Source organism: Mytilus galloprovincialis, chromosome 6 (genome assembly GCF_965363235.1).
Source record: "Mytilus galloprovincialis chromosome 6, xbMytGall1.hap1.1, whole genome shotgun sequence".
NCBI lineage: Eukaryota > Metazoa > Mollusca > Bivalvia > Mytilida > Mytilidae > Mytilus > Mytilus galloprovincialis.
In genome coordinates, this window is record NC_134843.1 from 66,540,828 (window position 1) to 66,666,618 (window position 125,791).

General features: G+C 32.1%; 4 protein-coding genes and 1 long non-coding RNA gene across 10 annotated transcripts; 3 read left to right on the plus strand and 2 right to left on the minus strand.

Moving 5' to 3' along the window:
• Positions 1–7,230: 7,230 nt before the first annotated feature.
• LOC143080150 (VPS9 domain-containing protein 1-like) lies at positions 7,231–29,889 on the minus strand. The gene is made up of 14 exons (XM_076255876.1): positions 29,716–29,889; positions 28,761–28,833; positions 25,199–25,294; positions 24,357–24,492; positions 21,467–21,581; positions 20,989–21,051; positions 20,371–20,423; positions 19,558–19,645; positions 18,318–18,403; positions 13,439–14,419; positions 12,470–12,660; positions 9,765–9,831; positions 8,041–8,145; positions 7,231–7,590 (listed from the first exon to the last, which is right to left on the minus strand). The coding sequence occupies exons 1-14, from the start codon at positions 29,797–29,799 to the stop codon at positions 7,506–7,508; spliced, it is 2,223 nt and encodes a 740-aa protein (XP_076111991.1). The 5' UTR covers positions 29,800–29,889; the 3' UTR covers positions 7,231–7,505.
• Positions 29,890–30,039: 150 nt separating this feature from the next.
• LOC143080148 (uncharacterized) lies at positions 30,040–52,444 on the plus strand. Of its 5 annotated transcripts, none has more exons than XM_076255871.1 (20): positions 30,040–30,205; positions 30,623–30,662; positions 31,181–31,212; positions 31,940–32,030; positions 32,319–32,401; positions 33,568–34,297; positions 34,817–35,063; positions 35,254–35,446; positions 35,901–35,980; positions 36,645–36,717; positions 43,103–43,175; positions 44,040–44,188; positions 44,628–44,741; positions 45,012–45,150; positions 45,914–46,155; positions 47,039–47,146; positions 48,677–49,010; positions 49,591–49,694; positions 50,693–50,815; positions 51,351–52,444. In XM_076255871.1, the coding sequence occupies exons 1-20, from the start codon at positions 30,059–30,061 to the stop codon at positions 51,438–51,440; spliced, it is 3,192 nt and encodes a 1,063-aa protein (XP_076111986.1). In that variant the 5' UTR covers positions 30,040–30,058; the 3' UTR covers positions 51,441–52,444. The 5 variants fall into 5 exon arrangements, with proteins under 5 accessions (XP_076111986.1, XP_076111987.1, XP_076111988.1 ...); XM_076255872.1 differs by having other exon boundaries at positions 35,907–35,980; XM_076255873.1 differs by having other exon boundaries at positions 33,568–34,237.
• Positions 52,445–58,788: 6,344 nt separating this feature from the next.
• LOC143080151 (uncharacterized) lies at positions 58,789–60,961 on the plus strand. Its single transcript, XM_076255877.1, has one exon. The coding sequence runs from the start codon at positions 59,061–59,063 to the stop codon at positions 60,780–60,782; it is 1,722 nt and encodes a 573-aa protein (XP_076111992.1). The 5' UTR covers positions 58,789–59,060; the 3' UTR covers positions 60,783–60,961.
• Positions 60,962–82,622: 21,661 nt separating this feature from the next.
• LOC143078271 (uncharacterized) lies at positions 82,623–85,560 on the plus strand. The gene is made up of 4 exons (XR_012979145.1): positions 82,623–82,926; positions 83,631–83,691; positions 84,546–84,613; positions 85,189–85,560. It is a non-coding gene; the product is annotated as an uncharacterized LOC143078271 (long non-coding RNA).
• Positions 85,561–117,996: 32,436 nt separating this feature from the next.
• On the minus strand, positions 117,997–123,847 carry LOC143078272 (uncharacterized). 2 transcript variants are annotated; one of them, XR_012979146.1, is made up of 5 exons: positions 123,760–123,847; positions 123,307–123,463; positions 120,384–120,517; positions 119,464–119,614; positions 117,997–118,570 (listed from the first exon to the last, which is right to left on the minus strand). XR_012979146.1 is itself a non-coding variant. In XM_076253182.1 (4 exons), exons 1-4 carry the CDS (start codon positions 123,800–123,802, stop codon positions 118,563–118,565), a joined length of 342 nt encoding a protein of 113 aa, XP_076109297.1. In that variant the 5' UTR covers positions 123,803–123,847; the 3' UTR covers positions 117,997–118,562. The 2 variants fall into 2 exon arrangements, 1 of the variants encoding a protein (XP_076109297.1); XM_076253182.1 differs by lacking the exon at positions 119,464–119,614.
• Positions 123,848–125,791: the final 1,944 nt, after the last annotated feature.

A 125,791-nucleotide genomic window follows, 5' to 3' on the forward strand; every position in this document is an offset into this window, starting at 1 on the left:
GATTCGGAATATATTTGTGTCATCTGCTGAACCATAATATTTGTTTCCATCAATTAAATAGGGGTTCTGGATATTTTTTAAGGGAAAAAAACATGCTTAACCTGATGATCTATATATTATATACTGTGAACGCTTTGAGCATGTTGAGTATATATTTAAAGATGTTCTACTATACAGATACAGCCCTACATATATCGCTAAGCTGTATCTTTATACTATACAACCCTACATATATCGCTATGCTGTATCTTTCTACTATACAGATATCGCTTTAAGCTCCGCCCACTGCCGGACTGAGTTTGGTATGAACCTGCGTGACATCAGAATGTGTATTGCAGTCGCATTCCAATGTCGTATTAAGGATGTCTGCTTGTCATGTTTTGGAATTTTTGTCAGATTTTCGGAATCCTCTGATTTTATCCATTTGAATGCCTTAAAAGAATTTCCCCAGGAACCCCCATTTTTCTTTTTATAAATCTTTTACATGTATAATTATTAATAATTTGTAAAAGTCTTATAAAATTTTATTTATTTTTTAATAGTATTTGAGAACTTTAACTGGTCAATGATAAAGCTATGAAAAATCAAGAGGGAACATTTTCCCGCCAAAATTCCAATGGCTAAGGTAATATCTCGAAAACAACCACATTGACCCCTATATTTTTTTGGCTTTTTTGATTCCTCAATTTATTCCCTATCAATACATACTAGTTTTATGAAAAGTTATTTATTTTGAAACTGAGCAGCGAACATCCTTAAAATAGATAATTATTCTCCTTGAGCGATGTATTATTGTTGACCATTCGAGATTCTTTTTTTGCGAACCCGTCTTCAGTTGAATGTGTGATTTATACTGTATCGTACTACTACAAGGGATTTCAAATCGAAAATTAATGCAAAACATGTGTTTTTGTGTCTTTCAAAACACAAATAATATACAGAATTAATTGCAGTATAAAGACAATAACTGTTTAGTGTCTTTAAATATCAGCTGTATTTGTACTCGGCTCGAAACAGGTGTAATAGCTCGCTAAAACTTTAAAGCTCGCATACACATTGTGTCCTAGCCTCGTACAAATACAGCTGATATTTAAAGACACTAAACAGTTTTTGTTTATATATTTACATATATTGAAAGACTTTATTTTTTACAGCGTCTCAACAAATATTTCAACAATCTTAGTAAAACCTAATATAAATTTAAGGCTTTCTTGTCTTTAACATGAATTGAGATAAGGTTAAATCATTACAAGAATTGTTGAATTCGAAGTCAGTATATATATATTTTATTTCCAAGTAATTTCAATATGTCAAATCAATATGTGTAAAGTTATGCAGTGTTTAACATATTTGTTGAAAAGCAGATATATATAGCCGTCAACATGGTCAACTGTTGTACAAATGATTGCTGACTTTGGAAGTGGGTTCCATTGCACTATTGCATGTGGATGCATATTTGGGACAATCACATCATAGGCGGAATCAGAAGGGGATGGGGTCCCACTTTTCGTGAGAAAAATTTGGTTGATTATATAGGGAATCCCCCCAAGTGCGGTACTCATGCTTAGGTCTAATTAATGACATGTACACCATTTCTTTGGCAGATACTTTTAGGTGAAGTTTTAGATAAATTAGCTGTCGATCTGCATTTTCTATTATATTATCTACAAGTTTATTCCATTTAAGATCTGATTGGATGGTTATGTCTAAATATTTTGAAGTGGTTTAGAATGGGATCATGAAGAATGTAGTCATGGTTGACTGGTTTCTTTTTTCTCCTCATTGTGCTGCGGAAGTTCTGTTGTAATTTAATTGTCCCTCCAGATGTTTCTCCCGATTTTTTTCCATATAGCATGATTGTCTGTATCTGTTGATGTAAAAAAAATCACCAATCCATCCTGGTATCTACGAGGAGTTTTATTTCCAAAGTATTATTGTCTATGCCCGTAGTATTGTCAATTTTACAAAAGTGTTTTTTTTAAATTCTATGACAATGACATCAGTTTGAATGTTGGTATTGTTGTATCTTGCAAGGTCGTGTATGAAAGATATTAATTGTGTCTCACATGATCGTTTCAATCAAAAGCCATGCTGTATATCATATAATGTATTGTTTTCCAGTATTCAAGATGTTCTTTTATTTGACTAGCTATGCTATACTCCATCATTTTGTGGAGTATACATGCAAGTGAAATAGGCCTGTAGCTTATGGCATTAATATGTTTGTCTCCTTTTTTGAATGCATGACAAACGTTTGCATGTTTCCAGGCTGTATGTATTGAATAATTATGAGTGTTAATTGATTCTTGGAAGATGAGTAATGAGACTAAGAGGATCTTTCATTTCTGTTGATACCTTACAAAATAGTTCATCAGAGCCTGTGGATTTATTTGAATTGATGTTATGAACTAATTAGATGAGGCAATTTTCTGATATTTTAATTACATCAATGAACTAATGATACTTGATGATATTTGCTCATCCCAGAGGGTGTGTCGGAAATGAGTTCTGAATATTTCTACAATGTCAAGGTAACACACATTTTAAAGTTATTTGTACCTGTAGAAATCTTATTTCAAACGGGATAGCACTTCCTGTTTTTAAGGAGATGTTTACTGTGCCAGGAAATTTAGAAATGATCCTGGTAAACTTATCAATCCTTTAAATAAATTTGTTCCGAAAGGTTACCAATTCAACACTGGAGGTAGATACCTTGTATTGAAAAGGGGGGGGGGGGGGGCGGCTAGGATGAAAAATGTTGTCCTGCATTTTTTTTTGCTGTAATCTCTGTCCTGCCTTTTTATTTTTCACTCTGTTCGGTCCTGCCCTTTTTTTTTTTTTTTTAGTTTATCCTGACTTTTTTACCTAAATTGTCGTCCTGACTTTTTTTTTTGCAAGTGTCTCATCCTGCCTTTTTTTTTTAATGAAAACTCCTGTCCTGCCTGTTTTTTTCAAATTTCATCCTAGCCCCTCCCCCCCCCCCTAAAAATCAAATGGTAGCTCCCTTAGTATTGCACAAGGTCATGTTTTGTTCTGACTAATATGACGTCTTTACATTAAATTCATCGGATGTTAGATGTGTACTGATTGATAATTCAGTTTTCAGATGCATTTTTTGGGGTTGTTATTGGCTTTGAACTAGCTGTCAGTAACTGAGAGTACTCTCAGATCTGTACTTGGTGTCTTTTTGTTTTTGATATGTACCTGTCCACATCCACTCCTTGTTTTAATTTGATGAATTTCTATTTGTATCCATCTGATGAGTTAAGTCTTGATTTTTAAATTTTTCTCTTAAATTGTACTATTATACCACTGTCCCAGTTTAGGGGATGGTTGGCACGTTCAAAGTAGTTTCACCTTGCCCAATTCTTATGTGCCTATCCCAAGTTAGGAGCCTGTAATTCAGTGGTTGTCTTTTGTGCTATTTTTCGTTCATTATTTTGTACATAAATTAGGTTCTTAGTTTTCTAATTTAAATTATTTTGTATTTGTCATTCCGGGGCATTTTATAGCTAACTAAGGATATGGGTTCTACTCATTTGGTCTTTTGTGGAGAGTTGTCTCATTTGCAATCATACCACATCTTCTTCTTTTTATATTGACACTAAACAAAACACAGGATAACATATATAATAGTAATTTATAATTCAAGCATGCATCATTTGTCAAACATGTTAAATGTTTAACTAGCATTTTTTATTATGCAAATATGATGTTAACATACATTTATTTATCAATCTGATCAAAATATACAGACACTGCTTTTCTTACAAGGAGCTGAAAACACTGTTCTACTTCCTACCTCTAACTGAACAAGGAGAAAAGTCTTGAAAATCGAACTTGACCTGTTACTTGTCATAATAAAACAATACACCAAATATTAAATCAATATCTTCAAGCAGGGAAAAAAAGCCTGGAAAACTGATTTGTTCGACCGACTGATTGAAAGATAGACAGAGTGCAAACTACGTCAGTAGGGGACTAATAACCAGAACAGAAGGTATAACAGGAGTGTTGTCAGATCCTTGTTGGCACAGTTGTGACACATGATCTGTATTTAAAATTTTCAATAACATTTCATTTTTCATATTAAAAGTTTACAATAAAATTAAACAATGTATAGATATAAATGTTTCTAAAGTTATCAAATTACAACAAGTTAGGTTTTACTTAAATCTGAATAATAACTCTTTATAAAATATATACAGTATAGATATATTATGTAGGATAACATGAAATCAAGTGACCCTGAAAGTGTATGTTAATATATTATGCATAATACTTGTTTTTAATTCACCTACCTTAAAAGGCCATTTGACCTTTCTACATTACTTTATGTATGTCCGTCCTTTGTCTGTAATATTTCCCTCAAAAGTCTTCTCTAAAACTCAAGTTTATTTGCCATAACATTTGAATGTCAACTTTTAAGTTTGTGATTTTTAGTATTGATCAACCAACAAGAAACCTTGTCTAAAATTAGTATATAGGGGTCACAGTTCAAACAACAGTTTGGCTAATATTTCAAACTATAGGAATCAGAGAGAACAGACAGGACAACAAGTTCAATCTACTTTAAATTGTTTAGAAAAGTCTGTTTACCTGTGTTGGAGTTATTACTCCTTAAATTTTGATTTTCAACTTTTTAGAATTTCCTTGCCATTGTTTCCAAAATAATAGGAACTAGGATGAATTTAAATCAAACATACCTTCAACAGAGATATAAGGCACAGGCAGACTGCTCCAAAAATAAATACCTGTATTCTAAAATCTAAACCATTAACTACCCATGAAAATATTAGCAAAATCACAATTTTAATGGATTATAAAATGATTTACAACCATTTAACATCTGGAATCATATAAAAATCATGTACTTCCTACAACCCCTGGAAGTGAACTAAACATACTGAGCTCAAATAAATCTGTTCGCATGGCCTAGATAGTAAAATACAAAATCAGTTTAAAAATACTGAAATTTGATTGATAAAATGAAGCTTACCAGTGACTATCACAAAGCCAAACTAGTGTGTCAAAGCGACACAAATGGCCCTGTCTCAAAAAGTTGAAAAATCTGCAATTTCTATAACACATGTGGACTCACACATAATGGTAGTCTCTCATATAAAAAATCAGCTCAAAATCTGGAGGCTTATAGAAAAAAAAAACTGTATTACTGTGATTTTCAACAATTTTCAAAGTTGTAAACCCTTCATTTTGGCAAAAATTAGCGGAGCAGAACGAAACTTAAACTTGATCTGTAACTCATCATGGTTAGCTCACATACCAAAAATCAGCCCAATATCTGAAAGCATTTAGAAAAAAGGTCTGTATAACTGTGATTTTCAACAATTTATCAAAGTCCAAAGCCTGAAATTACAGCAAAAATTAGGCGAGCGGAGAGAAACTTTAACTTGATCTGTAACTCAATAAACCAAAAATCAGCCCAATATCTGAAAGCATTTAGAAAAAAGGTCCGTATAACTGTGATTTTCAACAATTTATCAAAGTCCAAAGCCTGAATTTACAGCAAAAATTAGGCAAGCGGAACTAAACTTAAACTTGATCTGTAACACATCTGTAACTTACATACCAAAAATCAGCCCAATATCTGAAAGCGTTTAGAAAAAAGTCCGTAGCCTGAAATTTGGCAAAAATTAGCAATTTATCAAAGTCCAAAGCCCGTAATTTCAGCAAAAATTAGGCGAGCGGAACGAAACTTAAACTTGATCTGTAACTCATTATGGTTAACTCACATACCAACCAGATGCTCCGCAGGGCGCAGCTTTATATGACTGCAGAGATCGACACATGAACAGTTGGGGCAAGTATGGACACAACATTCAAGCTGGATACAGCTCTGAATTTGGATTGTGATTAAATAGTTGACACAGCATACATTTCTGACCCAGAATGAATGTGGTCTAATGAACTTAATTTTTTTTTTTTGCTTTTGAGCAATTCACTATGCTGTTGAATATTAATCAAATAAATGGGGAATTTGACCATAGGGACACAGATGATGCCCCTGCTAGTATATAACGTTATAAAAGGACATAAATCAAGAACTGTAAAAGTGAAGCTGCCAAAATTTGAACTTAAACCAGTCTGCACGGTAAGCCACTAGTCCGATGCCCCAGACTTGTAAAATTTCATTCGGACTAGTAAGTTTTTGCAAAACCTTTTTTGGCCAAATAAGAAAAATGTCAGAATATTGGTCTTCGGACTAGTAGTTGAAAAAGTTTTTGGTGCAGACTGTTAAACTGAGTTTAGTGGTAATAAGCATTATATATACATTTCATTAAATTTAGTTGAGGCAAAAGAACAGACACAAAAAAATACAACAATTTTTCCATAATTGACATAACCCTAGAATGGTTATCCAAGTGTTTGTAAGCACTGAAAGATAAAGGTTGCTTCAATTTATCAGTTGGTAATAAAATTTATTATTGCATTGTATAAAGCATTGGTTTTAGTTGATTCAACTACTATTCTGGACATAGAAAGATAACTCCAATTTTCAAAGAAGATTTTAAACAGCATTGATTGTAGTTGAATCAACTATAATTATGGACAAAGGAAGACAACTCCAATTTAAACTCGAAAAATGCTTGTTTTTGGCCTTTTTTTGGCCCCTAATTCCCGCATGAATAGGGTAATTACCCCCAAACTCAATCCAAGCCTTCCTTATGTTATATGGAACCATATGGTACAATATAAGAGAGATCTATACACTTAACACAAATTATTGTCAAGAAACTACAAAAATGCTAGTTTTTTGCCCCTTTTTGGCCCTTAATACCTAAACTGTTGGCACCATAACCCCAAAATGAATCCAAACCTTCTATTTGTGGTATGAAACATTGTGGTACAATTTCAGAGCAATTGAAATACTTACCGGGTATACACAAGTTGATATCCTGAAAGTAGAAAAATGCTTGTTTTGGGTCCCTTATTTCAAAATGGTAGGGACCATCAGCCTCAAAATTAATCCCAACCTTCCTTTTGAGGTATTGAACCTTTAATACTGAACCATGAAAATGAGGTCAAGGACATTGGACATGTGACTGACGGAAACTTCGTAACATGAAGCATCTATATACAAAGTATGAAGCATCTAAAATATAAAGCTTTTAAGAAGTGAGCTAACGCCGCCGCCGTAGCCGCCGCCGGATCACTATCCCTATGTCGAGCTTTCTGCAACAAAAGTTGCAGGCTCGACAAAAATAAATATTAGTTACAATATCTCATTCATGAAAATATATATATAATTTATGTTCTTTAAACAAAAAAAAATGGCACATATCTACAATTATTTGTAAATGATATCAAAATCACATAAAACAAACTTCAACTACACAAATAAAATGGAATCATTCACTTTTAAACAACATTGCATCTTTATATCACAGTCCTCCTACCCAAAACTGATAATTTCTTCACATTATATTTCGCTTTATCAGGGGAGGTAATAACAACCCATAGCTATAAATAAGCTGGTCTCCAGTCTATGCAGCCATTCCCTGTGATACCAGATAACCTACAGCTGTCTGTATGGATGTCAAACAGTATCCTTCTTCACCCATTATATAACTATGAAAATAAAACATGCATTTGTCAGCTACTGAATTAAATTCCTATAAAAAGAGACAGGAACATTAAACATTTAATTTTCACTATTTATTATAAAAAGTCTGTACAGTAAACTGAACTAAGCTAAAATTTCAGTGTAATATTTTTTATGCATAAGAAAGTGTGATATGCAAATTTGATCAATATTAGAACTGCAAAAATATTGAAATTGGAACATCAAAGACGACATTATGAATCATCTGGCATCTATGCATAAAACTTACCAGAGTTAATCAGAGTTAAAACATGGCATTATGCTTTTGCTTACCATAATGGCACTTTTTTTTATACAAAAATGACCCTAAGAATTCATTAAATAATTCACCTTTGGACACCATTAGTGAACACATATGGTTAAGTTTGCCATCCTATTAAAATATCCTTCATAAATATGCATTTAAAAATCATTACCCTTCATGAATAAACTCCTCCAGTATCAGACATTCAGATAGTATTTGTGGTTGTCCAGCTTTAATGATAACATAGCACAGGATAGGTAACAAATCATCAGCTCCACTGTAAGACACAAATGTATAGAAATCATTTCACTAGTAAGAAATTGATTTACATAAAAATGACTCCTTTTAAGATCCTTAAGATCATATGTATATTGTTATGATTCCTTTTAATATGTATATATGTATTTGTAACTTGATTAATAGAAATGTGTTTGCAGTCGATAACTATTCAAAGTCTCTGAATTTGAAAACATGCATTCAGTTAACCCTTAGACTGCTGCATTGATTTCTATTGTACTTTTGTGTAATGCTGAGTAAAATTTTAATCACTGATGAAATAAACATGTTCACTTACAATTGCTGTATCTTTGTAAATATTGAATATTCATCAATAAAAGTTATATAAAAAAGTATTGTTAGATTCTGTATTTTTAATTTATTTTATTTTTGTGTGAGTCTCTGGTCATGTTTTACCTGTACAGGTGCGAAAATAGGTAAACAAAGGTAAACTTATTTTTTCATGTTTTATTAAACGATCCATCAATGTAAAAGTATCCATGACTTCAGAATTGAACCAATATAGTTTAAAATCTCTTTTAAGAACTAAGTTCCATTGTGATTATCAAAAAATAAAAGTTTCTTCTCAGACCAACGGCCTTTTTTATGCAAATATTTTCCGGTATTTTCCTCCAACTTTCACTGCGCCGACTTTTACTTCCATGTACAAATATATTTACACAACAAGTTCATTTTTAAAGCTTTCATCAATATATAATCTTGACAAACTTAAAGTTCGGGTCTATCGATGTTAGTCAATATTGATTCACATTTGAAAGGCGAAAAGATAAACATCGCAAATCCTGTTTCATGTCATCCATTTTGAACAATGTCTGGGAATCCCCGTAATTCTCGCTTTAAAAGTCTTCTGTTTGCAGTTTTGATAGAATACTTCCATTTCTGTCTATTATATCTTCGGTTCTCGTCCAAATCTTTTTAATCGTCCGCCGCTGTTAAATCGTTATCATTGAAATACTTCTGAACGTGTTGGCCATTTCTCCAAACAATATCCGCCATTTTGTCACTTTTTTCATCAAAAATTTTCACTTTCGGTTTATCGCTTATACCTGATTAAAAGTCAAGAGACACTCGAAAGAACGCAGATTTTAAGCCAATCAGAATCCATACAAGTCGAAACTGCCGCAATCTCATGAATATTGACTCCGCCCATTCCATGGTAACTGTGTAAACAAACGAGTACGGAAAACGACTATAGTCGCGAGTAGCAGTAGCGGACTGTCTTATCGGAACGACAATAGTCGCGCGTAGCAGTCTAAGGGTTAAGACAATTAGCATCCTAGAATATAGCCTAATGAATGACTGATGTATAGATAATAAACTTGATAGAAGGAGTTTGTTGAGATGAAAATCTTCAGAGAACTGGTAATTCACACAAGAGTTTCTTCTGTAGTTTTCTCAGCCTTACTCCATTTTCTAGCCTTTATTCTAGTGGCAGCCCTTTTCCACCATTCTTCATCCCAGTCAACCCATTTCACTAGACCCACATTATTGATTTGTTTGTTCAATTTGTTCTCATCATCAATATGCATGAAACTGGATTTTCAAATTTAAAGGACCTTAATATCTATCATGGCTATAAAATAATGGATGGAAACTTACATAGTAGGAATTTTCTGATTTTTAAAGTAATCTTCAATACACTGACACACTAATCTGGAACACTTTACTGAAATGTAAATATTATTATTAACAAAAGATGGAAAAGTATTCCATAGAACTAGATAGCTGTTGGATCTCAACCAGTGTATCATCATAACACTTACAGTTCATTAATGTTTAATTGTTAAAATTGTTTTCTTGAATGAGTGTTATTTTTAATGTGTTACAGTTAATTTGAATTCATTATTAATTTGTAGGATACCATTTTTTGTTGATTTGGTTGATTACATGAAACCTCGAGTTTTAATGTTCAACGAACAAATCATTTTCTATACTCTTTGTGAAAAGAATCTGGCAAAACCACTACTTGAAATATCAATGAAAATACTCTTTAATCTCAATCCATTAAAATTAGTACATGTACCAATGAAATTTATTTCTATTTTGTTATATTTGGATTTTTCTTTTTCAACCTTTTGAAACTGTGGAACTAGTTTGAGTAGTATTTACCAAGTCTTTTTGTTAGTAATGCACATATATTTCTTTGGTGCTTTTACGGATGGGATTCTTTGGTCACATACAGTATTTACCTAGACAATTCAGTGTTCTCCCCAGGATTTTTGGATAGCGCTGTGGTAAGCGCGTGATTTTCGACAATTCTCAGTAACTTTGTCGCGGCGCGCGGTTGGTTTGTAATTGATTTGTTATGTGTTTTTCTTATATAATGCTATTGATGTTTTCTCTTGTAATGATGTCCTCATCATGCTCATGAATGGAAGTTACCCCTTTGTTTGCTAATGTTATTGTCTGGATATAGACATGATAGAAGAAAAGTCTTTTTGTCTCCATTGTAAATTCATATAATCCTCATATTATCTGTCTATAAAACCCAAGGAGAAGTCTTTTCCATGGTGGGTCTATACCAGACTGCCTAGATGTGAAGATTTTTTATCACTAACAGGTGATGTTGCAGAACATGTAAAACCAACAATAAAGTCATTGTCAGCTTCTGTGAGAAAGTTTTCAATGACAAGATTGGTATTTTTTACATTTACTTTTATTAACATTTCTAGCAAAGTACAACTTTTCAATAAAAATGAGTATAGTATTTCAAAGGAAGAAATGAAATTGCCCTTTTAATAATATTCAAATCTTATCAAAGACTTGCTTAAAAAAAAGGCTAAAATATTCCAATTATGAATATGAAAGAAATCCTGTAAAAATATTTTAAAGAGATTTTTTTTATTTCAAAGGTGAATTACCAATCAAATACATTATGTATGCAAACAACTACCACCTTTAAAGGTTTTGTTTGATAATTTTATAAACATTTGAATACATGCCACCAGATAAGTTTGTCAAGATTAGACAATACTTCTTTTAGGTCTTTCCCTCCCAAATTATCTCCCTTATTGGCTGACACAACTTCCTGTTTACACCTGTGTCTTTTTTTTTAGCATTAAATACTATTCCTTATCCAAGCCATCCTCTGTTTACATTAAATTTAAAGCAATATTTAATTAAGATATATTGATGATTGGTTGACAAATATCGATATTTTATATATATTTACACAAAATTTTCGTTTTGTTTTATTCCCTTATCCATTTCAAAAAGAGCCATGTATGGTCAAGTAATCGTAAAATACGGGCTTATAATAAATCCCTTGATAACAGGGATGCTTCTTTCAAGCAATACAGGTTCGACAGTTCGGTTGTAAACGCAAAAAAAGTAATGATATAATCGTAGATGGTTCAAAAAATGGTCGAGACAACGTTGTCAGAGAAGAGGGTAAAACTTCCCTTATATAATTTAGAAATGAACTTTTCAGCACCCGAGACATGTATTATATGTCTCTGTTAGCACTGTCCATTCCTTTCATACGTTTCGGCATCTGTTTAAAGCGAAAAAATGTAGCAGTGTTCTGTTAACCTTACGACGTTTAACTTGGCTTCACCCAAGCTGGACACCGAGAAAGTGAATTTCTCAAGTCTAGTATCAGCTGGGGGTTTGTTTTTCTAATCATATCCTCTTAATTGTTTTCAAAGGGTAAAATTCATTACTGTAGAATTGCTGAATAAACAGGTATTAGTTCGATTGGGTGATAATTAATACTTCAAAGACTAGCTCATTGAAGCCAATTTGATCGTTGTTAAAATCAGTGTTTGTTCAAAGTTCGTTAAACAAGTTTGTGAATGTCGTTGGGAAATGCGGTCAATTTATTTCTTCTCATTTCATTCATATATGCCTCTATATATTCATTAAATTGAAAAAATAGATGTCAATGTTAAAATCTTTGTTTATTTTGATCTCTCAACGACGCCATTTTGTAAAATTTATTAGACTGGTCCCGCGGAGTTACTTTAATACAACGTAAATAATTCTTTCAAAAATCGTTAACCAGTCAATCACGTGATCCGAAAAGAAAAATAAGCGGGAAATTTTAAAAAATACGAAAAAAAATATAGCGACGCGGTTGAACGGGATAGCGACGCGGTCAGTGCAATAGGACAGCGGGAAATTGAAATAGCGCTGAAAATCGCGGCGCTAAAACGGCCTGGGGAGAACACTGCAATTCTTGGATATAGCTTATGAATCATAACAAGTATTAACTGATCTGTCATGACTGTATACAACTTGTAAATTACAGTGCTTTCAGATGTGTCATAATTAAACTGAAAGTATTTCATGGTATATGTATTTACCTAGACATTCCAGTTTATCCAGAAGTGTTTGCTGATTTGGAAACATTTTTAGATGTTTCACTGCAATATTATATGGTTCCTCGCAATCTATCATCTGAAGCTTAAGTTTGACACTACAGTCTGCTGGTAAACAGGTCTGTCTCTCTGTCATCACATAGGCTAAGGTCAACTCTTTTGGTTCATTAGCTAATCTATAATTAGAAATACTCAAAAGAATATAACATCTAACTTTTACTCATGGTCTATGAATAATATATATCAAAGCATATCAAATCTGAGGTAACAGATATGAAATTAAAAAAAAGCTATGGAAACCTATTGTATGCCGAAAGTATACAGTGCACCTTACATAAATACAAACATTTTATAAAGTTTATTGTGCAACTCAGCCAAAACAAAGCTATACATTTTACATGTTTTACAACTAAACTGTTGACAGATTGACTAAGGCAGCAACCATTTGATTTTCTGGGGGGGGCTATGGTTTTTTTTTCTGGACAAATTATTTTTTTCGCCTGCGGCGAAAAACAATCTATTTTTTTCGCGACAACTCGAAAACAATTTTTTTCTTTCAATTTTAGCATTACATATGGTGGCAGCTGAGGGTGAAACAAACAATTTTTTTTTCTCAGAATCAAAAACAAATTATTTTTTTCTCCAAAAACTGGAAACAAACTATTTTTTCCAAAAAAAACCATAGCCTCCCCCAGAAAATCAAATGGTTGCTGCCTAAATAGCAAAGAAAATCCTGTCACATTTAAACATACCTGGTACCTGTCCAAGTCCATGAATCTTGTAAGTCATTGTCACTTATGATATTTTTTGTAAAATAATGGGTTTTGTTGACACTCTTTGGTAGTCTCTATTGTATTAATTTCCCTTTTGTCTACACTAAGTATGATTTAGACCTTTGTGAATAGTTCAGGTGCATATCTTTTTAACGAGGAACGTAAACTAATAGTCAATTACCTGAAAAGTCCCAATAAATATCTCCAGACTGGTTTAAATATGGATTTCTCCAAACAAGCATAACATTGGTCCTTGCCTTCAATACAGTCTAATTGTTCGTAACATATTGTAAACAACACTAACATCTTCTCAAGGTACATGTGAATATCCTGTGATATTGCTTTAATATGTCTCTGATAAGCCTCATTTTTAAGATTTTTAATTTTCATTTCTATCGACTTTAAATCTGACAAAGAAGCAGATGACTTCAAAGATTTACCAGTATCCTTCTGATTTTCTTCATCAATTTCAATGCTTTTCTTTCCAGTATTTTCACTATCTTTCGGACCATCTGTACTTTCATCCGAATTTTCATCATCAAATAATTCATCCATATTATCTTGATTATATTGGTCATATTCTTGTGAAATTTGATGAAGAATGCCTTTCGTTTCTCTGATACTGTCCCTCAATTTTTCTCTCTCTTTCTCTCCCATGTCAATGGCTTTTTCCAAATTGTTCTTGACTTCAGTTTGTACTTCAGAAATGTCATGTGTTTCTGCGGTATAATTTGGTTCCCATTTATCTTTTTTTTCATCTTCATCTGAATTTTCCTCTTTAACTTCTAGCTTACTTTCTCTTTCATTGTCCATCTCCTGTGGAACATGTGTATCTTTCACTTCATCATCATTTATTATGTCTGTCTTATTTTCACTTTGGCGTTCACCTGTACTGTCATTTTCATTGTCAGTTCTACTTTCACTTTCATTTTCATGACCCTTAATCTTAACTTCCCTTTTTAAACTGGTATCTTTGGAGTCTTCACTACTGTTATCCTGCTCTTTGCTTTTGTTCCAGTGATGTGTAGGATACAATGACTTTGACAATGGAACTTTAATTTGATCAACAATATTAATTTTCTCATTGACAATGTGTTGTAACTTATCATACAGTCTTTTCTGTAGAGTCTTCATCTTCATTGTTAAGGGATGCTCATTAGATCTGAAAATAATGAAGAAGAAAACAGAAGCACTTTAAAAAATAATCATGATCATTGGTATTATGTCAGAAAAATAACCATGGGGCAGTACAAACAATGTAAAAGATACCAGAGGGACTATAGCAGTATGACATTCAAACTCATAAGTTGAAAATAAACTGCTGATTTTAGAACAATTTTTAGTAAAGTGTTACCTAAATGACTGAAACTGTTTGATAGTAACATTAAATCAACCTTAAACTAGTCAATAGACTCAATACAAGTTCATTGATGCTACAAATCTAGTGTGAATAATTTCAAGTTTGTAAAAAATATCCTGACTTTTGAGTCATCTCAATATGACCAAATCCGGAGAACAAATTTCTAGATCCAAACTGTCATAAAGGATGGTTATTGACAGCATAAAGGCTGCAAATTGCACAACGGTAATGTATTCAGCTTATTGTTGTTTGCAGCCTCAGTTTTATAACTTTTCTTCAATAATTTATAGCCTTAGTTTTTCTTAGATAATCTGATCATGGTATAGTAGCTGGCTATTACAGGTGTTGCTAACAATGTTAATGCACGAAATCCATAAAAATTTGGTATCTGACAAATAATAATGGTCCACAGTACTTCTTTGACAGTATGTAATACATGCACTACAAACTCCTCAGAGTCTGAATTGACCAGTTTACTGCTCGACCAGTAAAATCGAGCACACATTTTACTCGACTAGTCTCGACATTGTCTCGACTGTACTTAACTGTACTTAAGTGTACTCGACTAGGTCTCGACTTTACTTAATTAGTCTGATTCAGTACTTGATGATCTTTGTGTAGTCTGAAATGGTCTTGACCAAGGCTCGACCTGTCTCGACCTGTCTTGACTAGTCTCGACCTGTCTCGACTAGTCTCGACTCAGTCTCAACCAGTCTCGACCTGTCTCGACTAGTCTTGACCTTCAAATTTAGGTTTGACTGGTGTAAATCAGCCCATCTAACTAAATTAAATATTGATCTTACAAAATTCAAGCTTATTAGGTAGTTTGATTTATTGCTGTGAAATGAAAGAATTTAATTTTACAATATGTAAAAAAAAAAATTATTATATAAAAATTCAGATAGGCATCTTTAATTTTTTTAATAACTTTTTCAAATCAACTTGGATTTTCATCAAACTTTGCAGATATCTTAGATATATATCAAGCTTACTGAATCCAATTTCATTTAGTTTTTTGTTGTATTGCTGTAAAATTTAAGAATTAAAGTAATTTTGGTAAAAAAAGGCTAGGATTTGCAATTCGGACAAAATAGAGATATTACACTTTAATTTTTTTAATAACTTTTTCAAATCAACTTGGATTTTCATCAAACTATGCAGCTATCTTACATATATATCAAGCTTACTGAATCCCATTTCATTTAGTTTTTTGTTGTATTGCTGTAAAATTTAAGAATTAAAGTAATCTTGGTATAAAAAGCTAGAATTTGCAATTAGGACAAAATAGAGATAGTACACTTTAATTTTTTTAATAACTTTATCAAATCAACTTGGATTTTCATCAAACTATGCAGCTATCTTACATATATATCAAGCTTACTGAATCCCATTTCATTTAGTTTTTTGTTGTATTGCTGTAAAATTTAAGAATTAAAGTAATCTTGGTATAAAAAGCTAGGATTTGCAATTCGGACAAAATAGAGATAGTACACTTTAATTTTTTTAATAACTTTTTCAAATCAACTTGGATTTGCATCAAACTATGCAGCTATCTTACATATATATCAAGCTTACTGAATCCCATTCCATTTAGTTTTTTGTTGTATTGCTGTAAAATTTAAGAATTAAATTAATCTAGGTCAAAAAAGCTAGAATTTGCAGTTCGAACAAAATAGAGATAGTACACTTTAATTTTTTTTATAACTTTTTAAATTCAACTTGGATTTTATTGAAACTATATAGCTATCTTGGTGATGTATTCTTCTTACTGAATCCCAGGTTGTTACAAAGTTTGTTGTATTGCTGTCAAATTTAAGAATTAATTTAATGTAGGTAAAAAAAAGCTAGGATTTGCAGTTTTGACAAAATAGAGATGGTACACATTAATTTTTTTCAGAACTTTTTCGAATCAACTTAGATTTTCATCAAACTCTACAAATATCTTTGCAATATATTGATCTTACTGAATCATAGGTTGTTATTTTGTTTGGTGTATTTCTGTCAAATTTAAGAATTTAATTAACCTAGGTCAAAAAGCTACGATATTAGAAATATATCTTTTCTCATAATTTGGGAAAAAGTATATATAAAATATTAATATAATTCCTTTAATGTTTTATTCCTTTTGATATACACTTTATAAATATATCAAAAAGGGATGAAACATTAGAAATTATTAAAATAGTTCTTCTGATTTGTGGTGATTTATAAAGCAATACCTTCTGCTTGGGGCAAACTTATTAAAAAGATCACATCTACCAGAGAGTTTTAAATTCTAAATAACATTTATTCAAAGTTGCAACATCCTGTTAAATCTAAATCACAGGGCTTTTAATTCACTAGATAAGTAATACACGAGTTTAAGAAAAGTAGGGCTTTCTTTTTACCTGTAAAACTCACGTGTACTGATGTAATTAAATCATGTATAGTGTCATGTCATTAAATTTGACAAAAAAATATTTTAAAACTTCATAACAACCTGGGATTTAGTAAGATCACCAAGGTAGCTAAATAGTTTTAATAAAATCCAAGTTGATTTGAAAAAGTTATTAAAAAGCTTAAAGTGTACTATCTCTATTTTGTTCGAACTGCAAATTCTAGCTTTTTTGACCTAGATTAATTTTATTCTTAAATTTGACAGCAATACAACAAAAAACTAAATGAAATGGGATTCAGTAAGCTTGATATATGTGTATGATAGCTGCATAGTTTGATGCAAATCCAAGTTGATTTGAAAAAGTTATTAAAAAAATTAAAGTGTACTATCTCTATTTTGTCCGAATTGCAAATCCTAGCTTTTTATACCAAGATTGCTTTAATTCTTAAATTTTACAGCAATACAACAAAAAACTAAATGAAATAGGATTCAGTAAGCTTGATATATATGTAAGATAACTGCATAGTTTGATGCAAATCCAAGTTGATTTGAAAAAGTTATTAAAAAAATTAAAGTGTACTATCTCTAGTTTGTCCTAATTGCAAATTCTAGCTTTTTATACCAAGATTACTTTAATTCTTAAATTTTACAGCAATACAACAAAAAACTAAATGAAATGGGATTCAGTAAGCTTGATATATATCTAAGATATCTACATAGTTTGATGAAAATCCAAGTTGATTTGAAAAAGTTATAAAAAAAATTAAAGATGCCTATCTGAATTTTTATATAATAATTTTTTTTTTACATATTGTAAAATTAAATTCTTTCATTTCACAGCAATAAATCAAACTACCTAATAAGCTTGAATTTTGTAAGATCAATATTTAATTTAGTTAGATGGGCTGATTTACACCAGTCAAAACTAAATTTGAAGGTCAAGACTAGTCGAGACAGGTCGAGACTGGTTGAGACTGAGTCGAGACTAGTCGAGACAGGTCGAGACTAGTCAAGACAGGTCGAGACAGGTCGAGCCTTGGTCAAGACCATTTCAGACTACACAAAGATCATCAAGTACTGAATCAGACTAATTAAGTAAAGTCGAGACCTAGTCGAGTACACTTAAGTACAGTTAAGTACAGTCGAGACAATGTCGAGACTAGTCGAGTAAAATGTGTGCTCGATTTTACTGGTCGAGCACAAAAACTGGTCAATTCAGACTCTGAGGAGTTTGTACTGGCAGTTAAACTTATATATAAACACTAGTCTCGGCTGATATTTCAGATCAAATACAGTATCACTACAATGTATATTTATAATTACCTTGTTATTTCTTGTATCAGTTTATTTATAAGTTCTGAATCATCTGGTTTTTCCTCAAGCTTTTTCCTCCAACTATTAAAAGCAAGCTAGAAAATAAATCAATGCATGTTTTTTGTAAATAAATTTTTAAAATACAAACCTTTTGATTCAGACACTTTAAAAAGAAATACCTTTCTTGAATTCTTTGTTGATAAATTAAAATAATTAAGTGAGGTCCTGACTCCATCAGACAAAGTTGACTTTTTCTTAACTCCTCAAATAATCAAGCATTTATTCACACATCTTTGTCTTTCACAATTTTAAGTTTGGGCTTTCCTGATGGAGGATAATTCATAACTTGCTGCTGTCACACCAAATATGTAAAGCGTAATTATCAATCTAAAGATATTCTGTTGTAATTTAGTGTGTGTATACCAAACTACCATCTCATCTGAATAGTCACCATGGAATCCATTTTGACCAGTATTGCAGTATATCATATGAGACACACTTAAATGTCTCGCCTGCTTTGCTGATTATGACTGAATTATATGTTGAAGTTTTAGAATTCAAGGTCTAACTACATGTTTCACAGCTTTAACTAGGTCAATGAACTAATAAAATCAGGTCAAGGTCAGATGAATCCTAACAGACATAAATGTGGTTGCTTGTTTTTTTATTCAGACATGATGTTTTAGTATATAGATTTGCATATTCATGATCTTTTTACAAAATTCAAAACAAGAACTTTGAAACTCTTAAAAACAATATGGACTTTCAAAATCATTTTGAGTTATTATAATATTTTCAGTTATAATATACAAGAAAGGAACTAAAACAAATGTTTTTCTGTACATAGTTCTTTTTATTTATATCCATTGAACTTGCTATTTATATTGAAATCTACACCATATGTTTTTTTATTTATGGACTTTAATAAGTTGTCCCTTAATTTGAGGTTTCACAGACACAAGTCAAATCACAAATAGGCAAGGAGAAAAATAAACAGTATTGTGTGGGATATAATGAATAACTATTTCTAGTTCTAAAAGTTGTTCATAACATTTTTATCAATGTAGTACCTAAACATGCAAGAGTGGGGTTCTTTCTCATAATATTGGATTTTTCTTTCTTTAAGACCTCTCACTAATGGTACTCGTAAAATAGTTGGATCTGCCCATTTTCTCACCAGAATGCACACACTTCTGAATCCCATACAACAGCAGCACTTATATATATATATATTTATATAAATATTTACATGCTCTTGTTCAAATTCAAGGACTTTTTTGTAGATTAATCTTTGTTCTTTATCATCATCTGTTAATCCTGTTGGTGTTCCAAATCTCCTGAAACCAATGATGAATCATTTTTATTTTTTTCCTATATTTTGGCATGTCACTGTGTTTGTTCCTTTAAAAGTGTCTCATTGAATTACAAAACTGAGGTCCAGGTTGAGAAAACAAAGGCGGACTATGAGGTATGAGCTTTGCTAATTGTAGTAGGTTGTATGGTGACCTATAGCTGTTAATTTCTGTAGCATTTCGTTTTTTGTGGAGAGTTGTTTCAATGGCAAGCATACCACATCTTCTTTTTTTTATATAACATAAGTTATGTACAGCTAGTTTCTAAATTTTACTGTTAACTTATTTTTGTATGTTGATGAATAAATATGTTTTAACAAAAACTGACATCCAGTCTTTTCTTTAGATGTTTAAAAACACTCAAAGTACATAAATGAATGAATCAATACAATGTTTAGGTCGAGAGCGCAGACAAACAGAGGGAAGTGTTTTGTGATCTCAAAGGAGACTACCCTGTACTTTGGTACCAATAGATGGATAAAACAATGTGTTTGTATTTTCCTTCTTTTTTTTTTAATACAAAATAGACATTTAAATGTGTTTCTTTTGTGGCAAACTTCTTTGTTAAAAAGATTTTAAACATTTATGTAGCAAAAAATTGTTTGATCCACTATGCCAAGTACAGGAAATAAGGTGCAACTATTTCTGTAGATTTCTACAGACCTGTAGTTAAAGGACATGGAAGACTTATTAAAAAAATCAAGCTATACCTTGCAGCTTGTTCTTCTAATCTTTGTTGTCTCTCATTCATTTTCTTCTTTAGCTATGCTAAGTTAAGGCTAAATACATGTATCATTGTAATAAAACTAAAATTATATAATAGCATACAATAAGCCTTAACAGGAATATGTCCATTTGGACACCATGCACTGAACTGACAACAAAAAAGTTTCAAGTTTATGTGACCACATCAGCATGGAAAACTATTCAAAACCTTATCTTTTATGAGACACCTGACAGACAACAGGTGGATGTAAACCTGGAAAACAGATCTGATTGTCCTTCATACTATAGTAGGCAGAGCATAAAAAAGTACAAATTCCATGAAATATTTAAGCAAACAATAATTTCTACATTATAATTTTCATAACTTAAGTGACAACATAACATTATTTCACATGCTTCAAAATAATTATCAATGTAATAATAATTCATAAATTCGAAATAAAAATCACACAATTAATCCTGTATTACTGTTGATTGTTGTTTATTTACATTAATAAATGCTCACATTAATATCTGAATTAACAGTTAACATTATATTCAAAACTTTCGCTTGCTATGACAATCGTAATGTGTTTAATTTTACATTTGTAGAACAAGGATACTGCTTCTTCTTGTACTTTTGCAACTGCTAAATTTTCTGCCATTTTCCTTTGAACTGTCAAACTCTGAAACAAAAAACCCCAACATAACTTCATATGATATATTTTATATATAAAATGGCACAAATAAAACCGGCCATACTGTTTCATTTAAAGATACTTCGTACCCGAAGATGGCACTTTTACAATGAATATTAGTTGGTAGAATCTTAAACATGTTAAATAAGGGGCGACAAATTTATAACATATGGATTCAAAGACATATTTTTTACATTTGACAATGGCATTTTAATAATTGCAATCAACAGCAAGAAAAAGGTTATGGTACGAGGGGTACACTGACACTGGTGTCTGTTAAAAATCTGGTATTTAATGTATAATTTGAATGGGTTGTTAGAAAATTTAAGATAAAACAGAAATTTAGAACATATAAAGCTCTGATGCATATTTTCCACTGATATCTTTAGTAAACAAAAATTACATAGTCAGTGGCCATTCTTCTCTTGGGGTCCAATCTAGCCAACCTTGCTTTGTAGGCCATCATCAATTGTTGGTTCTGTTTGTAGGCTAATTCTAGTGGAGACTGTTCCTTTGGACTGTAATGAAGTGAAATAGTAACCATTTTATCAAATAATAACCATAACTTATACACCTGTTATAGCACTTTTTATGATGAACAGTGATGCACTGTAAATTCAGAAATTATTGCATGTATTTATTATTGCAATTTTGTCATTTTAGACTTACATGCGATTTTAATTTTTACTATTTTTAGAAAAGTCCTGTTTAATTCATATAAAATATTTCAAAATGCAAGTTTAAATTATTGCGTTTAAAACTCTGTAGCAATTTTCGCAGTAATAAAAACCTCGCAATAATTTCTGAATTTACAGTAATCAATCATCAAATTAAGTTTCAAGGAAAAGAAAATTGAAGAAGAAAACATTATGTGTGAAAAGATTTTGTATTCAAACTACAGATGTGTCCATCAGAGTCTTGGGTGACTTGATGACTTATTGTATGTCATTCTTAAAATAGGATAAAATTGAGAATGGAAATGGGGAATGTGCCAAAGAGACAACAACCCGACCATAGAGCAGACAACAGCAGAAGGTCACCAACAGGTCTTCAATGCAACGAGAAATTCTCGAACCCGGAGGCGTCCTTCAGCTGGCCCCTAAACAAATATATACTGGTTCAGTGATAATAAACACCATACTAAACTCCAAATCCATACATTGCCAAATCAAGTACTGTGGATTGACAATGTTCATGGATTGAAGTATAATCATGATAATTGTAAAGTCATTGTTTCCAATAGTTCAAACAGAAAAGTTTGTACTTCATTAAATATTTAAATTCTTGGTTTGTCTGTATCTTTGAAATCCACTAAAATTGGTATCCTATGAATGATATAACTTTTCTATTTATAGAACATCAGATTACGAGAATACGGAATGGTCACAAGCAAAACAGTTTGAAAAGCATGGTCTTAAATCACCCACAAGTTTCAAATAAGTTTAATCATGTATGTAATCCCTTAGTTCCCAAATGGCCACTTTTTTAACATGTTTAATGCTGAGTGGTAATGTTCTAAAGCAGAAAACAGTAAAAACTGTTAAAACATATCCACAGCTGAACGTATTTTAACCTTATATTTGAAAAATGTTGTTTATAGCATTAGCATAAAGATATTTGAATAAGAATAATACTCACTGTTTAAAAGAAAATTACAACAAGAATGTGTCCATAGTACATGAATGCCCCACTCGCACTATCATTTTCTATGTTCAGTGGACCATGAAATTGGGGTCAAAACTTTAATTTGGAATTAAAATTAGAAAGATCATATCATAGGGAACATGTGTACTAAGTTTCAAGTTGATGTAACTTTAACTTCATCACAAGAGTGCACACACTGAAATGTCTCGCCTTCTTTACTAATCATTGAAATTATGTTGATAGTCCTAAGTATAAAGCTTTATTACAACTGTCACATAAACTTAACATTAACCAAGATAGCTAAACAAAGACCAATGAACCATGAAAATAAGGTCAAGGTCAGATGAACCATGCCAGGCAGACATGTACAGCTAACAAAGCTTCCATACAACAAATATAGTTGACCTATTACTTATAGTTTAAGTAAGAAAAATAGACCAAAACACAAAAACTTAACACTGTGCAATGAACCGTGCAATTGAGGTCATGGTCAAATAAACCTGCGGGACTGACATATAGATCATAATATATTTCCATACACCAAATATAGTTGACCTTTGGCATATAATATTAGATAAAAAGACCAAAACTTAAAAACTTAACTTTGACCACTGAACCATGAAAATGAGGTCAAGTTCAGATGACATCTGCCCGCTAGACATGTACACCTTACAATCATTCCATACAACAAATATAGTAGACCTATTGCATAAAGTATGAGAAAAACCGACCAAAACACAAAAACTTAACTATAACCACTGAACCATGAAAATGAGGTCAAGGTCAGATGACACCTGCCAGTTGGACATGTACACCTTCCAGTCCTTCCATACACCAAATATACTAGCCTTATTGCTTATAGTATCTGAGATATGGACTTGACCACCAAAACTTAACCTTGTTCACTGATCCATGAAATGAGGTCGAGGTCAAGTGAAAACTGTCTGACGGGCATGAGGACCTTGCAAGGTACGCACATACCAAATATAGTTACCCTATTACTTATAATAAGAGAGAATTCAACATTACAAAAATTCTGAACTTTTTTTTCAAGTGGTCACTGAACCATGAAAATGAGGTCAAGGACATTGGACATGTGACTGACGGAAACTTCGTAACATGAGGCATCTATATACAAAGTATGAAGCATCCAGGTCTTTCACCTTCTAAAATATAAACCTTTTAAGAAGTTAGCTAACGCCGCCGCCGGATCACTATCCCTATGTCAAGCTTTCTGCAACAAAAGTTGCAGGCTCGACAAAAAACTACCTTGACCAAAAACTTTAACCTGAACTTCGCACTATCATTTTCTATGTTCAGTGGACCATGAAATTGGGGTCAAAACTATAATTTGGCATTAAAATTAGAAAGATCATATCATGGGGAACAAGTGTACTAAGTTTCAAGTTGATTGGACTTCAACTTCTTCAAAAACTACCTTGACCAAAAACTTTAACCTGAAGCGGACGGACGAACGGAGGCACAGACGGATGGACGGACAAACGGAGGCACAGAGCAGAAAACATAATGCCCCTCTACTAACATAGGTGGGGCATAAAAATAAGGTTTCATGGGACTTTAATGGCTGTGTTATAGTTATTTGAAACCAAATGTTAAATCTAGCAACATATCCTTTTCAAATTACTTACATAAGAACATTATCAGGGAACACATTACATTTAGAAGATTGGAATTGATCTGATGGAGTACAAGGTTCAGACTTGGTACCACTTGGTTTATATGATGGTTGTATCTGTATACTATCTAATGAACTGCTTTGTGCATCTGAAAAATTAATCATTGCTTTAATTGTTTGAAAAATACACATCATAAGACTTGTTTGCCTTTAAAATGAAAAGAAGTACTGTAAATTCAGAAATTATTGCGAGGTTTTTATTATTGCGAATAATGCGACAGAATTGTAAACGCAATAATTAAAACTCGCATTTTGTAATATTTTAACTGAATTGAGCATGACTTTTCTCAAAATCGTAAAAATTAAAATCGCATTCAAGTTTAAAATGACAAAATCGCAATAATAAGTGCACGCAATAATTTCTGAATTTACAGTAGTAAAGTCTTTTTAGTCAATATTCATTCTTGAATGATTCTTTTTTAATTAATTGTAAAGGAGATTTCATTAATCATGTTAATAACTAAAGATATTTAACAATTCTTTAAAAATAATGTGTATGATGAATGTTAAGAGTAGTAAACATGATATAGTTTACTCTTAAATAAAAATGTTTTGATGTCATCTGAAGTTATACATGTATTTTTGATTTCATCATTGTTTGTGATAGTTTTAATCTGATTCTGAATATCAATATCTTAATTACATGTACATTCCTTTCCTAACATGTGTAAATGGTCAAAGAAAGTTAAAACTATTAATATTTGCACCTAAAAAGACACAATAATTTGTGATAAAGTCAGACCATATAAAGAGGCTGTGGACCAGTATAATAAACCACCAACATACTTCACCTACCAATCTGAGTAACAACTGCAGCAACCCTTTCCATGCACTGCTGACCAAGTCTTACCATCTTCACTGTGTCTTTTCCAATGATGACATTCAAGTTACCTAAAATTATATGTGATTATTGGTAAATTTCACAATAAATTTGCCCAGTGGTCAAAGAACAAAGGGCATACAGCCTAGGTGAAGCTTAATTCTCTAAGATAATATGAACAGGAAAGCAAAGCTGATAATATTCAAAACTTCTAAGGCTAACTTCAAAAACAGTATCAATATATATAAAGTTTGTATAAAAAAAACTGCTGAATTGAACATAAAACTATCATGATACTAAGATTGAGGCTAAGTTATTGTCACATGGAATTTATGGAAATCTATTTACACCCCCCACCCACCTAAAAAAAAATTGTTTGTGTTCATACAAAATTATAAAGGGACATAACTAGAGAACTGAAAAAAGTGACATCCCCCAAATTTAAACTTGCTCTGTGATTATGGAAATAAGCATTTTGTATATGTTTCATATCATTTGGTTGAAGCAAACAAAAACTAGAAAACAGAAACCTATATTGAGATGTTCAATGTTTTTCAACCTAAATGAAGTGTGCCTGCTCTTCAAGAAACCCCTTTATTTGACACAACTGTATTCATACATCCAGCACAGTCCAATAGATGCACAAAGATTTGTTGTTTATATTGGTTTTTGTTTATCTAAAGAACATTGCACAACTCCTTATGGTTGTTAAAACTTCCAAAGAATATACCATACTACTAGTATCCCTCATAAATATAATCTTGCATCCCCAGTTTGACTTTTAATAAATGAGACTGTATTTACACATTCAACAAAATTCATAGATAGAATATTAAAATAATGATTTTAAGAAATTTTCACAATGACTTAAACAGGTCAGGAACACTACCTTATACAGAAATGAATTAATTAGCATAAAATTGAGAATGGAAATGGGGAATGTGCCAAAGAGACAACAACCCGACCATAGAGCAGACTACAGCAGAAGGTTACCAACAGGTCTTCAATGCAACGAGAAATTCTCACACCCGGAGAATATATATTTATGTCCTTGCAATACGCAGCAAATGTTATTGTTTATTTACGTGTGACGCAATTTATTTTTTCCTGGGTTTTTGACCAATCCACTAAATGAGTAACAATGCATGATGGACTACTACGTGTTTACAATCAACCAAACATGCGTGTTATTTATTAAAATACAACTTATTTTTTGTTCAATGTGGGATTAACAATTTCGCTTAGTTTTTCATTTTTTGTATCCACATTTATAGTTCAGGATATAAAGTATTCGTTCAATGCTCAGATTAACAAAGAGTTGTTTCTATGCCAAGAAACAAGTGTTTGAATTACCCAATGTACAGCCATTAATATGTTTGATGATGACACCGAGATTTCAGGTATTCGTCCACCAGACAGCAGCGAAACAACAGTGAAAAACACAATTACCCATCAGACTAACTTACTAGTATAAAGTAAGCCGTCAAAACTAGCCGGTGCTAATATGCATGAGGGCAGCAAATTTTGTATACTGGAAGATAGTTAAAGAAAAATATATGATCCTTGAATTTTGTGTTCGTAAAAAGGCGAAGACTAGGAGTTTGTCAAAGATCTGATGAGATCACAAAACTTTCTAAGTTTTCACAAAATTTATTTTATGATATTGTACCTTCTTTTATGATTAAAAAGTAATTTAAATCGAGGAAAAGCATGTGTTTATTCCTTTGTCTTTAAGAAACAACAACGAATATTCATCAATAGGCCGAATAGGGACCAATTATACGGTATGGGTGTTTCTCATTGTTGAAGGCATTACAGATGCCCATCACTACTTACATCCATTTCATTTGAGCTTAAATGTATAGTTGTCCCATTGGCAATCATACCACGTCTCCTTATTTTTGTATACAAACATTTTTCAAAAAGTTCGGTTTTCCCTTATGAAATATTTACTGACGTCTGTAGAACACTAAGTAATATTTCCATATTGAGAATTTAAGCGATACAGAACATGCACAAAACCTATATGATCCATCATATTTCATTAAAACTGCACAAGATCTTTTTAAATTCTTGTCTGACAGTTTTAACAAAAACTATAGGTATAATTGATTTTTGACATATTTCAGTATTTGGGACTTTCAAACTTTTCCTTTTGTTCTGTAGGTAGTGAAGCAGCAACTGAGTTTCATTTTGTTTTTCGTCTTTACAAAGTTCAATTTTTTTCTAATAGCAACATTGGATTTTTTTTAACGGACTCTTACATTTGCCAACCTTATTAAAACCATTAATGATGCTATTCATTTTATGTGCGACAAAGTGGAAGCATTGATATGTTTTGTTAAAATTGCATTCTTTTACACAAGTAAATTTTGGTCCCTTTATAGCTTACTTTTCAACATTGAACCAATAGTTGCTTACTTTACTAGATTGTGTCTTGGATGGAAAGATGTCTCATTTGGCACTCATACCTCATCTTCTTAGTTCTATATACACGGCATGTTTCAGAAAAACTTATAGGTAATATGGAACCCACTATGATCCAGAGGATTTAAATAATTGGAGATTTTGACGTCGTTTGGACAGCAGCCAAACGATAAGAATACCTCTGAGGTATATTTTGGGATTAAATAAGCAACAGACAGACATTATCGATGGATGAAACTATACAAAGTACATGTATGTTAAGTTATTTACCGTCACCGCTTTAATAACACTTATATCTAGCATACTGAATATTATGGTGCTCTTACTTTTAGTTCAGGTCCTGATAAAAAAAAGTTTACACATCCAGTACAGATAGAAGTGTTTCAGTGCCAGTTTTCATGTTTTTCTACACAGAAAAGTTTTTGGAATGACATTATACAGGTTTAAAAGAGCTCAAAAATTGTTCATACTAGACAGTGGTCAATTCATCTAAAATTTCACTGTTTCACGCCGTGAAATTATTGCACAAGTACAATGCATAACAATGGAAAAAACCTGTTCAACTACTTTTACAAGGCGAAAAGGAAAGTCGAATCATGAAGCCTGTAAACAATATTTTTTTAATCTGAGCATGCAAATTGAAGATTATGTTATATATTTTACAATAAACATATTCGTAGACCAAAAACATTTATTTTCAGAGTCCCAGACACTATGTTAGTGGACAGTTTTTCCACTAATTCCACATGTTTTCAAATGGTGTAGACTCATAGTAGCCCACAATGCATTGTAGTTCATTGAGTCAATTGGTCAGTTTTTCAAGGCCGTATTGGCCTTGTGTTTTGGAAATTACTATGCAAATATATTTGGACGTCAGGAAATCTAGAGTTCTTGACCTGTTAAAGATAGGGACACTTATAAAAGCACTTTTGTTTATTTTCAAATGTCTTATGTCATGAATTATATTCCTTCTTTTCCATATGATTAGGTGACTAAGGTGGGCATATTAGTAAAGCCTTTATGCTAACCATACTGTAACACTCAACAATCATACATTGTCATATCACAGTTTATAAAATAGAATACAGGGATCATATATATTAACTCTACCTCCAAGTCTAGCATCTTGTAGCAACTTTGTACTAATTCTCAAAACACATTCTAAATACTTCATATATGATTCCTAAAAAAAATCATTGATACTTTTAAATGAACATGATGAATATATAAATGTATATGTATAAGTATGTATAACTCTTCTTAACATCAGCCCAATAATGTTAGATCTGTAAATTTAACTTTCACAATTTTTTTTATCTTCCCTTGCCAGGATTTCGAAATTCATGCCACTGAGATATTGTGGCACCAAATTTGCCTTGCACTATGCCATAAGGGCTAGACCACACAACCACCTAGGCTCTACAAATAATAAAGCTTTTGGTGGCATGGTGTTACCTTTCCTTGTCAGTTTTAATCTAGCGTCGTAACACAGTACATGATATAAGGCATGAAGATGGAATTGTTACAGATCTGACAGCTGATTTATCTATTGTAAAGGATCATACAAATTAATGTAAGATGTTATCACAGAGATAATTGTATCAAAAGTATGTCTGGACCACTGACGACTCTACAATCCCCACGAAGTTCAGCATTTTTGTGGTTTCACTTTTCCTAAACCTTTATGCTAAATCACCAGAAATTTGTTTCATATGACTTTAGAATTTTCAAGTAACAAGACAAGATGTCTGATGACACAAAGAAGTTTTGGCTGTTGTATGAGGCCAATGGTCATGATGGTCAAGTGTAACAGAATATGTAATATTCCACCATGTCCACTATTATTGTTGAAGCCATAAGGTTTGAATGGCATAGTCTAGACTGTGTCAGCAGTAACAGGGGCAAGTTGAAACTGACAGAGCATGACAGAAATTTAAAGAAACTTTAAATTTTGTAAATTCAATGTACATGTTTCCTCATAAATCATTCAACTGTTCAACAGTTGGTTTGTGATTACTAATTGAACTTTGGAAATGATCACAAACTTCACAGTTATCATATATACTTGAACTTTTCCGTCTCCATCTAGCTTTAACGCATCTGCTACTGTTCTCATCACTGTTGTGATTGTCGTATTTACAGCTGTCATCCTCAATATTCGTTTGTATTTAAACAGATTATTGTTTTAGGGCACCTGCAGCTTCATTTATTTTGCAGACAGCTTTTTGTCACTTCCGGGATACGGAAACTATCGACAGACAAAAGAAATTTAAATGTAGTATTTTTTTCTAAGTAGGCACAATTGTATAAAGAATTCACTTTGTTTTTACTTTATTTAATTTAATTGAAACTTATAATGAATAAAAAATAACAGTAATTTTCACTATTACGGAAATCAACGACAGCACATGTCAACAATGGCGGACACTGATGCTCCGACTTTAAGGGGAAAAGACATAAATGACTATCGCGTGGTAGATTTGAAGAAAGAATGTGATAAAAGGGGTCTTTCTAAGAGTGGAAAAAAGGAAGATATTGTAGAGAGACTCAGAACGGTAATGCAAAATAAACCGTATGAATATAGCATCTGAAAAATGTATCAGGTGTATCAAAGTGATTCAAACAAAATATTAAAAAAATCAAAATATAATTTGCTGTAGCGGCTAGCCTGTAGTATTTGGTATTTCAAAAAGCTATGTTCATCATTCTATATCACACTTTTACCTTGTTAAAGTACAGTTTAAAATGTCAGTAATAATTGTAGTCGAAGCCAAAATTGTTACCCAAGGGAGATAATTCTTAAATTATAGACTAAAAAATGGAAAAAAAACCAATAAATATCTCTTTTAAAGAAAGTCAAAGCACTAACAATGTCAGTTTGATTCTGTTGTTTTTTTCTTGGTTTTAGAACTTGTGACAATCACTATATAATATGGTTTACTACCATGCTCATTTGTCTTCGTTTATTTCAGTTCCTACGAGAAGAACAGGAGACAGATGAAAATCCTGAAAGTAAGTAACTGGTAGAATGATTGTTTGTAATGACTTTTCTTTATTTGCATACAAAAGAACATTTAGAATAACTTTCTGGCAGCTTGAATTAGGAGATTTATACAGTATATTATGTAAATTTTACTCCATTGATTAAACTTTTTTTTACCAGAACCAATAATGAATTAGCAACAATTAGATTATTACTTTTACACAAATCAATACTCATATAACATGTACAATATGTAGTAAGATGGATCATCAAATGTATTATCCAAAATAAAGATAACTAGATGATTCCAATCAGAAAACAGTCCATCACAGGAAAGGGTGTAAAAAAACTAAATATCACCATACAGTGTTCATAAATTTTGCCATGTACAAATAAAAAGCTAAAAAGGTCCTGGAATGAAACCTCTAGAAAAAGACAGTACAATGATAAGAATCTCAGAAATAAATCCAGATTCTTATTGTATATTTATATTTTGTTGAATGCCACATGTATTATATTGTTTAAGTATTGTTTTCTTTCTTTCTAGATCAAGATGATAATGAGCCAACAAATGCAGTGGTAAGAAAAATCAGTACTCCAATAAAACTACAAGTTTACTGTAACCATAAGGACTTATTCTTCATATCTTATTAATGGTTGTGGATGTGAATGGATTAATTCTAATAATCATTAAAACAATTATCAACAAATTCAGTACAAGTCTGAAGGATAGAGCTAAAATATAGAGAAAATCCAAACATACTTTTTCATTTATTTCACGCAAAGTCCCCTTGTGGAAACAGATCTATCTTTCAATCATAGACACAACAATAACTGCAAAAAAACAAATGATTATCAACAAACGAACTGACTAAACTCTTTCATCTTTTCACAGTATCAAATATAGATGAAAACTACAAAACTGTAATATCAGAAATAAAACAAATTATGTATGTTGATTTGCACAAACTTATTCCAATCATCTTTTTATGGAATACTCTTAACATGATTTAGTTAAAATAATTTTCTTGACTTGAAGTTGGTGTTGAGTCAAACATGGATGGGGGAGATTGCACATTTTAATTTATAACCATTATATATATGACATTTAAAAAAATTTCATAAATTGAAAATTGAAATAGGGAATGTGTCAAAGAGACAGCAACCTGACCAAAGAGCAGATAACAGCTGAAGGCCACAAATGAGTCTTCAATGCAGCTGGAGGCGTTCTTCAACTGGCACCGAAACAAAAACTATAGACTAAAAAATACAAAAAACAATAAATATCTCTTTATATATTTCACAGGAATCAGAAAAGAGTGATGTTATTAAATTGTATTTGGAAAAACAGAAAAAGTTACTAGCAGACAGGCAGGAAGAAATAAGAAGATTTTCAGGTAATATTTGAGATTAAAAGACTGTTTGTGATAAATATTTTACCCAAATTGTCCTTCTCGACAAATGTCATAGATTTTTCATTATCAGGTATGAAAAGAACAAAAAATCAATTACTTCAATAATATTGTACAAAAATTCAATAGATAAATAACTCAGTTATGAGAAAATACTTCAAAAATCTGAAAGAAAACAAATGCAATTCAAATATCCAATCCTTACTGAATGTTATAACAGAATGTAAATTAATTTCTTAGTAGTAATTTAAGTAATTGTGTTGCATTTTACAGATGAAAGTGCATCAGAAGAATGTCAAAGTCCAACCAAGAAAGACAAACCAGATCTTTCTGCTAGAAAAACTCCAGAACAAAAGGTAACTTATTTTAGAGACAAACCAGCAATATTCTCTTCCTTTGGTTTGAACACTATACAACTGCATTTTATGTATAATGACAAAGTGGTTGATACTGTTTGATATTGTCTATTGAAGAGAAAAGGTATTTTTATCATGTCAAAACTTGTGATGTCATGGTGAAAGCTAATCTTTTGTTCCTTACACAAATGTTACTGTAATTGGTTAGCACCGTAGACAAATTCAAGGTGATATAACCTGCAACATATGTTCATATGCCCATGACTGTTGTAAATTTACAGAGTGCTAGAATTTCTAAATCAATAGAAGAACTTATAAATATCATCAACAAAAAGACCCCAGGTCATCATTTCAAAGGGGATAAAATGACCTTAAAAAATATAAAACACAAATTCTATATAAATGACAGTTTCTTAAAAAAGCAATTCAACATATGAAGTTGAGCACTTAGTGTAGAGATCATAGGCCTTGCACATTGTGCATATTTTCTTTAAAAATCTGTAGCCATTGAAATTTGAATTTGAATGGTTTGCACAGTTAGACCAGAGACTAAAATTTTGTTTTTCTGAGTTTTGTCAGGAATTTAAATTTCAATTCTTAGTGAGCTTCAGGAAAAAAACATGATATAAATTACTGCGAGCCAATGTGTATTAGGAGGAGGCTTTACTTTTCTCCTATTTGTGTTATACATGTTTTAATTAAGCAAAATGACATAATGAGACAAGTATATTTTAAATCATGACTATCATTGCTTGCTGGTATAAACTTTGTTTGTCTTGTTATATAAAAATAAGATTTGATATGATTGCCAATGAGACAAATGTTTACCAGAGACCAATGAACAAGGATGTAACAAAGACAGGTTACTTTACAGCATTCAACAATGAGCAAAACCTATACTGTAAAGTAAGCTAGAAAAAAATGAGGGAGATGAATTGTAAATATTTTTCTCAATAAAATAATTAACTAAGTATATTCATTCAGATAACAACTGATGCATTATATTTGCAAAGAAAGGGAGATAGCAATGCAGTAGTAAACATTCATTTAGAAATAGAAACATCATATAGTAACCATAACATTTGCTACAATTGTCTGTTTTAGGTAAAATAATAAGCCCCATATTGTGACCATATAAGTATGAGTAAGATATTTTTTTTTCTCAGAAAACTTCAGAAGATGGTGCTGGTGATTCCAGGGCCTCAAGGAGAAGGTCAAGTACCCACAGCAATACAGAGGAAACAGCACAGACAGAGGTGACGTCTCCAATTCAACCAAGGCCTAAAAGAGGATGGAGAAAGTCTAGAGATGGTCCTGTTCCACAGGAAGAAGCAACACAACCAGACGAGCAAGCAGCTAAGATTGTAGAAAAGTCTACAGAAGAGGATAAGACCACAGAGAAGGTCAAGGTACCTGAGGAAGATGAGGTCTCAGACAATGTCAAGGTTGCTGAAGAAAAAGTCTCAGAGAAGGTCGATGTTGCTGAGGAAGATAAAGTCACAGACAAGGACAAGGTTCCTGAGGAAGATAAAGTAACAGACAAGGTCAAGGTTCCTGAGGAAGATAAGGTTACAGACAAGGTCAAGGTTGCTGAAGAAGAAAACGTAACAGACAAGGTCAAGGTTCCTGAGGAAGATAAAGTCACAGACAAGGTCAAGGTTGCTGAGGAAGATAAGATCACAGACAAAGTCAAGGTTGCTGAAGAATTCAAAGATTCAGGTATAACTGAAAAAGTTGCAGAATCAGGCACACCTAAGGATTCAAGTATCAGTTTAAAAGCTGTTGATACAGATCAACCTAAAACAGAGGATTCCAAAATAGTAGAAAAAAGCAAAGGTGAAAATAAAACAGAAATCAAAAATATATGTATTGAAGAATCAAAGGAGACATCAAATGGTAATGATTTCAATTGATATAAAATATTGGTGATGGGTAATAAACTCTGATATAATATATATAAACCATTTTAAACATATTCGGTTTTGTAATTTCTAAAATATTTATAATAAACTTAAGTTGTTTCTTTTAGAATTTTTCATGATTAAAGGTTAGAAGACAAAAACATTTATTAAGAATGCATTTATTAACTGTTTGCATTATGGTTTTGTATTAATTTGAACATATTAATATTAATTGGATTACAGGGAAATCCTTGTTTTTTAATGAACAAGATAGCCCCTGTATAAGATGCATTATAAATGAAATAGGAATTATTAAAGTCAATTACACAATACTAACTTAAGTTCTTTAATTGAAATTAACAGCTTATAAATTTTGTGTAGCTGAAGCACTTTTCTGGGTTAACCTTTAACACAATAATGTTTTTGGTTGATTTGCTATCTAATTGATGTATATTGAAAATCTTACTTCATTGTTATTTGTATTAAAAGCAGATATAATGACTCATTTTTGCAGAACCTGTTAAGTCAAGGTCAAAATCTCCTGAAGATAAGAAAAGACGAGAAAGAAGTATGTCTGCTGAGAAATCAGATGAATGCAGCAGGGAGAGGGAAAAGACCAGTGGGCGTCGCCGATCTGAAAGTGGCAGTAGTGACAGGGAAAAGTCAAAGAAACCAAGAAGGTCAAGGGCATCTAGTAGTAGTAGCAGCAGCAGCAGTAGGTCAAGATCACCACTGAAAAGGAAATCTAGGTCATCTTCAAGGTAACAGAAAAATTGATTAGCTAGATGAAGAGGTTTTATTGATTAATGGTATTTAATGTCTGGAACAATTACAACTTCTATGTTTTTTAATGCTAAGAATAATCTGTAATACATTCATAGGCTTTCACTCCACATGCAAAAATTCCAGAAAAAATAAATCTATCAGTTATGTTTTTTACTTTTTTTCTAGTTCAAGTTCAAGATCAAAGTCTAGATCTAAGTCACCAACAAGAGGGGCAACAACCCAACCAAAATTGCCAAGAAAATCTAGGTCAAAATCACCAGGTAATAGATCATCATCAAGGTCAAGATCACCACCATCCAAAAGAAGATCCAGATCATCAAGTTCCAAGTCAAGGTCACCATCACCAGTGCCTGAAAAGGTTAATATTTTTACGTACAGTTTGTATTTATCCGTGCCAATAAGTGTTCTTATACTGTATCTGAAATTTATAAAGATATCAGATTCAATATTTATTAAAATCGTAGCTTGAAGGACAAACATGTACAACACCAACACATCTTTAGTTGTAAAGTTTAGCTTTCAACCAGTTGTTAGTTTCTGTTTTGGGTTAGAAGGAGACTATTAAAAAAATTATCTAATAGAAAAGTCAATCAGTATTTTATCATTCGTAAGTATCTTGGGGAAAAATTGAAGTCTTGAGAAAAAATTAAGTTTTACCTGTGGGATTGCCCATAATATTGCCTCCTAATAATAAAACTGATTGCTATGGTAAGGAACAAGTATATAACACCTGTCAATAACCCTAATAAACAACAATCTGTTTGGAAAGAACTTGTCTTTTATTTTTTGAAGCATATAATTTATTGTTGCAGATTCAGATACCTTCAAAAATGGAAGTTGAGGAAGCTGTGTCAACAACATCAACACAGGACGAGGAAGTAAAGGAAGACGAGTAAGAATTCTTTGATATCATGACCTATAGGCATAAGGGCTGCAGCTTGTATTTATTTTACCCACTTAGCATCAAAAGTGAACTTTTCAGATAAAAATCTGATCTGTAAAACATATGATAGTTCTTCATATTTTCAACCCAATTTTTTGGAGAAGAAATTTCTAATACACCTTTTATATTACCTGTGACAAAATTTCTACAATTATTTTGATGAACCAGGAGAAGATTAAACAGAAATATATATTATATATATATGTTCTAGGTTTTGAATCAGTATAAAAATATGGAGATATGTTATGATTGCCAATGAGACAACTGTCCACCAAAACTCAAATGAAGTAAATATAATCAATTAAAGGACTTCAACATTGTAAAAAAACATTCTTTATAGTCAACTAAAAAAGTCTCAGACATGAAAAATGTAAAATAATCCAAACGAGAAAACTAACAGCCTATTTTAAAACAATTTACGAAAAAACAAATATGACCGACATTAACCAAAGACATCCACTGATAGTTGTTTTGAATGATTTAAGTTCCTTTTAATCAGAATGAGAAAATACTAAAAAAGATGCTATCGAAATCATGACAAGTTGCAACAAATTTTATACTTATCCAATATACATGATATATATGTTATTTTCTAAAAAAAAAATGATTTTAGGAGCTCTTCAGCAATGGAGGTAGAAGAAAGTGACACTAAGCCAGATACTACTGTAGAATCAGTATTTGAAAAGGTATGTTAATCTGTTCAGCTGTACACAAGTAGGGAAGGAGTATTACAAACATTGAATTGTGAAAAAAAACATATTTTGATAGGTGAATATTTATGTAAAGTTCACAAAATATTTCATGGAAAGTTAAGGACCACTCATGACAATGGCAGTAGTACACATTCTTGCTTTAGTTCAGACTTAAAACATCTTTGAACCTGAAGATAATTGTTAAATATATTATTAATCCTGACCCCAATTTTAAGTATTGTATATTGAAAATTTATTTCAACAGTACAAAAGTATCATTTCAATATTCTTAATTTGAATTACAAATGTGTTTACACTATGCATAATTACTGAAATAAAAGCTTGAAGAATAAGAGTATGAAAAATGTCTACTCGTTTTTTAATGAATTAAGTGCTTCTTTAAAGATAGAAAATAGGTATGCTACCAGTTTTCTAAAAAAATTAATTGCTGCTTTTTAAATGCAAATCATTTGATAGATATTAATGAAAATGTCAGATGTCACAGTATATGTAACTGCACAATTTCAATTATTCTAATAAGATTTATTTAACAAAAATTGAAATTAAAAAAGATAAGGCCTGTTTCTCTTTTATTTATAGACTATTGCCATTTCATGTGAATTACGTTAATTCTAGTAATTTGAAATATTATTTTGTACTTGAGTAAACTCCTTCTCTAGAATACAATTTTTAAATAAATTTTTCACAACTCACTAGAGCCAAAGACAAATGGTACAAGGATGAACAAGGACCAAACTGAGGAATTTCTCTTCACTTCCCGAACCCCTGCCCCACGGTCAAGGTTGTCACATCAAGTTCTTTGTTGAAAATGAAAATTCAAAGACTGCTATGTAGGAAAGTTCAGATTGACATTGAAAGAAAACTTTTACACAAGTAGGTGGACGAAATTTTGATTTTGAACTGTGTGAAGTGAAAATTCCTTCTATGGAAAGTGACGTATTGGAATCCTTCATAAAATCTAGTTTTGGACTTAAAAGAGTGATTTTGCACTTCATAAAGTGATTTTTTGGACTTCATAAAGTGATTTTGCACTTCGTAAAGTGATTTTGGACTGTGTAAAGTAGGCAGCTGTTAGTCTCAAACTAACAGTTTGCTGAATTAATTCTAAGTGCATTGAAGTGTATAATTATCTGGGCTTGATAAAGGAGTGTATCTTTATGAAAACTGCAAGGATTGCACTAGTATATCTTATATTTCCTGTTAGTGACAAGGATATTTTATCTGGACTTGTAAAAAAAGACATCTGTTAGTCTGGACCGAACATGTCACTTGACTCTTAAAGGATTGAAGTAAAATTTTCAGAAAACTGCTTTTTATTCCTTTTGTTAATTGAAAACTTTCTGGTTGTGCAATTCTGAGAAGCTGGAGTAACATTTTGTTTGGACTGCATTTAGTATGCATTCGTTAATCTCAAACTAACAATTTGCATAAGTTTTACATGCTAGAAAGTATTGTCAGTTTATTTTGACTTTCTGGAGAATAAATCATTGTATTTTTCGAAGAAGCCATTACTGGACTAGGGACTAGGAATCATGAAGTTTTATTGACTCTGAAGCCGCACACCATTAAAACCTTGTAGTGAGTGTTGTAATATACATGTTATATACTATTCAGTATTAATTATGGAAGTGGAAAAAAAGATGTGGATTTTAACCCTTGATTACTAATTTCAAAGATGAACAATCAGTAACTTGTCATATTGTTACCATCAGCTGAAAAACTTCTTTTGTCTCTCAACACAGCCAAATAATTACATGCAACAGTAGCACAGGAATGGATATTCTTTCAGCAAGCTTTTTGTACTGTGAAGAACTGTTAACCTCAAACTTGCAATCTGCTCTGAAGACCACCACAACATAGAATAGATGAGCACTAAACTGTAATGGTGCTCTTTCTTTCGAACTGATGATCACTGTATGAGTTATGCCAAATTTGTGTACAAACTTTTAGGAATTCTTTCATGTGACACTTACAAGATGAAAAGGCTTATTTTTGTATCAGCTGTGATTTGACATTTAGCATCTAAGATGATAGATCATGCTGTGACGTTATACGTGAAAGTCAAATGTAACCTGCCAAGATGTAATTCAGTATAAACATTGCATAGGGACATGCTAAGTACTGTCAGCTACAGTTCTTAGTCATTTAAAACTTGTACGAAACTTATGAATGCAAATTCAGGAACAGTTTAGATCATACTGAATCTGAGATCATATGAACACTTCAGAGCAAGCTATTTTACCTGAAGCTTTATACTGTTAGAAGGCAGATCTAATTAAGTGACAACATGGGTTTTCCCTGACTCACCCCATTCCCTGTTTAACATTAAATACAGCGGGAGCAGCAGAAAAGGCAGTAACCACCTGGTTTGTTTGAAAGAAGTTAATTTGTGTTAATCATCTTGCGTTTTAATAATTCATGCAGTCACATGTTCAGTCAAACTCAACAGTTTTGGCAATCTTTGAAATAATTTGAATCATTAATTTATTAAAAATTATCCTAGAAAAAGTCAGACTTCAAATAGTTTTGAATCTAGGACTCAAATTTGGAAATTATTTCATCCTGTTCAATAAATTTAATTGTTATTATCTCTCTAAAACCTAACATGTGATTGTACAAGATAAATGTGTTATATTGTTACTAATTCATGTCTTATTCTTCAGATGCTATATGTACATGCATGTAGAAACCAAAAAAGTTTTCAAAAACAAAAGGAATAAACTATTTAGGTTAAAACTATATGTCCCAATTTTATCTTTCATGCAGAAAAAGACTATAATTTTACCTTTTTTTTTGTGAGAATAAGACCATACATCAGCATGTTATGTACATAATTTATAAAAAGGAACGTAGAAATATTCAGTGAGAGCATATTTTCTCTAAATAATTTACACTGTAGCATATTTGGCTTTATACATTTGGCCGCCATTTAATTTAAAAACTTTAAAAGTAAAGACACTGTTTTAGCAATTGTTTGGGTCAGCTATTACATAAAATTGGGTTTCAATGCATAACAATACATTTGACACCACAAACCATTATTTTTTTTGAGCAAATAAAATTTGGTAAGCTACGTACATGTATCTCCAAATTAAGGTCATTTGTATCCTGTTACATCGTTATATATTATTCATGGATACCAAATTTTGTGTATGACGATAATTCACTGGTTATTTTAAGTTATATTTACAAACTTTTCAAAGAAACTAATTACACATGTTACATTTTTTGGAAGTTGAATATTTTCATGATATTTTTGTGTTCTAAGAGGGAAGTAATGCCCTTTACCGTCAGGCTTCAAATGGTCATTTCTGGCTGCTGTTAGAGTGAAATTGGTTAAAATTTTTCAATGATTTGTCAAATTATTCTTATTTTGATTTCGTCAGACGTCTCAAATAATTATCGTTACCATCATTTTTGGAAAAAAATTAATCATGTTAATGTTATTAGTCAAAATCAGTCGATTTTTGTTGAGCCTGCGACAAAAGAGCCTGCGACCGACAGTCACAGAAAGCTTGACATATAGGGATAGTGATCTGGTGGCAGCGTTAACTAAGTTTTTAAAAGCATTATATTTTAGAAAGCGGAAGAATGGATGCTTCATACTTTGTGCATTGTTGTATATGAATGCATCATGTTACAAGGTTTCCGTCAGTCACATGTCCAATGTCCTTGACCTCATTTTCATGGTTCAGTGACTACTTGAATAAAAAGATAAGATTTTTTGTAATTTTAAATTCTCTCTTATTATAAGTAATAGGATAACTATATTTGGTATGTGTGTACCTTGCAACTTCCTCATGCCCATCAGACAGTTTTCACTTGACCTCGACCTCATTCCATGGATCAGTGAACAAGGTAATTTTGGTGGTCAAGTCCATATCTCAGATACCATAAGCAATAGGTCTAGTATATTTGGTGTATGAAAGGACTGTAAAGTGTACATGTGCAACTGGCAGGTGTCATCTGACCTTGACCTCATTTTCATGTTCAGTGGTTACAGTTAAGTTTTGTGTTTTGGTGTGTTTTTATATGCCCGTCAAAATTTTGATGGGAAGTATTATGGTATACAAATGTCTGGCGTCCTTCCGTCTGTCTCTCTGTCCGACTTAAACATGTTTCACTGTAACTTGAGAACGACTTATCCAAATTTCATGAAACTTAATATAGTTGTTTCTTATGATGGTCAAATGAATTGTATACATTTTGGTGAAAATAAGATTAAAACTTTTTGAGTTACGGCACTTTGTAACTAAAACAGAGGTCTGTTTTTTTCACATGTCACACCGTATCTCAAAATGATTTTTGATTATTGCTTATAACTTTACACACTTCGTAGTTATATTAATCTTAAGATCTGTATACTTTTTGGTGATGATTCAAAATTTCATTTTTAAGTAATTGAGTATTTTGTAAAAAAGGGGGAAGTTATTTTTACATGTTGCGCTGTATCTCAAAAACGATTTATGATTATTACTTAAAACTTTACACACTTCTTTGTTGCATTAATCTAAAGATCTGTATACTTTTTGGTGATGATTCAAAATTTATTTTTCAGTTATTGAGTATTTTGTAAAAAAGGGGGAGGTTTTTTTTACATGTTTCGCCATATCTCAAAAACAATTTATCATTATTGCTTACACACTGCTTTGTTATATTAATCTAAAGATCTGTTTACTTTTTGGTTTTGATTCAAAATTTTATTTTAGTGATATTTAGTTTTTGTAAAAAAAAAAAAAGAGGGGGGGTTTCACATGTCCCGCCGTATCTCAAAAACAATATATGGTTATTGCTTAAAACTTTCTCAGAAACTATTTATGATTATTGCATAAAACTTCCACACAAGAAGACAGGTGTATCATGTGCTCATGGCACAGCTGTTTATTTTTTATACTATATACAATAGGTCTTCTATATTTGGTGTATGGAATGATTGTAAGGTGTACATTTGTAGGTGTCTAGCTGGCAGGTGTCATCTGACTGTCACCTCATTTTCATGGTTCAGTGGTTGAAGTTAAGTTTTTGAGTTTTGATCTTTTTTTCTAATACTATATGCAATAGGTCAACTATATTTGGTGTATGGAAATATTTTATGATCTATAAGGTCCAACTTGTTTCACAAAGGATAGGCGAACGGCTAACGGCGTACGCCGTATTTTGACTCAAAACAAGTAAACCGGCATATCATCCAACATTAATAGGAAAATAATAATTTAGCCTTTAAATCTGCATTTTTGCATAATTACATATTTAAGGAGTTTTATTAAAACATTGACAAAAATATTCATGCTTTAATATTTTTATTATCTTAATTTAATTGTATTTTAGGTTGTCATTGCTTTGTTTTTAAAGAAATTTTCTGTTTCGTAATAGGTTTAGAGATTAATTATTATGTTTTAAAAAAAGAACGTTTTCTCTTCACCATCTTCGAAGTATGAAGATAAATTGCACATAACAATAATATTTTTTCGTTTACTGGTTGTTTTTCAGTATTTGTAACCGTTAGTTTTTCTCACTTACACTCTTTCCGCCATCTTGAAATGAAAATGCGCCGCCTTCGCCTGAGTCCTGAGATAGGCGAGGGCGGCTTAAGCCGTTATTGGGTGCGCATCCAAAATTTTGTGAAACAAGTGCACCGGGCGTTTGACACCGGCAAAAGGCGTACGCCTTTTTCCGGAAACAAGTAGGACCTAAGTCAGTCGCGCAAGTTTTATTTGACCTTGACCTGATTTTCATGTTCATTGCTCAGTGTTAAGTTTTTGTGTTTTGGACTGTTTTTCTTAAACTACATGTATCAGCAAAAGGTCAACAGTATTTGTTGTATGGAAGAATTGTTAGCTGTACATGACTGCCTGGCATGGTTCATCTGACCTTTACCTCATTTTCATGGTTCATTGGTCAATGTTTAGTTTTCTTGGTTAATGTTAAGTTTATGTGACAGTCATGACAGTTGTAATAAAGCTTTATGTTTAGGACTATCAACATAATAACAATGAGTAGTAAAGAAGGTGAGACATTTCAGCGTGTGCACTCTTATTTTTTATCGTCCAAAAGAAAATATGCATTTTATCGTCATACAGCAAAAATTACCGTTAAAGTCATCTGGCAAGAATTTTTACTGTTATCGTCATTACCCTATTACCTCTCCATCTAAGGTTACATTAATAAATACATGAAGTTTGGTATCTAATAAATGTCATTACCTGATTACAGTATTATATATGTATAATGATAGTATTGGAATGAAACAAAATGAGGTTTATATCAACTTTGATGTAGTGTGTTAAACTTTACAATGTTATAAAAGAAATACATAGACAAACTGTTGAAAAGGGATATGTTGATATGTTTTCTGTAGGAAACAGAAGGGGAGACAACAATGGAATCAGATGTATCACCAGAGAAGATGAAAAAGAAAATCTTGTCTCAAGGTCTGTACACTTGCCTGTAAAGTCAAAGGCTACATTCTAATAGATATAAGAAGATGTGGTATGAGTGCCAATGAGACAACTCTCCATCCAAGTCACAATTTGTAAAAGTAAACCATTATAAGTCGGATGTACAGTCTTCAACACAGAGCCTTGGCTCGCATGTGCACCAAACAACAAGCTATAAAGGGCCCCAAAATTACTAGTGTAAAACCATTTAAACGTGAAAACCAACGATCTTATCTATATAAAAAATGAGAAACAACAAGCACTTATGAACCACATCAACAAATGACAATCGACAACTACTAATCATCAGGTTCCTGACTTAGGATAGGTGCAAACAAATGCAGTGGGTTTTAACGTTTTAATAGGTACCAACCTTCACTCTTATCTGAAACAATAGAGTATAGAAAGACACACTATGAAATATCAATTGAAATGACTTAACTCAATCAAAAGACAAATTAACACAAGTGAACATACACTGAACAAATAAAGTAAAAAGTTTAATTTAATAAAATAAGTATGAAACAAAACAAACAAAAACTTCACAAAATAACAATATTGAACAAAGTTCACTTGAAAAATCCACCGAAACAACCCCATGGAACGGCATGGTTTTACACGAATATGGCATTATTATCTTGCTTAAAAGGTAATCCTATATTTTTAAGTGACAGTAACTGATCTTTAATTATGTTACAAGAACATATCCCATAATCATAATAGTCAAATTGTTTCTTGTTATTTGGTGGTGTCTTGAAAAGTTTTAATGCAAAATTATTGTAATGAAACTAACAATAGTTTAATGAGAAATTCATTTGTGAATGAAAAATTAACCATGAATGCTACTTTTGAATTCAGGTATTGACAGAGAAGAAGGAGAAAAAGAAGAAGAAAAGGAGAATGTGAAAGAGAAACCTGCGAGAAAGAGGAAATGGGGATCTAAGACGGGGCAGCCAAAGGGAGCGAAGAGGATCTCTAGTTACAATATATCTACAGACTCACTGAAGGTAAAGAAAGTACACAGAAGAAATAATAGTCATTGTGAAATTAAAAGATATATGGCAAGAAAATAAAAACTTTTTTTGATTAATTGAAAGTATATATAACAAGTGATTATATCCCTCTGAATTGCTATTTTACGAAATTTTCCTTTGATAAATAACACATTGCTGAGAGGGTGATAGATCAGATATGTACCCTCATAAAAACATTGTCAACCTTGGCTTCGTCTCATTGGACAATGTTTTCTCGGGGTAACAATCTTCTCTATCACCCTCTCAGCAATGTGTTATTTATATAATGATTATATCTTTAAATGTAGAAGAAAAAAAAACATTTTATACTGTGTCATTTTCAGATTTTATAAGAGAAAAGAATATTCATTAACCTCATAAAGACATTAGAATCAGTATAAATATTGGTTAACATTTGATATGTATTTAACAGGGATTGATTCCAGAAATCAAGTTGACAGAACCTGTCCTTGACCTTGGTAATGATGATGACAGGATCTCTGATGTAGAAGAAGACAAAAGAGATGTGACAATTAGGAGAACTGTGGTAAAATATCTGTACACTTGATCTCTTGGAATTATTTTGAAATTTTGATAATTGATTATTTTCTCAAGAGTTTACAGGTCTGTAGGAATAAATTACCGTGATATGATAGTGAAACATATTTATTAAGTCCAAATTTTGTACAGAGGTGGTTGAATTTTAATTGATCTATGCTAAATTTATTCAGAAGTAGGATTTTTGTACGTCATATATATCCTAATTAAGGTTTAAGCATATTGCATTAAGTAACATAAACATTTGTCTATTATGTAGGTTGTTAAAGATGATGAGGCTAAAGAGGACTTAGAGGAAGGGGAAACTCCTGATTCTCCAGAAGAGGGAGAGACTGTGGAAGAAGAAAAAGAAGAAAATGAAATGGAGGTTCAAGAGGATAAAAGAAAAGTTAAAAAAGGTAAACAATGTTGAAAAATGAAAAAATACAGATAGTAAGATAATGTTTATTCATGCTATTGTTGGTTTACTATCATTGATGTGACTGCTCCAAATTTAATCTACACACATGGGGAGGGGATACTTAGAACTTGCCTTTCTGTACATGATTATCATTTTTTTTATATAAATATTCATCTCTCTTACCATAAAGAGGGGTATTAGACCTTGATGTTTGTTTTTCAATCTGACCTTTTGCCAACAGTTTTCATTTGATTTTAATGAAATGTACATGTATGTAAAAGGATAGCACAGCCAATATCTCACATGAATTTGAAAGGCACAGTTCATTATTTGTGTTTATAGACCATTAGGGCAAAGTCTATTTTGTAAAAATATTGTTTCATCCTGGATGGGGTAAAGAAAGAACAAAACATGTTTAGAATTCACTGTGGGAAATCTTTCCCCTGGGGGTAAGATGATCAGATGTCTTTTCCCTGGGGGTAAGATGATCAGATGTCTTTTCCCTAGGGGTAAGAGGATCAGATGTCTTAAACTGTGGACATTCCTTATAAAACAAGTTAGAAAATTACTCTAAGATGTTTTAAGATTTTACAGTCCTTTTGACTTATCCTCAATAGATCCTTATTTTCTGCCTACTACAAAAATTGTATATTTTTAACTCAACTTTTGAATGTACTCACAGCTGTCAATCATTGTTTGCTGAATATTTTTTTTTACATATAATTTTCAATAAAATAATAATGTAAAAATTATTTCTTCAGCTGAACAAGTAGTTATACGAAGAGTGAGTCAGAAGAAACCGCTTATTGAAATGGAAGAACCAGCCCAGGTCAAATCAAGGTCACCATCACCAGCAAGGAATCCTGTTACTAATATTGTTCATTTGAGGAATCTTGTACGACCTTTCACCTTACTACAGCTAAAGGATTTACTGAGAAGAACAGGCACATTGACAGATGATAAATTCTGGATAGATTCCATCAAGTCACATTGTTATGCTACAGTAAGTGATGAGAGAATATAATCAAAGGAGGATGCAAAGGGGGTAGGGCATTGTGTCCCATTAGGTAGAACCTTATCCTCTCTTCAAATATATTTTTGAGATTTTTTTATTTTTTTTGACGAAAACATGCCTTGCTTTGTCTCTGATAAATTATAGATAGAATTGGAAAAGATGTGAGGGGCTTGAAAAAATATTTCAAGGTTAATTTGTATATCTTGCTAGCATATTGCCATACGGAATGAGACTGTGTAGAAAATGCAATCAAGCTATGCTTGAAGAAAATAATTGATTTAGGCTTTTTTTTTTGTGATTGTATAAAATTATAAAATCCTTAATGTATGCCAAAACTTATAAGGTTGGGTTTCTAAATATATGTGATGTAAAAAACAAAGCAACATTCGCATACAAACACAAAATATGAAATCTAAAAATCTCTTTAACGGGAAAAAAATTTGTGAAGATAAATATGGTACATTTAAATGGATTACTCAAAATATTAAGAAACAATAAACATGTAATGAATTTTATACATGCAGCATTGTGAATGCAAATAGGCCTACCTGCACCGAAAAAAATATTTAGACGGGGTAATCTGTTATTCATGTGTAATTCAGGTCTCAGACAGTGTATATACTGTGACCTTTCCCGACTTAGAGCTTATATCCCCCTAGCCTTCGGCTCAGGGGATATAAACTCTTAAGCTGGGAATGTCACAGTATATACCCTGTCTGAGACCTGAATAACATATAATATATGCTATACTCAAAGGGTAAAATTGATTATTTATATTTACATGTATAATTTTTCTGTATAAAGGAAATAAACATCAATGTTGATGTAAAATTTGATTTTATTAACTTGTATCTATTATTTTCTGTTGTAGTTTGAGACTGAAGATCAAGCTGTAGAAACGAGGAAAGCTTTACATGGAAAAAAATGGCCGTCATCTAATCCTAAAATATTACAAGTAGATTATGCCACTCCAGATGAGGTATGTTTACTGAAGGCCATATTATGTCTATAAAATTGAGAATGGAAATGGGGAATGAGTCCAAGAGACAACAACCGGATTAAAGAATAAAAACAGCCTAAAGCTCTTCAACACGAGGCAAATCCCCACCCAGAGGCGTGGTTCAGCTGGCCCCTAAACAAACTTGTGTACTAGTTCAGTGATATTGGAATCATACTTAAAGTCATATGAAACAAGTGACTGTTGAAAAATAATGTTTATCTAATTCTTGAACCAATGCATGAATATCATAAACTTAAGTCTTCTGTGCACCATTTTATCTTTTGTTCACAAACGTTTTGTATAATCGTCAATTATTTTTTCTCTCTGTCTGTTATTGTGTGAAAATATGGCAGCTGCTTAATTGTCGTGTTTTAAAGTCATAGTTTACCAATTGTCAAATTATAGTAAACAATCAACAAAGAAGCATAGATATTGAGCATGTGTATAACATGTACAATCTGATAATAGTTTATTTAAATGACAGATCCATGCGTATTGCGATCACCAAATTTTATGAGAAAGGTCATGCTGAGGTCACTTGCATACCCAAAATATTTCTGCGAATTTCTTCCTGGAAGCAAGCAATTAAAACAAGTAAACTTCTTCTAAATTTTGACAAATTATAGAATTTTCTTCAGAAAAAAGTATATGTTCATAAGTTAAATAATGAAATTATCCATTTAGTTATAAAAAAAAAACAACATTCATTATTTTTTTTTTTTTTTTGAGGTTTCATATGACTTTAACAATGAAATATATAAATGAACTAAAATTAGAAAGCATACAAGACTAACAAAGGGCAGAGGCTCTTGACTAGGGACAGGTTCAAAAATGTGGCTGGGTTAAAGATGTTTTGTGAGATCTCAAAATGCCCCTTTACCGTTAGCTGATGTAGAAAAAAAACCACACAGCAATATGCACAGGAAAACTAAGTAGTTAATGTTTTTACCAAGTTTTCTTCATGGTTTACCACAATTTATTATTTCCATTCATATTGAATTAGTTATTATTACAAACATTTAACTAGTAAATGTTTTCAGTTGTTTTTAATTTACTGCTGATTCTTTTATTTTAATTGGAAACAATTTTCATGGATTAAGAATGTATATTATTGATATTTTTTTTGTGGTGTTGCAAAAGTCTGCATACAAGCCTATAGAATATTTGAATTGAGGATTCCCCTTTACCCATGAAATCCCAGGAAATTGGTTCCACAAAAATAATATATCTAGTTTCAAAACCTTGTACTTTGGTGAAATGCAACATTTACAGAAACTTAAAATAGCTGCTATAAGCATGATGTTCATAGATAAAACTTCATCTAGAGAGATTGAAAAAAAATGTTTTACTGAAAAAAAATTTGATAAAAGTGACATGCTGAGATAAAATTCAAGCCTTATTAACAGATATTGCTGCAATGGAGAAGAGGCATTTTTATTACTTGATTACATAACATTTAAAGATTTTAATGAAAACATGTTAAATGTAAACCTTGCTTTATTATGACAGATTGACTATCACAAAAATGAGGAGGAAGCACCACGATTAGCCAAAGAAAAAGCCCAAAAAGAAGCTAAAGCCAGAAAGGAGGAAGAAAAGAGAAGGAAGGCTGAAAGAGAAGTGAGGTTAGCAAAGAAAAAAGAAGAAGAAGAGGCAAAGAAGAATAGACCTCCACCAATCAGAGAGTGGGACAGGGATAAGATTAGACAGTCAGAAGAAAAGGAAGATCCTCAAAGACGACGTAGACCGTCTAGTGGTTCACCTACTAAAGACAGAAGACGTGGAGATAAAAGTAGGGAGAAAGAAAGGGATAAGGAAAGGCCTGCAAAGAAAGAAAAAACAGGTATTGTTACTGCTCATTTTAATTGTGTTTTGTTATCAAATAACAAATTGTGAATTTGATATTGATCTAGTCGAATTTTTTTCAATTGTCTGTACAATCCCATTGAAGACCTAACCTAGAGTCTTCAAACATTTTTGAATGTTAATTCTTTACATTGAAGATATGCACTTCACTTTATTTGCACAATTGGAAAACTTTGACAGCTTTTTGGAGATGAAAAAAATAATGTTAATTTTTAGCAGCATTTCCCATTTCCAATGGAAATAACCATTTCATGAGCCTTCCAACTCTTCTAAAATAAGTGAATAAACAGTTAAGATGTGAACCTCTTATATGCACACATTTCGGAATTTTTCAACAGCAATGAGCTCTAAAGACTAATTTTCATTTGTATTGCTAATTTGCACTGATTGTTATGTGTTATCTGTCCTTGCTGACCTTCAAATATATGCACCCAAAATAATGTATGTCAAATTGCTATTGCCATTATCTTTCAAATTACAAACCACAAGTATTGTAGCTTGGCCTTTGATGTCTTTTGCCCATTATTACAATAACATTTATTTTTCTGTATTTATAGATAAAAAAGAAGATGAAGAACCTCCTGCCAAGTTGTTGGATGATCTGTTCAAGAAAACAAAAACTACTCCATGTATATACTGGTTACCATTAACAGAAGCACAGGTAAGGCCAGATCAGTCAAAAAACTACTCCATGTATATACTGGTTACCATTAACAGAAGCACAGGTAAGGCCAGATCAGTAAAAAAAACTACTCCATGTATATACTGCTTACCATTAACAGAAGCACAGGTAAGGCCAGATCAGAAAAAAACTACTCCATGTATATACTGCTTACCATTAACAGAAGCACAGGTAAGGCCAGATCAGTAAAAAAAAACTACTCCATGTACATACTGCTTACCATTAACAGAAGCACAGGTATGGCCAGATCAGTTAAAAAACTACTCCATGTATATACTGCTTACCATTAACAGAAGCACAGGTATGGCCAGACCAGGCAAAAAAGAATTATTTTCTTCAGAATTTGTATGGCCCTGCGAGACACTGGTCTTGACCATAAAATTTTATCCTTATCTGCCAATAATATAATAATGTTCACAAGGAAAACTTCTTTTACTGTTGAAAAGTTATCTATTAGTGTTTCTTTATTGCATTTAAAATTAGAATAGATTTAAATTTTCCTTGAAATTGTTATGAAAACAGGACTTAATGTGGAATGAAATTAAGAATGCTTTTACCTGTGTTGAGTGTTAATGTCAATTCTTTATAAGTACTCAAGTTTCAACAAATTCGTTCTATTTAACTATCTAACGTTTATGCATTAACTGGAAACACTTTTTATCCTGAAATTATGGACCTAATATTCGCACCTACTCCTTTAGGACATGACTGGCAAATATAACCATGTTTCTGAATTCTTTCTTTTAAGGTTCCTAACTTTAAAGTAACTTTTTTGCTATTTTATTAAAAATCCAACAGTGAAAACATATTTCCTTATATTTTAATAGCTATTATGATAGTGAAATGTATACCATGTAGTTGAAAAGCAAAATTAAGTAACTTAAGAAGGGTTATGGTGAAACGTCTTAAATATTAAAAAATAACTACAATTTATTTTTTCATTGCATTATATTTAATGTTTGTTTTATGATTCTTAGGCAGCTGAAAAGGCAAAGCAAAGAGAGGCAGAAAGAGAAAAAAGATTGAAAGAAAGAGAAAAGAGGAGAGAATCAGATCCAACACCTCCACCTCGTAGAAATTTAGATAGAGAAAGAAGGAGTGTAAGTTCAAACTATTATTAGTTGTATTATTATATGAAAGTGTTGTCAATTTCATTTTGTTGACAACTGCCTGATAGTGTGCTGACCCCAAGTGCAGATGGTCTTGGGTTCCATCTGAATCAGACCAAAGGCTTGAAATTTGATATTGCTGCTTCTACTTATAAATGCTTCAGCATCTAGGAGTGAGAGCAAAACATGTCAATCAGGAGTCAGAATAATGTGTCCAGGTGCAATGACTTGTTTTTTTGCGGATTGTTAACTAGCATTTTAAACATTAAGCTGAAGGTGCTAGTTGTAAGATTTGTCTTAAAAGTTAATATGAAACATTTCTGGTATGATATAAAGATGTGTATTTGTTGTCACATAAATTCATTTAAGCCTTCATGTTCAGGGAAATTCAGTATTTAAACAAAAATGAAACAATAAAATTCTGAAGTTCAAATTTAAAATGTGAAGTATACCACAAAAGGATTTATTTACCTATATATATACAATTTGAGTTTTTTTATTATGATTACTGAATTTATATTTTTAGCCACCACCTAGAGGTAGAATAGGTGAATGGCCCAGACGAAGATCACCTGAACGAAGAATGTTACCTGATATGAGAGATAGGAGAAGATAACTCATGATTAGCATAGCAAATAACATACAGATAGGTTTTACATCATGTACATTTTATATGGTATCTTAAAAAGAAAATTTAAGTGGTACTTTTTATGATTAAAAATCAAGGGGAAAAGCAGATTGGTATATTGCAAGATATCTCTTCGAGGGTTAATCATATGTTTTTTATGATCACATAGATTGCAAGATGGTGATATGTTTATGGAATTTATGATTGATTAGATTCTTCTGCCATGTGTATTCCATCAGTAGTGATGGAAGTAATTTTTCTGTCTGGTGTGTGCTAGCATTTTTGTAGATTATAGCATTTTATAATTTAATATAACAAGAATGTATTAAAGGTATAACTGAAACATGTGTAATTCAATTGTAATTTTTCAATAATGGATAATAAATGAATTATTTCATGTGACATTAAGTAACCTAAATGTAAGACACGTTTAAATCTGCGTTGAAAATATATTGTTTTTTTCAACATTGGTTTCCAAACAAGCATAAGTCTAAAAACAAACTTGCAAGAAATTAGGATTTTATTTTAGAAAAAATATGGTTGAAATTCACATTTTACTTTATTTAAACAAATAAGCATAAAATTAGTAGGTATTGACATATTTGTTCTTTAGATTGGTAGTTTGACTTCTGAAATGAATTATTTTGCACTAAAAAGGGAGGCTTTTTTGCTATGAATTTTCATTTCTCCTACATTTAAAGCTAAATAATGGCTTCATGTATAATATGGACATATTTTATAGAACTATTTCATTTTATAGTGCATACATGTATTTAAGGTCATTAAGATACTTGTCATTTCATTTTACATTAAAGTAGATGTTAAATAAGATATCATCTGTAATGGAATCAATATGTGGAATAAATTGAATCTGCTGAATTTATGTTCATCTATTTTACTTCATTGAATATACATATTTATTCTTTTATTTTTAAATTGACTTCATTTTTGTTGTGTTACTTGTAATGAAAAAATAAAAATATTTTATACAATGTGGTTTTTGTTATGAGAGAAGTTCACTTTAAAATATTGATAAAAGGAGAAGGAGGGTTACACCATCAATGAGACAATGACACAGAATCAAAATAACACTGGTAATTAGAGAGCAACATACAGTCCTATAAAAAAGACAGTCGTCTATACAAATGTCAAACTTTTAAGTTATAATAAGTATAAAAACTAAGGCTTTTCGACACCCGAAATAGATTACATCAGTTATATTTTGCAAAACTTTTATAGGAATTTTTGGTCCTCAATGCTCTTCAACTTCGTCCTTTGTTTGGCCTTTTTAACTTATTTTGATTTTGTGTGTCACTGATGTGTCTTTTATACTTATCTATACCAAATTCTGGATACAAAATTTTAATCCTGGTATCTATAATGTGTTTATTTGCATGCAGGTTTCTCAACATATAGACTACATTAATCTCTAAAAATTGCACTTGTTCTTATTGTCGAGCCTGCAACTTTTGTTGCAGAAAGCTCGACATAGGGATAATGATCTGGCTACTGCGGCTACGGCGGTTGGCTAACTTCTGAAAAGCTTTATATTTTAGAAGTTAGAAGACCTGTATGCTTCATACTTTGTATATAGATGCCTCATGTTACAAACTTTCCGTCAGTCACATGTCCAATGTCCTTGACCTCATTTTCATGGTTCAGTGACTACTTGAAAAAAAAGTTAAGATTTTTTGTAATGTTAATTTCTCTCTTATTATAAGTAATTGGATAACTATATTTGGTATGTGCGTACCTTGCAAGGTCCTCATGCCCATCAGACAGTTTTCACTTGACCTCAACCTCATTTCATGGATCAGTGAACTAGGTTAAGTTTTGGTGGTCAAGTCCATATCTCAGATACTATAAGCAATAGGGCTAGTATATTCGGTGTATGGAAGAACTGTAAGGTGTACATGTCCAAATGGCAGGTGTCATTTGACCTTGACCTCATTTTCATGGTTCAGTGGTTATAGTAAAGTTTTTATACGACCGCAAAATTTGAAAAATTTTTCGTCGTATATTGCTATCACGTTGGCGTCGTCGTCGTCGTCCGAATACTTTTAGGGAAACGGGGATGTGAAAAAAAAGGGGGGGGGGGGGGGGGGGTTAAATTTTTCTCATTTCAGATTTCATAAATAAAAAGAAAATTTCTTCAAACATTTTTTTGAGAGGATTAATATTCAACAGCATAGTGAATTGCTCAAAGGCAAAAAAAAACTTTTAAGTTCATTAGACCACATTCATTCTGTGTCAGAAACCTATGCTGTGTCAACTATTTAATTTTAGATTTAAAAAGTTTGAAGAAGAAATCTTTAATTGATTTGTAAAATCTTGACATTTGTTTTGTGTAAAAAAAACCCATGTAATGTCAAAAATTTGATCACAATCCAAATTCAGAGCTGTATCACACTTGAATGTTTTGTCCATACTTGCCCCAACTGTTCAGGGTTCGACCTCTGCGGTCGTATAAAGCTGCGCCCTGCGGAGCACCTGGTTGTGTTTTGGTCTGTTTTTCTTATACTTTATGCAATAGGTCTTCTATATTTGGTGTATGGAATGATTGTAAGGTGTACATGTCTAACTGACAGGTGTCATCTGACCTTGACCTCATTTTCATGGTTCAGTGGTCAAAGTTAAGTTTTTGAGATTTGGTCTATTTTTCAAATACTTTATGCATTAGGTCAACTATATTTGGTGTATGGAAATATTTTATGATCTATATGTCTGTTACGCAGGTTTTATTTGACCATGACCTCATTTTCACGGTCCATTGCTAAGTGTTAAGTGTTTGTGTTTTGGTCTGTTTTTCTTAATTTATAAGCAATAAGTCAACTATATTTGTTGTATTGAAGAATTGTTAGCTGTACATGTCTGCCTGGCATGGTTCATCTGACCTTGACCTCATTTTCATGGTTCATTGATCAATGTTTTGTTTTCTTGGTTAATGTTGAGTTTATGTGACAGTTGTAATAAAGCTTTATATTTAGGTCTATCAACATAATATCAATGATTAGTAAAGAAGGCGAGACATTTCAGCGTTTGCACTCTTGTTTTATAATACTATGTGCAACAGGTCAACTATATTTGGTGTATGGAAATATTTTTTGACGTAGGTTTACATTGTCATTTCGGGGCCTTTTATAGCAGACTATGCGGTATGGGCTTTGCTCATTGTTAAAGGCTGTACGTTGACCTATAGTTGTAAATTTCTGTGTCATCTGGTCTCTTGTGGAGAGTTGTCTCATTGGCAATCATACCAAATTTTTTTTATATGTCAGTCTCGCAAGTATTATTTGACCTTGACCTCATTTTACGGTTCATTGCTCAGTGTTAAGCTTTTGTGTTTTGGTCTGTTTTTCTTAAACTATTAGTAATAGATTTTAATTATAAAATCTAGACCAATAGATCTGGTCCAGACATCAACCCAGAAGATTATGAAATAAGAGAGATAGTTACTTACATCCACGTTATTAGTCTGAATGGCGATTGTCTCTTTGGCAATCATACTTTATCCTCACATTATAATATCTTCTGTCCATAATTTTAAGGTATTTGGGATAGAAAACATGTTGTATTACCTGTTGATATATAGACACCAGACATTTTGCCTCGTGATTAAATACAGAAGGCTCAACCTTCAGTTGTCCAATGGGAAATTGAGTAACAAAATATTACCTCTCTTGTAAATACTAAAAAAATGGAATTTTATGGCGCTACTGTAGCAGAGGGGACATTAAGTTTTACCCTTGTCCGTCTGTTCGTACATACTTCCCAAAGTTAGCTTCCTTTCTCTAACTTTAGTTTGCTTCAACCAAATGTTATTTTCAACATGTGTCCCGTTTTATCAAGGATACTGTCAATTATAAATTCTGGGAAAACGGTCTTGTAAATAGTAAAAATAGAAATAAGCTAATATAAAAACAAAACTTCCTTTTATTGTTTTAATTTCCATAATCTCCATATAACAAACGATGAGGATGAGCTTCATGTAAGATTGGTTTTAAATTTTTGATATGTGAACAAAGTTCTGAAGTACCAACTTCGATTCTTTCAATGATATATGACCCTATAGAACATACGTTATTTGCAATTCATTGAATTCTAGTTTTCGTGGATTTCGTGGGTATGTGTGAACCACGAAATTAAATTTTCAACAAAAGGCACATTTTTCATAGGTTGTTTGCCAAACCACGAAATCAAATATCTATGAAAATGCAAGTTTTCCTGTATCCACGAAAATTGATGCCCAGGAAAACTGAATCCACAGTATTTATCCGCGTGTATTTAAGTATACAGCGAGATCAGATAAGTTATGGGAAAAGATTCCAAGGGAATCGATTGATATACAGCAAAGATTAAGGTAACAAATGCAAATGTACATTATCCGTAAACCTTGATTGTGAGTAGACCACAAACAATATGTACAAACATCGTGACGACCATTTCGTAAAATGAAAAAAATATACCTATGTTATAAAAAAACTAAATATACTAAACAGACGTACTTGTAAATGATTATTACACGAAAAGACAATACATCTATATTGAATGTTTACGTGACAAAAGCAGACCTGGTTACTCGAAAGCTGTAGCTGTAAGATGTAAAAAATAAGTATAAGATGTAAATAATAAGTATATTTGGTATAGGACATTGTTACATGCTAAGGACTATTTGGAACACTCCAAACTCCCAAAAATTAAGAAAGATCTGTAGATTCTGTAATACTATGATTTTCATTTCAGTTTCACAAGCTTCTATTGCAATTATTTCGATAAACACAAAACATAGAATATCGTGTGTTTACATTTTTATTTTTAATATACACAATTAATTTGAAATATACAAATATTGTCTAGAAATAAACTAATCCGTTTCGTCAACGGCATTTTCTCGTTTTACATCTCGATTTTTTCAAGAGAAGAGTGAATTTTTGTTGTTTTCGTTTACAATATTTTCCATTGTTTCTTATACATGTTATATCCGTAAGCAGGTCGATCTGTGCATACAATAAACATCTTTACCGAAAAAAAATCAGGTTTTGAATAATAAAAAAAAAAAAACCCCAGCGTTTAACAATTTCAAGCAATGTCAGTAGTTTTACACAAATGGAAAGTGGCCAAACGCTTGCTATTATTTTCAACTTTACAGTCAGATTTTTTTTCTAGCGAAATATACACACGGTGGATTGGGACACTATCATTCAGGGGTATCCGTCGTAATGTCATATAAAACAGAAAGGTTTTTCTCATATCGGTTCACAGGTGTGTGTAGAGTCAAGCTTATGCACATTGTAGAGGGGGACAAGGGGTTTAACTGTTATGCTGTTATGGAGCAATTTAATTCTTTGTTATCTGCTATTTTGAAAATATATTTGCTGTTAGCTGTTATTGTCTTATTCTTTGTTAGCTGTTATTGGGCTTTTAGTTTTTTTTGTTATCTGTTATTGTGATAATGTATTTGCTGTTAACTGTTATTGAAAATTGGAATGTTAGCATTTTTTTGACAGTCAATATTCGGTATAAAAAGATCATTGGCCATTGGGGTCTACCACTACTAATATGTTTGTCCCGTTTTCAGAGAAGGATTCCATTAACATATACCCATCACAGAAGTGAGGTCCAGGACAGTTCAAGTATATCTTATGATTATCCTTTGTAATAAATTTCATTTTTTTTTTATGAATGTGTATTTAGAATTATCTTAATTTTTTGTATGAGAATAATGTTCCTTGTTTTCCGTACGAACATATTAATTTAAAACATTTCTTAATATGACAAAAAGGAAAACATATGGCCAGGAATAACTGACAAGGATCTCAATTAAGGACTAGGTCCTAATAACCACTTAACCTTTTATATAATATGGTACATAGACTCAGCTCTGTAATTCTTTTCAAAGCAGAACCAAATGCATTGTACAATGAAAGTTCCAACCATGTACTTGGGTCCGAAGCTGCACATAACTCATTACAAACAAAGATTTATTTCGTTTCAAGCCATTGTTTCCCTACTAAACTATGTATTCTACTTACTAGTACACTTGGTACAATCAAAAACCTCAGCTGATTAAAAATTGTTCAAATAAGGCCTTTGAAAATAGTGGAATAAATTGCTTTTAGAATGTCAAAATTCGTTCGAAGTACTTGATAAAGTGCTTATAATTGGTGCTTTTGATTTTTCTACCCTATATATACCTCTTTTAGGTCACTTTTTTGATTAGCAACAAAGGGAGCTTCAGTCAATATATATAAACAATACACCAACGTTTCATGAGAACTGCTGAAAACATTTTAATGTTAATGTCTGAAAACTGGAAAATCACCCCTTTTTAATTAATAAAACCCGTTAACTCGGAAACGTAAAATCTAAAATTTATAAAAATTGAAAGTTACCTCATGTTAATAGATATAAACAATTCACCAAAATTCCTTGCTTTATGAAAGCATTTTTGAGATATTATCAGAAAACTGAAAAAAACACCAATTTTATTGAATAAAAACCCATTACCCAGAAATTTAAAATCTAAAATTTATATAAAAAAACCCAAAAAACCCAAAAAGGGAGCTCACGTCAATAGATATAAACAATTTCCCAAAGTTTAATGCAAATGGTTAAAGAGTGTTTGAGTTAATGTCCGACATGTTGACAACAGACGGACAACAGTATACCATAATACGTTCCGTAAACGAGCGTATACAAAATATTATAATATATTGAGTAGTAATTTAAACACATTCTAGATACATAAATTAATACTAAAAACATAGTCATAAAAAATGGAATGCATTACAAAGGATTATATCCGTAATAAGAAATACTGATTTGTCAAAGACCGAATTATTTTAACATTTCATTTACTGTTATCTGTTTTTGTCCATTTTAATTCCTTGTTATCTGTTATGAGCCAAATCAATTTCCTGTTGTGCTGTTATTGGGACCCCCTTGCCCCCCTCATTGTAGAGACCTTTTGTAGGATTGTAAACATAGAAAGCCACATGTTGCATATAAAAATAATGTTCGTCCCAAAAAAGACTTTCTTGTGATGTCGACCCGATATATCTAACCTTAAAAATTTTATTTTCCATTCCCGACCCCATATCCTTTTCTTTAATTTTGAATTGATGTTAATGTCTGAGGTTAATTTGTTCATTCATGTGGATATTCATCCATTGATCGAGCAAGTTTTATTGGTAGTGCCAAAAGTCATCTATTAAGGTTATCAACCTTCCTTGTTGGAATTAATTTTAGATAATATAAAGACAGGATAGCAAATATCTACGTAATAGGAACACCCGTACAGACAAGGAAGTTGTTTACCTTACCTGTATGAGTATTATGGCGACATCAGGTCATGAGCAAGAAAAGGAACTATTTACCTGTTCTATCTGTTTAGAGCAACCAAAGTCACCTAGAAGTCTACCATGCTTACACACTTTCTGCTTTCAATGTATCAGTGAGTATATTCTGTCAACTGAACGACGTGCCGGGCATAAAATCGCAAATTATACGTGTCCTGTATGTAGAACAAATGTCAAGCCCCAAAATGAAGATACAAATACCACACAGTTGATTGAATCCTTACAACGAAATTTGACTATCTCTACTCTAATGGAAACCACAAAGGAACCGCAAAATCATGAGTGTAATATTTGTAAGAGAAAAAAGAAACATATATCTGCGACAAAATGGTGTCGTGACTGTACAGAAGCCTATTGCGACGACTGTTGCGACACGCATAGTTTCATAACATCTTTGACTAACCACAAAGTTGTAAATATCAAAAGTATTCAGACAAATGAAGATGAAATCGATTTGTGTAAAATATCGGATGCTTGCCCCGTCCACAGTTCCAAAGTAATCGAGGCATATTGTTTTGATCACCTTCAATTTTGCTGCGTACTGTGTGTAACATATCAACATAGGCAGTGTAAAGATGTTCAGGCAATTGAAGACATTACCAGCAAAAAAGATGATAGTTGTTCATTTGAATCGAGCTTGACTGAGATTCAATCAGGTACTGAAAAATTGTTACAAGCACAGAAAAACGAGAAGATAACTTTGAGGAAATCGTTTTCTAATACTGAAAGCATTGTTATTGATTCGGTAAATTCCGCTAAACGCCAATTAGATAGTTTGTTGATGTCATTCTCGAAAGAGCTGAAGATGATGGAAGAGAAATATCAAGGTGACATAGATTCAAAATTGGATATATTTGAAAAGCTTTTAAATAATATCATTGAGCTTCTCCGTATAACAACATGTATTCGATCTTACGGCTCAAAAACACATTTTTTTATTCATCTCCGAAAGTCAAAAAAGGAATTGATTTCAGAAATTGAAAAATCTGTAGAGTTATTATGCAAAACCAGTGTCGTGAAAACAGCTGTTGATATTGAAAAAGCACTTCATCGATTAATGGAAGTAAAGCAAGTAGGGGAGGTACTTATTACAGAAGAGAAAAAAGAATTTGTAACAGAATATATAGGGATACTTATATATCAATCGCTTTTACATACCAGCACTGTATTCCCGTATCTCAAACTGATAAAACGAAAATTGGTCCACGAACTTTCTGGATATGATATATTTGGCGGATTATGTATTTCAGACCAGACAATTGCATTGTGCTGCAAATCCACGAGTAGCCCAGGCAGTCCGCCATGCAATCTGATACTTGTCGATGCATCAACAGGAAAAGTGACATATCAATGCTATATCTCCGATGACCCTAAAGGACTAGCATATGATACATTGAATAAGACATTGTATATTTCAAGCAGTGCTGGTTACATTTACAGCCTTAAATGTGATCAGCCAATTATGCAACCTAGACAAATAACACATACTCGTACTCAATATTATGGAGGAATTTGTTTGAAAGATAATTTTCTTTATGCTAACGTAGGGACTGAAATCAAGAAAATGAATTTAAATCAGAACAATGAATTGCAAGCTATATTCTCAATAAGTAATAGTAAATCAAATGCACCAAGTGGATTTAACGCACTTACGATAGATTACAAGAACGATCGTTTAATACATGCGTCCGAAAATAGTAATGTCAAAAGCACTTCACTTGATGGAAAGGAAATATTTTCTTCTTTCATGCCAGGCATCACGAGCTTAGTCTTTAACTCTAATGGATTTGTTTATGCCGTGGAAAAAAAAGGGTATGTAAGTGTGATAACGGAAGATGGGAAACAGCAAAAATCCGTACTATATAAGTGCGATAAAATAAAAGATTTGCGGGATATCTGGTTTGACAAATCTGAAAATTCTCTGTTTATATGTGGAAATGAATATGTAGAACTTTATGATGTTGCCTACTGAACAAACCGTTTACTCAAAAGATTTTACTTTCATCTGAAAATGAATATGTAGAGAGATTGAAAACAATTTAAAATACTGTTGCTCCAATGACAAGATAAGCTACGGTAAAGCATGTTTCAACAATATATCAATATTCAATAAGTGTATATTTATAATTTATATAGTACACCTACCTTTTTGTTTTTTGTTTTTGAAAGACAATATTTGATATTGAATGGATGAATATGCATGATATTGATCAATGAAATCATATAAATAGTTTGAATGGTAATACATACAAGAATAATTAGATGTATTATTATTGCCAATGAGACAACTATCCATCAAAGTTCAAATGAACTGGATGTTATACATGCATATCAAATGTAATCATTTTTATATGTTCCCATTGTAAATTTTATGTAGAACTGACAGCATTAGATTGACTACGGTGTGGATTTGAACAACAGCTTCACAATTTCTATGACCGAGAGTTTAGGAATTTCAGCTTTTGTTTTAGTTAAAAAGTCAGATACACATGAACGAGCCAGCAACCAAACAACAAATCCTGATGTCTTCAACAATAGGCAGATGACCACACATGTCTCGCTGTAAAACGTCCTATATAAGTCACCGACATTATCAAACACACATTGACATGAATAATGGAATCTGTAAATGACCCCTAAAATGTGATGATCAAACTTGTTTTTTTGCGACTTTAACAAACCCATCAGTAGATCAACGAAAGGTTCATAAAAGAAAATACATAAAATCCCACATATAGAAAACACTGAACTTTTAGATTACGGCATAACAAACAACATGAATTGGTCTTGAATACGGGATCGTTATATCCAAACGCAGATGTTAAATCTAACGAGCCATACTGTAATCTGAGTGACTAATCTGCTATTGAGCTTTATATCGCCCCGAGTGTAGACATTTTGTGAATGAGTATGCCATCTACCCTCATCAGTTTCATCACAGGATTTGGCCACTAAAATAAAAAAAACAAAGCGAGATTCTTGGCGTAGTTCCTGCGCCTTCCCACATTATACGTCTGGCATTTTACATCAGTTTTACATTAGAAGTGCTGTATATTCAAGTATACATAATATCTTCTAAATAGTATCAAACGTCAGCAGATGTATGGTTTGATGCTGATGAAATAACTCATCATAGATACCAGGATTGAAATTTCGTATATACGTCAGGCGCGCGTTTCGTCTACAAATACTAATTAGTGACGCTTGAATTAATACTTGTTAAAAAGGCCAAATAAAGAAACAAGTTGAAGAGCATTGAGGACCAAAAATGCCTAAAAGTTTTTTACAGCTAAGGTAATCTATTCCTGAAGTAGAAAAGCCTTAGTATTTCAAAAATACAAAAATTTGCAACAGTTAATCTATAATTATGAACATATCAATGATAACTCATGTCAATACAGAAGTGCTGACTACTGGGCTGGTGATACCGTCGGGGAAATAATTCTCCACCAGCAGTGGCATCGACCCAGTGGTTGTAAATGAACTCATCATAGATACCAGGATTGAAATGTCGTATATACACAAGACGCACGTTTCGTCTACAAAGACTCATCAGTGACGCTCGAATAAAAATATGTTAAAAAGGACAAATAAAGTACGAAGTTGAAGAGCATTGAGGACCAAAAATTCCCAAAAGTTTATGCCAAATACAGCTAAAGTAATCCATTCCTGAGGTAGAAAAGCCTTAGTATTTCAAAAATACAAAAATTTGCTAACAGTTAATTTATAATTATGAACATATCAATAATAACTCATGTCAACACAGAAGTGCTGACTACTGGGCTGGTTATACTCTCGGGAAATAAATCCTCCACCAGCAGTGGCATCGATCCAGTGGTTGTAAATAAACTCGTCATAGATACCAGGATTGAAATTTCGTATATACGCAAGACGCGCGTTTCTTCTTCAAAGACTCATCAGTGACGCTCGAATAAAAAAAATGTTAAAAAGGCCAAATAAAGTACGAGGTTGAAGAGCATTGAGGACCAACAATTTCTAAAAGTGTTTGCCAAATACAGCTACGGTAATCCATTCCTGAGGTAGAAAAGCCTTAGTATTTCAAAAATTCAAAATTTTGCTTACAGTTAATTTATAGTAATGAACATATCAATGATAACTCATGTCAACACAGAAGTGCTAAATACTGGGCTGGTGATTACCTCGGGGAAATAAATCTCCACCAGCAGTAGCATCGACCCAGTGGTTGTAAATAAACTCATCATAGATACCAGGATTATAAATTCATATATACGCAAGACGCGCGTTTCGTCTTCAAAGACTCATCAGTGACGCTCGAATAAAAAAATGTTAAAAAGATCAAATAAAGTACATAGTTGAAGAGCATTGAGGACCAAAATTTTCGTATATACTTCAGGCGCGCGTTTCGTCTACAAATACTAATTAGTGACGCTTGAATAACTACTTGTTAAAAAGCCCAAATAAAGTACGAAGTTGAAGAGCATTGAGGACCAAAAATGCCTAAAAGTTTTTGCCAAATACAGCTAAGGTAATCTATTCCTATGGTAGAAATGCCTTAGTATTTCAAAAAATACAAAATTTTCTTAACAGTTTATTTATAATTATGAACATATTCAATGCTAACTTATGTCAACACAGAAGTGCCGACTACTGGGCTGGTGATACCCTCGGGGAAATGAATCTCCACCAGCAGTGGCATCGACACATTGGTTGTAAATAAACTCATCATAGATACCAGGATTGAAATTTCGTATATACGTCAGACGCGCGTTTTGTCAAAAAAAAAACATATCAGTGACGCTCGAATAAAAAAAATGTTAAAAAAAAGTGAAAAGGAGAAATGTGTAGAATATTTTTAATTTTATAGCCTATTCAACCTGTAACAGTGATTTACTCACTTTCTTCAGATTTTTTGCCTTTCTCTACAGCAACCCCATCTATTGTCATGTAAACCTTTCAACTCACCTGTCCTAAAGATCCAGTATTAGATTTCTCCATCACTTTGCGTCTGTCTTCTGTCATCATCGCCCGTCGTCCGATTAGGTTTTGCAAAAGTCATCACCTACACTTCTATGCCAATTGGAAACAAACAAAGTCATGATTTTTGTATCTAGACTGAACATATATTCTATTACCAACTTGGCCGAAATTGCTAAAATAGAACATATTGAGTTGCATAGAGGACCAAAAGTTCTCAAACATTTTGCCAAAAACGGCTGAGGTAAACTATTCCTGAGGTAGAAAAGCCTTAGTATTTTTTTTTATATCATCAGTAGAGTAAACATATTTAAAACGTTTTGGCAAGAACTGACGAAGACCAACAGAAACTAAAATGACAACTTTTAACTATGGAAGACGAGGGTAGACTAATATGACAATTTTTGTCTCGCATTGACGGAGTCAAAAAGCGAGGCAAAGGTATGCTGTTTGCGGCGTCGGCGGCATTAACAATGTTTAAGTTTGTGATTAGATCTAATTTATGGTGAACCACAAGTGGTAGGTCAATCATATTTCGTATGCATTAATATTGTTGCATCTCATTTCCATGAAGATTATTTTTCCCTGCCCTTCAGTCATGTTCTATTGACTTTGAAACTTTTGCTTATTTTACAGAAACTAGTTTGTGATTAGTTATCAAAGGTACCAGGTTTATAATTTAGGACACCAGACGCGCGTTTCGTCTACATAATACACATCAGTGACGCGCATACCAAAACAAGTTATAAAGCCGAACAAGTACAAAGTTGAAGAGCATTGTAGATCCAAAATTCCAAGAAATTGTGCCAAATACGGTCAAGGTAATCTATGCCAGGGAAAAGAAAATCCGTAGTCTTTCGAAAAATTTAAAGTTTTGTTAATAGGAAATTTGAAAAAAAATGACCACATAATTGATATTCATGTTAACACCAAAGTGCTGACTACTGGGCTGGTGATACCCTCAGGAACGAAACGTTCACCAGCAGTGGCATCGAACCACTGGTGTAAATAGTTATCAAAGGTACCAGGATTGTAATTAAGTACGCCAGACGCGCGTTTCGTCTGATTAAGACTATTTAGTGACGCTTATATCGAAAAAGTTATAAAGCCAACAATTATAAAGTGGAAGAGCATTAAAGGTCCAAAATTTTAATTAGTTGTGATTAGGTCCGTTTAAGGGGAACCATAAGTGGTAGGCCACTGGTAATTGTTGTTCAGGTGTATAAACATTAGCACAGCTCATTTCCATGGAGAATATTTGGCCCTGCCCCGTCAGTCATGGTCTACGGACTTTGAAAATTCTGTTTTTTTTTATGTATTAGTTTGTGATTAGATCAGTTGAAGATGAACTGCTTATATTAAGTCAATGATATTTGGTATGCAAGTTTATTTGTATTTGCAAGAATCGCTCCATGAATATTATATTGGCCCACCCCTCTACATGGTTCATTGATTTTGAAACTTTTACATAGTTAATATGTTAATGTTTGTGGTTTGTTTAAAGGGAAATACTTATAATAAGTCAATGGTATTTGGTTTACAGTTGTATAAGCATTGGCACATCTCATTTGCATTGAAATTATTTAGCCAGGTACCTCAGTCATTGTTCATTGACTTTAAACATTTGAATAACTCATGTAAGATGTTTAAGTGTTGCTATTTTAATTTCAACATTTGCATAATAAAATCTACAAAAAGGCGAGACATATCTCTGTGATAACTAATTATTTATAATATTGCCATTACCAGATCTACATATAGGTCAGAATAGATGATCATATTGTCAGTTGTCTGATTAAAGGAGTTATTATCCACATGTTTCTAATACTCATTTGTGTTTGAGGCACTAAGATGAAATGGGAGATAACTCTGTCTTTCGAAAACTGACTATATATGAAAGTTGTTTTCCATTCGTTTGATGTGGGACTTTCCGTTTTGAATTTTCCTCTGAGTTCAGTATGTTTGTGATTTTATTTTTTTCCAGGTTGATGCATCATAGTTTATATCATCTTCACCAACGCTTAAACAAAAGAAATACATATAACTTTCAATGACTTTGTCTATTTTGATAAAGTAAAAATATTACTTGCATGCGGTAACTCATTTTTAAGTAGCTTGGTACTCTAGTATTCGGACATACAATAGTTTTTTTTTAACACGATTAGGAATTTATTACATGGAAAAAAAACAATTCAAAATTGAAATATAAAGCAAAACCGATTTGTTAACATTCTATCATGATTTGTTTACTATATGTACCAACGTTATTTGGTCTGACAACTAATGCTAGAAAAATTTCTAGATCTTCAGACATTACTACTTATCAATTAGTCAAATGCATCACCAGGGGGAAATTTATTTGGCCTTTTAAACTTTTTTTATTCGAGCGTAGCTGACGAATCTTTTGTAGACGAAATGAAAATCTTGCGCAAATACAAATTTCAGTCCTGGTATCTATCACGAGTTCATTTACATCCACTTGGTCGATGCCACTGCTGGTGGAATTTTTACCCCGAGGGTATCACCAGCCCAGTAGTCAGCCCTTCTTTGCTGATATTTATTATTATTGATATGGTCATTACTATGAATAAACTGTTTACAAAACGTTGACTTTTTAAAATACTTAGGCTTTTCTACTCACGGAACAGATTACATAAGCTATAATTGGCCGAAAATGTTTGGTTATCAATGCTCTGCAACTTCATAATTTATTTGGCCTTTTTAATCTTTTTTATTATTTGAGCGTCACTGATGAGTCTTTGGTAGACCAAACGCGCGTCGAGCTGTAATACAAAATTTAATCCTTGTATCTATGATGAGTTTTACAACCACTGGGTCGATGTCACTGCTAGTGTAGTTTTGATTCCCTGAGGGTATCACCAACCCAGTAGTCCAAACTTCTGTGCTGTCATGAATTATTATTGATATGGTCATATTCATCGATTAACTGTTTACATACCGTTTGATTTTTGGAGATACGAAGGCTTTTATACCTCAGGAATAGATAACCTTAGCTGTTTTTGATAAAACATTTAGGAATTTTGGTCCTCAATGTTCAACGTATTTATTTTGGATATTTTAACTTTTTGGAATTCGAGTGTCACTGATGAATCTTTTGTAGACGACAAACGCGTCTGGCGTTATTAAGAAATAATCCTGGTATCTATGATAGGTTTATTTTTTTACTGCATATTTGAAACTTTTTTGATTGACCTGATCTTCGAAATTCTAATCGTATCCCGATCTGATTATCTTATATAATACTAGAACACACAAAGCAAAACCGGAAACTACTTCAATTTAGTGTCAATCCCCAATGACGAAGTTCAGGTGTGATTAATACCCGTGTATATAGCAAATCTCAAACAAACCATTGGTGGTGGCCAACTATACTATTCACATTGGTATCAGATTCGACCCGGAACTTAATTATTGGTAATATATCAATTATGTAGAAAACAAAAGAGCCCTGGAATGGTGTAATTTTTTAACAGCATCATTGTCCCAAAGATACTAGTTATATATAAAGTTTAATTCTTCAATTCGTTGTTTTTACGTTATGACAGCTATCAAATTGGACCTGGTTATTTTTACAAACGATAACCAATGAATTACAGGATCCTGACTTAGGACAGGAAAATAAAATGTGGTGTAATTAATCATGTTTGTGAGCGCTAAATCCTCCTCAAACTTGGGGCAGTAGAACTATTAACTAATAAATCATTGGGAAAAGGGTTTGACTCATAATATTTGCACAAACGACACAAAAAAGTAACAAAGAGACTTGAGACACAGATCCGACCTGAGAGTTTTTTTAAAATCTAGTTGAACCCAATATCAACTAATAAAAATATCAATCAGTATACATACAATGGATTTAGAATAAATAAAATTGAGGATGGAAATTGGGAATGTGTCAATGAGACAACAACCCGACCATAGAGCAGACAACAGCAAAAGGTCACCAATAGGCCTTCAATGCAACGAGAAATTCCCGCACCCGTAGGCGTCTTTCAGCTTGCCCCTAAACAAATATATATACTAGTTCAGTGATAATGGAAGTCAAACTAAACTCCAAATTATACACAAAAAAAATAAAATTAAAAATAATACAAGACTAAATAAAGGCAACAGTAGTATACCGCTGTTCAAACTCGTAAATCCATGGACAAAAAACTAAATCGGGGTAACAAATTAAAACTGAGGGAAACGCATTAAATATAAGAGGGGAACAACGACACAACACTACAATGTAACACACATAGAAACGGACCAAGCATTAGACAAAATCCCACGAGAATAACAAATATAACATCAAAACCAAATACATGAATTTGGGATAGACAAGAACCGTGACACGTCTTATCGCAATGTGAATTTACACAAAAAAATAAGAGAAAACAAACGACGCAACGTTAAAATGTAACACACACACAGAAACGAACTATAATATAACAATGGCCATATTCCTGACTTGGTACAGGACATTTTTAAAGGAAAAAATGGTGGGTTAAACCTGGTTTTGTTGCATGCCGAACCTCCCTCTTTTATAGCCATGTGAAATATAACATTAAAATGACAACTCAACACCACAGGACTACAATATAAATAAATTGGAGAACACAATTGACAAAGAAACACACGAACAACAGCCAACAAAAGTTCAAAATTTTAATACGCCAGAAGTGCATTTTGTCCACACAAGATCTACTAGTGACGCCGAGATACAAAAGTTTGAAAGCCGAAACAAGCACAAAGTCGAACAGCATCGAGGACCAAAAGATCAAAAAAGTTGTGCCAAAAACGGCCAGGGTTTTCTGTTAGTTACTAGAACATCCCTATTATTTAGAATAATTTATACTTTTTGCAAACAGTAAATTTATGAAATTACTATACAAAAGATGTACATGATAAAACTGAAGTATTAACTAATTACAGGAAACAACTGTAATACATTACATAACCAGACATTTGCAACACAAAATGTAGACACATCCGAATAAGTTTAAATCTCAACGCCAAGTGACGTCATATTTAAAATTGTAAAAAATGACAAAAAAAATGACGTCATTTGAATTTGTAAAGCAGATCATCAAAAAATTAAAAATGACGTCACATTAGAATGAATAATATAGAATTAGGATTGATTTAAGATTATATTTGGACAAAATACTGATATTGCATTTAATAACAATGCACATTTCAATACTTATTAATAGCAAGCTAAAGTAGCAATTAACTATATTATAAATCTATGTTCGGTTTGTTTTGAATCTAGCTTCAAACGTAAAATATCGTACTGATTACGTTGAACAAAATCAAATCTAATAAATGAATGCGGTGATTAATTTTCTTTACCATAACACATAAATATAATAGAAAAGACGTCAACACAATTGACAAAATCCGATGAGAATAACAAATATAACATTAAACATTTAAACTAAATACATGAATTTGGGATAGACAAGTACCGTAACACGTCTTATAGTAATGCGAATTCACACTCAGCATAACTTTGTTGGAGCAGTTTCTGCGTTAGGAGCACACTCCTGTATATGAAGTCCGTATAGTGTGAACAAGGACGAGAATAACGTATTAATTGTGATATGCAAACACCATAGGAAGGGGCAGAAGGTATGTTACTGCTGAGAAATGGGAAATTGATAATTGGGAAGTTGAAATCGTCCCGTTTATCATAGATTTTCGTGTGAAGTCGTCCATCTACGTCAATATTGAGGAAACAAAGGCCAGAGGCTCCTGACTTGGGATAGGCGCAAAAATGCGGCGGGATTAAACCTGATTATGAGATCTCAACCCTATCTCTATACCTCTAGCCACTGTAGAAAAGTAAATGCATAACAATACGCACGTTACAATTCAGTTCATGACAAGTCCGAGTTCGAGGTCAGAAGATGTAACAAAATAAAATAACTATATCCCTTCTTGATAAGTCTATTTAAAGATTTTGTTAGCTTCTGAGGTGAACACTGATATTTTTGTGCTTTATAAAGAATATTAGATGTGAAATACATGAACGTATAAGAAGTCTGCATGTTGTGCTATATTTACGAATGATGTCCTTGTACCGATGATAAAATTTAGTAAATGTTGTGACTAGTGTGTGATATCGAAAACCCTGGTGAAATAATTTTTCAGTTATTCATAAATTTCTCTCGTTAAAATCTAAAACGTTGATACATAGACGAGAAAATCGTACAAGTTGAGATATATAAACACCGTAAGATGGTGACAAGGGAAGGATAAGAAATGAAAAAAACATCTCTTTTATCAGAATTTTTTGTATTTAGCTTTCCGTTAATGATATAGATATCAAGATCGAGGAAAGGTCGTTGTTAGTATAAGCTTTATTTAAAGTCAGTTCAACAGGATAAATTTCTTTAGTATACATACTGAAGTCGTCATTATTGTGAGCAAATATATCATCCAAATATTTAAAAGTATTATTAAATTTTTGTATCACATCGTCATGTAATTATCATAATTTCACAAAAAGTTCAACAATTTGAAAACTGAATTACATGTCTTGTGGTGATGTTATTGCTTATAAACTGGAGCCTTTTACCTGCCAGACAGTTCTCTATTGAATCAATGCTTTTAACCAGTTGTCTTTATACTAGATTAAGATGGAATGCACGTTTAATTTACTTTTAATGGCATATTTTGGGGACAAGTGTTTGTTGGTAATTTTTAAATCGCATATCGGACTGTTTCCGCTTTTTGTTATTGCTTACAGTCACGTCTGTGTTCAAACAATTGTAATAAGTAGATTTCGATTAATAGAATAACAATTGTGAACTCAAATTTCAAATAAATTAATTTCCCCCTTTTATACCATTTCCGTGTTAACATTATATCCGCTATTTTTGAATTGATGTCACAAATCATAAAATTATAAGGAAGTTCGAACTTTTTTAGTTGGCATGAAAAGCAGCACAAACATGATGAGTTACACAGATAATAAGTATATGATGCCGAATTTGATAATGATAGATTTGTATTAATTTCAAGTGGCGAACATACATGCATATCTGGACAAGAACATGTTAATGCAAAGTAAATATGTATCTTGCTTTGACCTTGACTAACACGCAGAGGCGGGCATTTAATTTGCTTTTTCAAAAACTTACAGTCACCAGGGAGACGTATCACCTAAATAAACGAATTATTCTGATCTCGAGTAAACCAGTCTTTGCACATATTAAGACATGCTGGTTGGGTTGCGTAGAAGAAGCAACCACTTATGTTTAAATGTTAATTGGGTTTGCCCGGTATTGATCGAACTAAAAAACAACCACACTTTATGCGACCATGAGACTACAATATCACGAGACAGAAAAAGAACATATTTGAATTTGTACTGCACTGGGAACTGTCATTCATTTATTAATAATCTAATGTATAGCTATTATTCAGCATTGCTAAAATTAGGATTCATTGAAGTGATTTTTGGAAATTCTAAGGTCAATAATTTTTTTTAAAGCCAATCATAAATTCAATTAAGCATATCATTAATTCAATTAAGCGCATCCTATTCCCAATAAAGTACATTCGTAATTAAATTAAACACATCCATGATTCATTTGAACTCATCATAAATTGTATTGTACACAGCATAAATTTAATTTAGTATATACACATGCAGAATTATTCTATTTTTGAGTTTGCTGAAATGAAAATAAAACAACCAATAAGAATATTCGTATCATTATTGAAAATGCTGACATTACATAGTGCGGAATTTACTTATAACTATTGGAAAATGTGTGCTCTCGAATTTCAGGAAATATATATATTAATAGTCCATTACTGGTTGGGAAGTATTGACGCTGTTCTATATAATCGGGCGATCACACAGTTGTAAGTCTAGACATGGAAGTATCATGTTGAGTATGATCGCCCAGCTAACTTGTATAATTGCATTTTTTGTGGTTTATAAATATTTGAATTTTAAATGAATCTATCTATGAATCTTTGAATTCATTTGATTATAAAAACAAACGTGCATTTTGTCTTTTAGTACCTTTACACACTGATTATTTCGTATGTCATTGAAGTAAATTGTCAAAGATGTCTTGAACCGGAAAGGGTATTTACATGTCCAAGAAGTGCTAACGCATGGCTTATTGAGTCTCGACTTAAGTGTAAAAATAGTGACCACTACCATTGTTTGGAAACAGACATCCACACTTCAGAAATTCAGACTCTGATTGAATGTTGTATGTTGCCGTTAAATATATCTAAAGGTAAATACAATATACGTATACCTCAAACAGTAAATCAAATCAAAATGAAGCATTTAACTGCAAAACTATTGCGTATAAACTGCCAGGAAACACTCCCAAGAAACTATCATATCAAATATGAAAATAATAAGATTTGGTATGGTTGCCAATAAGCCAACTCTCCACAAGAGACCAAATGACACAGAAATTAACAACTACATGTCACCGTACGCCTTCAATGTTGATCAAAACCCTACAACCACAGGCACTCGTCTCAGAAAAAAAATCCTATATGCCTTGATATAACACAGGAATATTTTTTTCTGAGACGAGTGCCTGTGCATACAACATAGTCTTCTATAAAATGCCCCGAAATGACAGATGAAAAACAATTCATACAAGAGTACTGACGGACAAATATATGTACAAAATAGTTACGTTTATATCATATTATATTTGTTTTTATTCAATCATTCTTGTATCTTTTAAGTTTAGGTGTATTATTCAAGTGTAATAATGACCTTTTACAATCACATATTAAGTTCAGATTCAGTCTTAATGGAAGATGGTTGTTGTGACTTAAATTTCGTCAAAACAATTTTTTTTTATCCAATTTTACCAATAAACTTTTTCGAGTCTTTGATATGAACGTGTAGCTTCCAAATTCTAAGTTTTGTGTGTACAAAGAAGAAAATGCGTGAAGTGAAAAATAAATGCAACTTCGGCTACTGGTAAAAAATCCGTTTAATATACATAGCATTTTGATGAAGCATGTATCAATTTCTTTGATACAAAATGACATCTAATTATGTAGTGTGCCTGTTAATGTCTGTGTCATTTGGTCATTTGTGAAGTGTTGTCTAATTGGATATCATAACACACCCTCTTTGTTTATATATACGTGTACTAGCTAAAACATGGCAATGTGGCAATTACTTTTTCAGGGGAATTATTTAAAGTTTAAGATCAATTTAAATATGAACCTGAAATAAATGCACATGGTAATGTCTTTAAATCTTATATAGACGAATAACATTGCAATCTGCAATGTTGTTTTTAGAAATAGTGGAAAAATTTCAATAAGATAGCAACATAACAACACAATGTACGTAACAGACATGTAATCTTTTATATGAATCGGAGAGCTCTTTAAAAATACGAACTTATAGATAAAGGGTTAATTTGAGCAAAGACTTGCAATATCTATAAAATATTTTTGTTCTAGTAACTAACATTCCCATTTTATTTCTTATCAGAGAAATAAGAATGTTTCTACAGAATAACTTACAAAGTAGTTGGTCCGAACAGGATACTTGTCTTGGCAGAAGATCATATGTATTCAATAACTAACTGTTGTAGGGTTTATGTCATTTTTTTCAGGACACAGACCTAGATATAACTCACGTAAAAACGTTATACAAGAGATTCCATGTGAAGATGACTATTTTATGCCATATGATTATCCATCTAACAGCTACCCCAATAATGGTCCAAGTCATTGTAAAATCAAAAAACGAAGCTGCACGGGAGATGGAATGAAAATGTGTAGCACCGGAACTACAACAAGGGACATAACTTGTTACTGTGATCATACCCAAAATTACGTACCACGATTGCTCAGCACTAGTCCTTGTTTCCTCCAGTTCGAAAACGAGTGTATGGTTACATCTAGCTGTAATGTTATAATCGAATATAGTAAGTTCATCGGTAGTAACTATTCAATGGTACTATTCTTTTAATCCATGAGTTTTACAAAACTATAATCTGTGCGAGAACATAAGCATTAACGCGATATGTTAAGATGGTTAAATAAGAGACAATGTCGTTAATCTTACGGGCGTACCCATCACTCAACAAAATAAGATACTCATTTGAAAAACAGAGAATATTTTTTATTGTGTTTAATATAATCTGTCCATTAGTTGTCCTTTTATGAACTTATTGTTTTCAATACTGACAATAGTGACACAAAACAAGACGAATACGCTTGAATTCAAAGGATTTATGTGAGTACTAAAAAAAATTAAAGATGGACAATTTAAAATCAAATATTTCATCTTAAAATTACTTTCACCATTCAGCAGAATCAGTGTGAAATAAAATTAACGGTACCAATTTTCTTGCACCAGATGTGCATTTCGACAATACGTGTCTCTTCAGTGATGCTCGTGGCCAAGGGAAGAGGTCACACCAAGACCCGACGAACAGGTTGTGTTTCGTTAAACCTTAAAATTGAAATTTACACTTACATACGATGTTTGACAAATGACCAAATATTGTCAATTTATTCATAACGTTTTGTGTTAAGGTCGGTATGTTTGTTATGATTCTTTATCTCCCCATTTGAATTTAGGGGTCACATTGATGTACAGTACAGAAAGTCATTGCAAGACGAGGAATTCATATGAAACTACGTAAGATTAAAGTTAATGTTTAAAGCAATCTGCCAGAATTGAAAACAAGTGTGGTCTAAGCACCAGAATCAACATCAACAACAAAATATATAATATATTTAACTTTAACATCACCAACATTAACACAATAACCAGCATCTACAACACCACCCACATCAACACCAACATCAACACGAACACATATTTCCACATCAACATAAACATCAACACCAACATCATGAACTTCAACTTCAATACTGCTTTACCATAAACAAATTTGAAATAGTTCTATATTTTAATTTTAATTTACCATTTTGCTCTGACCATAAAACCTAGGTATTTATTAGATACTAGTACATAGTTTTATGTTATTATCCAAATTGCTGACGTATAACTTTGTTTACAATTTCGTTTCTTATGTGATTTAAGTGTTTTTGTTTTAGTTTTTAAAGGCAGTTAATGTTTTAATGGGGTTATTCAACAATTGGTCTTATATTATCATTTGCACAATATTATCTATTAGTTGATTAATGATAAAATATTTTGAATATTTCAGATCAGATTTTCTTCTTACTAGTCTTACTACGGACAACTCTTTCAACACAATCAAGACATTCAGCAATAGTGTGTCGGGTAAGATTATTCAAAGTAATCTATTTAATATAAAGATAAAGAGATATGATCTGATTCTCAATGAGAGAGCAATAAAGAAAAAACAGGACAACAACGTGAATGTGCGGTCTTCAGCAATTAGAAATATAACCAATACTTGTTACTGTATCCCCATTATAGAATTTTTTTTGTGGGTTTTGGGTTTTTCAATTTTCTTTTTAATACCACCTATAGATGTCCAGGAACGATTCATGAATCACTCTTTATCAAATAATTTTTTAACCTTATGTTTAACCATTATATTTCCAATTATCATTTTTGATTGAAAACTTCCTTGCTGTGAGTATGTCATTCTGTATACCTTTATTCGTATATGCTAGTCTAACTATCAAGCAAATTCATTATAAAAAATCGAATGGAAAATGGAGAAAAGACGATAAGAAAAATAAGATATAAAAATTGTTTTGAATAGATCTGATTAGTCAATTTCTCACATCATTTCAGTATTTCTGAGTCATGAGTAAAATATTCTGTCGATATCGAGGTAGCTGTTGTTTTATTTTCGATTATATAGTTGTAATCGAACATTTGTTGATTTATCAATTCCAAATGGCGGGTCCCTCCTTAGTTACGCCTGGTCAAATGTGGATTTGACGGCAACTTTTAGCCAATGAAAAGAATTGTTACATCCAAATTGCATTAGAATTCACGATATTGTTGATAACCAAGAAAGCCAATATGTAGAAATGCATGAAAATCTAGACACAAATAATGAATGTATCCCTGTCACGTCTATCGGCACAGGAAATACCTCAGTCGGGACTATGTCGGGAAATGCAGTCCCCTATGCTAAATGAACCATCGGTTACACCAACGTCAGTCCGTACGCGCCTTAATGAAAATGGCAATTCATCAAGCAAGCAGATAAACGAACCCGGTTATGCAAATCCACATCAACTTTTAATGATTGATTCAAGCCAATGTGAACATACGTATACAGATTGAATTGCAGACGCTACAACACTTAAACTTTACATTGCAGAATTCAACATTTGGTGTTTTTATTCAACTTACGCACCAATCTTACTCATTCGTGATATTCATATTACGCTATACAAATGGGTATGTTCTATAGTTGGTTATGAATTTAAAGCTTTAACTGTTTTGGAATGGAATGCAATGTAAATATATAGATCGAAAGATAAAGCTGAATAAAAGATCTAATTTAAATTTTGGAATGCAATTTGACAGACTAATTTTGAATTGTATTTTCAATAAGCAAAACTATTATGTGTTAGATGATGCAATTTATGCGACCCAACCAACAATGGGGTGGCTACAATACAAATAAAATAAAAGATTCGAAGTGAAACAAAAAGTTTGAAATATCTGAGAATAACAGCTCTACGATGTTTAAAGACATTTAGGATCAAGACGAGAGTCGTTCTGGTATAGAAAATGTTGGTACTACTTTATTTTTTCTACCTCAGGAATAGATTACCTCCGTTATATTTAACAATTAGTTTTAGGAATTTTAGGTCCTCAATGCACTTTATTTGGCCTTTTTAACTTTTAATGATTCGAGCGTCACTGATGAGTCAATTGTGTATGGCGTACTAAATTATAATCCTGGTACCTTTGATAACTATTGTATGGCGCAAATACAAAATTCCATCCTGAAACCTATGATAAGTTTATTTTCAACCACTTGGTCGTTGCGATCGCTGGTAGAGTTTTGATCCCCCAATGGTATAACCAGCCCAGTTGTCAGCGCTTCTGTTGACATAAACTATCATTGATATGGTCATAATTTTGAAAAAATCTGTTTACACAATTTAAAATTTTTGAAATGCTTAGGCTTTTCTACCTCAGGAATACATTACATAAGCTAAATGTGGGGAAAAAATTGGAAACTTTTGGTACTTAATGTTGTTTAAATTCGTACTTAAGTTGGCCTTTTTAACTTTTTTTATTCGAGCGTCACTGATGGGTCTAGACGAAACGCGCGTCTGGCGTAAATACAAAATTTCAATCCTGGTATTTTTGATGAGTATATTTAGAGTGAACGTGATAAACCTCCTGGCTTAGAAGGAAACTCAAACCTTACGAGCTTCTAAGAATGTTTGAACTAAGCAAAGCAAGCATGGAAATATCGATGAAAATCTAATACATGTAGTTGAGGGATATTTAATTTATCGAAGTTAATGTGTTGTCCAAATTTCAAAATTATGATCAAAATGCAGCACAAACGCGATTCTATTGTTTACTTACACGTGTCCCTATGGTATCAGCAATCAAAACCAGGCTTCAAAGTAATTATGAAACTGCTTTTGAATTTTTAATTTACCCTTGTAAATGATTGTCATGGTTTATATCTTTATTCGAAAATTCTCTGCACACAATTAACTGCATATCAGAAACACCTTTGATTGATCTAATCTTTGAAATTCTAATCATATTCTGATTTGAATATCTTATCGAATATGGTTTTATCCGCTGCTGAAAAGAATAAAAGGAAACATATTAAAATATACCAAAATCACTTTGATAAAGAAAGGTGCAAACACACTTACTTGATATGGAGACCGTACAGTCAATCGCTGTGAGTACTTTCACACTATTTATATAAAATGTAGGTATTGGAACTAAACGGTATCATTAGTTAGCGTACAATGTTAAAAGTTTACTCGACAGACATAAGGATGGAACCAACGTTAATGATATCAACTTCTTTTATTCTAAAATGAGACAAAGTTTCACCAGAGACTCACCAGAGACTACATGACAGTTACTGAAGTTCGCAACACCAGTTTGTTGATATAGTGTAAATGGCATATCGAAATGTTTCCGCTTTTTGTTATGGCTTATACACGGCTGGTAATCTACACACGCAGAACATTTGGTTCTGCAATGAAAACCGTGAGAGGATTTTCCGGTTGTGCTTGAGTGGAGTAATTGTCACCGCTTCAAACGGAATGTACATTTCTAAATCTCAATTTTCTTATTCAACTGATCAAAATATTGAAAATCAGAGAATGCTATGCTGTGGTGAATATTTTAACGGAGAGATACATGTATCATTTACTGTTGTACGTAGAGTTGAACTCCTACAAAATCAGTTGCCCCACGAGAAATTGCCTAAAAAAGTGACATTTCAATTCTGAAATGGTTCTATTTACAGACCTGCAAGTTCAAATTTAGTTTTTTTTCGGGCAATGGGTATGAATGTTGTTTTTAGCGGCGTGAACGCTGTCCGGTGTTGATAGACGTCTTAATATTTCCAAAAACTACATTTTTTCATTAAGTCATGCGTGAGGGGATCGGTTTTGATTGAGAACATCGTAAATGCGTGAGGGGAAGTACAAATTATATCTTTATATTCAAGCTATGAGTCGTAGAAATTTACCTAAATTAGGCTACATTGTTCATTAAAAAACACATAATAATTAAACACATAATAATTATTTTATGAGATTGAATTATGAAATAAATTGTGGGAACCTAGGTTTAATAATATGTTTCACGAAGAATAAAAACAAAAAATGTTAACTTGTCAACAATAACCAAAAATACTGCAGAGATGTTTGGGAGTATCTCATTCGTCTTGATTCGTCCTTTTCAAACCATTAAACAATGTCCAAAAACAGGTCAAATGCAATGTTGTTTAAAGGAAAACGTCCACTCTGTACTAATGAAAAAAAAAATCAAAAATCTTTCCCTTTTCCCTACGTCTGAGAGTTTATCTAAAGCACTTTAAAAAACTTTATATTCTTCCTCAAGGTCTTCCATGTGGTCTTTCTCGTGGTCTACTACGTGGTCTTCTTCTATGACTTCTTTGTTGTCCAATACATGCTCTTCCTTATGGTCCTCCTCGAGATTATCTTGGCTTTCATCGATGTTCGTGAATAATAAATATTGTATATCTGCCTTTTTTTTCGAAAATTTCGTGATTTTGGGTGAACAGATTACGTCTAATATATATAGGTGTTGAAGTTTTGATCGGCGATTAACTTTTCTTAAATAAATGTGGTGGTCTCTGTGACGTATATTTGACGACAGGATTACTCCCAGAGGGTTTAGTTCGCTTCGAGGGCGGGGATAACTTGTATCTCCATGGCTATTTGTAGAGAGTCAATTTTAGTCCTCTTTTCCTTTTTGCTTTGAACAATGGCATTTTCTGAAATTGAACAAGCAATTAATAGTTTGATTTCATTGAATCAGTGATCGGTTTACATCTATTAAAGTAGAAGAATAAATCTGTGCTTTTTAATCAGCATTGATCACATTTATTGAGTCAACAAAAGTCACAAAGCCAAAGATTAAAAAAATGTGTGTCCTTCCCCTCACGCATTCACGATGTCCTCAATCAGAACCGATCCCCTCACGCATGACTTAATGAAAAAATGTAGTTTTTGGAATTATTAAGACGTCTATCAACACCGGACACGGTACATGCCGCCAAAAACAACATTCATACCCATTGCCCGAAAAAAAACTAAATTTGAACTTGTAGGTCTGTAAATAGAACCATTTCAAAATTAAAATGTCACTTTTTTAGGCAATTTCTCGTGGGGCAACTGATTTTGTAAGAGTTCAACTCTACGTGCAACAGTGAATGATACATGTATCTCTTCGTTAAAGTATTCACCACAGCATAGCATTCTCTGATTTTCAATATTTTGATCAGTTGAATAAGAAAATTGAGATTTAGAAATGTACATACCTTTTGAAGCGGTGACAATTACTCCACTCAAGCACAACCGGAAAATCCTCTCACGGTTTTCATTGCAGAACCAAATGTTCTGCGTGTGTAGATTACCAGCCGTGTTATAGTCACGTCTGTGATTAAACAATAACAATAAGTAGATTTCGATTGATAGCTATAGAATAATAATTGTAAACTAAATTGTCAAATAAATTAATGTTCCCCTTATATACCATTTCCGTGTTCACTTTGGCATTGTATCCGTTGTTTTGAATTGATGTCACAAATAATAATATGATAAGGAAGTTCGAACTTTTTTAGTTGGCATGTAAAACAGCACAAACATGGTGAGTTACATAGATTATATATTTAAGTATATGAAAACGAATATGACAATGATATTAGATTGGTGTTAATTTCTAGAGGTGAACATTGCATGGATATCTGGACACTAACATGTTAATGTTAATAAATGTGAATATTGCTTTGCACTTGACTGACACGCAGAACTAGACATTTAGTTTGCTTTAAAAAAAAAACAGAAGACGTAGCCCCTTAATAGACACACTATTCTGATATCGAGGCAACCAGCCTTTGTTCATATTAAAATTGCTGGTTAAGTAGCGAATAAGTAGCAACCACTTATGTTTAAATGTTAATTCGGTTTGGCCCGGTAAGGATATAACTAAAAAAAACACAACCACATTTTATGCGATCACGATACTACAATATCACGAAACAGAAAAAGAACATATTTGATTTTATACTACACTGGGGACTGTCTGAGTAATAATCTAATGTATAGCTATTATTCATCGTTGCTAGAAGGATTTCATTGAAGTGAAGTTTGGAAATTCTAAGGTCAATAAAGCATATCATAAATTCAATCAAGCGCACCCTATTCACAATAAAGCACATTCTTAATTAAATTAAACACATCCAAAATTAAACTGAACACATCCATAATTCATTTAAACACATCATAAATTGAATTAAACACATCATAAATTGAATTGAACACATCATAAATTGAATTGAACACATCATAAATCCGATTAAGTATGCTGAAATGAAAACAAAACAACCAATGAGAGTATTTGCTTCATTATTGTAAATGCTGACATTATTTAATGCGGAATTTACTTAACACTATTGTAAAATGTGGGCTCTCGAATTTCATATCTTCTACTATTGTTTTTTTAAGTAAATATATCAAATTAGAAGTATTCACGCTGTTCTATATAGTTGGGCAATCACACTGTTGTAAGTCTATATACATTGAAGTATCATGTTGAGTATGATCACGCGGCTAACCTGTATAACTGCATTTCGGTTTTCTGTGTGTTATAAATATTTGAATTTTAAATGAATTTACCAATGAATCTTAAATCTTAAAATCAAAAGTGCATTTTATTTTTTAGTACCTTTACACACTGATTATTTCGTATGTCATTGAAGTAAATTGTCAAAGATGTCTTAAACCGGAAAGGGTATTAACATGTCCAAGAAGTGCTCACGCATGGCTTATTGAGTCTCGACTAAAGTGTGAAAACAGTGACCACTACCATTGTTTGGAAACAGATATCCAGACTCTGATTGACTGTTGTATGTTGCCGTTAAATATATCTAAAGGTAAGCACAATATATAAATACCCCAAACATTAAATCAAATCAAAAGAATAATTTAACTGCAAATCTATTGCGGATAAACTAACAGAAAACCAACAGGACACACTCCCAAGAAACTATCATATCAAATATGAAAATAAGGAGATTTTGTATGGTTGCCAATGTGTCAACTCTCGACAAGAGACCAAATAACACAGAAATTAACACCTACATGTCACCGTACCCCTTCAATGGTGACCGAAACCTACACAACATAGTCGTTATAAAATGCCCCGAAATGACAAATGAAAAACAATTCAAATGAGAATACTGAAGGCCTAATATGTACAAACTAATTACGTCTATATCATATTATATTTGTTTTATTTAATCATTCTTGGATCTTTTAGGTATAGAAAAGAGTATCGGTGCATTATTCAAGTGTAATAATGACCTTTTAAAATCACATATTAAATCAATCTAAATGGAAGATGGTCGTTGTGACTTTTAAATTTGGTCAAAACGATGGATTTTTTTTATCCAATTTTACCAATAAACTTTTCCGAGTCTTTGATATGAACGTGTAGCTTCCAAGTCGGATTTTAGTGTGTACTGATAAAGAAGACAATGCGTGAAGTGAAAAATAAACGTAACATTTTGATAAGTGAAACTTTGGCTGCTGGTAAAAATTCCGTTTAATATACATTGCATTTTGATGAAGCATGTGTCAATTTCTTTGATACAAAATGTAATCTAATTATGTAGTGGGCCTGTTAATTTCTGTGTCATTTGGTCACTTGTGAAGTGTTGTCTCATTGGAAATCATACCACATCTTCTTTTTTTTTTATATATATTAGCTAAACACATGACAACGTGACAACTACTTTTTCAGGGCAACGAATCAATTTTAAGTAATAACCTGAAATAAATGCACACAGTAGTGTCTTTAAATCTTATATAGTTGTTTTTAGAAATAGTGGAAAAGTTTCAATGATATAGCAAAATAACAACACAGAGTACGCAACAGCCATGCAATATTTGATATGAATTGGAGAGCTTTTTATAAATACGAGCTTATAGATTAGGTGTTAATTTGAACATAAACATTTCTATAAACTATTATTGTTCTAGTATCAAACATGCTCATTTCAAATCTTTATCAGAGGGATAAGACAGTTTCTACAGAATAACTTACAAAATAATTATTTTGAAAAAGATGTTTGTTTTGGCACAAGATCAAACGTATTCAATAAAACTAACTGCCTATGTCATTTTTGTAGGACACAGACCTAGATATAACTCACGTAAAAACGTAATACAAGAGATTCCGTGTGAAGATGACTTTTTCGTGCCACATGATTATCCATCGAACCGCTACCCCGATAATGGTCCAAGTCATTGTAAAATCAAGAAAGGTAGCTGCACGGGAGATGGAATGAAAATGTGTAGCACAGGAAGTACAACAAGGGATGCAACTTGTTACTGTGATCATACCCAAAATTACGTACCACGATTGCTCTCCACTAGTCCTTGTTTCCTCCAGTTCGAAAACGAATGTATGGTTACATCTAGCTGTAATGTTATAATAGAATATAGTAAGTTCATCGGTAGTAACTATTCGATTATACTATTCTTTCAATCCATTTGTTTCAGAAAACAGATACATGCGAATTGCGATCACCAAATATTTAAGAGAAAGGTCACGCTGAGTTCACTGTATTCGGAAAAATATCAGCGAATTGTTTACTGGAAGCAAACAAATAAAAAAAATCTTCTAAATTTGGGCAAATTGAATTTTCTTGAGAAAAAAGTATATGTTTATATTTTTTTTAATAAAAACTAGCCATTTAGTTATAAAAAAAACCAAATACATTTTTTTTTTAAATTGAAGTTTCATATGACTTAAATTCAATCTGTCCATTGGTTGTCCTTTTATGAACTTATCGTTTTCAATACTCACAATAGTGACACCAAATAACACAAACACGCTTGAATCAAAGGATTTATTTGACCAAAAAACAATCAAAAGGTGGACAGTTTAAAATCAAATATTTCACCTTAAAATTAGTTTCACAGTACTGCAGAATCAGTGTGAAAATGAAGAGGTGACACTAAGATCCGACAAACATGTTGTGTTTCATTTAACCATAAAAACTTTCATAAAATTGAAATTTACACTTACATACCATGTTTGACAAATGACCAAACAGTGTCAATCTATTGATAATGTTTTGTGTTAAAGTCGGTACGTTTGTTATGATTCTTTATCACCTCGTTTGAATTTATCGTTTGAATTTAGGGGTTAAATTGATGTACAGTACAGAAAGTCAGTGCAAGACGACGAATTCATATGAAACTACGTAAGATTACAGTTAATGTTTAATGAAATCTGCCAGAATTGAAAACAAGTGTGGTCTAAGCATTAAAATTAACATCAACAACAAAACTACTTCATTCATTATACCATCACCAACTCCGACTTCAACAACATTACTGCTTTACCAACAACCACATATACAATAACTTCAATATCACCAACAATAACACAATGACTAACATCTACAGCAACACCCACATCAGCACCAATATCAACACGAACACCAACATAAACATAAACAAGAACAACATCAACGTCAACGTCAACACCATCACCAGCAGCAAGCAAATAAAAAAACAGTCAGAAAATTAAATCATTTTTAAAAATCACAAAATCATAAAATGCAAACAGTCATATTACTTATAAAATGTACTTCACTCCATCTAGTGTCTTTATGTAGCCATTAAAATCAAGGGAGGATTTTAATCAGTCTCTATACGTTTCTTTTTATGTAAATCTATTGTTTTCATTAAAACCTGGCTTTAAACATGACATGAAATGTCATAGGATATCATGTACCTTTCCTGTTTTACCATAAACAAAAAATTGAAATAGTTCTATATTTTAATTTTAATTTACCTTTTTGCTTTGACAAAAAAACCTTAGTATTTAATTTATTAGATACATAGTTTTATGTAATATTATCCAAATTGCTGACGTATTAGTTTGTTTACAATTTCGTTTCTTGTGTGCTTTGTTCTGTGTAATTGTTTTTGGTTTTAAAGGCGGGTAATGTTTTAATGGGGATAAGTGGGTTATTCGCTAATTGATCTTAGTATATCATTTGCACGTGTTACCTGTAAGATAATTAATGATAACATATTTCAATTATTTTAGATCAGAGTTTCCTCTTACTACAGACAATGCTTTTAACACAATCACGACAATCAGCAATAGTGTTTCGGGTAAATTTATTCAAATTTATCCAATTGATATAAAGATAAACTTGGGAGAGCAATAAAGACAATACAGGACAACTACGTGAATGTGCGGTCTTCAGCTATTAGAAATATAACTAATACTTGAGTTCATGTATCCCCATGATAGACAAAAAATATTGTGGGTTTGGGTTTATAAATTTTCTTTATAATACCACCTATAGATGTCCAGGAATGAATTATGAATCACTCTTTATTAAATAATTATTTAATCTAATGTTTAACCATTATATTTTCAATAGTAATTATTGATTGAAAACTTCCTTGATGTGAGTATGTCATTCTGTATACCTTTATTCATATATGTTGTGCTAGTCTAACTATCAAACAAATTCATTATAAAAAATCGAATGGAAAATGGAGAAAAGACAATAAGAAAATAAGATATAAGAATTGTTTTGAATGGATCTGATTAGTCAATTTCTCACATCATTTCAGTATTTCTGAATCATGAGTAAAATAAGCTGTCAATATCGGTTGCATTTTGAATAGTCAATATTATCAAAAAATCATTTATCTAAAATATCCTTTTTTTTTTACAGATAAAAGACAAGCTAAAAGAGATTCCGACTTGTCTACTGAGCGATTGCTGCTAATAATATACACTCTTTCTGCAATACTTGCTGTACTCCTTTCATGTATAACGGTGTACTTTGTTAAGCATACCCTTGAAAAGAAAGATCAAACTACAAATTTCCTTAGAATTCACGATATTGTTGAGAACCAAGAAAGCCAATATGTAGAAATGCATGCATGCAAATCTAGAAACAAATAATGAATATATCCCTGCAACGTCTATCGCCACAGGAAATATCTCAGTCGGGACTATGTTTGAAATGCAATCCCATATGCCAAATGAATCATCTGTTACATCAACGTCGGTCCTATTTTCGCTAGCCAAGGGTTATGATCCACTCACGTTCTCTTCACCCTTGGCAGATTAAGCCAACATTTGTGAAAAAAATGTTGCGCCATCTATCGGAAGATTAAAGTCACGCTCATTCCGAATACGTTATTCTTGACCAATGGTAGCACTTGAACTCTTCAATTTGGAGGTAAAATCACGGTAGCGTCTAGATTCCTTAATAGAGCCGGAAACGAAAATATACGTTAACATTCATGCATTTGTACATGAAAGATACACAGGAACTTCTACTAATTGATTAAAAACATTCAAGTTGTCACTAAATATAGTCGTATGGTTATACAACATGTAGAATGTAAAGACTTGTTGCACAAAAAACACGTGGTAATTGTTTACAAACACTTTCTACATTTACACGTGATCATGTTATATGCGCTTTTTGATTGGATGCAGCGAGTTTCGACTGCAACCAATACAAATCCTTACCTTGTGTCTCCGAAATTTTTCTCAATCCGCCAAGGGTGAAGAGAACGGGAGTGGATCGTAACCCTTGGCTGGCGAAGATGCGTCGGTCCGAACGCGCCTTAATGAAAATGGCAATTCATCAAGCCAGCAGATAAACGAAGCAGGATATACGAATCCATGTCAACTTTTAATGATTGATTCAAGCCAATGTGAACATCCGTATACAGATTGAATTGCAGACGCTACAACACTTAAACTTTACATTGCAGAACTCAACATTTTTTTTTCAACTTACGCACCAATCTTACTCATTCGTGATATTCATATTACGCTATACAAATGGGTATATTCTATAATTGGTTATAAACTTAACGCTTCAACTATTTTGAAATGGAATGCAATGTAAATATATAGATCGACAGATGAAGCTAAATAACAGATCTAATTTAAATTTTGGAATGCAATTTGACAGATTAATTTTGAATTGTATTTTCAATAAGCAAAACTGTTATATGTTTGATGATGCAATTTATGTGACCCAACCACCAATTGGGTGGCTACAATACAAAGAAAACAACAGATTCGAAGTGAACCAAAAAGTTTGAAATATCTGAGAATAACAGCTCTGCGATGTTTAAAGACATTTAGGATCAAAACGAGAGTCGTTCTGGTATAGAAAATGTTGGTACTTCTACTAAAATTTTTCTACCTCAGGAATAAATTACCTCCGTTGTATTTGACAATTTGTTTTAGGAATTTTAGGTCCTCAATGCACTTAAGTTGGCCTTTTTAACTTTTTATGATTCGAGCGTCACTGATGAGTCAATTGTAGACGAAACACTTGTATGGCGCAAATACAAAATTCCATCCTGAAACCTATGTTTAGTTTATTTACAACCTCTTGGTCGTTGCGATTGCTGGTAGAGTTTTGATTCCCCAATGGTATAACCAGTCGTCAGCGCTTCTGTTGACATGAACTATCATTGATATGGTCATAATTTTGAAGAAAACTGTTTACACATTTTTTCATTTTTTGAAATACTAAGGCTTTTTTTACCTCAGGAATACATTACATAAGCTAAATTTGTCAAAAAATTTGGAAACTTTTGGTACTTAATGTTGTTTCAATTTGTACTTAAGTTGGCTTTTTTTTTAACTTTTTTTATTCGAGCGTCACTGAAGAGTCTAGACGAAACGCACGTCTGGCGTAAATACAAAATTTCAATCCTGGTATCTATGATGAGTATATTTAGAGTGAACGTGATAAACCTCCTGGCTTAGAAGGAAACTCAAACCTTACGAGCTTCTAAGAATGTTTGAACTGAGCAAAGCAAGCGTGGAAATATCGATGAAAATCTAATACATGTAGTTGAGGGATATTTAATTTATCGAAGTTAATGTGTTGTGCAAATTTAAAAATTATGATCAAAATGCAGCACAAACGCGATTCTATTGTTTACTTACGCGTTTCCCTATGGTATCAGCAATCAAAGCCAGGCTTCAAAGTTATTATGAAACTGCTTTTATCGGTGGCATGACACAGATGTGGATACTTAAAAACTCAAAAATCTTTTAGAGTATATACAATCTAAGACTCTTTCCTCTTGCATTAGCATAAAAGTGTTGAATTTTCTACACTTTACACAACTATTCTCAATTCTAAACTAAAAGACAGTTGGTATTGCTTTTTTTCATAAAAAAGAATGACCAACGTAGATACAAGTATCTTGTCTTAGGGAAGGATAAATCCTACTCTGTTAAAAATCACTCTGATTCAAAACAAAAAAAAATCTCTGAAACGGTTAATATCGAGATGCTTGATTTCCTCATTGACAACAAGTTTGTTACGTTTGGAAGATGTGTTTTTCAACAAACAATTAGCATTCCCATAGGAACCAACTATGACCCTCTTCTGGCCAACTTGTTTCTATATTCTTATGAGGCAGACTACATACAAAACCTTCTCAGGAAGAAAGAAAAGAAGTTAGCAATATTCTTTAACTGGATTTTCCGCTATATACTAGTAGATGATGTTCTCTCACTAAATAATTCAAAATATTGTGACTATGTGGATCGCATCTATCACACCAAACTAGAGAAAAAAGAACATATACAGTTAAGTCTGCATCATATCTTGACTTGCATCTAAAATTGACAATGTTGGTCGGTTGAAAACACAACTTTACAATGAAAGAGACGATTTCCATTTTAATGTAGAACCATTCCAGTACCTTCTGCATATGAAGTATGTATCTTCCAATTGATACTAAATTCCAACTTGTCTACTGAGCGATTGCTGCTAATAATATACACTCTTTCTGCAATACTTGCTGTACTCCTTTCATGTATAACGGTGTACTTTGTTAAGCATACCCTTGAAAAGAAAGATCAAACTACAAATTTCCTTAGAATTCACGATATTGTTGAGAACCAAGAAAGCCAATATGTAGAAATGCATGCATGCAAATCTAGAAACAAATAATGAATATATCCCTGCAACGTCTATCGCCACAGGAAATATCTCAGTCGGGACTATGTTTGAAATGCAATCCCATATGCCAAATGAATCATCTGTTACATCAACGTCGGTCCTATTTTCGCTAGCCAAGGGTTATGATCCACTCACGTTCTCTTCACCCTTGGCAGATTAAGCCAACATTTGTGAAAACAATGTTGCGCCATCTATCGGAAGATTAAAGTCACGCTCATTCCGAATACGTTATTCTTGACCAATGGTAGCACTTGAACTCTTCAATTTGGAGGTAAAATCACGGTAGCGTCTAGATTCCTTAATAGAGCCGGAAACGAAAATATACGTTAACATTCATGCATTTGTACATGAAAGATACACAGGAACTTCTACTAATTGATTAAAAACATTCAAGTTGTCACTAAATATAGTCGTATGGTTATACAACATGTAGAATGTAAAGACTTGTTGCACAAAAAACACGTGGTAATTGTTTACAAACACTTTCTACATTTACACGTGATCATGTTATATGCCTCAGGAATACATTACATAAGCTAAATTTGTCAAAAAATTTGGAAACTTTTGGTACTTAATGTTGTTTCAATTTGTACTTAAGTTGGCTTTTTTTTTAACTTTTTTTATTCGAGCGTCACTGATGAGTCTAGACGAAACGCACGTCTGGCGTAAATACAAAATTTCAATCCTGGTATCTATGATGAGTATATTTAGAGTGAACGTGATAAACCTCCTGGCTGAGAAGGAAACTCAAACCTTACGAGCTTCTAAGAATGTTTGAACTGAGCAAAGCAAGCGTGGAAATATCGATGAAAATCTAATACATGTAGTTGAGGGATATTTAATTTATCGAAGTTAATGTGTTGTGCAAATTTAAAAATTATGATCAAAATGCAGCACAAACGCGATTCTATTGTTTACTTACGCGTTTCCCTATGGTATCAGCAATCAAAGCCAGGCTTCAAAGTTATTATGAAACTGCTTTTATCGGTGGCATGACACAGATGTGGATACTTAAAAACTCAAAAATCTTTTAGAGTATATACAATCTAAGACTCTTTCCTCTTGCATTAGCATAAAAGTGTAGAATTTTCTACACTTTACACAACTATTCTCAATTCTAAACTAAAAGACAGTTGGTATTGCTTTTTTTCATAAAAAAGAATGACCAACGTAGATACAAGTATCTTGTCTTAGGGAAGGATAAATCCTACTCTGTTAAAAATCACTCTGATTCAAAACAAAAAAAAATCTCTGAAACGGTTAATATCGAGATGCTTGATTTCCTCATTGACAACAGGTTTGTTACGTTTGGAAGATGTGTTTTTCAACAAACAATTGGCATTCCCATAGGAACCAACTATGACCCTCTTCTGGCCAACTTGTTTCTATATTCTTATGAGGCAGACTACATACAAAACCTTCTCAGGAAGAAAGAAAAGAAGTTAGCAATATTCTTTAACTGGATTTTCCGCTATATACTAGTAGATGATGTTCTCTCACTAAATAATTCAAAATATTGTGACTATGTGGATCGCATCTATCACACCAAACTAGAGAAAAAAGAACATATACAGTTAAGTCTGCATCATATCTTGACTTGCATCTAAAATTGACAATGTTGGTCGGTTGAAAACACAACTTTACAATGAAAGAGACGATTTCCATTTTAATGTAGCAACATTCCAGTACCTTCTGCATATGAAGTATGTATCTTCCAATTGATACTAAATTTCCGGGCTTGTATGTCCTATTATGATTTCAAGGATATTATTAAATCAAGATTTCAAAATGGTGATATTGAAATCATCCCTTCGTAAATTTTACGGACACCATCACGAGTTAGTTGACCATTACCGTAAATCTGTTTCACAGATGATATCGGATATGTTCTTTATGTTTCAACTACAATTCCGTTCCCTTTCTACGAATGTGACCTACTAAATTAGAATATTTACCATTTCCACGAATGTGACCTACTAAATTAGACTATTTTATTACCAATGTTATTTCAACTGATCGGGAGGAGCTTACGTTTTAATTTGCATAAGGACAGTCTATTTGAAGATGTGTGTGATAAGGATGATTGCCGTTATAAATATTACTGATTTCTAATCACCCAATCAGTATCATCAAAGGAATTTACAAAAGAATGACTGGACACTTCATTGATGAGTTTATCATAAAACACCTATCCATAGATGGGCTGGTTTATGAGAGAACCGGTTAAATTCCGCCCAGTCAAGTGAAATAAATCGAGCAATACGTGTTTGTAATAAAATGAGTAACACGACGGACGCTACATGTGGAGCAGGGTCTGCTTACCCTTCCGGATCAGCTGAGATCACTTACAGTTTTTAGTTAGGTTCGTGTTGCTTAGTCTTTTTCTTTTCTATGTTGTTTCGTGTGTACTCTTATTTGTTTGTCTGTCTTTTTCTTTTTTAGCCATGGATTTGTCAGTTTTTTTATCTATGAGTTTGTTTGTCCCTCTGGTATCTTTCGCCCCTCTTTTATAAGTATAACTTAAACTCAATGTAAATTCCTGGCCAGACAACGTTTTGTCTACAATATACAAAAGACAAAAGACAAAAAAGTTACGCTCTAATCAAATAAGTAAAAATCAAATGATGTTTGCACGAGAGGAGAAACATCCTAGACTTATATGAAACCTGCTGTTGAAAATGATATAAATATAAATGTTTACTCTTCGGAGGAAGATGTCCGTGTTACTCACTGACTGGGTTGCGCTGGAAATCTTTTTTCATGAGTCTTTATTTACTTGATTTAGTTGTAATTGTGTCAAGGAACATGAGCTAAGATGTAGATTTTTAATAGTAAAGGTTATTGAGTGATGAACGTTATTGGTATGTTGAATGAAAATACCTCGATCCTGTTCAGGTTTATCCAAATTCATATCCATATCGATAATGAAATAAAATGAAAGAGTCTTTGGTAAAAAATAATGTGAGGGATATTATTGGTAATTTTATTCGCCCAAGCAGATAATGGCATACAACCGAGCTTGTCCTGCCCTTTTTGGTAATTTGGTGGCCTTGCGATTTTATTTAGTTTTCATTACTGAAAGAAGAGTTTAATTCAATACGAAGGTACATGTTAGTAGCTGGACTGAAAGTTCAGTTTAGAGGTTAAAGTGCCGAATAAGATCGACTTACATATATATATAGTTTATCATTTATAATCATCGGAATTGCTTGAAATGGTGGACATAATTTCCTGCTGTCCACGACGTTCACGTCAATAAACATATATATCGTGTAAACACACACATTTGTCTAAAAAATGAAAATTGTGAAAACTTGTATTTTCGTTTAAATTTTAAATGATATATCTGTTAAGCCTGGTAAGTCTAAACTTATTAAACAATTGAAGTCTTAATGTAAATTCGAAATTATGACTCACAATTGACCAATAAAAACTAAAATCACAAACATACTGATCTCCGAATCTTCTTATGTAGAAAATGGTGAATAAAACCTGATTTTGAAGGTAGCTAAACCTCTCTCTTGTACGACATTGGCATCAAATGCAATTCTATTGACAATGATGTGTGAAGAAAGCAAACAGACATAAAGGAAAACTGTTAACAATAGGTGTATAGATGACAAACAACGTCAGTACCTAGAATCTATACCTCAAAATTATCGTGTATTATTTGTAAATTTCATACAGAATATTTATCAAAAAAGTTTTTTTTGTTGAAAAAAAAGGATTCGACGGTCTTTGACATTCGCCTGGTTCCTCAACTTTCTGCTCATACACTGATGACAAAATCTGAGTAGCAGCTGCAAGTTCTTGAACACCAAATCCATTTTTCACTAAGGGTAAAGGACACAACCGATAAACAGAAAAAGCTACTTTCTGGTACATAGCTATATCACTGAGACAATATTTGACAAGTGAGTTTAAACTCAGCTTTGTATTGAAGCATTGCTGGAGTTTTGCAAGTCATATCAGCAAGCTTAAGCCAGTATGTTACAAAACATCGCACTTAAGAGTAACATTTCACTTTTGTATTTCTTTGTATGAAAGAAAGCATCTTCAAAATTATTTCGCTGTGTGAGCATATCATAACGTTGTAATATTAGTTGCAAAGCTTTCCTAAATTATTTTTTTGTTTTGTTTTATGTATTTCCCATAATATAGGAAAGAAGTAGTTCCCAAAAACGTCGTTGTCTTATACTAACAATGGGCCTTATAGCATCGTATGTGTTGGTTTACAAAATTAGATCAGAATCTGGGTTTAACAAGATGCAAAGATAATGAAATAGGGGCGATAAAGAAAATCTTCAGCTCAAGACATACACAAATAATCGCAGCAATGCATTTCGGTTGTTTCTTTGTTCTGTCAAACTGTTTCGGTGCATATTTCTATACAAAAACATCCAGTTGTGTCTTGAACAGAAATATTGAAGTGTTGCAAAAACAAACGCCAACATATAAAGAAACAGACTATCTGATAACAAATGCCATTTTCGCGACTTGGTTCAGGACATTTAAGAAGAAAATAGTGGGATCAACTTTGTTTTATGGTTAGCCAAACCTCCCGAATATATGGAAATGTTAAAAATATCGCTAAAATGACAATACTACTTGACATAAATACATAACAAACAAACGCAAGAACACAGAGAAACGCATTTATAAATAAATAAAATAGCACCTTTCAACATGTAAACCGTAGAATGATAATGGCTATTTTCTTTTAACAACATGTACACCACAGCACACCAAAAACAGTGTCGTATTTTTGTGACGTTTATATATGATTTTGAAATTCATACTATGATATGAAAGGAGATTCAAAAATGTACAACTACTTTCACATTACTAGCATAAATAAGCTATTTTACATAAATGCTGTGACAACGTCATACTTATTCGGACTAACACAATACGTTATTATTTAAAATGGAAATGTACTCGACTTTACTGAGATATAAGACACATGAGACTTGTACCGAAAATACAAAATTCAAACCACAAACGGTAAAAAATAAGACAACATCAAACAGAATCCACTAAATAACATTACTTAATACACGAGTGTTGGATGTATCAATACTTGGACTCTTCGTATAGTAATGCAATTTCACACTCGACAAAACAGTCTTATTCTGGAACAGGTCACGTTCGGTTCTTGACAGTATATTTTTAGAAGTTTTGAGAACCCCCACCTGATTGACATAACTGCTAAATATATATCTCATCATAGTTTTTGTCAAGGCCATCATTTACTTTAAAAGTAGAAATGATGTTTTTACCTAAAGAAAGAAAGGACGATTTTTGATTTTATAACATTTCATCCGTTATAATGACTTTTAAGAATACTAGTATATAGGATTACCAGTTGTGCTATTAATTTCTAGCTCTTTTGTGAGACATTGTATATGATAGTTTTTACATACGACGACAAGATTATTGGAGGGTATATCTGCTGGAACAACAATATATTTGTCATGAACAGATGATTCAGCATCCACAACCACCGGTTTCTTGAATGGGTTAGAAGTCCTTGTGCTTATAATATATCGTAGTTTCTGAATGCGCATTTGAATACAGGATCGAATAGCTTTAAACTATTACTACTACAATTAGTATTCAGACAAATTGTGTAGTTCTGGTTCGCTTGGTTCGAGCTTTACTCATTCTCTAGCATAGTCCTCATAGTATCCACCAGTAACCTGAAGTCCTTCCTCCAGTTGATGGGCGGGGGATTTCTATATTTTGGTCCCTTGGCTAACAACTCTCTTAGTTGTTCATTGGTTATGATGCCTAGATCGCCAGTAATAATGACCAGCTGCATTTTGACGGTGCACATAATCAATTTGCATTTCAAATATTTAAGGTTAAAGACCTCTTAAACATTCTAGTGGTTGAAAATCTTGGTTGCAGTAGACTTGGAGAGAGTTTATGAAATTACAGATGTAGCTAGATACAGAAATTATTATTAAACAAAAACACAACGACGGGATGTACAAGCATTGAGCAACGTCATATTTAACTAAGCAACACAAAATGGCATACAGAAAAAGCTTATCAGCAAAAACGAAATACAAGAATACAAAAATTAGCATGGAACAATAACACAATGATGAAACTTATAAGTACAGAGCCACGTCAAATGGATACCACCGAAAGAACAAACTTAACAGTAAAATAAATATTCACAAAGACAAATAAAAGTATACTATAACACGTTATTAAGATGATAAACAACGTAAGTACCCAGATTCTATACTTCAAGAATGAACTAAAATTAAAAACCATATAGGACTAGCAATGGCAGATGCTCCTGACTTGGAACAGGCGAAAATATGCGAGGGGGTTAAACATGTTTAATGAGATCTCTACCCTCCGCTATACCTCTGGCCAATTTCATAATGTATATTGGTGTATGGTTATCAGTCTGTTCGATCGTCTGTCCGACCGTCCGTAATTTTGTCAGTTCGCAATTATTTATCATGTCGTTGGATAAATCGAGTTTGGTTTTCACCAAATTTCATCAAACTTTTACACAATAAAAGAAAAAATAATATATATATAGAAAGGTTCTGTTTCATTTTAATGTTTTCATCTAAAATCTTTGCAGCATTTGCATTTTCGAACTGGTATTGTTGTAACTAAATATGATAAAATTTTATATATTGAGAGGACCAATTACGAGAATGTCCGATCAATTTTAATAAATAATACTTTGTCGATTCCCAAGTTATGGTAATTTGTATGTCAAAAATGTAAATTTTCCTTTACTACTCGTATGATAAATATGAAATTTCGAAGAATGGAAAAATATCTCTATACAAATGAAAAGAAACAGTATGAAAATATAAAACAATCCGACAACTCTCTACCAGAGACCAAAAGGGCAGGAATTGTTTCTTTTAAAATTGTAACACGATAATGACTGATGTACCCATATTTTGACTATTTTATTTATTATGTCTGTTTAGTTCACGCATCACTGTAAATATAACGGAATTTGATGAGACTGTCATACCCATATTTTGACTATTTTATTTATTATGTCTGTTACGTTCACGCATCACTGTAAATATAACGGAATTTTGATGAGACTGTCATACAAAGTGAGAGGTTTAGCGCTACAAAACCAGGTTTAATCCACCATTTTCTACATTTTAAAATGCCTGTACAAAGTCAGGAATATGACAGTTGTTGTCCATTCGTGTTTTGTCATTTGAATTTTACCATGATTAGGGACTTTCCGATTTGATTTTCCCCTGAGTTTTGTATATTTGTGATTTTACTTTTTACGTAACCATAGATAACCCTACGAATATAAATATGAAGCAAACGCCAACATCGCATAGTAAAAAGCCAGCTTCATGACTGACATGTTTAAAACAATTCAAACGAGAAAAAAAATACTTACCTTATTATGTACAAATCTATAAACTAAAAGATGTATGATAAACAGCAACAAAAGACAACCACTGAATTACACTGTTCTGAGATGAGAAGTCACATATATTCCATTATATTGACAACGATGTGTGAGTAAAACTAACAGACACAATAGGTAAATTGTCAAAAATTGGGATACACCAGACAACATTGTGTTAAACTGTTAATCCCTATAAAAACAAATATGCAACAAAGAAACAGAAAAAGGCATAAAGACAAAGCGCATTAGTGAAAATGAAAGACAAGAACACAATAATTTACCATAGCGCAATAACATGAGATATACAAGTAAAGAGCCAACTCATAGGTAACAAAGAAACACATAAAGAAATATACACAAAGCAAGAATATAAAATAATCAAAGCTATTCAATGATATGGGAAGCGCAAATAGTAATTGCAGAAAAACCCTCAGTTTTTAAAAATCAAAAATTGGTTAACTTGAGTTTCATCACTACGTCCGCGGCTAGTATTTTTTATAAGGAAAAACTGAAAATCGCCTTCCATTTTGATTGTTTACTCTATATGTTTTGTCTAAACTTTGAAAACAATGGTATTGGTTATCATATGTTTAAATTCAATCAAAATACATTCTAATGCAACAACGTTTGTAACGTTCATTTTGATTGGATAACGTCACTTATTTACATGGCATCAATAGACAATTGGTGCTATCGGACGAACGTGCAAGCGCAGACGGCATATGACAGATTTTAAATGCATGTTTTAACGTTGTTTTCTATCAGTTCCATTAGAATGGAGATAACAATCTTGTATTTTAAGCTCCGACGGCATCAATTGGGGATTTAATGTTCGCAAATACCCGTTTACTGTCTCCGCTAACGCGTCGCCAGTAAACTTAATTTGCGACCATCAAATCCCCAATTGATGCCGTCGGAGCTTAAAATACAATACAGTTATCTTCTTATTGGAGCATCTGAGATAATCCTGGTTCAAACTGGAGTACCTGAGGGTAACCCGGTTTTCACTGGAGCACCTAAGATCACCAGTTATACACTGAAAACCCTAATATCACTAGATTACCAATGGAGCCCCTGAGATCACTACATTTACACTAAAGCATCTGATATCACCAAATTTACAATGGAGCACCTGAAATCATCCCGTTTATACTGAATCACATGAGATCATTTAGGTTTTGTGTGTATAAGTACAAGTGCCGCTCCGTCTTTCCTGTTTTAAGTTTTATGTACTTCTGTATGTCTCACTTTTGCATTAACATTGTAAGTTTTTTTCGACTTACTGTATGAGTTTGGAAATCTCTTTGGTATCTTTCTCCTCTCTACTTATACACTTTTATTACATTGATGTCAGCGGATTAAAATAATGGTTTTTGTAAAAGGAATCCCAGGTTAAAAGTTTTCAGGTCATAAGGGTGAATCAAACTGATGGTGTTGATAAATACCCTACCTCGTGTCGCCTAATTGGTCATTATATTATCATTCTGTTGTTCCATGTGGAGAAATATTTAATTTGATTTCAATTCAACTTTATCTCTAAAGGGAATTGATGTTCGTAGATTAATTTGTTTTAAGTAGTTTGATAGAGTTCAATTCAAGATAAGAAAATATCATTCTACAAAACCTGTTCCGAATATCTATTGTCAATATGTCATATATAACCACATGATTATAGATGTGTAGCGACAAAAAAGTGAACGTATGCAAAAGCTCAATTTTTCGTATTTTGTATATAAAGCGTGAAGATTTGGCTAGACACTATTAGTTACATAGTGTGCTAGTGACCTAATACGGTATATATGGGGTCAGTAAATTCCATATGAGGTGAGAGCGAAGCTCGAATCCTCATATGGAACTTACTGACCCCATATATACCGTATTACGTCACTAGCACACTATGTAACGAATTTATCTTACCGACTATCTTAACGTGTGAAATTAAGACTAGTGATTCTCAAAACGAGCAAGTCTTCAATACTGTTAGCGCTAGGAAAATACTTCCATTGATCCTACAAAAACAGATGCCAACAATAACGACTTGTAAGGTTTAAATGTGTTTTATGAATTTGTTTCAATCTTAATCATCAATTTCTTCGTCTGTTGGAACTTTTAAGATTTTTTCTCAGTACCGTTTTGTTTTTTACAAAGGGACATAACACCATTACTAACCGTGTATGAAATAAGCCCCGCCCCTTCTTACCTAATAAGGAATTTAAAGGGACGTAACTTCACTACTAACCGTGTATGAGATAAGCCCCGCCTCCCTACTAACCTAATATCAAATATACACGGTTTGCACGCGGACGCTTTTAACCAATCATATTCCTGGAAATGTATAGGAGGTAAGATAAAAAACCAGGTTCAACCCACCATTTTTTCTTAAAATGGCCTGTACCATGACGTTGTTATCTAAAAGTTCATTTCTATGAATGTTGCATTGTTTTCTGTTGTTTTTTTTTTTTTGGTTTTTTTGCACGTCTGTGTTCTGTTATTGTGTTATTTTCCTCTTATAGCTGACGTGTTTCCTTTGTAACCCGCATTTGTTTTCACTCAATCGACTTATGAATTTTGAACAGCGGAATACTACAGTTGCCTTTATTTGTATCATACTCTTTACAATGATTGAGAATAGAATAAATCACTAATCATGAGATCCAAATGATTTTCATATTCTGCTTGGACAATGCACTAGACTAATATGATGTTTAATAAATGATGGTATAACTGAAATGTCGATATGAGTTGATGTGATTTATTCATTATCCTTATTTTTTATGAAAAACACGGAAATATGAAAATAAAATATTAAATATTGTATTGGCTGAGCTTTCATCTTAATAATGACAACGAAATCACGAAGGACTAACCATATTTTGATTTGCTGTTGTGACCACCGTTGCAATGGAGACAAAAAAGTAATCAATCTATGCTTTCTTTTTCTAGATTTCTGATAATTTCTTAAAATAATGTGTGTGCTCCATGTATATCAAAAAAATATTTTTTTGTGTAATGTGCAAGCTTTAATAATTTTTGTTTGTGTTAAATGGCATCATAAATTCTAAATTTCAACTCTTGCATCGGTATTTTTTTTGTAAAAACTTGTCTAAAAAAATATCACGTGATTTGAATTATTAATTAATAAAACACACGAATTGTCAATAAACTATTGGAGCAATGTATACTGAAAATCACTGCATTGAGTCGAATTAAAACTTTACCAAAACCGTGATTATCTGTTTATTCTTCATTCTGGCAATTGAACAATTACAGTTATATTCAACAAAATTGATAGTTGGCCATTTGGTGCACAGCTGCGTTTATAATTCAAGCTAATTTAATTTGTATCGGGATTGTTCATTCGAACTAATTGCTTTTACATATTATGTAAAAGCAAAATTCAAACATTAATTTTACCTGAAACAAAATGAATTCGTAACGAAAAAGAAATGTTCATTCGGATTTCCCGTAAAACATAAATTAATAACGATCTTAATCAAGGTAATCAAATAGTTAGCATAGTTTAATTGGTATTATAGCTAGCTCATTATCGATGCAAATCAGACTGAAAAACAAAATAACATATAACGCCGTTGTAGATACTTTGCGCCTAGATATTGACGAAAACTTACAAGTGGTAGAGAAAAAACTAGAGGATTTTTCAAAACAAATAACCAATCAATCTACTAGCAATATTGATTGTAATCTAGTTATCAGGAACCTTCCGGAGAGTACCAATGAAAATATCGAATCTAAAGTTTCCGCCTTGTTCAGAGAAGGTACAAATTACCCCAATCAACTGTGAACGTAAACAGAGCCGAAGTACGCATACGAGTGGTGTTGTTATAGTCTCGTACAAGTCCAAAGCAGTTGTAAATGATATAATGTCGGCTAAATACAAACTGAAATCTAGTCGTCAGTACAGTGATGTTTTCATACACAGAGATCAGACTGTTCAACAACGTATTTTGAACGTAAACACTTTCAGACGATCGTAGATGTGTTAAAGTCTGTTGATCCATATATCAATTTGAAGGGCGCGGAATTTATTGCCAGTCGTTATGTTAATAGCAGAAGATCTTCCGAGAACCGCAATGAACATGAGTGTAGGGGGACTTCTCATACACAACAAAATATGTCACGACGTGGAACGAACAATTCAACACGAAGTAACACTTCCAACTTACACAGTAACTACAACGCAAGAACAAGTAATCGGGAACAGAACAAAGAACACAGCAGTAGAAACCACCATCAACAGTCGAGAAGAGGTAGATGGTAGTTATCTGCAGGTTTTTGGAATGTAAATAACTGGAACAAAAACACTAACACTGATAATTGTATTCTTCGCTCTATATGTATAAATAAACTCGATTTAGATATTATGTGTATTGGTGAAACTCATTTGAAAGGAGATGATGTATTATTTATTAATGGTTATAAATGGATAGAATATAAAATAGAAAAGCATAACATAGAAATGCAAAGAATGGATCTGGTGGTGTAGGTATTTTTTATAAAAATGTATTTAAATGACTTATTTCATATGACTATATTAGACGATTCATTTGAAGGTATTTTGTGGAAAAACTTTATTGAAAAATCATCTGAATTTGAATTTAATGTTTGCATTTGTTTTTTTACCTCCAGAAAATTCAATACGTCAAATCGATAAAGATACTTTCTTTGACACTTTAATTACACAAGTTTATGAACATCAAAATAAAGGTCCGTTTTTTCATTTGAGAAGATTTTAACAGTAGATATGCTAATGAAAGTGAATATATTGAGGGTGTTGACAATTTATGTCAAAGAGATGTCGTTGATTTTAAGCGTAATTCATACTGTAATGCATTTATTTCCTTATTAGTGTTAATTGTTGTATACTCAATGGTAGAAACTTTGTAAACAATGATTATACATGTGTATCGACAAAAGGCTGTTCAGTGGTTGATCATTGCATTGTACCTTATGATAATTTAAACTTGTTTAAAGATGTTTGGGTTATACGAGCAAATGATCTGGTCACGTCCACAGGCTTCGACGTGAACGGGGTAGATTTAAAACTAATACCTGATCATTCACTAATTAAATGGAGTATAGATTTAAATGCTTTTATGTCTAATGTACAACCAACAAATGAAAAAGATAAGACATTTTCTACGAAGTTTGATCAATTTGATTTGAATAAAATTCCTGCAAATTTTATGAATACCAAAATATATGTTCATTAATAGAAAACCTTAAGACTGTTGAACATCAATAAAATTGTGTAAATGGCATTTATGATGATTTTTGTAAAACGGTTGAATCAGAGATGTCTGACAAAATACCAAGTAAGATAAGATTATTTTTGTTGGTGGTAAGCAATTGAAGGGGCACTAGCGACGAGATGTATAAAAAATCTAAAGTTTGATTGTTTTTTTGTTCAATCAATAATGAAAGTGAAATAGTAAAATAACAATTCGCTTTTTGCAGCCAAAAAGGTTCAATTTTGTCAAATTACGCTAAGAAACATTGAAAATTAGTTATTCACTTGCAAGTGAATGAGTCGACCTCTTTAAATCCGTATTCATGTGAACTTCAATTTAACACCTAGCTAGAGCTTTACAACGCATGCATTGTACGTGAACTGGTTATTTAAAGAAAAAGAATGTCAATAATGAAAGTGAAACTACGGTTAATCATTTGATTACTAATTAGATGCACATAAAATCATTCTTGTGCGGTTAAAAGCAATGAGAAACATCTAGTTTTAATCTATAAAAATTAATCAAACAGACCTATAAAAATCCAGTTGCACGTGTTGGTTTAATCTATTCATATCTTTATTTATGTTTACATCGCTTATATGGTCATCTGAGGTCAGATCGATAGTTAATTAGATGGCGTCTGGACTAAAATACACACGAAACGAACCTATATATTATCTACCCCATGCTCTGTAAACTGTTTATTTTAAACTTTTGATAGTTTGGATAAATGTTTTACATTGTTATAAATCAAATATGAGAATTTGATTCAAATCGGAGACCATGATTTTGACAGCTAGTACCCCTTTAAATAAATAATATCGGAATAAGAAACCCTGGTGGAATGAATCTTTGAGTAAATTGTGGTATGAGATGTATAATGCTGAAAAAGCATGGAATAAATGTACTAACATGCAACAAAAACAGATAAAAGCTATTTATGTACAAAAGTGGAAACGTTTTGATAGTGAGGTTCAAAAAAGTACGAGGAAGTATTTGTATGACATGCAGGAGCAATTACTGTCTGAATCTAGCAAAAATCAGCATATGTTTGGAAAAAGATTGGTAAAATAGGTATTGCAGAAAGTCGTAAACATGTAATTCCTATGGAAGTAATCGATGATGATGATAATGTAAGTTCTGAATTAACAGATGTTCTTGATAAATGGAAATCTGAATATTCAGAATTGCTTAATCAGCAAAACAGTTCGATTAGGGTTTCTGGTTTTTGTATAAATATAAATAAAAATAAACGGTCATTTCACATACTGGTTTGATGTTAACTGTGGCTTGAAACAAGGATGTCCCTTTTTGCCCATTTTGTTCAACTTGTATATTAATGATTTAGTTACATTTCTTAAGTCCTTTGACTTCGGAATAGAAAAAGGTGATGAAAAACTGTGTATTTAATTATATGCAGATGACGAACGATGAAAAAGAGCTACAACTTCTGTTAAATGCTTTATCTACATGGTGTGAAGACAATTGTATGACAATTTATCCAAACAAGAGTAACGTTGTATATTTTAGACCGCTATCTTTACCTAGATCTGATGTAATTTTTAATTGTAATGGTCATACTATTAAGTTTTCTAGTAATTATGCTTATCTTAGTCTCGTTTTAAACGAGCATTTAGTCTATAATATTACTGCAAAAGCCGTTGCATCTTTAGCAAATAGAGCTTTAGGGTTGGTAATAGCCAAGTGTAAACTTTTAGGTGGTGTTTTTTTCGATGTATTTGTAAAATTGTATGAAAGTTTTGTTTGTCCTTTAATAGAATATGGAGCAGGTATATGGGGTGTAAAAATATATTCTTGTATTAACTCCATACATAATAGGGCTTGTAGATTGTTTTCTCGGAGTAGGAAAATATGCACCAAATGCTGCAGTTACTGGAGACTTAGGTATAACACCTATTTATAATAAGCAGTGGAAAAGTATTATTCGTTTGTGGTGTAGATTAAATAACATGAGCTCAAATCGGTTAAATGCAAAAGTTCACAAGTGGGCTGATAGTCTGAGTATTAAGCATACGTGTGTTAAAAACTGTAGTTTTTTTAGTAAAGAAAACCTTATGTGAACTAAATTTAAGTCATTTATCGAGTTCTGAAAATATTGACACTAACTATGTTGTAAAATTGTGTATGTCAAAATTACACGAAAAGCATGTCGATAATTGACATGCTGTTTTACATTCTGATAAATCTATATCGGGTAGAGGTGGAAATAAGCTACGAATTTACAGTCTGTTTAAAGAAAATTTTGAACCGGAGGAATACTGCAAAATAGCTTTACCCTTCAGTCACAGAAGTCCATTCGCCAAATTTAGATGTGGTGTTGCTCTCCTAAGGATTGAAACAGGGAGATATAAAAATATTGTTTTAGAAAACAGAGTGTGCCATATATGTGACGTTTTTATTGAAGATGAAGCTCATGTTTTATTAAAATGTCCTCTTTATGACGATTTTAGAAACCATTTATTAAGCATACGTGTGTTAAAAATTGTTCAAATAAGGCCTTTGAAAATAGTGGAATTAATTACTTTTGGAGTGTCAAAAACTCGTTGGAAGTACTTGATATATTGCATGCATATATTGGTGATTTTGAATCTGTTCAAAGTTTTGATTTTTCTACCCTATATACCACTTTGCCTCATATTCTTATTAAGAAAAAATTCACATCCCTAATTAACTGGGCATTTAAAAAGTCGGAATGCGAGTACATATGTTCAAACTCTTTTAGATCATTTTTTAGTAGCAATAAACAAAAGAACTATGTCAATTGGACATGCTTTGATACTATTTATGCACTTGAATTTTTACTTGATAACATTTTTGTTCGCTTTGGAGATTCCATATATCGTCAAGTTATTGGAATTCCAATGGGGACTAACTGTGCACCACTTATTGCGGACCTGTTTTTGTATTGTTATGAGTTACAATTTATGACTAAAATTAGCAAAGACCCATCAAAACAACATTTGATACAAAAATTTAACAATACTTTTAGATATTTGGATGATATATTGGCTCTAAATAATGACGACTTCAGTATGTATACTAAAGAAATTTATCCTGTAAAACTTACTTTAAATAAAGCTAATGATAACAATGACCACTGCCCTTTCCTCGATCTTGATATCTATATCATAAACGGGAAGCTTAATACAAAAATTTATGATAAAAGAGATGATTTTTCATTTCCTATTGTTAATTATCCATTTTTAGATGGTGACGTTCCCTTGTCACCATCTTATGGTGTTTATATATCTCAACTTGTACGATTTGCTCGTGTATGTAACAATGTATTAGATTTTAGCGAGAGAAATTTATGTATTACTGAAAAATTATTACACCAGGGTTTTCGGTATCACAAACTGGTCAAAACATTTACTAAATTTTATCACCGGTATAAGGAAATAATTCGTAAATATAACTCAACATGCAGACATCTTATACGTTCAGGTATTTCACATCCAAAATTTTATGGAAATATTCTTTATAAAGCACAAAAATGTCAGTATTCTCCTCAGAAACTAACAAAACCTTTAAATAGACTTATTAAAAGGGGATATAGTTACGATACTGTTGTCAGGTCATTAAAGATTACATATTTTGGCTTTAACATTGATTCACTGATAGGGTCTTTGCATCGGAACTAAACACATTTATTTCTAAAAAAACAGTTGTTGGCATGACACGGGTTATGTTCTTCTCATATATTTTATGATAGTATGATACTAAACCCCTAACGGGAGGGATTGTACCTGATATTCATATGATGAAGACATAATCTTTCAATCAGTTTAATTGAGGTCTGGAGCTGGCATGTCAGTTAACTGCTAGTAGTCTGTTGTTATTTATGTATTATTGTCATTTTATTTATTTTCTTTTGTTACATCTTTCGACATCAGACTCGGACTTCTCTTGAACTGTATTTTAATGTGCGTATTGTTATTCTTTTACTTTTCTACATTGGCTAGAGGTATAGGGGGAGGGTTGAGATCTCATAAACATGTTTAACCCCGCCGCAATTTTGCGCCTGTCCCAAGTCAGGAGCCTCTGGCCTTTGTTAGTCTTGTATGATTTTAAATTTTAGTTTCTTGTGTATAATTCGGAGTTTAGTATGACGTCCATTATCACTGTACTATTATGCATATTTTAGGGGCCAGCTGAAGGACACCTACGGGTGCGGGAATTCTCGCTACATTGAAGACCCATTGGTTGCCTTCGGCTGTTGTTTGCTCTATGGTCGGGTGGTTGTCGCTTTGACATATTCACCATTTCCTTTCTCAATTTTATTATGTTGCTGAAACCTTTAATGATAATTTTAATACTTTAGATGATAACCAAAAGTTAGTGTTTTTATTCCCATTTGATTTTAAAAAGACGTAGAAATTTTATATGGTGTAAATAGTATTTTATTTCATATTGTGTATTATATCTATGCATTTTAATAGTCTCTTATAATTCTGTATAGAATGGCTCTCTTTAATTTAGTGTTATTTTACAATGTATAAAGATTGATTGTACTTGTTGAGAGATGAGACTTTAATAAAACATTGAATTGAATTGAAATATAAATTGGTTCAAAATGTGGTCATGTGAACACTGAAAAAAACCCATCTGAAAACATAATCTATATAATCGCTACGGATACGCTTTGTTTTGTTCGAAAACAAATTTCCTTCATTCAAAAATTGAAAAGAACGTATGTTGGTGCATCCTTTAATGATCCAGAAGAACAACATATTCGGATTTGCAAAGCTAGCGATGTACTCAAACTTTTAATGAAAATATGATAACTATGAGGACAAAGATTAAACAAAAATCAATCCATTCCATTTGTTATGAAAAATACGGAAATATGTAAAATAAAATATGGAATTTTGTATTGTTTATTTTTATATTTCATCTCCAGGCTGAGCTTTTTTCTTAATAATGACAACGAAACCACGAAGGACTAACCATATTTTGCTCTTATGACCACCGGTGCAATGGAGGCAAAAAAGTAATCAGAATATGCTTTCTATTTTTCTAGATTTCTGATAATTTCTTTAAATAATGTGTGTGGTCCCATTATATCAAAAACCATTTTTGTTTGTTATGTGCAAGCTCTAATAACTTTTTTTTTTAATGTTTAAAGGCATCATTAAGTCTAAACATCATCTGTTGCAACAGCCTTTTTTGTAAAAACAACAATATCACGTAATTTGAATTATTAATTGATAAAACACACAAATGTTAATAAACAATCGGAACAACTTATACTGAAAATCACTCCATTGAGTCGAATTAAAGTTTTACCAAAATATAATATGTTTCTTTTCCATTCTGGCAATTGAACAATTTCAGTTATATTTCAAAAAAACTGACGGATGGTCATTTGGCGCACAGCTGCGTTTATAATTCAAGCAAAATTATTTTGACCAAGGATTGTTCATTCGAATTAATTGTTTTTATATATTAGGTTAAGACAAAAATCAAACATTAATTTCACCTTGAAACATTGAAACAAAATAAATCGTAACGAAAAAAGAAATTTTATTCGGATTTTCACAAAAACATTACTAATTAATAACGATCTCAATTAAGGTAATCAACTAGTTAGCACAGTTTGATTGGTATTATAGTTATTTCATTAGCGATGCAAATCAGAGGACTGATAAACAAAACCAGTGAACTTTGTTAAATATAAATGGGTTCAAAATGTGGTCATTTGAACACTGCAATAAACATCTGAAACCGTAATCTATATAATTAATAATTTTGCTATGGATGAGATTTAATAGCGTCAATAATTGAAATCTAAGTAGTATATGGTTCATCCTGTAATGACTCAGAACAACAACACATTCAAAAGCCCTAACAATAAAACAACGCTGTTAATGCTGTTCAAAATTTAAAAGTGCTTAAATGGCCTTCATGGTTGAACATATGCTAACATTTAAGTGCATATTCCTAGCGGTAATCGCTTAATGTATAATTTTGCTATGGATCAGATTTAATAGCGTCAATAATTAAAAAGAAAGTATGTGGTGCATTATTTAGTGACTCAGAACAACAACTCTTTAAATCCCTTACAAAGACAGCGCTGTAATTTGCCGTTTATCAATTAAAAGTAATTAAAAGACCACGTCCATTTGTTTTTGTCCATCTGATGAGTTAAGCCTTTTTCAACTGATTTGTATAGTTCGTTCTTATGTTGTAATGTTATACCACTGTCTCAGTTATGAGGAGGGTTGAGATCCCGTTAACATGTTTAACCCAGCCACATTAATATGTATGTGCCTGTCCCAAGTCAGGAGCCTACAATTCAGGGGTTGTCGTTTGTTTATGTGTTACATATTTGTTTTTCGTTCATTTTTTTAAAAATAAATAAGGCCGTTAGTTTTCTCGTTTGAATTGTTTTACATTGTCATTTCGGGGACTTTTATAGCTGACTATACGGTATGGGCTTAGCTGATTGTTGAAGGCCGTATGGTGACCTATAGTTGTTAATTTCTGTGTCATTTTGGTCTCTTGTGTGGTCTCTTGTGATGAGTTGTCTCATTGGCAATCATACCACATCTTCTGTTTTATATTCATGCTAACATCTAAGTGCATATTCCGGTCGGTAATCGCTTTATCCTTCTGTATCAGTGGCATTTCCGCAAGATGTCTATGATTCCAAACATATGTGCAGTGAAAAATACATCTGACAAATGTTCAAATAATTTGACGGGCAACATTTCAGTGCAATAAACAGACGCAAACACAATAGCATGATTTAGATAACTATGGGTCAAGATGTACAACAGAAAACTAACAATATATTTATAGTATAGTAGCTTACTTTTAAATTTTTGCTTTCATTCATTATAATTTGTGGTTTTGTTAAACTTTCATGTTGCTACATATAACAGGAATTTATAGTTTATTTGACCATAGAGTTCTATAATGAAAAAGAGTATCAAATTATTCATTTTAAAATTTCATTTTTTGGGGGTTTTGAGCTCCTTATGACGATAAATTAATAAAGCTCGTAGAACGAACCATTTTCTTAACGTGTTATTCTGATTGGATGGTTATACACTTTACAATTCGGATATGGGTTATGTTAGAAGGTGATGTGTTGTTGTTAACATCTTTGGTTTGGTCACTAAACCATTGAGGTATAAATCCTACACTCCCTTCTAAGTTTCAACCATATGTCAATGATAGAAAAAACAAAGGATATGGGGTATCCATGTATGACACAAATCAGTTCATGCAAAACTACATTACATAATAATAATAATAGTAAATATTTCTATAGCGCCCTATATAACAATAAAATCACTCTAAGGCGCTTTACATATATATATATACATGATAAAAATATATTAAGTTAACCACAAAACAAAATGAAATAAAAAATGTTATGTTTAAAAGAACTAAAAACGTATATATGAAAGATATATGAACAGAAATAATTATATTGATAGAAAAATAATAGAATTAAAATAAATAATAAGTACAAAAAAAAAAAAAAATAAAAAAAAAAAAATAAAAAAATAAAAAATAATTAAAACATAGAAAGCGAAAATATATTAAAAATTTAGCAGAAAGACTATAATAAATAATTTAAATGGTCATGAAAACTTTTGCTAGAATAAAAATTGTACGAAGAAAACAAAAAAAAACAAAAATCACAGCACATTTTCAAATAAAAGGAATAAGAATTAAGATAACAGCTTATTAAACGCAAGTCTGTAAAAATATGTCTTCAATTGTTTTTTAAAACACTGAACAGATTTAGAGTGACGAATTTGTACAGGTAGATTGTTCCATAGGGTAGCGGCAGCACGATTAAATTGTCTTTCACCGTACGTTTTTGTTCGGACATGTGGCAGTTCGAGTCTAAGGCTGCCCTCTGATCGTAGTGCCCTAGTTGTTGTTTGGAGATGTAATAGTTCCTGTATATAGTCCGGGGCAGTTCCTTGCAGTGCCGTGTACGTATAGACAAGGATTTTGAACTTTGGCCGGAATTCAACAGGGAGCCAGTGCAGTCCAGCGAGAATAGGTGTAATGTGTTCTCTTTTCCTAGTTTTCGTAACAAGACGGGCTCCAGTGTTCTGAACTCTCTGTAACCTTTCAATTTGACACTTGTTAACGCCGAAGAGTAGACTATTTGCGTAGTCAAGTCTGGAAGTTACAAGGGAATTAACCAGAGTTTTACAAGCATCCGTAGAGATGAAATGTCGGATTCGTCCAATGTTGCACAGATGGTAATTACACGATTTTACGATAAACGCAACTTGTTTTTCCATGGTAAGACGGCTGTCAAAATAAACACCAAGATTACGTACCGATGTGACACTATTGATGACATTTTCACCTACTTTAAGTTGGAAAACAGGCATGTTCTTCGACTGATGTTTCGATGAAAAGACGATCAGTTCCGTTTTATCCTGGTTTAGTTTTAACAGATTGTTTTGTTATGATATTGTAATTATTGTATTTATTTATGTTGGCCTAATTTGTGTTGTATGGCCTGATAGTTGTTTACAGAATAATCTTAGAACTGTGCAGTTTAGAAATCACTGGAACAATTACATAATGATTGGAACTTTCCAGAATGATCCTAATAAAAGATGCGTTATATAAACTTCTACATTTTACTAGAAACTTCCATTGTAACTTTCTAGGATGTTCCAGTATAGATTGTTCTAGAATTTTCCTTGACAATTATATATATACAGACACTAAAGTTAAACTCTTGGACTTGGACTTAGACATCGATAGACATTAGTATTCACCGCATTTGGATTGACACTTTAATTCTACAAACAACATCATACTGGATTGTGACCGTAGTAGTGAACGTAATATTCAGATTGGATTCCGAAAGATATCCGGATACAGACAAAGATAAAAGATTGGACTCATATTTTGACAGTTAAGTTGACAGTAATATTTGTGTAATACTTCTTGTAAACTTTTGTATAATAAATATTGTTAAATTTTATTATTAATTTGTGTCTTTTGTTGGCTACAATTTAAAGGCGATTTCTGGCCGTAACAGTTTGACATCCAAATGCCAATTTCTTCCAAACACAATTCAAGTCTTTTTTTACATAAGTAAAAGGTGTGCATCTCTATATATTCGTTAAACATTATTATTACAAAAGACCATTGATTGAATGTTTGTACATTTTAACATTCCGTTATGTTCCAAGTTGCTTTGTTGTTGTTCAGATCTTTGTCGTTTGGTCTATGGCTACATGTTTTTTAGCAATCATATCATATCTTCCTTGATGTTTATATCATTATATTAATTATTGTGTTCCTATTAGTATTTGTGAGTATTGCTGTAGCTCTTTTCATTTATCCGTGATTTGACCTATGGATCAAATTGATTAAAAGAAGCAATTATTTCTCTTGTTGGCATACAGTTGAAAGTTTATTAAAGTATATGCCTGACAGCTAATGATAATTAAGTTTTCTCCCTAAAGAGCAATGACATTTAATGAAAATGACCGATCAGTCGAATGGCAGTGAAATATTTATTAAAGCCATTTGTGTGAATTCCCGTATGTACGTGAACTGTTTCACCCTGAGATTTATGTTTTGAATTCATCAACACTTATAAAGAATATAAAAAAAATACTTGAAGTATATATACAAATTAATTCCAAATGGCAAAACATCAACATTCTGAAAATGAAATTAAACTAAGCATTCACGTTCACATGAAATTGTAGTTCCTTTCATTTCGATATGTTGAAGCAATCAATTTTCATATCTTAACAAATATTTAGAAAAATTTGGCTACGAGAAATGCCCTTTTTTTTTTAACAATTTCATGTTGAGGTCATATGGTTTTATTTAAGATAATGTTTACATATTCACACTCTTCATGACTCAGTTGCTATATAGAGCCTTACATATCGGAGTCAACTGTCTATTTATGTATGCGTGTACTGTTTATAATGTGTACCCATAAGTGATTTTTTTTTATTTGTGTCATTGGTAATATTTTGACAAATACTCTACATTTCTTTTTGTTCATACTGCAGATGCTGAAATAATTAAATGCCAGGTGTTCCAAATAAAAATGATGTTGATAAACTGTGTACATTTACTTTGAAATCTGTAATGTTCATGTAAAGTCTTTGACCAACATGTAAATAATCTTCCAGCCAATTACACCTATCAAAATGCCCTTAATTAAGGTAGATTCATGGTAACGCCATCTTTGATAGTACAATCGTATTACAAAATCGGTCTAGTTATTTGACCAAATCTGCAAATTTGCAGACATGTTTGCAATTAAATGGTTAGTTTGTTGGTTTGTATAAGGAAAACTAAGTGATTTATTGTATTATACATTTTTTTAAACAAATATCAAATTTTGTGTTTTTAGAATGATTTTTTTTCCAATTAAGCCATTTTTAAAGGGAGATTACTCTTTAAGTAAAAAAAATATATTGGTCTGATAGGGAAAGTTTTTATTTCTACTTGTAGCAAGAAAACAAGTTCGGTGAACCATTTTTTTTTCTATTTTCTTAAGACATATTATAAAACCTATATTCTGACAATTTATTTCAAAATTCTATCTCATAAAAAAATGTTATGCATACAAATGTGTTTTTTCATGATCAATCTAACCAAATTAAGCCATTTTCAACGACTCATAGCTTGTATCACCAGCCCAGTAGTCAACACTTCGGTGTTGACATGAATATCAATAATGTGGTCATTTTTATAAATTTCCTGTTTACAAAACTTTGAATGTTTCGAAAAACTAAGGATTTTCTTATCCCAGGCATAGATTACCTTAGCCGTATTTGGCACAACTTTTTGGAATTTTGGATCCTAAATGCTCTTCAACTTTGTACTAGTTTGGCTTTATAAATATTTTGATATGAGCGTCATTGATGAGTCTTATGTAGACGAAACGCGCGTCTGGCGTACTAAATTATAATCCTGGTACCTTTGATAACTATTTGAATGTATGTGATATATTTCTACACTGCATTTAATGATGGAACCCAATTGTCGTCACGCTTTCAGATTATGTCTGTGTATGTTACCTACCAATATTTGATAATATTGCGGAGTTATAAACCACAATTATATAAGTAGACGGTTTACATTGCTATAAAACAAGATTTAATCCACCTTTACTTTTGCTTTATCTGTATACCTTATACATATACTGTAATTAAAATGTATTTGCGAATTACTATTAATTCCAAGTGTACTATCAACTACAGGCATTTGTCATATATAGATATAGAGTATGTGTGTTCATAGTATGCAGAAAAAACGCAAAAATAGTTAAAATTAATAGAAAAAAAATCCGAAACGGATTTTGAAATGAGAGGGAACGCTTAAAAATTTGTCCTGTCCCCAAACTGCTATGAATTTTGATACCTTTCATAACATGTTAAGTCAAAAATTTCTTTCCAACACAATCATCCTACAACATTTTACATACTTTCATGATTGAGTGATAAATATCGAAACTTAATTGAAGATGAATTCCGTGCGTTGAACTAAAGATAGTAGGAAATATATAGTATGAATTGAAAAGCGTGGTAATGTAACATGTCTTTTCCATAAAAAAAATAAGCAGATATAAGTTCTTTTAACTCTGATGTGCATATACATATCAACAGTTCCATAGCACATTATCTTATGCATTGTTATTTGAAGTAGATGTAATGGAAATGAGTTATATTGTTATTTATGCACGAAAAGGTTTCATAATAAGCGAATCAATTTTCAATGAGTTTACGTATTATTGTGTCCTATAAAACCAGGTTTAACCCACCATTTTCTACATTTGAAAATGCCCGTACCAAGTCAGGAATTTGACAGTTGTTTTCCATTCGTTTTTTATGTGTTTTGTCATTTAATTTTGCCATTGATTAGGGACTTTCCGATTTGATTTTCCTCTCAGTTCAGTATTTTTGTGATTTTACTTTTTTCTATACTTATAATACATGTAATATATTACTTGATCTATTTCACTTTACTTGGTGGAGTTAACCGGTTCGCTTATTAAAGACCAGTCAATCTATAGAAAGGAGTTTTGGGATAAACTCATCAATGAAGTGTCCAGTTATTCGCTATAAAACATTCACTCAGTTCTTTTGTATATCCGTTTGGTAACACTGATAGGTGATTAGAAATCAATGATAATTATAACATCAATAATCCTTATCGCACCATCTTCAAATAGACTGTCCTTATGCAAATTAAACCGTAAGCTCCACCCGATCAGTAGAAATAAAATTGGTAATAATAGCTCTTTCATTGATGTATTAAGTCAATGTATTGTAATAAGGTACCATAATCTTTTTCAGACGTAACAAGTTCATAAATATATATAAATAAATGTTAAAATATTCACAGTAATGAATATAGTTAAAAATTCAAATAAAGCTTATTTTATATCATTTTGTATATTACCATAAAGCGCTGAGGTTTGGCTAGCCACAAAACCAAGTTCAACCCACCATGTTTTTCTTTCTTAAAATGGTCTGTACCCTTATGTTGTTATCTTATAGTTCGTTTCTATGAATGTTGCATTGTTGTCTATTTTTGTTGCATGTCTGTGTTCTGTTATTTCGTTGTTTTCCTCTTATAGTTGATGTGTTTCCCTCGATTTTAGTTTTCTCTCAATCGATTTATGACTTTTGAACAGTGGTATACTACTGTTGCCTTTATTTGTACCATACTCATTACAATGATTGAGAATAAATCACAATTGAGAATTGTTAAAACCAATATTTCCCATTCATGCACTAATATGATGTTTAATATGTTATTATAAATAAAATGAAGATCGCGAATTGAGTTGAATTAATTTTTTTCATTATCGTTGGATCGAGATAAACGCGATAGAAATAAAGTTTCTATCTGAACCACAATTGACAAAGGGTTCCACAAAATAAAATTCTAACCTGTAACTGACGTTCACAGCGTTAAAAGTGGTTTTGTTAGAATACCGAGCTTCAAACAAAATTTGAACGGAAAAGTCCCTATGTTCAAATGGCAAAAGCTCATACACATTAAATGAAGGGAAAATAACTATCAAGTTCCTGACTTGGAACTAGTATTTATGTACAAATTTGCGTTTCGTCCAAAAAGACTCAGTGTAAAAACATGTAATGCCCAACAAATACAAAGCTGAAGAGCATTGAGTGTTTTTTATATGTCAGCTCAATCTCTCACGTGTAAACAGTCGCAAACAATTTCATTCTATTGGCAACAATGTGCAAATCAAACAGACATTATACCTAAAATGCCAACATTGTGTAAAGTCTTACTTAGTACAAAAAATAAATCTGAAAAATAAATTACGTATCGATATTATCCCCACAAAACACAGAAGCAAAAATAAAAGACAACAATACAAAATGTAAAGATACCATAACACAACAAAACCAGTGCGGGATATATAAATAGCGAGACACCCAAAAGGATATTACCAACATTGAATTAAGCAGTAACGTTTATTAATATACAAAGACTTTTAGAAGATATTACTAGTAAGATGTAGTGTAATAATGACTTCTAAATAAATAACTAAGCCATTTATCAATTAAAAACTCCAGAAAAACGAAAAATCTGAGGACCTATCTCATGACAATGAAGACGCTTTCATCCAAAATGTATAAACTCAATGCAGATTTAGAAAGTTATCGATGTAGTCAAACTTTTAATGGAGATAGCATAAATATGAGGACAAAGATTAAAAAAAATCAATTCATTACATTTGTTATGAATACTATGGAAATATGAAAATAAAATATTGAATAGTGTATTGTTTATTTTTTTATTTCAACTCCATGCTGAGCTTTCATGTTAATGATGACAACGAAACCTCGAAGGACTAACCATGTTTTGCTGTTGTGACCATCGGTGCAAACGAGGCAAAAAAATAATTAAATTATGCTTTCAATTTTCTCGATTTCGGATAATTCTTTTAAATGGCTGTGCGTGCTCCCTGTATATCAAAAACCATTTCTGTGTGTTATGAGCAAACTTTGATAATTTCTGTTTGTGTTCAATGGCATTATTAAGTTTAAACCTGAACTCTTGCACCAGCATTTGTTGTAAAAACTTGTCTAAAAAAATATCACGTGATTTGAATTATTAATTGATAAAACACACGAATTCTCAATAAACTATCGGAACAATGTTTACTAAAAATCACTGCATTGAGTCGAATTAAAATTTTACCAAAACATTATCTGTTTATTCTTCATTCTGGCAATTGAACAATTACAGTTATATTAAAAAAATTGATAGTTGGTCATTGGGCGCACAGTTGCGTTTATAATTCAAGCTAATTTAATTTGTATCGGGATTGTTCTTTCGAACTAATTGTTTTTACATATTAGGTAAAGGCAAAAATTAAACATTAATTTTACCTTAAAACAAAATGAATTCGTAACGAAAAAGAAATGTTCATTCGGATTTCCCCCAAAACATTAATTAATAACCATCCAAGTCAAGGTAATCAAATAGTTAGCATAGTTTGATTGATATCACAGCTAGTTCATTAGCGATGCAAATCAGACTGATCAAGAAACCAGGGTACTTTAATAACATATCAATGGGTTCAAAATGTGGTCATGTGAACACTGAAATAAACATCTGAAGCCCTAATATATTTAATGTATAATTTTGCTATTGATAAGATTCAATAGCGTCGATAATTGAAAAGAAAGTATATGGTGCATCCTTTAATGACTCAGAACAACAACACATTCAAAAGCCCTAACAAAGAAACAGCGCTGTTATTGCTGTTCATAATTTAAAAGTAATTAAAAGGCTAATCGTTTAATCGCTTCTGTTTCAGTGGCATTTTCGCAAGTTGTCTATGATCCCAGTGTATTAAAAAACAAATAACCTATCATATCGGCAAACAAATTTATCAAATGCTGAAATAATTCGTTGGACAACATCCCAGGGCAATAAACAGAAACAAACACAATAGCATGATTTAGATAGCCATGGGTTCATCAAGATGTATAGCAGAAAACTAACAATATATTTATAGTATAGTTGCTTGCTTTAATTTTTACTTTCATTCTTTATAGTTTGTGGCTTTGTTAAACTTTCATGTTCCTACATATAACAGGTTTTTTTTTATAGTTTCGTTGACCACAGAGTTCTAAAATGAAAAAAAGTATCAAATTATTCATTTTAAACTTTCTAGTTTTGGTTTTTTTTTGCATTCCTTATGAAAATAGATCCATAGAGCTTGTAAAACGAACCATTTGATTGAATGGTTGTACACTTTACCATTCGGATAAGGTTAATGTTAGAAGGTGATGTGTTGTTGTTCACATTTTTGGTTTCAGTCCAGGTATAAATCTTACATTTCCCCTTCTAAGTTTCAACCACATGTCAATGGTAGAAAAACAAAAAAATATGGGGTATCCATCCATCCATCCATCCATCCATCCATCCATCCATGACACAAAACCAGTTCATGCATAACTGTATTACATAAGTAAAAGGTGTGCATCTCTATATATTCGTTAAATGTTTTATTACATAAGACCATTGATTGAATGTTTGTACATTTTAACATTCCGTTATGTACCAAGGTGCTTTGTTGTTGTTAACATCTTTGTCGTTTGGTCTATGAATACCTGTCTTTTTGCAATCATATCATATCTTCCGTGATGTTGATATCATTATTATTAATTATTGTGTTGCTGTTAGTATTTTGTTAGTATCACTGTAACTCTTTTCATTACCCGAGATTTGACCTATTGATCAAATTGGCGAAAAGAAGCAATTAATCGTCTTGTTGGCATACAATTGAAAGTTTATTAAAGTCAATGCCTGACAGCTAATGATAATTAAGTTTTCTCCCCAAAGAGCAATGACACATAACGAAAATGACCGATCAGACGAATGGCAGTGAAATATTTATTAAAGCCATTTGTGTGAATTCCCGTATGTACGTGAACTGTTTCACCCTGAGATTTATGTTTTGAATTCGTCAACAATTATAAAGATTACAAAAAAATATTTGGACTATATATACAAATTAATTCCAAATGACAAAACATTAACATTCTGAAAATTAAATTGTTCTTAGCATCCAATAATTAGTTAATATCTTAATTGTTATTCATTCTATTTCGATATGCATCATATAGTGAACCAATCAATTTTCAGATTTTAACAAATATTTAGGAAAATTGGGATACAAGAAATGCATTTTTTATTAGAACAATTTCATGTTGAAGACAGCTGGTTTTATTTAAGGATCTTTTTTTTTAATTTTACATATTCATACTCTTCCTGACTCAGTTGCTTTTTAGACGTTATACTGTGTTTTATACTTCAAAATGTCATGACCTACTCATTGATGTGCATAAACATGTATATTACTCATTGATTGTAAAGTTGTATTATGCACTAATAAGTTTGTTTTGATATAGGATTTTGATTAAAATGTTGAATTGAATTGCTTCATCATCTAGGGATCAAGGTAATCACAAAACGGATGTGTGACATATGTTGTTATTATCTATACAAGATAAAGCTCGCAAGGAGTTCCGCGGAACGCTGTTTAACACTTTTAATTGTTCCAGACATTGTAAAAGTGTAGTGTTGACCAAAAAATAACCTTGCCAATTTAACAGTAACGAAAACCCAGAAAAACGAAAACTCTTAGGATTCCATCTCTTGATAATGAAGCTGTTATCCCAGCTTTGAAATTCAATGAAAGTTTGACACATTTATCGATGTACCAGAAAGTAAAACAAGATTGCATATACATATAACAGCATAAATAAGACAAGATAATAGATCTATTTATTACGAAGGACGAAAAAAATTCACATAATATATAATTTTTTCTCATGTTAAAACCATTATACCAAAAGTGAACCTACATATGGACAATATCAACGGCAGGTTTCGGGTTTCCACAATTACAAGTTAGTTCATTAGTCAGCAAGTGTCATAACTCAATAACAACGCTAATATTACTAATCAGAAACACAAGGTACTCCAAGAATATAACAAAGATTAAAGCAATAACTACCTTTACAAAAGTACACGATTGTTGTACTTCGTTATCTTCAAATCGGACAATCAAGTTGCAATGGTGAATTTAAACTGCTTGTAACATGTGAAAATTACATTGAGTGCTATTATTGAAATATGTGACATGTAATTACAAGTTGAAGAAGACACGGTATCATCGATAGTGGTATTCTCTTCCTCTATGTCTGTCCTGTTCTGGCTTTCTGGGAGCTTTGTTGGTATTTCCGTGTACATATCAAGCCATCTAAACTTAGATGAATTAGGTTCAAGACACTCCACTGGCAGACGGACGTAGGAAGAATGTAACAAAAAATCGTAAAACTCATCGGAACATCCGAACTCTTGTGTTTTGTTGACAGAACATTGGATTCCATTAATTATACGGCTGAAGAAATAAAAGAAAATATTAACAGCATCGGCTTTACGTTTTAAAAAAATATCCTGTTTACGTCATATATTTGTCAGCTATTCGAATGCAAAAGGACGATTGGAAATTATCATTTATCCAATGTTTGAGTTCTTTCCTGTGTTTGAACGCCACTTTTAAGCACCATTTTTATATATAAAAGGTTACAAAACATAAAATTTTCGAAAAACTAAGGATTTTCTTTTCCCAGGAATAGATAACCTTAGCCGTAATTGGGCATGCCTCGACAATAACGCTTGTCGCACCTTTTTGGAATTTTGGGTCTACAATGCTCTTCAACTATGTACTTGTTAAGCTCTATAGCTTTTTTTTATCTGAGTGTCACTGATGAGTCTATGTAGTCGAAACGCGCGTCTGGCGTATTAAATTATAATCCTGGTAACTATTGTCGTATGCTGAAAGGGAAAACGGTAGTATTTATACTGCCTTCGGCTACAATACTAACATTTTCTTAATTTACCACTTTTTGTAATAAAAATCTGGACAAAACAGTTATGTGTAGTGTTAATACTTTATTATTTTGTTTTAAAAATTGAAGCAAAATAGTATCATGACCAACTTCCAAAGGAGCTCGTTTATGTTGTCCAAGCCACCGTCATTTTACATCAAATTTATGATATTAAGGAAGTTTTTTGAAGTAATTCTCCCTAAAATTTATGAATGGGGTTCAAAATTTATATTTTATACACACTGCATTTATTCATTCACGGCGCTTTTAAGTTGACCTCCTTCGCCATCCTTTGGTACACAAAAGGCCAACCTAATGCTGGGAAAATGTAATAATGCTATTTTCCTAATAACTACTTTCAATAATTTACTTCAAATGTAAATTAACGGTGAACAGTCCATACCTGCAAAAATGTTGCCATGAATGATGTGGCGAGTCTGTATAGACTTCCCATATATCGACTTCAAGTAGTTCGTAAGTTAGGCAATTCTGGTTAACATGAACAAACACATTTTGTTGTTTTGAACCAATGCACATCATTCCATCCTCTAACACTGATATAAACAATTTTAAAGATATTCCTGTATTTTACAATAACTAATGAAAACCCAATACTGATAAGGATGCTACCATTTGATTTTTATGGGGGGCAATGATGACAAATGTTGACCTGCATTTTTGTAAGTTGTAATCTTTGTCCTGCATTTTCATTTTCACTCTATTCGGTCCTGCATTGTTTGTTGTGATTTTTTAGTTTATTCTGACTTTTTTATACATACATTATCATCTGCCTTTTTCGTGGCAAAGTGTCTTATCCTGCATATTTTTTACTCAAAACTCCTGTCCTTCTTAAAATTTCATACTAGTCCACCTCCTTTAAAAATGGTTGCTCCCTAATATTTAAATAATATATAATTTCGTTATGGTATTGATAAGCCTATATCTCGGTTTGAAATTCGACAAAAAAAATTGTTCATTCATTACCTCTTTTCGGCAATCTCAGTTTAAAACAATGCTGTAGATACCCACATGTATAACAAATACATTGCTAAAAACTTTGGTGGAAACATAGTAATGTATGAATGTTGCAAATTATTCTGGTATGAGTGTTGGTGTGTAAGTTTGATATAAAAAAAAGTCCCCGAAGGAGAAAAAAATAAGTACTACAAATAACAAAATACGTACTGAATTCAAATCGAAATCAATGCATACATATTTGTAAATTGTGTAATAAATTCTGCAAAATTCGAAAATTGATAAAACTCAGCAGTTCGTTATTCATCTTTATTCAAAATAATAAGTAGTTTCAGGTCTTTAACTTACCATTTCTGTTAACACATGTGCCAATAATGAATGATGTAAATGCTTCGACGTTCATTAAGGCAGGTCCAGCATCCCGGTAATCTGGACAACTGTCTGTGACATTGCCATAACATTCTATAAGTTTGGTCATGATTCTAAGAAAAAAAATATCTATAATACTAAAATTACGAGGTCCAATTTGTCAGCCGTCATCACGTAAAAACGACGAATCACAGAATTCAACTTTATATATAACTAATATAGTACAAAGGTGTAGATTAAAAATTACACCACTCCAGACCCTTTTGTTTTCCACGTAATTAATATTGCCAATACTTAAGAAGTTCCGGGTCGAGTCCGCTACCGATACCAATAGTATATTCACCTGTTACTTATTACCTTATCTGTACGTTCCGTATCTGACAGGCGCACCACCAAACGTTGTATTCAGGATTAATATGCTCTATACACGGGTCATAACCACAAGGTTGACACTACTAAATTGTCAAATTGTTACCTATTGTAGTATTTTAATCAGTAAGACTTTTTAAGATAACAATACGAATACTTAAAATCTGGACTAAAAATAAGGCGTATATGTACAGTTTTCAATTTGTTAGTGGGCATGACGTAAAACAGCGAAGCAAAGAATTCAACTTTATTTAAAACTTATATAGGACAATGCTGTTGATTAAAAAATACTCCATTCCAGGACCTTTTGTTTTCCAAATAATTAATATTATTGTTTCAGTTCGACGAGTTCAAACAGAAAGACTTGAAAGTAGAGAAAAACTGTGTATCTTATAATCGGCATGACTTTATCAGATGACAATACTAATACTAAAATAAGGCTTGCGCATAGTTATATACTTTAATTCAGTCACGGACCCGTGATATCACGGGTGTGTTCTAGTATTTTTAAAAATCATGTATTCAAAAATATAAAGAATCAATGATTAACTTTCTGAGGGTTTTCAAATATTAAGCAAAGACTAGAATTCGATAACCGAAAATCCTTTATATTTAAGGAATGACTGTAATATTTCTTCTGTCTATGAAGAAATAGCATAAAAAATGTGGTGCACACTTACTCACCCGCGTAGTGGGTCATTTTATAGTGTACACCACATTTTTTATGTTATTTCGAATAGACAAATAAAATATTACAGTTATTTCTTATAATTTAATTTTAAATTCCATTTTAAACCGGAGTAAACCATGAAAAATCTTGATGACGTCACGGTCACATGACTAAATTATGTCTATGAGCTGATAAACAAAACGACGTCAGCCAATCAGAAGACGCGTTACATCCTAAATTAAATTATTGACAGATAATCGTAAAAAGTGATTTGAGAAGAAATACATTGACCACTTAGCATGCTTAGATCATTTTTCCTTACAAGCGTGATCTAACAAAATCCACGGAAGTGTCATATATGTGGCGATTTAAAGGAAGGACAGTCTGGGTAAGTATTCCCTACTCTCTTGGATTACCAACGAGGCAGAACTTTTCTGTTGGATTACCAACGAGGCAAAATAGCTCGCTGTGATTAACAACGAGGCAGAACAGCTCTCTATAATTACCAACGAGGCAGAACTACTCTAAATGATTACCAACGAGGTAGAACCACTCTGTAAGATTTCCAACTAGGCAGCACTACTCTCTGCAATTCCCAATTAGGCGAATTTGAAAACTACTTTCTAGGATTACCAACGAAGCAGAACTAAGTATAACTACTCTCTAAGATTACCAACGAGACAAAACAACTCTTTATGATTACCAACAAGGCAGAACTACTCTCGGGGAATACCAACGAGGTGGAACTTACGATTCAATAGCACGAAAACGAAAAGAAGTGATTGACGGTAATTGCTCAAATATTGGCATCCGTCGTATTACTTAGAATCAGTTGGTAAATATTGATAAATCAGAGGCGAAAGTAACTATCGTGATATCAAAACTCATTTATTGAAAACAAACTAACATTGATATGATCAAAATGAACAACGATTAATATAGACAAACAACAGTCTACTAAACACATCACAAAAATCTTAAAATTGTGAAACAATGAACAAGATCAAGCATCACATATAAACGGCTTGGTATAGGCGATTTTTCTAATCCTTATACATTACCGAACTAAATGTGAAAGATTGAAATAAAACACAGTTCTTCATGATAAAATATTGACAAGATCATAACATGTACTTACAAAACAGCAAAGATATTGAAATATTAAATATTTATTAATAAAACTACATAAAACCATCAAAGTAAAAGCAACACTGACCTGGCACAAACTTGAGTTAGCCTCAGCTGCTGTGGAAGGGAAAATAGTTTCTATTCAAACATTGGCATACGTCGTGTTGCTCATCACAGGCAAACATTTCATTATAAATTAGTGGCAACAAAAGTGTTCCGATGTTCAAATCTGATAATCCCATTAAGATAAAACAAATCAAGGTAAAAAATAAGGAAGGAAATCGCATGAGTCAGGAGATTAGCCAGATGCGTCGACAGATTACAAGCCTCTTGGTGTACATACATAACCTACAAGTTGTAGTCGGTGTCAGAATAAACGAGAAAATAAGGGTGGGAAATGAACAACCCAATTGTTTTTGACTTTTTCATTAAGAACCCTTGATTCAAAAGCTTCCTTGTCAGTGGCAACACGTTTTCAACGAATCGTGATATGAAAGCAAACTCTGGAGTTCCATATCAACTGGATATGATACGACATGAATGCCGTGTTTGTCGTGAAGTTTAGTTAACCGACCATGGCTGAAGATTTCTATATGTTATTTGGGATATTCTACGATCAGTCGGTTTCTGTTGTATTCTTCGTCAAGTACAACGACAAAGACGCGATAATGATACTCACCTGTATAATATAAACATACGAATTAAAAACTTTAAAGAAGGAGAACATGTCCTTACCTTATTTCACACACTGGTGTATAAGCCAGACTATAAAAAATGTAGGATAGTGCAGGATACCTGTATATTATGGACTTGCCCACTGCATCACTCATACAGTTAGACATAGATACTGAAGCGTCATTACATAGATCATTCCGTAATCCACCATATAGCTCTGTGAAGTAATTATTTAAGAAGTTGTGTTACTTATTTCTTCTACACGTTCTACGAATACTTTGAGAAATATCTTAAAATATTAAAAATTTAAAAAGATAAAAAATGCATTGGTTTTTTTTTAGATTTTATTTACTTTTATTTGATTATCACATGTCAACGATGCCATTAATACGAATAATACTATATATAACATTATATAATGAACAGTAACTCAATAATATTTATACAATATTAAAGAATATACAAATGTATTTGAATATCTCAGTGTAAATGCCTATAAATAAAAATACCAACCGTAAAATATTAAAGAAATAAGAACACTTCCAAGTAAATGCATTCTTTATAGTACTTTGCTAAGACAGTGTTTGTTCATAAACATCACTTATCCCCTTATATATATATTTATATCAGCAAGTCTCAATAGTGAATATCACAAATGAATTTTTAATGAATTGAAGTGTCATACCTCATAAATTTTTTTCCTCATTTTGATATGGAAATAACACATAAATCGGATTATCATGACGTCCAAATAATGAAAAAATACTTTTTCTCTAAAATCACATTTTGAAGCTTTTGCAGTTAATCACAAAACACTGACATATAATCTAAACCCAATTGTCTATTTATATTTTAATTTGGAAGATATCACACCTGTTAAATTAGTCAATTACACTTAAGATAAACACAAATGGTAGTAAGTTACTTCGATGTCTGAATTGACATATATGACTTAAGAATGATATTTTACACCAAAAGGACAACAAAGGATTGTCATTAAGCTACATTAAACATTTGATTGACATTATATAACATTGCATATAAAGTCCTGTATCACACTTACAAACTTATGAGATGTAGCAACGTCAAAGAGTTGAATGCAGATAGGCTAAAACTCTGTCATCCTTATATTCAGAGACATGATCTCGGTGCACCAGATGTTCCTTGTCTTACATCCAACTCTTTACAATCTCAGCAGAACGCCGAAAAAATTTGTAAAAATCAACAAAAAAAACGTAAGGTAACCATTTCAGACAATTCCACTGCAAATGCTGCTGCTTCGCATAGTTCATCGCAAGCAAGTTCAACAACATACATTGGTCAGGAAAAGTATCAATGTTTTCAAAATACAAACTAAGAAAGGAGCAATTTCTTTGAGGTCGTCAACCATCCAAAGCTATTTAACCAATGCTGGCATTGTTCATCTCAGTGCCGGGTTACGCCAATTTAATTTTGTATTCCAGAAAATACAAGTATACAAGTATATTAAGAGTTTTTAATTTAATTTCATGTATCGTATAAATAAAGAGCTGAACTAAAAGCGCATGATACGCCCGTTGCTCTTTATTCTTGTCTTTGTGCTTAAAAATGTTTGTTTTGTACATTAATTAGGCTGTTAGTTTTCTCATTTGAATTGTTTACAATTGTCATTTCAGGGTCTTTTATAGCTGACTGTGTGGTATGGGCTTTGCTCATTGTTGAAGGCCATACGGTAACCTATAGTTGTTCATTTTCTTTTAATTTTTGAAAGTTGGCTTTAGTCAACAGATATGAACAATTCACCGTAGTTTCATAAAATTTTGTGAAAGTGTTTATGAGGTTTTGTCCAAAAACTGGACCCCCCATTTTTAAGCATACAAATTCATAACACGTAAAATCTAAAATTTATAAAAATTGAAAGGGAGCTTACGTCAATAGATATCAACAATTCACCAAAGTTTCATTAAAATTGATGGAAGCATTTTTGAGGTATTTTCAGAAAACTGGAAAATCCCTCCTTTTTTTGAGGATAAAGCTTCATAACATGGAAACGAAAAATCTGAAATCTATAAAAATCGAATGGGACCTTTCGTCAACAAAATTTGGTGGAAGCGTTTTTTAGTAATTGTTCGAAGTGTGGAGGATAGACGGCCAGACGGACGGACGGACGGACACGGATGCGGTATACCATAATATGAAAAGATGTGGCATACGATTAGCAAGTGCTGCAACACTTCAGTTGGTATTATTGAATTGATACAGGACATTTAAAGAACAAAATGTTGGTTGAACCAGGTTTAATGGCATACCAAACCTCCCGCTTTATGACAATGTTACAAATTATCACTTATACACTACGTGACAGAAATACAGCACAACCAGATACAAAAACATTCAAAACAGAGAAACGCATGTAATCTCGAACTTCAAACAATTATTTTCACAATATTCGTCCAAACAATTTTCATGACAATAATAGTTGGAAAGGCAAGTTAATTATTATTGGACGATAAGATGTAATAGATAATCCAACCAAAAAAATAACAGACACATCAAAAATAAATTC

Excerpts from the sequence above, each read along its gene's own strand:
- LOC143078272 (XM_076253182.1), bottom strand. The coding sequence starts at position 123,802 with ATGCATTTACTTGGAAGTGTTCTTATTTCTTTAATATTTTACG. Across the intron at positions 123,464-123,759 it reads TATTTCTTTAATATTTTACG|AGCTATATGGTGGATTACGG; the intron begins GTTGGTATTTTT and ends ATTACTTCACAG. Across the intron at positions 120,518-123,306 it reads ACACCAGTGTGTGAAATAAG|AATCATGACCAAACTTATAG; the intron begins GTAAGGACATGT and ends TTTTTTTCTTAG.
- LOC143080151 (XM_076255877.1), top strand. The coding sequence starts at position 59,061 with ATGGAAACCACAAAGGAACCGCAAAATCATGAGTGTAATATTTGTAAG.
- LOC143080148 (XM_076255871.1), top strand. The coding sequence starts at position 30,059 with ATGTCAACAATGGCGGACACTGATGCTCCGACTTTAAGGGGAAAAGAC. Across the intron at positions 44,189-44,627 it reads TATCTACAGACTCACTGAAG|GGATTGATTCCAGAAATCAA; the intron begins GTAAAGAAAGTA and ends TGTATTTAACAG. Across the intron at positions 49,695-50,692 it reads TACCATTAACAGAAGCACAG|GCAGCTGAAAAGGCAAAGCA; the intron begins GTAAGGCCAGAT and ends TATGATTCTTAG.
- LOC143080150 (XM_076255876.1), bottom strand. The coding sequence starts at position 29,799 with ATGACAGCTGTAAATACGACAATCACAACAGTGATGAGAACAGTAGCA. Across the intron at positions 21,052-21,466 it reads GAAGAATGGCCACTGACTAT|AGTTTGACAGTTCAAAGGAA; the intron begins GTAATTTTTGTT and ends TTTTTGTTTCAG. Across the intron at positions 7,591-8,040 it reads GAGGAGTTTATTCATGAAGG|TTATATAATGGGTGAAGAAG; the intron begins GTAATGATTTTT and ends TTATTTTCATAG.